Below are 114,800 nucleotides of genomic sequence, written 5' to 3'. Positions count from 1 at the left end.
CTTTATCAAAAAAATCAATAAAAATACATTTCACGAGGTAAAAATAAAAAGTTCTTTTCGCACTGTAGACATTAATGTTTCGAAATTAATTGAGTTGCATATATTTTAACGACTTTATTATCTATTCCTAGAAACTTTCCTTGGGGGCTTCTATTTGAGCGATTTCAAGATTTATTCTCCAATATTTATTGAAAACCATTTTAACCAAAGATAGTTTTTTATCTTATATACGAAGACCCGATGAATGGACATTTCCGGTAAATGCAAATCACGCGGATGTCGACGTCAGAAACGAGTGTGGGTTTCCCTCGCTCACCTAGGATTCGTTTATCCATTGATGGCATAGAAGTAAGGTCATGGGGAAACTGACGTCATATCCGGTATGCCTCTTCATGCAATGTTATGCGTGAACAGTAGAGAGCAGCAAGACAACGCCAGATTTTCCAAAGCGTTGGCGTTTTCACGCATCACAAAATCTTGCGACAAGCTTTCCTGAGCTCAACTGTTAAAACTTGATCCGGCAAAATAACAATAATCTCATATTATGCTAAGTCAGCACACAGCTGAACTTCCAAAACACATAATATATAAACCTAAAACAAGCTGACTCGATGTAAAAAGTTGCCTGTTCAGGAATCGTTTATCCATTATCACAGCAAGTTATTTCATTCTCATTTAGCATACTTTATAAACCAATGATTGATTGTGTAAACTTTGTACTGACAAATGAAATGAATAATGGCCTTCATGCAGTAACTGAAGTGTGTCACTTTTACCGCAGGCATAGAAAGGAGTGCAATGAGAAAATCAGATTTTGCCGTCCCATTCTTGCCATTATACCCCTCGGCACGTTACACCGAGGGACAGATGGATAAACACTTCTGCACACTCTAAGTAATCTCAGATGAATCTCCAGCCTATTCACATATACACAAAAGGTGGGTTCGACGCTTTGATTTCTTCTCGGTATTGGTCTGTAAGTTTTTTGGCATGCATTGTGTGCCACTCAGTAATGCAGAAGAATATAGGCTAAACCATAAAATCAGTCATGTGGGTGTCAAGAATCGGCAAGAAACCCCCAAAGGCATGTTCTCTGCTATAAATGAATCACACTACGGTGGCAGTCATCCTTTTTTGTTTTCTCCATTCAATGCTTTATTAGATGTTATTTATTCAGTCGCTTTGATCAAAACACAGTCCGGAGGTATTAATTTTGGTATAAAAATGCACTGTTTCTATTTCCTCTACTAACATTTCATCTATGGATGGATGGATGTGACAGCTGTTTCCCGTAACACAATCGGTCTGATGATTCATATAAATGGCCCTTTATATTTTGAATACAGTATTTTTTCTAGTCATGCGAGTGTGGCAAAGTCAATAACCAAAAAAGATGTAGAATATCAGTTGCTTGCACCATTCCTCAGCCACGCCACTTTATCAGACAGCTCTCCTGGTGTTCAGTTCAACCCTGGGGGTTGTGTGTAAAATGATGGCGCCATTTGTGCTCCAAGAGTCCCTGTGGCCAACCATTGTCGTAGTGTTTGTAACGTAAGAACCACCAGCAGGGACCTGCTTTCAGTAAATGTCATGAATATCGTTCTTAACACTCCGACTTTATGCAAATCACCATTTTAAACATCCTCCGATTATCCTTTCCCAGATGCGGAGATTCTTGCTGGTCCTTACAGTCCCCCAGTGCTTTTGTTCATTTGATAAACACAGTGAAGTACCTGCTTGACAAGAAAAGCAGTAACATCATTTTTTTTTTGTAACAAATAAATCTGAGTTGTAAGCCTTTGTAAAAGTGATAAATTCAAACATGAACAACTGAATATCATCTGAATGACAACAAAAGGAAAAAATTGGCACATGAATGCACGGACCTTGTTTGTATGGTCACAGTAATCATAATCTCCCTTCTGTAAATATAAACACGTGACTTGCCTGCTGGAGTGAACAAATTATCGGATGCTCCTTATCGCCGAGGGCTCTGCATTTGCAGAAAACACACAATACATTGCACTGAGATAATGAACACAATAGTAAACATTTTGAACACATATCTGAATACATTCAACAAACATATTTCAAATATATACCACTCACAAAAGAAAGAAGAGCTTTCACATGAAGTGATATGCATGCAAAGCTTTTTTTTTTTTTTCCCAGCTACACGGACAATATCCAGATCAGAGCATTCAAGTCAAAGGGCTACTTTTGAACCACGAGCATCGAAAAAAAAAATAAAACAGCGGTGGTTTTCACGTGTTCGGGTTAAGTGTCGCTAATGTCATACAGCAGTCGGAGTATGCACGCCATCACGGCCGTTCATAATCAAGCCTCTCATAGAGCGTGTCCTGATCGAGCCTTCGTGATGGAAAGAATCGGGGTTATCCTCACAACGGAACACCATGAGGAAGCCATTCCTGTAGTTTTTATTCATCCAGCCGTAGAGGAGAGGGTTGGTGAAGGTTGAACACATCGCCACGATATGAAACACGGTGTATATGAGTTTGTACTCCTTGAACCTGAGCACCAGGTCCAGATCGCTGGCCAGCTGGAACGCATGGAAGGGAAGCCAACAGATGGCGAACACCACCACCACGAGGGCCAACATCTTGGTGGTCTTTTTGCGGCGGTTGATGCTTTCGTTGCGACTGGACGGGCTGATGTGATTTTTCAGCTTCACCCAGATGCAAATGTAAGCGTAGCTGATGACGGCTAAAGGAATCATGTACTGCAAGAGAAGCATGGAGAAACTGTAGATGACTCCATCCCTGCTGGTCCCGTGGGGCCACTTCTCCGAGCAGACCGCCATGTGCAGGTTAATGGACGGGATCTCCTCGTGGCGATACTCTCTGAAGATGGCCAGTGGCGCCGCCAGGACGGCTGACACAGTCCACGTGGACGCCATTATTAGGAAGCTGGAGTGCCAGGTAAGCCGCCGGCCGAGGTGGAAGACGATGCAGCGGTAACGCTCCAGAGCGATGACAGTCAGGGTCAGGATGGACACGTGAACACTCAGCGCCTGCGCAAAAGGCACCATGTGGCACAGAACCGCCCCGAATTTCCACTCATCGAGCAGCGTGTAGACCAGAGTGAAGGGCAGACACAGAGTGTCCACCAGGAGGTCTGCCAGGGCCAAGTTAGCGATGAAGAAATTGGTCACTGTTCGCATGTTTCTGTAGCGGATGATCATGTAGATGACAAGGGTGTTCCCCAGCAGCCCCAGGAGGATAATTAAGGAATAGGCCGTGATCAGGGTGATCTGCACCGCCAGGTGCTTCGTGATGTCGGTGTGGAAGCCTTGCAGGTGCAGGTCCATGCTCTCGTTGAGCCCTGTCAAGGCTTCCGTTTTAGCGGCATCCATTCCCCCCGTGCTGTTGGACGCGTCCGGCGGGCTCATTTTTATCTCAAGGCACTCGGTCCCGGCTACACCAGCACCTGAGGAGAGACAGTCCTGAAATATCACTGAAGCCCCCAGCACAATGCTCTTGCTAACAAGCTAAGAAAAGCCATTACAGAGGAAGTCATCGCAAATCACATTTTTGTGTCTTTTTTTTTCTCTCTTTCTCCCTTCTGGTCGCCAATTTCGTTTCCCCACCTGCGAGCGACAATCCGCTGGAAACATGTACAATGTCACCGGTCGCTCGTTTCCCCTTTCCTACCAACAAATGATGAATTTTAAACAGTTGGGAGTTTTGGGGGCAACCACACGGGCACGATGCCTTGCAGTTCTCCAATTACCCCGAGTCACACTGAGAAAAATCTACTGGGAATTAAACCTCGGGTATCCACCAATTCCACACTAAATTGTAGTTTTCTATTGCATTCCTTGGTAAATAACCACATGCTCCTTCTATCTAATCGATATGTAATTTGTTACTTACCCCTATATTTACCACCGCAACTCTTACATCATCCTCATTTCTTTTCTCTTCACTCCTAAAAATGAGGCTCGAAAAGCCTGACGAACGGAGACCCGATAGAATTGAGACAATTTCATCTTTACCAGCTTATCACTTGGGGAAAAGGTTTTTGTTGTTCACTATCTATTATTCAACTTTCGATTAATGAACCAGCATCATTTGGAAGATAAGCCATTTATCAGATGCTGAACCTAATTATTCGAATAATTGCCCATAATGTCATTGGAGAAATTAATGTTCTGATAAGTTGTAATACTGAAATGCGCATTTGAGGAACAAATGCTGACCAGTTTGAATGTTCCCTCTTTGCAGATACTCGGTCTGGTAAATTCCACTTGCTTTCATTGTGCAGAAATTCTCCAAGAGACAGGACTGCGTCTGTGTTAACGTGAGATGTTGGAAAATCGCAAAGTGATCGGGGGGGGGGGTTTCCAATTCAAACCGCATCCTTCCAGCTGGAGGAGGTGGCTCTCACACAGCTGTACCTCATGAGGGAGATATTATGTTATGCCTACGGTTCAACGGAAACTTCCCACAGAGGCTGTGCCTGCGGCATCGTGTAAAACTGTTCCCTACTTTCATTTGTACATTTCCAAGCATGACTTTTCTGTCGACCTCTGATGGGCTGTGACTACCCATTATATACACACACACACACACACACGCACATATAAATATATGCATATATATATATATATATATATATATGCAAATAACCGACTTAGATAATGTGCAATCATTGGAATTGTGCATCCGATCGGTGTGGTGTGATTAGATAAGACCTTGCGATATCCCTTGTACATCGTTGCCATCAGCAACTCTGTAAAACAAACAAAAAAAAAAAACAGCAGGTCTTCTTGACTTATGCCCCATCCCTTGAGTTTGCCTTAGTTATTTTCAAATTAAATTAGTGAGATAAACTCCATTTATCCAGAGCAGCCGCGGGTTGCCCCGGGGCGTCCTCTGATTTGCATCCAGTCAATGGAAACATTAGAAATGTAAGGCAAGTTTGCAGAGTTGTTGCATTTATTGTTTTTTTAATCCTTTAATGATCCTTAAGGATCTGCATGCATGCTCAGTCTATCTATCTATCTATCTATCTATCTATCTATCTATCTATCTATCTATCTATCTATCTATCTATCTATCTATCTATCTAGTTGCATTGAACCGATATGCAGTTGCCATTAAGTGCACAGTCTTAATTTTGAGTCGTTCATGTTCGGATTCAAATCATTGACAGGATAACCGAATTGTGGAAGGACCACCGCCCCCCCTCTCCACGCCCCACGCCCCCCCCCACCCCCCACCCCCCCAATCCTCCACTAACCACGCAATCACACGCAAATCATGCACGAGCATGGCTGTTCAGCCGCATGGACGTGTACTCGTCACCAAAAATAAGGGGGGGGGGGTTTCAACAGGCGAGTCTGAAGGCGGGATGTGGGTATTTTCTTCACTTGAGGCAAAGTAAGATTGTGCCACTGAAGAATCCTACATCTGCTGGAACACAAAAAAAAAAATCAGAGTAAAACTGCATAAACTGCTTGCACTGCTCACTGCCCCCCCCCCCCCCCAAAAAAAATAAAATAAAATTAAAAAAAAAAAAAAAAATACCCACATTCACATACGCACACACACACCATCAAACACGCATCAATGCTCGACCGGTGCGTAATTCCAGTCATCTGTTTTTAACTTACTGCATCCAAATACCTCCATCACGGCTCCCGCCGCTCTCAGCCGGTCAGGCAGGTGCGGGTCTCTTGTCCACTGCACTAATACGGGGCTGAAATCCGTTATTTTTGCGTCCCCATTCCGGGTGTCACGCTCAGATCCAAATTACGCACTTGTTATAGAGGTTATGCATATACAAATGGCAGCGCAATTAATCCTCCCCACGCTTTTTTTTTTTAGCCCCGCATCCCTTCTCACAGTCTTCGTCTAAACTGATGAGGGAAGAAAAAGCAATGCACATATTGATCGGACTCACCTTTCCCCCTCCTCTGTGGCGCCTTTCGGAAACGGTTCTTTTTTAGTCAGGAGCGGCGTGAGACGAGGGGAAAAACCAAAGCTCCTCCCGGCTGTGGCGCCGAGTGCGCATCTCCGCACAACGCACACTGGGACTGGCACCTCCTAGGAGCCCGTTTCAAAGTTTCTTATCCATAGATATATACTTCAAGAATTTTAAAGTCATCGCTTTCAGCCTGCACTCCCCTTCTCTGGCAGCATTGGATCTCCTTTCTGCGTCCGCGCCGGAGAGGACTTTGGAATGATTGTTATGCGAGTCTTGGTGTGTTTATGGCTCCTCATCATCATCGGAAGGGACCTGGTGTCCAGAACCCGAGGTGGAGCAATGAAACAAGTCACGTCTGTCAGTCAAGTATAAACTTCTTTTGAATTACACGAGAAAGAAGGTTTCTCTAAGGTGATTTGCTGCAGCCCCTTGATAGTCTATTGACATTCAGATCAATGCTCATTTCTAATATATACATGCATACATATACATATACATATACATATACACATACACATACATATACATATGCATATACATATACATATGCATGCATGTATTCATGCATTTCTAATATATTGTAGCGAAAAATGGAGGAAGAAAATGAGAAAATTGTGTTTTTCCCAACCAGGTGTTTTTCCCGACTAAAATGCTGCAATATGCATGTATACATATACATATGCATGCGTGCATGTATGTACTGTATACATGCATGTGTGTATCAGTGAGGTGCGGTGAGGTTCATGGCTGATGAGGCCATGATTTCATCACAATCAGACATTTGAACCCTACAGATAAGCTTGTTCATCATTTGATTGGCAGCAGTTCACGGATTATGGTTAAAATATCACATCAGCCTTTTTCCCACTTACAAAGTGTAGCACACAAAAAAAGCACATTTAAATTAAAAAAAGTTATTATGGCTTTACTTATAACTTATAAATGAAGTCCATGCAAGTCCAATTTAGAAAATTGTCTAAGTTTGGATATGTAATCCTCCACTTTCAAATTGTCGAGAGGAAAAAATAAATGGATGGCTGCACTTGAGTTGCTAACTTGAGGTTGCTCTCACTGTATTCTGCAGCCGAGGTGTCGCAAGAAGAATCCCTGGAATCAAGAGAGCCCCTACCGTGAGGCAGGAGAGCTGTGTGCCTCACTTAGTGGCTCTTCGTAGCTGCTTTATGATCGCTCAGCACAAGAAACTAGAAATAGAGATAGTTGTTGACAAAAAAAAAAAACAACGTGCAGCAAAAGTGTTCAAATATTTTAATAGCAACATACAGAGAGACAGCAATACAGTGTTAATGCAGAGCATCCCGGCAGTAAGCCGTTATTGCGCAATCTACATTGAGGCTCAACAGTCTGCAGCCTCATTGCACATTGCTTCTCAGCATTTGAACAGTAAATGTGAAAATCCAGTGATTTCGAATAAAAAAAAATCTAAAACTGGTGAAGTTAAACGAATAATACCTTTATAGTGTAAATGACTGATAAATATAACAATTTCTTTTTTTTTCTTTCCAAGATTGACAAGTGAGGCACGTCCTCTCCTGCCTCTCCTGACCGCTCATCACTGGTGTGTATGTATTAATATTGTAGTTTAGTATACTGAGTATTGGTCTTTTTGACATAAATTAATGACAAAACGTTAGCAACACTAAACACATAAGGGATTGAAATATAATTGAAGAAGAAACACAAAATATTAATTAAAATAAAAATCTCCCAAACATTCAAAAGCAACTTTACCTTGTGCGAAATGGTGTCATTTTGCCAGGCCACCTTACATCACCCCACTTCAGAAATTAAGAAATTAATGCAATGTGTATATGATACCTACAGTAAGTGGTTTACGAGCACTCCCTCAGGAGCTCATGATTCACTTTTTACTAATTACTAATTTTTTATATTTCTTATATTTACTAATTATATTTTATAGTATTATTTCTCAATAAGTTTTTGAATCAATTAAGTGTGCTACATGTCTTCATTTTCTTTTTCTAAATTATTCCACATATTCACTTTACTCCTTTATTTTATGTATGTATGCATACAAGTACACACACACACACACACACACACACATACACAACCCGACTTTTGAACTTATGAGGTTGTAATTAGTCACAGGCGGTGTGAATTCTGTGCTAAACTAAAGCTTGAAGTATTTTCCAAAGCACAGCTGGATGGTCTGTAAGACTGGTTGCGACGTTTTCCATCTCAGTGGCCTACTGCGAGCATTTTCAAGGGCGGAAGAAAATAACACAGCGCCGTGAACTTACAAATGTGCTCGATGAACTCCAGCACTATAAATCAAAATTTTATCTTGATGCAAAAGTAGATAAGAAAAAACTCAGAAGTGCACTTGCAGTACTTACAAGGACAATGATTCATTCTTTCGCACCTGTCGCCTGATCGTTTCTTTGTGAGGACTGTAATTTAAATTTAGAGATTGAAAAGGGTTGTGCGTGTGTGTGTGTGTGTGTGTGTGTGTGTGTGTGTGTGTGTGTGTGTGTGTGTGTGTGTGTGTGTGTGTGTGTGTGTGTGTCTGTGTGTGTGTGTCTGTGTGTGTTGATCTGATTGGAAAAAGTGTCAACAACCGAGAGGATGTTTTGCCAACGTGGAAAGACGATAAACAAAACTGGAGGTCATCCCTCCTTTGAGCCCTGCTCTCTGGAGCTGATAAATATTTCCTGTCACTATTCCGGCGCCCAGATTGATTAGTCGGATGGAGACATGAACCCGTTGAATCATCCAAGACACAGTAGATTTAACATTGCAATAATTATTGCTCTGATCGACCGAGCAACTTAGATTATCCCGTATTGATCGGGAAAAAAACTGCCTCTCTGCCTCAATTTATTCTTCTAATTATAAGAGCAATCTCCTGCCCACAGCATGAACCGGGTTACTCAGCAGTCAAGGTTGGCGGTTCTCCTAGCCTGACCTGTCTGCGTTGCTGATAGTGGATTTCTGCACTTGCTCCTGACCGGCTTATCACCGACAGGGCTGAAGGTGGTAATCAGGTTTTACCGCGGTGCAGACAAATTCTTTTTGTCTTGACAAAAGTTACAACACATTATCCACCATATGGGAGATGCACCTGCATCAGTCAGTGCCTAAGCTGTTATCAGTCAGCATAAACCAATAAGTGAGTGTCAAAGTACTTCTATCCAGGGATGCTGCATTTATGTCAGACCACTCTTCTTCTGATCATTGTTTCTATCCACCCCCTCAGAGAGTACTGCAAGCTAACCTCTGCTGACATGATCATATATCTCAGTGTCCCCTGCACACCGTTAGGGTGATTTGTCCTATTTGTTTGTTTTTTTTTTTTCAAAGGGGGGGATTCTCTATGTCTGTAGTTTGCTTGGATTCGTGATCATTTTTCTTAATGAGATTTGTTTCGCAATTGAAATGAAAATTGACGGGCCGAGACACAAGACCTTTTAATTCAATACTGATAAGGGGTATTCAAAAGGATGGGTAAGTGAAGTGAAGTGTGTGAAAAGGAGTCTTAAGGAAAAACTTTTTTATTGTTGTAGATTATTTAGAATTCAGAATGTTGGCTTTCCTTATGCGACACAACATGGAATCGAGATCTGTGTCTTTCGGATTAGAATAGGCAATACACTGCAAAAGTCATTGGAATTCAATCACAAGCCCACATGGAGAGACAAATGACCATGCAACATACATCCACTGCGACAAACATCCATAAATAGGCAAAACTATAAATACCCATAAACATCAGCAGCATGGCAGGCAGTTAGGGGTTACATCATTTCAGGTCCCACAAATGAAACCTATTGAATAGTCTGATACCTTTTGTGATTGAGTATTATTTGAAATGCCAATTGGAGGTAACGACCTGAGGTGTTCGTATCCCTCCAGTTTTCCCTCCAAGACCAGATTAGAGTAGAGCAGATTTGATTCTACGGCCTCACATTTCTCGGGTTTGCATAAAAATAGACAATGAAGCAACCTGCTAACCTCCATAATGGCAGTTTACATGCATAACTGAGCGCTGAGAAAACTGAGACGTATAGAGCGACAAAATGCAAGAACGGACAAGTAATGGTGAACAGATTGAAGACTGGCCTCATTAATATCAATAATGCAATGTAGATCGCTGGAAATCAATTGCCAGTCAATGCAGCGATTGTACAGAAGTCCATATGGTGCTCCTTTAACATGCAATAAATGCAAAAGTGACCATGGTGACGGAGAATGAGAGCAGGGAGTGTAGCAGTTACATTTGAATGTGGAGACAGAGCGAAGACGATGAACTGTGTAATTGTTTTTTTTTTTTTTCAAGGAAAACCTGACTTGAAGGTTTAAACGAAACGCAGGAGAAGATAAGCTGAAGGCGATGGCTGCCAAACTGACATAAATCCTCATGGGAGAATCACCATAACCTGGTTTTAGGTATAATCTCATATTACACAGTATAACAATTACTGGTTTTCCAATCCAAAGGGCACATTAGTTGAATTCCTGACAGTTGCTACAGTGTCAGAAAAATAGAAAAATTGACAAGGGTGATTTGATTATTTGATCTATGTTAATTTTTCCTCTGGATAAAGACCAGGAAATGAAAACACACGGCAGCAATGCAGCGGTATGGAAAGTGTGGCTGTTTCAGACAGCATTGCAGACTGCGTTATGTGTTTTTTGAAGTCACACCTAAAGTAGCAAAGAAGTTTCTCTTGTTTTTTTTTTTTTTTTTCAAAAACCCATTTCGGTGTGTAATGTACTTTAGAGTGGAGGTGATGTGCTCTTTGCAGATCAGATGAGTTGGCTTCCTCTTGCTGAACACTCACGGTTCTGTGTACTTGCTTTTCAGGGGCATTTTTGTCAAGGTATGTAGGACGGTTCAAAAAAAGTTGGAACTCTGAACTTACAAGCAAACATGCTTTAACATTTTAAATTGGATTTTAATGCAATTTTTTTTTTTTTTTTTTCTATCAGGTCAAAATGTTGTGCACCCAGTTTTAGATGCCGAACCCCATGCCAGGGCTATTGAGGGTTTGCTGGTCCCTTTACAGGGCAGATAGTCATTGTAATGGTAAACACACCTTTGAAATGATAAAATCCTGTATCATGAGCAAAACCACAGACACAACAGAGCTTCATCAGGTGGCTGTTCAGCCGTATCATGAATCAAACAGCTATTTATTGCGTACAAAGGGCTCCTCTCCGCCAAGCCTCGAATGGTTAGACCAACTGCAAAGAACGAAGGAGGGGCCGAAACCTCTGAGAGGAGATTCTCTCGGCATACGATTTTGTTATTTATGTCTACCAATAATGCCCTGCGTGTTCTCCCCTTCCCTGCATCATTTCCCTCCACGCACTCAGGTTTCACAGACACACCAAAATTATGCAGGTTAACTGAAAACTAATTGGTACCAGCCATGCTCCCAATTTCAGCTGTGATAACAGCCGGACCCTTGCAACCCTGTGAGTAGAATAATTGGTGTAGATAATGTCTTACCAGCTTGCAGGGAAAACACCAGGTGTCCACTACAGTATTCTCTCCATTGAGAGGGGAATCATTGGCTCAGTATCACCTGGTGAATATATTACTAATACTGCAAGTGAGAGGGCCTCAATGCTCAAGAACAGGTGTGACTTGCAGATTCAGGGTTGTGGTGGGTGTCCCGTCATGAGGGTGTATTTGGAGACAATTAACGCAGATTTAGCTACGATTTAAAGCCCATCCACGAGTCTTGTCACGAGAAAACCTCTCAACAGTGTGTTTTCTTACTGCTTCCACATTCTGGTAAGCTGTTTCTCAGCAGTGAGAAGAAGGTTATATGACTCTGGGTCCACCTGCTGATATGTCAGATCTATGAGACACTGACCTCATACATTTATTTATCCGCATGTTAGATTCATGCTGATGTGCTCTTTACTAGTCCATGGATTGCATTGCCATTTGTACTGGGTGCTGGATCCTTTGCAAGGTTTCCTCTATTTTCTCCCTATTTATTTATTTTTTTTCTGTCAAGTCTGCAGAGGAAAACTATTCCTAAACAATCGTAATTAAACAATATACTTGTAACCAAATTAAGGTTGCATGATGTTCTCCTTATTCTCTAATCATCATCCTATGCAGAAAATATTGCCATGTTTTCCCTTTTCTTTATTTTCTGATGCTATTTTCTTAAGTTCAAAAAAGAACTTTGCATTTGCAAAATACTGTTTTGCATTCAAAGCATTATAGCTCTGCAAGAGAATGTCAGCTCCAGGTAAACATTTACGAAACAAGATTTGGAATCGCTTTCAGCTGAACGTACACAATACTAAGACTTGACTGCATTGTTGATTTGCTTGCCCTCCAGTTGTTTTTAAATATTGTGAAATTGCTCTTGAATTATGATATAGCACATTTGTTGAAGTGCATTTCACAGCTTGAATCATATATCGCCTCCTCCTCCTTCTCCTTCTTCTGCTTTTCCCTTGGGCTGTGCCCTTCAAGGGTCGCCGTAGCGACTCGTCTGCTTTCACCTACTCTCTCCTCACCAAGTTACCTCATATCCTCTTTCCTTCCATCCATAAATCTCCTCTCCAGTCTTCCTCCAAGCCTCCAGCCTGGCAGTTCCTCCATCCGGGGCATACCTCCTCCTAGCTCTCACTACCGATCGCAATGTCATCTGCAAATGTAATATTCCATGGTGATTCCTGTCGAACCCCATCTGTCAGCCTGTCCATCACCACTGCAAACAGGAAGGAGTTCAGAGCGAATCCCTGAAGCAGTCCCACCTCCACCTTGACCTCTTTGGTGTAAAGGGTCACGTACATTCTCTGTTACAGCTACAGCGCAACACATCACTGTCTCACAGCTGGCATACATGTCCTGCACCAGTCTGACATACTGTACTTCTCTGCCACTCCAGACTTCCTCATATGAATATACTTCCTCTCTCGGCACCCTGTCATACACCTTTTCAAGCTCTACTGAGGCACGATGCAGCTCCTTCTGACAGTCTCTGTGCCACTTTATCGACTTTCTCTAAGCAAATACGGCATCCTTGGTACTTAAATAAATCATGCCGTGTTATAAAACCCACATGGAAATTAAATTGACCTGTAACGGTACAGGCTGACATATATCATATCTGTCTTCACAATATTAATATAAAAGGGGAAATACACACTGTATCGTCTCTATTTTGGTCTTAACCAGATGATTGACAAAGGAGACTGTATTATACTGAATTTAATACATACTGATCCTTATCTTTCACAATGAGCCGGCTTTAAAAAAAAAAACGTACATTTTGTGTTTTGTTTAAACATATCTACATGTGTAAAGCAATCACAGATAAACATTTGCATTTTCCCCATCATCAGATGAAAGCGCGAACAACCTTCAAATGACAGAATTCACGCACCAATAATCTTCCCTCTGAAACAATACACCCCCTTCTAAAGAATGCAAATCTAATGGAAAAATCTGTGTGACCGAATCTTATGAAGGAATAAAATGAGAGGATTTCATATTAATTCGGTGATAATTTAAAGTGATAATGGAAAGTGGGGGACAGAGCAAGACAGTAAATTAATAGCTGCCAGGCAGCAAAAGCCATGTTCTCTGAGGAACTTGAGGTAATGAAGATTCAGTGGCAGAGGAAGTGAAAATGACTTATAAATCCACTCAAACACAAGATAATTTTACATTTCTCCGATAATCCCGAGGTGAATATCAGAATAGGAGACAAAGTGCATTTGCATCGCAATGAGACCTCTGGACCAATCAGAGGAGCCCTCAGCCCCGCACATGCGCAGTACGTTCGTAACTCGGTGTTCCCAGCAGCAGTCGCAGGTTAAATAGATGTCGGAACTCTTAACCTTTTCGGCCACGTTCAACGTCAACGTAAGTTCAAATTAGCATTTTAAACAAGAGACGAGTGTTTAGAACCCGTTCTTTTTTATGTCGCGTTCAGTAGCCGTCGCTAACGGGCGGCGGTGGTGGTGGGTCGGGGTTGGTGGTGGCACAACAAAAACATCCGAGTAAAATCAGAATCCGAATCCCAAGCCGCTTCGAAGCGTCCCGTGATCCGTCACCTGACTCACCCTGGAGCCGGCTCACCCTCCGAGGTGGTGTGGGTTAGAAACGCTGAGGGTTTTCGAGGGATCGCCCTCCCCCTCCTCCCAGTCAACGTGTACCTTGATTATTTGAGCAGCAACAAGAAAGTTTATCAACTTTCTATTTGTCCCCCCCCCCCAAACCTTTCCTCCCACCCCACGTCATCTGACTGAGTAAATAAATCTGATAGATCATGATTATCTGTCCCTCCGTGTCTCTGCATCCAGGACTTTTGCTTTTGTTTCCTCTTTTTCTTGGACAGGAAAGTGCTCCTCCACAATGGCTGCTGCGGCTGGAGCTCCTGCTTCTGCACAGCCGACCAAAAACAGCCTCCGGGAGGACCTGACGTGTGCCATCTGCTGTGACCTTTTCCGGGAACCCGTCATGTTGGCCTGCATGCACCACTTCTGCAAGCAGTGCATCTCCAGATACTGGAGGGGAGCCCTGGGCCCGGTGACGTGCCCCCAATGCCGCAAGGAGTTCAGCAGCAAACAGTTCCAGACCAACTACCTTGTGACGGCCATGGTGGAGAAGATAAGGGCCACCAGTGCAGACGGTCACATTAAGAACATGGAGGTGAGCAACTGTGACGTTTGAAATGTCTCCGCCAAATGGGATTGTATGTTTATTTCCCGGTTCACGCTTGTTCTTTCCATGCCAGTTCCCGTTCTCACTGTGATTCGGGCGAATAGTGCAAAACCCGAGTGCGCTCTCCACTCTTTTTTTTTTTTATTCATTTTAATAACAGGACAATGCCCTAAGCAAAGGAGGGAAGTGCACGGCCAGAATAATAAACCCAAAGCTGCTGAGGTGTTCAGTTGTTTGGTGTGTTGTAATAACATGTTGAATCATATTATCGCAGAGGAGTGTATCAAGGGGGCAGTACTTTATATTTTTTCTGGTCGCTCAGTTTTGTGCATGACGGACGGGTGACGACCAGACATTGGAAAGGTCCCTATTCAGCAACAGTACAAAGAGTCAATACAGCAGTTATGCGGATTTTCCATCATGTGCTTTGGTTTTACTCTACGTACCCTCTTATTGTGTAAAAAAAACAAACAAACTGTGCTAACTCTGTACCCCCACCCCAAAACAACTCGATTTCATCTTGGTTTCATTACCTATTTAGGACCAGATATTATTCCGAATCCTCACGCCGCAGTCAAGCTAATACAAGCATTTCCATTTTCCTTTCTGATTTGTGGGAGACATTGTTTTTGTAATCTGTGTCAACTGTTGAAATGCTAACCGAGCAAACAGTGTGTGTTTTACGTCTAATACACCAGTGTGTTTATTACTGCTGTACGATCTGAGTTGGTATGAAGCCTTTTGGACTTTGTAATTCAATAATTCTTTATTACCCTCTAACAGGCTTAGCCCGTTAGACTGAGGGTTCGGCTTAGCAAATCATTTTTATCTCTGTGGGATAATATCATAAGGAGAGCAGTTACTCAGCTATCGACAACCATGTTGACACGATACTTAAGTTATGACAGAATACATATTACATATTAAAAATATGATCTGCATAAAGTTGTCAAAATCCCAAAGGGCTGTCAGAAGCTTTGAAAGGTTTTCTGTATGATTATACTTGCTGATAGGTCTGATCAAATTAGCATTAACTAGCAACGGGCATCGTTAGTGCAAAAAGTGGGAGGGCAAAACTGCCCCTCTCGCCTCTGGTATCTCCTGTCGTTGCCCGGTGGTGTAGCAGCCAGCAGCTAAAGAGACCTAGACGTTATTGTTAAGCAGCGGTTCTGTGAACACGCCGACACAGTGTTCAACAGTGTGTCTGCTCGGTAGACTTCAGAAGATTCGGGCCAATTTGTAGTCTATAAAGCAAACTTTGGCAAGGAGGATTAAAAAGAAAGGCGTTATGTTTGGACAAGCGACTGGACTAGATTGGATATAACCACTTATCCCCAGCTCCTCTTCCTGTCACACTGTCTGTGAAAATGATCCGACTCTGAGCCTTTCTGAAGCTTCCGTCTTCTTAAATAGAGCCACTGTAGACCAGGTCAATAATTTGTGTGAGGTTTAGGCTGTTAGTGAATCTATTTTTAAACTCTTCCACCAAACCAAGTTTTTTTTCAATTTGTGTTGTTTATCTAACAACAAAGGCACATTTTATTTTCTGTCAAGAAAAAACACGTTAGCTAGCTTTCTGTGACTTTTGGCCATGACACAAAAAAATGTCTCATGGTCCCTTCACTATTGAACAGTTGGTGGATTAAATCTGCTGTTAGGACTGCAATAAACAACTATTTATCATTTTCATATTTCTATAAAAATAGGTATTATTACCTTTTATAACTGAATGGAACGGCCCTATCATCATGTCACTATCCCCAAAATAGCAGTATCATGATATTAATGTTTGCAGTATTAAGAGTACTTGGGATTCAGTGTTTGCTTTGAGAAGGTCAGAAGGACCTCCATTGCGCTTTTGTAGACCTAGAAAAAAGCATACGTCAGGGTGCAAAGAGAGGAACTCTGGTATTGTGTGAGGAAGTCTAGAGTGGCAGTGAGGTATGTTAGGCTGGTGCAGGACATGTATGCTAGCTGTGAGACAGTGGTACGGTGTGCTGTAGGGGTAACAGAGAAGTTCAAAGTGGAGGCGGGACTCCCATCAGGGATCAGCTCTGAGCCCCTTTTCGTTTTCAGTGATGATGGACAGGCTGACAGATGAGGTGAGACAGGAATCTCCATGGACCATGATGTTTGCAGATGACATTGTGATCTGTAGTGAGTGCAGGGAACAGGTTGAGGAAAATCTCGAGAGCTGGAGATACGCGCTGGAAAGGAGAGGACTGATGGTTAGCCACAGCAAGACAAAATGTGTGTGTGTGTGTGTGAATGAGAGGAACCCTGGTGGAACGGTGAGTGCTACTGGGAGTGGAGATCAGGAAGTTAGAGGATTTCAAGTACTTAGGGTCAACAGTCCAGAGCAACGGAGAGTGTGGAAAAGAGGTAAAGAAACAGGTTCAAGCAGGTTGGAATGAGTGCAGAGAAGTGTCAGGGGTATTATGTGATCGAAGACTTTCAGCCAGAATGAAAGGAAAGGTGGACAAGACAGTGGTGAGACCAGCGATGCTGTATGGACTAGAGACAGTGACAATGACGAAAAGACAGGAGGCGGAGCTGGAGGTCACAGAGACGTGAAGATGTTGAGGTTATATTTGGAAGTGACGAGGATGGATAGGATCAGAAATGAGCCCATCAGAGGGACAGCACATGTTAGATGTTTTGGAGAGAAGGTCAGAGAAGCCAGACTGAGATGGTTGGGTCATGTACAGAGGAGGGATAGTCAATATATTGGTATTGGAATTGGAGCTGCCAGGCAGGAGGTCTCGAGGAAGACCAAAGAGAAGATTTATGGACATAGTGAGAGAGGATATGAAGGTAGTTGGTGTGAGAGAGGAGGATACAGAGAAAAGGGTTTGATGGAGAAGGTTGATACACACACACACACACACGAAAAAACACACACACAAATTGAGAATATAAACATCTTGTCAAACAATAACTAAAGCGGCAGTGATTCTGTTTATAATGCCAGCTTGCTATTTTGGAAATGCTGATTGGTGCCACTTTTGTCAGTTACCTATGGAAGAGAGAAAGTATCAAGAAATACAGCATTATCCTTGTTTTGGTGACACAGCATATCCGAAGGTTGAGACGGCAAGTGCGGATAATGGATCTTGTTTTTACTCCTTCTGATTGTCTAATGTTTAATAGTTCCGTTTGAGCGGTTTTATCTTGAACTGTGACTTTGTTTGCTTTAAATAGAAACAACTGAAAGAGGCCCTGAAGACCCAGCAACTGAGAAAGCAGGACTTCTTCAACCGAATTCGCAGGAGCAAAGACAAGCTGGAAACCATAAAGGTGCACTCCTGGGGATGTCATGGGAGGGCAGCACTTAACAGATAAGAATGCACACGCTCCTTTTTAATGGCTGTTTGCAATATGTCATTGTGTGTATCTAATGGCGTGTGAAGATGCAGCAAGTGACATTTTGTGCTTTTTATTTTTGAAATTACTGGTCGCGAATGCATAAATAACTTTGTCATTAAATGGCCATTTCTGTGTCAGAGGTACAAAGGGAACACCTACAATCACATCCTGACATCAAGACAGTTCTGTAATATAGTTGAGAAAGAAGATTTCGCACTTCATCAGTTCTAATTTCACCTGAAGTCGGATGATTGACAAGACTGCATTGCGCCATTTGACAAACTAGAAATGGGCAGCAGCGATGGAAAATGAAAACACATCTCATATGAGAGACGGGGGGGAAGATAAGACTGTGAGCTCAGCTCTGTGCGCCGCGCCGAGATGATAACCAGGAAATTCCCACCCTGCGTAAACATTCTGTAGCTGTTTGACAGATAGGTATTTGGCACTGAGTGGAGATCCATTACTCCTCCTTTGCTTCCCTCTACAGATCTATACTTTTGGAAAAGTATATTCTGAGTGTTCATGGAACAAGCCACTTGACATTGTAGCTGACCCTTGACAATTTTTTGCCAGCGGGTAAAACGTGTCAGCGGGTGTATGGCTGAATTATTCCCCGAAAGCGCGACATAACAAGAGTCCTCCCTGTGCCCAGAGAGCGGGAGCAGATCTGCAGGCGCACGTCGTCGGGGAATTCAGAGCTCTCCATCAGATCCTGCACGACGAGGAGGCCTGTATGCTGGAGCAGCTGAGGCGAGAACAGGAGGAGGAGACAGAGAAGGTCCAGCGCCACCTGGAGGCCATGGAGCATGCAATGCGAGAGCTGGAGGAGAACACGTCAGAGCTCCAGCAGGCCGCCGAGGCCCCGGATCTGATAGAGGTGATGATAATATGTCATCTGAGAAAAACGTGCTCAAGTGTGGTCCGCTCTCCGGCGAACATGGAAAGCTCACAGTTTACGTTGGCCCAGGGCTCAATGAACCACTACGCAGACATACGTGGAAGGATTTGAATTTCTTCCAACGTACGTTCATTCATTGTCTGCACCACTTATCCTGTGGCACTGAAGTCTCTCCCAGCTGTCACCGAGCGAGGGTGGGAGTTAAACCGTGACCAGGCGCCGGTCAGTCACAGAGACAAATACGTCATTAAAAATTCAATTTTAAAGGGCATGTTTTTTTTTTTAACAATTATATCCCATAACAAAATGTCAGATATCTTTAGTTAGATCCATGCAAGCGCTACCCCCGAGAAGCCATTTTCTTATATATTAAAAAGAAATAAACACACTGTACATACTGTGCCTTCGGCGTGGTATCTCAGTTCTGGACTTCAAGTAAAACAAGCTATTAGATTTGACTGGAAGCTCTTACATCAATGAAAAAAAACCCCGTTAATGTGATTTCCCTTCTGTTTCCCCCTGTCTAGCTCCCTCAGCTGAGGTACGTCACATTTCACTTTTATGAAGGATTGATGGTTTCTGGCATTTTTTTGCTCCTGACACCTGCTTATTTGATTTCTGCCTCCGCTTATGCCCAGGCAACGGCATTCGCGAGGGGATAAATGAGGCAGTTTGTTAATAGATGACTGTTGACTTTCTTCGAACAGAGAGTCGGCGCAGGTGGATATTGCCCCGATGTTCGACGTCAGTGCTTTCAGCAACAGATACATGGCTCCCTTGCAGTATATCATGTGGAGGAAGATGTTTAAGTCTTTGAAACCAGGTAATTTTCTCTTTGCGCTACAGCTACCACAAAAAGATTTGATTTTCTGAGCTGGTTCTTTCTCAACAATGGGAGTAATTACTGAAAAAAGCTGCTTTAAATTAGGATGTTGAAGTGGCAGATGAATTATGCTGATGAAACCGTGGCTCCACTGATTGCAGATACTTCCCATTTTAAATGTGACACTTGTTGAATTCCATTTTACAAGACGTTATCACTGTATAATGGAATGAATCGTTTCACCCCGAAGGTCCTTCTCCATTAACATACGATGTCGACACAGCACACCCCAGCATTTTCGTCTCCAGAGACAAAACCTTGGCCGTCGAATGTGACGGCATGATCTCACACAACGACCACACCAAGCGCTTCCTCCAGTGCGTCAATGTTCTGTCTGCCCAGAGCTTTCAGTCGGGCCGACACTACTGGGAGGTAGAGGTCGGCCCCAAGCCCAAGTGGGATCTGGGCGTGGCCTCCGAGTCTGTGGAGAGACACGCTCGGATCAAGCTGAGCCCCGAAAATGGCTACTGGACACTGCGGCTGCGAAACAGAAACGAATACTCTGCTGGCACCCAGCCCTGGACTAGACTGCAGCTGGCCTCGCTCCCTAAGAGGATAGGGGTTTTCCTGGATTGCGAGGAGAGGAGAGTGTCCTTCTTCAATGCCGACGACATGAGCCTCCTCTACGCGTTCACCAACGGGCCAAGAGGCAAGGTGTTCCCCTTCTTCAGCCCCTGCATCAGTAACGTCAATCAGAGGGCTTGGCCGATCCAGCTCCTTCACTACCCTCCTGCCCCGCTGTCCGCCTAACACGGGTCCCGTCAATAAAAATGATTTCAGTATGCAAGCAACGTCTTCCAATCATCAAGCAAAGACTGTAATCTCTAGGGTACAACAAGATATTGCAGCCATTTTTCACATGATATTCCTCGTTTTAAATGTTTTCCAGCTTTCATCACGTAATTATTTCCAGATTCTTCGTCGGGTCAAAAGCCCGGGCGAAAAGCTCCTTTGTGCTGGCATAAGAGTGAGAAAACACAAGAACAACATATTCAAACATCTCCCATTTTTTTACAATAGTAAGATGTGCAGTGTAGGCACAGCGTAGACTACATTTGATAAATGCTGCTCAGCAAAGTATTTTGATGAGTAGGATAGATAGTTTTTCTGTGATTATCTGTATCACTACCGCCTCCCATCACACAGTCTTTGTACTCGATACCTAAAGGTTTCATTAATCATCACGTTTAATCAGCAGGAAGGAAAAGTGCAATTTATCATCGAGAAGTGATTTCTCACGCGAACGGATTTTAGTTACACTTTTCCATTGTTGTAGTTGTTCGAGCGCTCGCTACTATCCAGCTAGATCTATTAGCCACCCCTTGTATGTCAATGCCTTTGCACACACTTGCTGATGTTAGGACACTGAGATAAAACAAATGCAGTACTCATACAACGGCGCGCCACATATTATCATCAGACCTATCGAATCTGTGCGGGCAAACCCGATTATCAGTTTATCACGTTCACAGACGTGAAAGATGCAGCGACAAACACCTTGCATGTTATTATCCACTTTTGAATGGACCTCTAATCCGAACGAGAGTCTCTCCCTCTGTTGTAATTAAACCCAATCGCTATATGGTGGAGAGTTTCAATAGCAATTTTTCAGACTTTAAATTTGCTGTACAATTCGCTGTTAATACTAACGGTATGTAATCAGACCTAAATCATGTAAATAAACAAACACGATATTAAACGAGTTTACTTGCACCCTGTTGCGGCTTCCGTGCTGCAACCTCTCCCCAAAAATTAAGTAAACACCTCTAAGGTTTAAACACCAGAGTATTTCTTCTGAAGGGTGTGTTTGCTGATTGGGATTACGATAATTACTGCATTCATTGCAAGTGTAGGAGTGCCTGAATGTGAACTTGTATGGGCGACATGTACACTGTATGTGTCACGTTGATACCAAAAAGTAGCTCTGGGAATGATTTGCTGTACAGAAAGTATTGTACATAATCACAATTATATTTAGTGCTGTTATTTTCTTGCGTAATATCCTTGTTGAATACAAAAGCAATAATCACTCATGGTAATAATAAATCATTGTGTCCTTATTGTCTTTGATATTCAGTTCTTCATCCCCGATGTCATGAAGTGCCGTGACTGAGCGCGATACAATCAAGGATGTTATTAAGAATCATCAAAGTGCAGCGAGGCTGCGGTTGCTGGGAACCCAAAGTGGTTTTTTGTGAGAGTGTCAGTCGAGCAAAGACGGCGGCGCTCCCGCACCTGGGCAGGAACTCTTGAATACACGAGCCATCTTTGACACGTTAAAAACTACAAGAATAGGCAGGATCTCCCGTTATCTTCACAAACACCGACGTCCTGTTTCCTGCCCACAGATTAAAGGTCAAATAAACTAAATGGCCGTGAGGATGCGCTTGTGCAGGATATTGCCGCCTTCTTTGGCGATTGGAAAGCGGATAATAAACTGCACAAAAGTGTAATCAGTGCAACATATGATGAATGCGTTTGACAATCGCTATCTTCTCACTTTGACCTTCTAGGTGCAAATCACACATGTTTTAAGTTGAGAAGTGCTGTGTACTGAATATTCACAAAAAGATTTGACATCTGAGATCCACTCAGTCCCGCTCGTTTATGCTTCACGCTTATCTTGGATCCTGTTTCCTCGCTTAGAACGGTCTAAATCCTCTTGCCTCAAAATGCCTTTTCAACAAACTTCAGTGCGTAGTTTTCCTGAGCAGCAGTGGCCCCTACTTGTACAAAAACGCAAGATTGTGCCTTCGTATCTGACAAAGAGAGGTAAAGAAGTACAGCGCCGTAACACTACTAATGCCATGTTTAAGGAAATAAAATAGCAGAATAAAGTACAAGTACGGGGCTCTGAGGAACAGAAACGCGGAACAGGATGTTGGAAAAAATGTAAAAATCTAATGAGAGGGAGAAAAAGAAGGAGAACTTGGACCTCTTCTCCTCTTCTGGTTGAAGAAAAAGAGAGAAAAGGGGTGGTTTGCAGCCACTAGGCTGGCACAGCATGCAACCAGGGGTATCATTAGAGAACCGTTATTTCCGCAGATGACAGTGATCCATTGCTTTGCTTATAATTCTACACAAACCAAAGATGAGACAGTAAATCTCGAAGACGGCACCGGCGCCTTTGAATTTCGCAAAAACTCATAAAACAAATTCATCGTGAAGTGCTGAATCGTACAAACAAATGCATTAACATTATAACGGTTAGCTTACTTAGAAACCCGGTTCGGCTCTGGAGGGGCTTTTTTTTTTTACAACATTTATTCAAAACTTCTGACATGGAGTTCCACGCGTTACATATTTATGAACACTCGAAACTACAGGCCAGAGAAAAAACATAGAAATAATGAAGGGAAAGCAAATGCAAATGCCCAACTAGGGAATATTCATCCTTGACAACCAAATAAAACTTGTATACCTTCCTCACCTGAGCTTCCGAGTTTCCTTATGAGTACATGAACAGAGAGGGGCTGAGGAACGGAGGTATGCCGAAAGCCACTACGCCTCCAATGATGATCTGTCTCGGGGGAAATATCTGGCAGATCAGGCTTGGCTGCAGAGTTGGACTCAAGGTCCGGTGACCTGCTCCTCCCTGATGCACAGAGGAGTCCTAAACCACCATTAACAAAAACAGCAAGATGAAGAAACCAGAATGAAACCTGCAGCAACCCTTCCTCAGACACGTCAACTCTAGTTATTTTTTCAGGATTGGACCTCGGAGGATGTTGCCATCATGAGAATATTCTTCTTCTCCTTACAGAGAATATTTAATCCGATGGCAGATCGTTGTCTCCGGCGCTCGGCTTTAACAAAAGCCAGAGCCTCATCCTTAAGGAAGCAACGCAATTGATCTTCCCGTAGCGCTGCATCCCAAAGCGACACATTTCTCAGCTGCAGGCAAATATGCCGACTACAGTCTATTGCCCCTCGGGCGCCTTTTGAGGAGGAATAGGGATTTACAAGCAGCTCACACAGCGAGCAACCATCTGGCTCGCGCCCGGGTGCGACCGAGTGTTGAGGCCAATATTATGATGATCGTAATGAACTGGTTTGGACCACTGACGAAGAACGCAGGCCTGACAGTACGCTATTTTAATGTAGGTATCTGGTTATTAAACCCCCTCTGTTAGCCTCTCTTTTCCTCATTTGTATGCGGAGGCCAATACCGCTAAAATATATTGAGGTTGTATTTATTGTGGGGCTTCTGACTTCTAAAGCCTGTAAATCCCTCCCTGTGCAAAGCAGCCGCAGATCGAAAACGCACACATGCCGCACCTCCGAACCATTTGTTCTCCGGTTCGACGCTCCAGTCCAAAGACGGACAGTTTAGAGTTTTGATTTGATTTCACTCATGATGGAGGGAAACGGCAAACACTGCTAAAATATTTAAACTGCGCAGAGCAAAAAAAAAGTCCACCTGGTATAATGTCACATATTTGCTAAGTTACATTCATTTATTCGCGGTGGGTTTCACCATCACCGGGTCACATATGGAGACGTTCAACCATTCACTCTCTCATTTAGAGTGACGTGCAGCCGTTCACTCCTTCATACCGAGTCCAATAGACATACCGTGCGTCCATTCACCCTCTAATTCTTACGTTTGGAGAATTTCGGGCCTCCGGCGAGCCTCTTGCATGTTTTTAGACAAAAATGGAGAACGTGGAGATGCAGACACAGGGAGCAGAAAGGCCCCCGTTTTTGGAATCCAACCAGGGGCTATCTAACTAATGAGGTTGTTTTGATTTTAATACTTTTGCCTTGTCCACACCACGAACAAGACCAAATGGGAAGTTCGTATGAGGAGCCGTCGCCTTTTTTGGAGGGAAAAAAAAAAGGGAGCCTAATTAATGAACATGTCTAAAGTCAGACATCGGAGGCTCCAGCTCTCTCCACTTAGGTCATGACTGCAACATTCTGATAAACCCACTCCACAATAGCTCATCCCGGAGCTGGTGGAGCGGCGAAACTCCGGAGAAGTTTCCCTCGGGAGCTCGCGGAGAACGAGTCGAGCTAAAACACGGGTGAATATCGGACTTTTCAGGTAGGAGGAAAGACGACTACAAACAGACTTTTGATCGTTTACCGCATCATCTTCACACAAAAGCGTGTTTCATCTCTAGTGCTCATCACCCAAGAGCCGAATTTGTGCTTTTAAAGCAGATAAACGCCAAACCAGGATTGTGAGATGGAGTGGTTGAATCAAAGAGATGACGGAGGAAACCCGGAGGCTACATGGAGGAGTTGGAGGTGTCATCTGTTCAGGTCACATGGTGTCCTTTAACCCTCGTGCCTTCGGGCTGCGTCTCCACGGCGAAGGGGTTCCTATGACTTGCATTGTGACACGTCGCTCGCCGCCGGGATCCATCGCTTTTTTTCTATACATTCAATCCACACGTATAAAATCTGGCCGTAACTACTCGGCCTGTCTCGCGTCTCCGCGTCTTGTGAGAACAAGCCCGACTCCTCTCCACGTCCCTGGAGAGGAACCCCATTCCTGGAATGTCTTTCCGTATTTTTTTTCCGTTAAAAGGGTCACACCGGCCAATTCTTTGTCGGTCGAGTTGAGAATCCGAGGGCAGGGGTTGAGTTGCCATTTCCAGATTGAACAAAAAAAAAAAAAAAAACCCCAGAGAGATTCACTCGGTTCTGTGATTTTAGGCATCATGAATAAAACTTGGCATGACTTAAGTGAACGTGACCCTCTACTAATGAAAAACTTTGGCCGCCGCAATCCAAACAATCGGCCGATGTGCTGCTTTAGAGTAGCTGGCGGCGTGCAGCCGGGAGGGCAGACCCACGGGCACGGACTTCAATGAGAAAAGGGAGGGAGTTGCATGCGCGCTCTGCATCCTTCCTGGTAGTAGGTGTTGAGAGGCAGCGGGTTTCCTGACGTGAAGATGGGCCGGATGGAGTTCTGGCACTTCAAGGACGGGTCCTTGAGCCCTCGGTTGTCTCTCAGGAGCAGGCGGGATTATAAACTCCGGCCTTTTCGTCGGACACAGGAGGGGGGCGACTATGCTGCGCCGCATAAAGGCTATTGTTTGTTATCACTGCTTGGCGAATGGCCGGTCTAAAAGCTTACCAGAGCGGTTTATTGTTCCGTTGGCCAATCGAGTGTTATCGTGACTCTATGACATTATTTATTTTATATTTGTGATGTGATTTTGGCAACTCCCTGGATTAAGGTTCGTGAAACCGCCGACATGATTTTTAGTGTTTATTTTCCTCTGATGCTGCAGGCGCTTTGGGGGCTGGGAAGATTTTAATTACAACCATTCAATCTCTGCATTGTGTTTTAAGGTCACGGGGTTGGATCGCCGCGAGGGATCGGAAGGGAAACACGTTACAACAATAACACAAAACGATCATTTGACTCCCCGTTATTCAACATACTCCTGAAGTTATGCCTCTGGTCCACTTAGTCTTGTCTAAACAATAGAGAATTAAAGCATTATGATTAAAAAAAAAAAAAGGTTTCTTTTTTTGCTTTATGGCTCCTCTGGAACTCCCGTCTGCCGAGGGTCGGGATGCTGGATCGCAGCGCGTCGATTTTACAACCCGATCACGGCCTCGGAAATAAAATCAAATACACCGCTCGGGATGTTAAAAGGTGCGATTGGAATTCAAGGTCGTCCACGCAGCTTTCAGAATTACGTGGAGAAAAACTCCAATCGCACAGAAAAGTCGGAGGCGCTCCCCTCCACCCCCAGGGACAACCTTCAGTGACCGCTGTTGTGCTTTTAGTGCATGACTCCCATTCACACCCCTGGGACTCCCCCGAGGAGTGCGGATGAGTGACACTTTAACTGGATTTGGGGAGAAAAGCCTGAATAACTCTTGGTTTTACTTTTATTGGAGGCCATCATTATATCTGACCCCTCCGCTGGAATAATCGCCGAGTCCGACAGAAAGCTATTCCCGAGGCGGTTCGTCTCCGGAGGGAGAGAAGAACAAAAGACGACTCTTCCTCCTTCTTCGACCTCAGACGGACGTTTGAAGAGATAAAGACGAAAGAATCACCAAACACGTCTAGAAATAAGATAGGACGCTTCGCGGGCGGAAAAAACACGCCGTGCAGCTCCTCCAGCACGCCATTTCTCCACAAAGTGACATCTGAAAAATTGGGTGTGTGTTTTTCAATGTCACCATTCAAGGTCATGTAAAGTCCATCAGTTCAACACCCACATCTGATTTGCAGCCTCACCGTGATCATCTTAATAATAATAATAGCTTTAACAATAAAAAAGAAGCTGAAACGCCCTAAGGGGATGAAACAAGAGGAATAAAATACACACACACACACACACACACACACACACACACACAATGCCGCTTGTTTTCAAAACTGGGTAGGTGGCTGTGCGTGCGCTCCGGTCACGAGTGGAGGAAAAGGAAATCGTTGTAAATCCCATCCAGTGCCTTATGCATCCTTTGGACGGACCGGAAAAAAGAGAGGGTCTTTTTTTTTTTTCCCTTTTCCCTCAGCATTTCGGCTGGATCCTCTCTGCAGGGAGCGTCGATTGGCCGCGGGTTCACCTGCGCTTTCCCCCATCAGCGGACTTTTCTTTAAAAACAAAACAAACAAACAAACGAAAATAAATTAAAAAAAACTGCACGTTCCTACAAGAAACAGCCAAGCGCGACTCTTCTTTTTTTTTTTTTTTTTTTTTCAACTTTTTTTTTTTTTAATAAAGAACCACCGCTCAACCTGCCGCCGCACCTCCGGAACGCAGATCTGGAGATGAAGACAGTCTTTACCTTTTTCTTCTGCAGGACTTGGATTGGAATCGCGTATGCCTCAGGTGAGCAGATCCAAAAGTAAAACAGGACGCTCTTTTTTTTTTCAACGTGCTAAACTTCCCTCTTCCACGTCGTCCCGACGGTTAAAAAAAAAGAAAAAAAAACCCGACGTGTGTTTTAGAGGTTTTTTAAGTTTCAACCCGCTTCGGTGTCGATCCGAATATTGACTTTCCGAACCAAAGTCCTACCACTTTAAAAAAAAAAAAAAAAAATCCAATATCGTGTTTATTGATCCCCAGCTGCTGCCTCATGTGCGTCCAAAACTTTGGGGACCCCCCCCTCCTCTCATTTACAAGTTTTATCTTTCTTTACATACGCTGATCGATAGATGTGGATATTTTTTTGTTATTTTTTATTTTTATTTTTATTAATTACACAATTCGATGTTTACTTGTAAGCGGGGATCCAGTGGGCGTGCCCGCCTCTGCGCGCACTGGCACTAGGGGGAGGTGTGCTGTTGTCGGGGCTTCATGAAGATGCAGCCCGTTGGGTGATGATGTGTGTTAACTTTTAACGAGTTTGCATCACAGCTGTGTGTTGTTGACTGCCCGGTGGACTCATGATGAAAGAGGAGAAGGTGTGCCAAAGCTCTCCTGGTGCATTTTTTTATCCCTGTATTTTACTAAAATGTGCCAACATTTTCCAGTTCAGATAAATAATCCCTCGCTCCTCAACTTGATGAGGAGGAGTCGGCACATAATCCTCCCAAACGGCGGCTCCTGGGCAGAGGGATGATTCTCCTTTCTTTTCACACATAGGGTCACCGGGCTGCAGGGCGGGTCAGTGGATAAACAACGTGCACTTTACAAGTGTAAAAGCTCCGTCCGTCAATTCTCTCAGTTTTCAAGGGGAGGGGAGGGTGTGTGAGGAGGGGACCGATGGCGGGGAATGCGTTACACCCATGCTAAAAGCTCCACCGAGGCACAAAAAAAAAAAAAAATTAAAGTTCATTCGAATGTGCAGAATGCTAATGCACCTGCACACTTTCAGTGTGAACCTTTTTAATTAGGATGATTGATTTGCACAATGCTTAATGAGCCAGTACGTGGTTCCATGTGCGCAGTTGACATTTCTGGATAGACATTTCTATTTCCGCCGCGTCGTTCACACGCCGCCTCGTCTCTATTTAGGACTGCACAGTTGTCAGCGCTTCCGCTTCACATCAAGTAGGTCCCTGGTTCAATTCCCGACAGGGGGGGCTTTCGTTGCGGAGTCTACATGTTCTTCCCCCGGGTTCCTCCCACAGTCCAAAAACATGCAGAAAGTCTGGAGACCCGAAACCAGATCTACCTCAGTATAGCTTTTTTTTCCTCTGACAAATTATTTCTCATTTTTTGTACTTTTACATCGTGGATCCTAGAGTGACTCCATCTGGATGCTCGAACCTATGGCAGTATTGATAATAAAGTTGACTTTAGCCCCCCGACCCCTATAAGTTGGAGTGCAGGACTGTGGATAATGAATGAATGAATTAGTTTTGTCATTAATTATGAGTTAACTTCCCGGGTTTGAATCCCCCCTGCAGCCTCAGACATCAGTACTATCTCGGTGAAGGTGTCACATGCGAATCACCAATCTTCATTTAATTAAAATGACAGCCTGCAAGGTTTGAATCCCAAACGGGATAAATATTAAATGTGTATCAAATACACCTTTGTATTGAATATTGAAGGCACAGCGGCGGCGTTTTCCACTGATGTTACAGTGATTTGGAGAATCTGCAGTCTGTTTTAGAGTTTCAAAAAAAAAAAAAAATGCTGGTTAAAGATCCCAACGAAGATGTTACTAAAACAATATTTTTTACACGTAGAATGAGAATTTTGTCCGGCAGCCAAGCTCCGCCTTTCGACATCCGCACTGGACGTGATTTGGCCGTCGACCCCGCCCAGGTCTCCAGGCCGAGCGTGTTCTCCGTATGACTGCAAACCAGGACGGCCAAATCACTTAAACGCCTCCTGTTTTGCGTTAAACACCCATTTATTTTCCGGCCGGCGGTCGTGTCTTCGGCCGCTTCTTCATTTTGGTTCCAAGCAAATCTAAATGAAAGGTTTGCACGAGCCTGAGGTGATATCCAGCTATAATTATGATAACAAAAGCCAAATAATGAGGCGGAGTGACTCCACCGGGGGTCATTGGAAGCTTTTTGGGAGGTTAAATCAGACCAATTAACCCAGCAATCTTCATTTTCCCGTCATCCCTGCTTTTTTTTTTTTTTGTGTTGATTTTGTTACCTTGTGAAACACTTAGAATACGAAAGCAGATTCTTCTTGTTGAGCCCCGCCGCAGAATGGTGTTTTGCTTACTCTGTGTCTCTGGTGCACGATGTTGATATTGCTTTTAGCCGAGTGTTTTCTGTACGCATACCTCCGCTTGATCAGATCATCCCCGAAATCTGACCCTCCACTCCGGGTATTATTCCAGTCATCCTCTTATAGAACCTGAGTTATTTTAGCCAACAATAGCCCCCTATTCTCCCCACGAGCTGGAGATTTAACCCCAAGACTCCGGGCGGCCGACCCTCGGCATCTGTCCTTGAATATCTTGTTCTATCAGCGGGAGAGTAGCTCGGATGAGAGAGGAATGCCGCCGCTCCATGTGGGAAGCTCCTTGCAGTAAAATCCAAATAAATAGGGAGTCTGCTGCTTCACTCATCACTGGCATGAGTAGCGACCCCCCCCCCTCCCGCCCTCAGCCCTCAGCCCCCGGGCATTCGGATGTTTGGCCGGTCGCTTTTTCATCGCGCGAAAGCACCGACCCTCCGAATATGAGTGGGGCGAGAGATAAGCTCTTTCAACATTAGGAATCTGCGGCAAAGGCCAAAAATGTGTCCGAGTCGGTGTAAGATAGTTGATGAAAACCATCTGCCGTGTTTTCGGGTTTGCTGACCCCTCCGTCTTTTCCGTGCCCAGTTTTTTTTTTTTTTTTTAAGCCTATAAATGCCTGACTGTAAATGAATGCCCCTTTATTCCAGACTGAGACGCGTCATGATGTAACTTTCTTTACACACATACATGATAATACACTCCACATGTTTCTGGTCAACTTTTCCCCTCTTTGCAAAGGATGGACAGAGTCATAGTGAAGTGACCAGCTGCTGATGCCATTTTGAAATCCCACTTTTTTTTCCCTGGCGGACGGGTGGCACTCGGTTGAGCCGCGGCTCACGATAAACATCATCCGAAACGAACTCGAAACTACGAACCGAAGCGCTCGCTCTTGGACACGGATTCCCTCGAAAAAAGCGGCCTTGCCGTTATCGCGCGATGGTTTTCTGCATCACGGAGTGCGGATTTGGCTTTTTGGCCTCACGTGACGAGAAAACCCGAGAGAATTTCAGCGTCGCGGGTGTAAAGTTACGGTTATAGAAGTGTGTATTCTAAGTGCTTGATCAACAAGCTACATCACGCTTAACCGACGACTCTTATTTGAGCTTGTCCCCAGAAGCCTCCACTCCTGCGGGGTGTCAGTGTGCCTGCATAGAGGAATAAAACGCTCCACTGCTGATCCACTTTTGGATTTTCAGAGCACTTGTACAAATCCAGGGAGGCGCGACAGTAGTGTGATATTGTAAATGGCGCTACAGTCTGTGTGTGTGTGTGTGTGTGTGTGTGTGTGTGTGTGTGTGAAATTCCCATCGACCTTAACAGGAGCTCTCGTTTTCTGTGAGAGCCAAGTAAATGTTCCGCGTAGGAAACTAAACATCATCACGCCTGCATTCCACACAGGAATATGCTATTGTTAGCGCCTTACTTCAAAAGACTGATAAGCTTAAATAGAACCCTGCAGGTCTCCTTTTGTATTTACTACTTGGCACTGGACTTACTCAGTCGACTGACAACACTGTTTTCTTTTTATAACCTCTTTCTTAGTTAGGGTGTTGATACGATTTGCGTTGGAAACATATTTCATGAGACCCTCTCACATAATGTGAAAATTCAGTTTTGCGGGATGGTACAGTTTTGTTTACTTTCTTTAGGAGGCGACAGCGGTCGTCATTGGAAGCGAAAATTTCTGGTTCGATTTCTAGCTCTTCGTAGTGTGTTGAAGTGTTGTCGAGAAAGACACTGACCCCCGAACTGCTCTCCTGGTGCTGCTGGACGGCTGCCAACTGCTCGTGGTTCATCCATGATGGGTTAAATGCAGAGAGGAATTTCTTGTAAGGGATTAATAAAGTGTAATACATGAAAAAATGTGTTACCTTTACAACAACCTTGTAGTTGTAGTTTTACTATAAGTAGATTTTCTGTGCTGTCACTTACAGTCAACAGTGAGCTGTGAATTAAGGTTTGGCTCTTCATGATGACTGTCAGTCAGTACGAAATCCCAATGGCGATAGCTGTGTGAAGTGTGTGTGTTTGGACGAAAATAAAACTGGTTCCGATATCATTCGTTCACCCCCCTTTAAGCACAAACGACAGCGGAGGCTGACAGACGAATGCGTCTCATCAAAAAGACGCGTCGGCCACATGCCGGCGAGGCGTGACGTGTCAGGACAGCGGTTGAGCGCCGCTGAAATCCGTTACCAATGACGGGTTTCAAAAAGGTACGGGTCTTTCTTGTTGGGTGATCTAAGAGCCGCCTCGCCATTGGTGTCCAGTCAGACTCGGTCTTCTGAAGTCTCTCTTTCATGGCCTCTGCTGAGCAGCTGGCGTTATTATCGGGCCGGTTTGATTGTAGCGCTTCTCCTTCCATTCATGAATCCGTGCTTCCATCCACACGTACAAACTTCACCGTTGCTACTTGTTGGTTAAAATTTTGTTAGTTAATTTTGAATCGGTTGTTACGTTAAAAGACTTCCAGATTAATTCTTTATGGAATGTGAAATATTAAACACATTCACGTCTGATCAGCTGTAAAAGACTCAAGGCTTCTTTATTGTTATTGAGTAAACATAACTCGGTATGTAAACGTAACATTTTCATAGGAACTCACGGCACCATCAGAACACCTCAGGTCTAGACTGAGGAGGCCCGTCTGGCCCTCCAGGACCGTTTGGACCGAGGAAGTTCAAGGAGGCCACTGGGTAGGGCGCGCACGTCCGCCGAGTTCTCCTGCATTCATTTTTGCACCAATGCTGTCCTTGCCACAAAGACAATCACCAACTTTCCCAACCAAAAGCCATGGGAGGCCCCATTGGAGGCCCCCTTACCCAGGATGCGGCCGACAGAGCAGGCGACAGGCTGGTCTGCAGCAGAGCCCGGAAAGATCCGAAAAAGGGCATACGGCTGGCAAAAAGAGGTTACAAAACATGTATTCAGGAGCACTTTGAAAACAATGACCCGCGTAACATGTGGAAAGCATCAGGACCAACACCGATGACAAGGGAAGGTCAGCCACGTCCTCTCTTTGCCTGAACAGTGTTTTTTGCACGCATCGATTCAATTTATATGATATAATACAACATTATCCAAGCTGTCATTGGGCAAGAAGCGGATTTCAACCTGAATTGGTCATCAGTAAATCAGTGTCATTTAGAGTCCTCCAACCATTCACATGTCTGGACAATTCAGGCTGTCCAAGCAGACTGTCTCCTGCATACTTTTAGACTAAGAACCCGGAGGAAACTCACGCACGAGGAGAACATGGAGACCCCACAAAGAAAGGCCCGCTGGCAGAACCCAACCAGGGACCTTCTCGCTGTGAGGCAGAAGCTCTAACCACTGCACCACTTATAATATAATATAATATAATATAATATAACATAATATTCCATTTAAAATATATTACTCAGATTTATATATTATCTGATGAGTAAAGTTTGGGATTTCAAAAATTCCAAATTGGGCTACCTTCTCATGATGGGAATGGTGTTGTAAAAAGTCGCACTGGGATAGTGGTGTGTGTGTGTGTTCGTGTGTGTGTGCGGAGAGGGAGATGAAACAATAGTTAGTTGTAGCTTTTTGGCAAAAAAAAAAGCAAACGGCATTATTTCCATTATTCATGCTAATATTGAACAAATAAATCCTAGCGGGACTTCATTTGACCAACAGTTTCGTTCTGACATTGTTGAGTCCAGAACAATCCGACTCTCTGTTTTCATTCCCTTAGCAAAAATTCACATTCATTTTGACTTTGTGTTTTCTTGTGCCAACATGGACCTCAGCACCTGCAGAAGCTTATTTTGAGCCCTGCTGTTAGACACCGGAGGAAAAAAGTACTGGTTGACCCTCTGCACGCGTGTGGAAAGTAGAAGGTGGATACAAGCTGTAACAGAGGTCTTGTAATATTCAATGTTGCTCGGAAACCGGCGTCATTGAGGGATATTCCACTTTAAGAAGCGCTACCGAAGCTACTACGCTCGGATTTCCTCGGGCACTTGTTTTGACGGTCGGTCACACCTTTTGGCTTATCTGTCCCGGTAACTCGCGGTTCATGGGAAAGGGAAACATGGGAAACTGTCGGTTTCCCTCCCATTCAGCTTTCATTCTCCTCACTTTGCCCTTGTTTTCTGCAGCGGTTGAAGCCGCGGAGGTGATTTAGCTCGCCGGGGGACATCGCAACAGAAACGCGTTCATGACACCCAAATCTCAAATTGTGTAATGAGCGCCATAATTGGGGGCTGCTGAAAATCTGACCTCTGATCAGTGGTGAAAGCAGGGGCGGGCGGCCGGGAGGTGGTAAAAGGGGTTCTTCTGGAGACATTCAACCGCTTCCCATAATGGACGATATTTCAGTGATAAAAATGTAAAAAAAAACAAAAAAAAAAACGGGTCGCCGCAGAGGAAGGGCTTGAGTTGTCCGGTGTGCCTGTGTGGCAGGTACAGGAAGATTTACTCATGGCCGGAGGTTTTAAACATGGGAAACAAGTCCAGATGGCTTGCTGCCGTATCCTTAATTTCGTACCCCTCCCCTGGCAGGATGTTGGAAAGGCTGAACTCGCTCGCTGTCCGAGTGGACGGGGACGTAGTGGATGTCATCCCTCTCCATAGTAACAATGAAATCAAAGCGGAGCTGCCCGTCAGGCTGTCGCCTGGCCTTGTGTCCGGATGACGGAGGAAGTGAACTCGGTTTCATTCGGGTGGGGGGAGAGAAAACGTCGAGGTTCGAGGCTGGCCGGCTGACTTCCGCATCCAGGGATCAGGTCTGCGCCGTGGCCTGCGTGGCCTCCCCGTCCCTCGCCGGACACGCACAGCTATTTCAGAGCGCCCCAACCTTGGCCTTTTGCCAGCGGCTGTGTCGCCGCGGTAACTAGGAGGCATTCGATGTGACCGGTATGTTTCTTTTCAAGCCCCCATAGGCCTTCAGAAAAGACTCAATCGATTGAGTCACTTTTGCATTTAGCTCAATTTTTCCCAAAACCCAGCATGACTGCGAGTCACACCCGACGATGACGACGATAGCGATTAGCTCATGCAGAAAAACAGCAGTTTTTGAATGACTCCCACGTTGCATCCTTTTTGCCTCATCCGCCGAGAAAAGCCTTATTTATTTACACAAGAGTCGTCTTTCCCCCTTTCCTGCCACGCGGCTGATCGGAGGAAACACCGACGGCGACATCTTCCCGGGCCGTCCGTGAAAAACGGAAGCGTGTGCGTGATTTTGAAAAAGAAAGGGAGGAAAAAATAAACAGGAAATTTGCTCGCAATGGCTGCAATGCTCTTCGGAGAGACCCGGCGTCTTCGCTCGCACCCCTCGGTGCTCTTCGCTCGCCTTGTATCTGTCTTCCTGTCAGACGGGCTTTACATTTTTAACTGGCTTAGAGTGCCTTTTTGTGGCGAGGCTCCTTCCTCGCCGCCTGCGTATGACTTATCTTCCGTGAGCAGGTTCTCCCGTCAGACGAGGAGGTCCAGGTTCAGTCGTCCCCGAGGGTGACGGAGGCACCGGGTTTGAGCCACGAGCGAAGACCGGATTCACACACACCGTTAGAAAATCAAAAACCGTCTATTGGCATTCGACTCCAGAATTTAAAACAAAAATGTCAATTTCAAAAGAAGAATTGAATACTTCTTTGTTTTTCTAACTGGAGATTTACACCATGATAGCCTCACCGAGAGTCTGAGCGGAGAGAGATTTTTCACGTGCGAATGAGAGGATGAACAGTTGTGGCACAGGGCGAATGGTTGTCTGTCTCAATATAACCGAGTCAAACTCAAAGCTCCAAATGTGGCCCGCCAGAACGTCTCAAAAGTGCTGATTGTCTTAAAATAAAAAAGTGAAACGCGTGCAGTGACCATAAACTACATTTACCACAATTCACGCCGATCACGTGACCCGCGAAGTGACGGCATCCCGCCGTTAGATCGCAGCGTATCCACATCCATGCCATTTTCAACAAGTGGAATTGAGAAAAACAAATGATCCCTAAATGTCCAGGAAGAGAAAAGTTGATGCAGGTGGAAGGAGAATAAATGTTTGTGCTTCAAGGAGAAAAAGCGGCCTGTCTTTTGTGTTACGAGGCAGCGTCGCTTGTCAAAGAGTACAATCCACACCAAAGTTAGCCTCCCAGAAAAACAACAAATTGTCCGGTAATAAAAAACCAAAATGTTACATTTGCATTGAATCAAAGCAGAATGAGTAATAAAATTCAGAGTTATTTAATATTAAGGAGTAGCTATTTATTTTACATGATATTTCATCACATTTATACCGTCACCATTGCACGCGGTCCTTTTAGGGCAACCATTACGCTGACGTGGCCTTCGGTGAAAATGAGTTTAACATCCCGGATCTATAATGTGTAAATGAGTGGGTGAATTGTTTTTTGTGTTTTGCTCATGTGAATGAGAGGATGATTTGTTATATGTTTCTTTTTCTGAGTGAATGAGTGAATCTTATGTCTTTGTGTGGCTCTGCAATGGGTTCGGGGTGAAACCCCTCCCTTTCGCTCCTTACCGTGACCCTGAGTTTAGGATAATAACCTAGATAATGAATGAATGTATAGTTCAATGACATTTACTGTGGGTTGAAATAATCATAAAATGTTTTTTTTTCTCACCATCGCTCCATTTGAACACATATAAAGTGTTAAATGAAAAAGTTGACATTTTTGGAGCGCGAAAGAAAAGTTCTCAAAAAAAAAAAAATTGAATAGAGTAATTGTCTGCACATCCCCCTGTCAAGAAAAAAAACAACTGAAGAATCTTCTCTCCACCCTCCCTCCTCCCAAAGAGCCCTGGAGTGAAGAGTTGTTTTGAAATAACATCATTTACACCAGTTTTTCGAAAAGAAATGTCCTCTTCAGGATCTGAGCTCCGGCCTCCTGCTCATCAGCCCCGGCAGCGCGGCAAGCCGAAGGAGACGTATAATGCTCATCGCTAAGCAACAGCTGCAGACATTTCTCCAAAAAGATGATATAAATGACATCCGACTGTACAGACGCAGCTCTGGGCTTTATGGTTCGTGACCGCGGCTTCCAAATATCGTTAAAAAGCACGATTGGAAGTTCCTCTGGCATATCGACTATTCGCACCTTGCACTTAACAAATAGCCTTCATGGCGTGTTTGTGCAACGCTGATTGCACGGGCGAAAGTTTGACTTCTGGTTCCTGGCTCGGACACGTACATCTGGTGCTTCCATCATGATGGAGGAATGCGGCGCAGAGCAGGCAGTCAGGGCAATATGCCTAATGTGGATATATCTATATGACTAGTCTCACATGGTGGACGTAGCAGCCAGGATGTGTAGGTGCTTTAGCTTGATCTATAGCATCATTTCCTCTCCTTTTTATCAGTCTGTAAAGTGTTTTTCTTTCTTAGAGTTAGACACCGGTCTTTATGTCTGTAAGACACACACACACACACACTTCACTTGCAGTGAAAATGGGTTTTCACAACAACAAAGAAATCACATTTCTCAAGAGAAGCCGCTACAAGGACATTTTTCAGGCGACCGTTTCTCTGAGATGCGTCGGTGTCCGACAAGGTCTTTCTTGCCCGGTTGCCAAAGTCGAGTCGGAGTTAGTTACTGCATGGTGTTAAAAAGTCCTGAGAAATTGGTCTTTGGAACACGAGTGAATTTCAAGAATTATAAAGTAATTGGTGTCACTGTCAATGAAATGTTTGTCTCTTCCACAGATATTGAAACACACATGTGAATCCCTTGTGTTGCAAAAGGTCTCTGTAAGCCGTCAGAAAAACTGTTGAAGAAAATTAACAAAATATCTAACAAAAAATATATATATCTATGTCTCTCTCTTGATATACATAAGGACTCTTTTATTATTTTTTTTGAAGTCTGTCCCTTATCGCTGCACCAACAGCTGGCTTGCCTGGGTGAGAAAAAAACAGAAAAGGAAAACGTTTGTTTTTTTGGCTCTCTGCCCCTCATTCACATTTGTAGCGGTTGTCAACAAGGCAGTCGCCAGAGTTTTCAGTCCACACAATCATCACTAAGAGCTAGGTGTTCTCTCTCTCAGCTGTTGTCAGGCCTTAAATTCCACGCCATTGTACTTTACTGACAATGACTTCCCAGCTGCGGGTGGAGAGCGGCGGTAACGGGAATCACAGAAATCTTGTGAGTTTTTCTTGTCTTAGAGCAGCCGTAGATGTTCTTTAGCGTACTTTAGGCTTGTTCATATACTTCTTTTATTGCATGCTATAATCCATCCGCCGTGCTTAACCTGCACAATGCATGTAAGATCACATCAGTGGCTTCATGCACGCTTTCAAAAATACACTCGGCTACAAATCGTGCGTACACGGTGTTGAGCAAGTGAATGAGTGAGTGAGTGGTTTGTGCGTCTGTGTGTGTGTGGTCTTGTGATGAACCGGTCCGGGGTGAACCCCGCCTCGCGCCAAGTGACAGCTGGGCCTGAGTGCAGGATAAGCAGCACGGATAATGAATGACTGAATATACTGTTTATCACGTCTTGTTCCCTCCCTTAATTTTTCCTCTTTCGTTTCTTCCAGCTGCAATCTGTGTATGAGAGGCCCCTTTTAAAGGACGGTATTATTATTGATATTATCCTCTTCATTAGATGACTCATAAATGGTAAGACGTAGAGGTTAACCTTAATGTGGTTATTGTAAAACATCAAATGTGAAGTTTTGACTTGTTTATACCTTTTTTAGAGGACTAATTTAGAAGACTTGCTGCAGACAAAAGGTAAAGATAGGTATTTTCCATACACAACATTTTATAATAACAGCAAGCGCAGGCCTCTGTGGGTGTGTTTCACACAGTAGTTTGATTGCCAGAATTGAGTTGTGAGCGATTCGGTGTATTCACCATATTTCGAAACGAATTATGCTAACTGATGACCGAAATTAAGATTGCGCTCACTGAACTGCATCTCATTCAGAACTGCGGTGTGGTGGAAATGATTTGTTGATAATCTATCATCCTAATTTCCTGGTAAGAAATACAATGGCATGAAATACCTTTTCTTCCATTTTTAAGCACCGTTAAACAGACTGTCTTTCTTCTTGGAAGAAGAAACTCTGCAAAGAAAATCAACACAAACCCTTCAGGGTGAAAACACCATTTGAGTGTTGCATTTTTTTATAGTTATATATTGACGGAGCATTTACAGAACTGCAGCTGAAGCCGGGGAGCAAAAGGCTAAATGTGTGTCTCAAGGTGCAGCTTTATAGGCTATATTCACCATCACATAAAATGTTGGCTTTTGGAGTTGTGTGCAGTACAAATAAGTTGGATTATAAACCAACCTGCAGTATGCACGGGCCAAAAATGGTCCCCTTACAAATCACATATTTGATAGTGATATTAAATATTACCTGACTTGTGATGCGAGATGGGGGTCTTACATCATTTGACCTTGATTTTGAAGCTTTTTTTTCCCCCAGATTAAAAATCATTCATTTCCGATATGTTCGATAATTACAGTAATGCATAGATTCCTACTGGTACTGATGTTGCTTTCTTTGACAATATTTTTTTTTTTTTTTAATTTTCTTGAGTCCTGGATCCTTTCCGGAATAAAAGGACAATGAAAGGCGTAAAAGGGGAGTTTGACACCTTTACTTCCCCCCAAAAAGAAAACATTACACTTTACTACTACTGCTTATCTAGGAAACAAATTGTATTATGTATTATAATGAATAATATCACATACCATATCCATTATATGGTTCTCCATAACTAATCGGATATGATTGCTTTATGAATACTAAAAAAGGGCTTCCTGATAGCACCAGATACATATCATTTTCCAGCGCTGCCATGAGCCCTTTTATGGACTCACTTCTCACTTGATTTATTTTAAGATTAATGAGTTCACTAAGTGCCAACAGTCACAACATCGCTGACATCTGCCATGAAACATAGCATGAAAGGTTACAGGGGGAAAATGTGTTTATTATTATGACGAGATAGGCTATCAGCCACGGAGCACTATGAATTGCTGTGTTTGGTTTTCTTTGGCATTAGCTTCATTGCGTGCTTTAGATTATATTTGACAGATGGCAAACAACTGTTAATGGTATTATATGTTTTCTCACACTGTTAATGTATCCAAAAGGCTGGCGGGTCCCCATATCTGATGTCTCGCATTTTGAAATATGGCAAATATGTCCACATAGGAGATGTTGACACGAGGGACCCGCTGGTTTTATCATTGTGAGAGCAAAAAAAAAGTGAAGACACCTACAGTGTATGCTGTGCAGAAAAGGCTCTTCCAGAAACCCATTAGACTCCAGAGTCCGGGTCATGGCTGTCACACAGCATACATTCAGTCATGGCTTTTCAGAGCCTCCTTCACAAAAAGGAGAGCTATTTCATGGACTGTGATTGGAGGAAATCCCCTCGACAAGAACCTTTTCATGAGTCAACCTTCAACCCCCTGACAAAACAAGCCATCACAGGAATACATCGGTGTGTTTGTCGCACATAAAAAACAACATCCCGGGTGTTAATTGTCGCTGAGATTAAGGAAACACGACTCCCCGTGTGACGAGAATCTTTCTATGTCGTCTTAGGTAAAAGCAACCTTAATCTATCCCGGCTGCCGTTGAGCGGGAGGGTGGGATGATCCAGGGGCGGTTAGTCGATCACGTGATACATTCACTCCATCATTGACGTGATAAAGTGAGATAAAAAACAGTCACTCTTTCATTTACACGTCATACGGGACTGTCTCCGAAAATTAGAATATTGTGATAAAGTTCTCTATCTTCTGTAATGCAATTCCAAAAAAAAAAGTGTCATCGATCTGGATTGATTACAAATCAACAGAAAAAATACAAGCCTTTTATTATTTTAATATTGCAGATTATGGCTTACATCCTAAGAAAACTCAAAAATCCTATCTCAAAATATAAGAATATCATGAAAAAGAAATTTGTGTTTTTTTAATTACATTACAGTAGATAAAGAACTTTATCACAATATTCTAATTTTCGGAGACAGTCCTATATAGAGACATCGAACCATTCACACGCGCCTCATAAAGAGACAGACTATTATTAATCCTCCCGGGTCATATAAAGACAAACATTCACCCTCATTAGAATCTTATGAACCCAATGCATGTTTTGTTTTAACCTTGGTAGAGAACCCAGATGAAATCCCACACAGAGAGGCTCCAAAATACGATACAATGCAAATAGAAACTGCAGAAATATCGACCGGTCAGATAGATCTGCATACCATTGTATCGACTATTGTGAAAATGAAACTCGATCGTTGAAGAAGTGCACATTGAAAGCGTGCAAACTGGAAAACAGGAGTGAAGTAGCGCTGGCGGTCCATTAGCATTCTGTACATTTGAATGATCTTTACATTTTTTTTCCTGCCTCGGAGGAGCTTTTAGTGTGGGTGTAACGCCTTCCCTGGCCCGTGACACCGCGCAGCCATCTGTCTGGCTGCAAGAGCATTTTTTAAGGGAAAACAGCAAAAGCTGAAGCCGTACCGCAGCGACGCACGCGTCTCTTCTGGTTTCCCCACGAGCCTTGTTTTCTGGTCTCGTCAGACACGCCAGCCAGTCGTGACATTTTGAAAAGATTTACAAATCACGTCCAGCCTGTCAGTACGTAATCTCTCATCTGACTGCGTGAAAATTATCCATCATAAAACTATGGCGGGTTGGTAATTCGGTCACTCTGCACAGCTTACCCTGTCAGCGCACGTGGCTGAGCTAGAAATTGGGCTGCATCGCGTCGCTTGTGACCCCTTTGTTATTCACACACGCGTGTCCGGTGTGCATGAAAGGACTTTACAAAATACAGAGTTGGCCGACGTGTCCAGATTGTCTTTTAAAGGTCCTGTTTACTGAAACTCACCTCTTTGTAAAAAGTTTGTAAAAGGCTTTACAAACCAGATTTCACTTATTGTTCAACCCATTTAGGTTAACTGCTGTAGATTATTCCATTGGTTTCTTTGCTGTTATTACAATAGATATGATTAATTTCGCTTCTTCCTGGTGTGTTGGATTATTTGGGGGTTGTGGTGTTTTCTTTTCTATTCTATTATTCTTTATTAATCCCTTGCGGGAAAATTCCTCTCTGCGTTTAACCCATCATGGATGAACCATGAGCTGTTGGCGGTCACTTAGCGGCGCCAGGCGAGCGGTTCGGGGTTTAGTATCTCGCTCAACAATACTTGACAAGTCTGGGAGGAGCCGGTAATCGAACCAGGAATACAAACATTATCCCTTCACATCCCTTCATACAAACATGCACCCTTTCATTTTCAACACGTCACGCAGAGAAAACTAACCTTTACCTCACTCAGTCAGCTTTATTGCCAATTTCTCCACATGTACTGGATGTAATTATTTTTCCCACTATACCATACCATGACATGAAATTAGCAGATTAATAATAACAATAATAGAGTGCAAATTAACAGTTAAGCGTGACGTTATATTAAACAGTAAACATTAAACCATGAAGTATGCACAGATACAAACTGATATCGGCGGTGTGAGATTAGCAGCAGAGGTTATTTGTGTACAGTTTAGTGCAATCCATTCACCATTTCATTCAACCATAATACAGGCATTCAGACATTCGCTATCATTTACACGTCATAAAGATATAAAAGTTTTCAACCTCTCCTTTGCAGATCATATACTGGACTGTCTCAGAAAATTTGAATATTGTGATAAAATTCTTTGTCTTCTGTAATGCAATTTGAAAAACAAAAAATTACTTCTCATGATATTCTAATATTTTGAGATAGGATTTTTGAGTTTTCTTAAGATGTAAGCTATAATCAGCAATATTAAAATAATAAAAGGCTTGCAATTTTTCAGTTGATTTGTATTGAATGCAGAATGTATGACATTTTTGTTTTTGGAATTGCATTACAGAAGATAAAGAACTTTATCACAATATTCTAATTTTCAGAGACAGTCCTGTAGACAAGCAACCATTCACTTTCTCGTTCACACATCTGGGTAATTCAAGGTCTCCAATGAACCTCCTGCATGTTTTTGCACCGCGGGAGGAAACCAGAGAACCTGGAGGAAACCCCGCCCGCGTTACATTTCTCATCATAAACCTAAAATATCAGAGCGTCGAGCCGTATCAAATGTGGCCAGAGACTGAAATAATGAAGAGCATTTGTGAATATATCCTTTGCCTTTTCGAGAACTTTCCGTCTCCTATCCGGCGGATTTGATCGGTTCCTCACCGCAGGTGCTGTTAAACTTCAATTCGGTCGGTCCGTAAAACCGAATATCCCATTTTCAAGATTGAAAAGTTGAGATATATGTGCCGGAAAAATGTGACATACCACCTGAGTCATCTCGTTGTGGGTGAAGCTGGCTCGGATTTGAACGATTGCGCTTGCAGCCGGGGAAGGCAAAACCGCGACGTTTGAATAATTTGGAATATACTGGATTTTACCACATGTTGTCCATTTGCACACGCAGGCAAACTTAGGATCAGCTGTTAGTTTCGGGGGAAAGAAACTCCTATACTGAGATGTGGGAGGTCCGGCAGTCGATTGCACCCCGTCCAAAATAAGTTTGACTCAGCAAGGAGATGTTTCTTGTTCTGCTCCCCTGTGAAGGAAATGTGCTTTTCCCGAAATAGTGACTATTTGAGCTGTGAGAACGGGGACTTCCTTTCTCGCTCTCTGGCCGGGGGGGGGGGGGGAAGCGGAGGTGAGGGCCGCGTTCTCCGTCTACACGTTCGCGATAAAGTCAACTGTCGGGCTTCACGGCATTTCGCGGTAAAGAGGACGCGGTTTGCTTTGTCGCGGGCGGGCGCTCGTGGGACGAGTTCGCCGTCAGCCCGAGACAATATGTCGGGAAAATCCTTTCTCCTCTGAATTCGCGGCAATGTTTGCGTTGTCTTAGCGAGCCGCCAGGAATACCCCGTTGATAACCAAACAACGAGTGATTCACGGGCTGACACCGCCTCCCCTCTTGACGGGGATCTCGTTCAAAACATGTGAAGTGACCTTGGCCTCCATCCTTCGCGTCAGGCGGTGGAAACAGTTACTTTTCACTCCCGCCGATTTTATTGTCTTAAAACCAGCGTTGTGTAAAATTAGCTAAATCAACATCATCTATCAAAATGTGCAGCGACATGATGATGGCGATGGTGATTATAACATCAAGAAGAAGTTGAGGATATCCATAAATAACCTTTGCAGTGGTTTGAACTCTGGCGAAAATATTAATTGCATATGAATTACAATTGTCGTCAGTTTTCAATATATCATTGTAGTATTTGATGGAATGGACAATTATAGCGGCATCATTAGGCATTCAGAAATGAATTGTCGAGATCTTAACCAGCTTCATTTCTCTGCAGTCGTAGCAATAAAGAAGTCGTTTGAGCACAAGAATAAAATGTTGTGAATACTATTATAATGCTCGGTGTAGCAGCTGGCTCACCGAAAGACAAATGAAAGGCAAAACCATTTGGGACTTTTTTCTAATGCGAAATAATGTTTGCATTCATTGGACAGCTGGTGCTGGAAGAGTTTGAGTTACAGAATTCAAACATAAGGCACATGTTGATTTCTCAACATTAACTGATTGTTTCTGGGCTGCATTTCATTTTTCTCATGAATATATTACATGTAAAAATGACGACAAACTAAACTCCGTCATTTTTAGAGCGGCTGCTGCCACAAACCTGCGATCTTCAGCTCTGCTATAATGTTATACTGAATGACAGATGAGCTCCTCAGAAAGTATTTTCTTTCTTGATGAGTTTAAATGTTAAATAAATGTTGAACACGCTCAACATGAATAGACCGCCAGCTGCCGGTTGACTTAGCCAGGACTGGAAAACATTAAGGCAACTCCTGCCGGGTGATTTTAACCCGTACAAAAACCAGGCAACCAGTCACTGCAGGAGGAATTGGACGCAGATCCCAATAAAAACCACACTGTACCATTTTAACATTTTTCCATTTTTGCGCGGAGCTTGACTAACGTTTTCCCCCCCTATATCCACCTCTTTTACGGCACCTCTGAGAACCGTAAAACGGTGTACTGTAATACAGAAAAGACTTGACAGAAACTGAACAGCGCCGGTGAGCCCGAGGAAGACGGGTGAACCGCTAGCGATGAAAGTAGAGGAAGCAATAATTCAATTATTCATTCCCGGTCCATACCGATCGGCGTGCGGGAACGCAGGAGCTTATCACTGCTGTCACCCTGGATCGATCGCCGGTCGACCCTCAGGAATACAACTGTTCACTCCATCGCTCACATCCTCGGAGACGTTCACTCATTCACTCCTTCATTCACGTGCCGTATAAGAAATTACAACCTGCATTTGGAGACACTCTCTCGCTCACATGTCTGGGCTTTTTCGGCTCCGACGCACGTTTTTGGGAAAGAAACCGTAGAACCTGGAGGAAACCCGAGGTGACACGTGGGAAAACTCCAGAAAGAAAGCCCCAACCCGTGTCGGAATCCAACCGGGGAGCTTCTCGCTGTGAGGCGGAAGCGCTAAACAGCTCCCCGCTGGAGGAAAGCAATTATTGATTCCCATATTTATGGTCAATTGATATCCCGGGGTGCGAGATATGCACAGTTACGCTGAAACGACACGTCGTCTTGATGAACATTTGTTTTGGAGTTTGGTGTGATCGGGAAGCAGAAGCACATAGTACAGATGGGAGGATTAGGGATAAATACTAAGCGATGTTCAAGCTAGGCTATGTAATTGGAATTGTTTCTGTAGAATTGCAAGAAACCCTGGGTGATCGTTGTCCATTCACTGGAATCTGTCTTTTCTGTAAACACACTTAACATAATATTTACAGAAGACTAACCTTGCTCTATTGTGTTCCCTGGGCAGCAGGATGTCAGAGAAGTGAGGTTTGTGTGCGAGGGAGAATTCTATTTGTTTTAGGTTTTGACATACAGTTAGGCTTTAAATGGCTTTCGGGAGAATTGTCTCGCAGCGCCGCACTTTTCTGAAGAGTGTTGAGTGTTCACTTCACATTCGGAGTAAGAACGGCGTTAAATACGTGGGCGGGGGGGTTCAGGTGTTTGGAAATGGGGCGGCTTGATTTTCTTTTTTTTCCACGAGCCCCTTCATTCCATTGCGACGCGGCGCGTTGGATTCTGCGAAAATCACAGTGAAAACAAACAGCGGGTCGGACGTGACGAATGGTCGTCATTTGCTTTCATACGCCCACTCGGCGCGCCGTACGCCTCTGTGTTTATATCTTTAATTACATCCAGGTGGGGTCTGTGTCACGCTGACACGTTTCGGATGATGGAACGGGGATGTGGAATTTGACGCAGCACTAATAGCGCCCCGAGGCGACGCCGTGACAGTAATGACATTTTAGACTGGCCACATGAAGCAACTATAAGCAAGAGGCATTAATATTTTGACAATAACGGGTGAAAGGTATTTTTTGTGGCGCCGGATTCCGGATGTTTCATCACGATATCGAACCCAACGCATCACTCGCGGATCGCTTTCCCGCTTGCCGATGCAATAAACGTGCTATCGCTCTCCCGTCGTGTCGGATTTCGTCCCGGGATGTGACAGCCCTTCAGCGGCTCCGCTCCGTTGACTCTCCGAACACATATTTGACTCAGCTCTCTTGTTTCGAACGCCCAGGTCTGGTGATTGCCTTTTCGATGACTCCGCCCATCCTCGACAGCTCCGACGACGACCTCGTGATCCCAGTCAATGAAACGCTCACCATTACATGCAGGTATGGGAATTTATGCGTGCGTGGGTGAAATTACTCGTGAGTGACTTTGCGCATTGGCTCTCGATGCAAAAACATGATTTGCATCGTAGTGACCTTTGTGAGAGGAATGGATTTACAGCATCACATGTCATTGCGGAGTAATTTTTTAATCATGCTCTATGAATATTAAAGCGATTATTCTGTTGTTTCAGCTAAAATCATTTACCTGTCAGAACTACTTGTATTCTTAGAATTAGTTCATCAGCTCCAGTCACTCTCATCCTCCCAACGCAACCCGACCCGTTCGAAGCAGACAGAGAATTTCGTGTTTCTGTAAATTCTCTTAAAAAGCGCCGTCCAGACCGGCCCGGCATTGAAAGGGTTGATAATTTGGCACTTTTTAAAACAAATCTGACTTGATTTATCCACACGGAGCCTTCAAACACGCAAGGGAAAATTGATCGGCCAACTTTTGATAATAGAGTTGACGCATTATCAGCTTTTCTGCTCGCGAGTTTGTGATATTTCACAACAGAGGGAAGCGGTTTGTGAAAATAATCATGAGTCTCCTATTTGGAGAGGGGCCGACCAAATCCCGAGGGAGGGCTCTAGATACCTCGTGAGTAAAAAGTGATAGATTAAGTATCCCTTAAGTGTTTTTTAAAGAAAAACATTAAATATTGATTAACATAATTTACCCGAAATGTTGTAGCTACAAATCATTTCGCTCGTTATCGTCTTGAATGACTAATTATATCAACAAAATTGATCACCGAATATTTGATATTCGTTGTAGAGCAAGTGGTAATTCTATAAATAGTAAAAGCGTTCACTCACACGTCACATATGTTAAACGTGAAAACGCACAAATGTGTACAAAAAAAAAAAAGTGCAATCTGATGGATAAAGATTGTTTCATGTTTACCGACGTGCACGTCCTGTGGAATGTTTGCTGAATCCCAAAATGCCTCATACAAGATAAACAATGGTGGATTTTTATAAGCAGTCATCTCCCATTGGGGAAAAAAAATAAAAGATACTGTTTGAGCCACAACCTTTTCCTCAGACGAAGGAAACAGACCAAAGACGACATAAACAACTTTTCCACAGGAACTCAATGGTTCCACTCGGCTCTCCGTCCTTCTCACAAAAGCTTTGCGGCGTTTTATTTGGGATAAACCCTTAAGAGGAGAAAACAAAGCGAAAAAAAGGAGCGTCACAAAGATGTTGTTGTTCCAAAGCACTTTGCCGTGACAAGAGTCAAGGTAAGAAGCCGCCCGTGATCGAATCCCTTTATCCTCCCGAAATCTCCCGAAACAGCCGTGCTGTTTCTGTTTTTTACGGCGACACAATTTGCAATCGTCGAAACAATGACCGTCCATGAACTTCTCCGGTTTTCCAAGAGTTGTTCGCTTTCAGACTTTGCGCGCTCGCCGCCCTTGAGCATTTTCAAGGAATTCACTTCTCGCCGGTCAGGGACGCCATGCGTTGGCCGCAACCTTCCGTAGACATTTCCCGTCGTCGGCATTTCGGTCCCGGACTGAGAAAATAGATCTTTGTGAGATGTGAAAGCACAGTTCTCGGTTTTCACCAAGCTGTTAGGATTCCACTCTCGCTCATAATGGCCCCGCCAGTAACTCAATTTCGGGCTGCTGCAAAGCACGGACGCACAGGACGCACAGGGGAACGTATGTAATATTCTACAAGCGCTCCGTGGCATCCGAATATCCTTGCTTTCTCGTTGATCATTGCGATGTCTCCACAGAGGGCAGCATACTCTCGCCTGGGCCTGGCCCGATAAGTCGCTGGCGGGAAAGGAGCTCAATGATCGCCATGCCAGGCCGTCGGATCCGGCGGCCCCCGAGCAGCGCGCGGCCCTGGTCAGCGAGTGTCCCGGGAAGCAAGGGAGGCCGTACTGCAAGAGGCTGGTTCTGCACCGGGCGCGGGCCAGAGACACCGGCTACTACCGCTGCTACTACAAGGACGTGAAAGCCATCATCGACGGCACCACCGCGGTCAGCATTTATGTCTTTGTTAGAGGTAAGACAACTTCACATGCACATATGCATATGCAATATGTAGAAGAAAAAAAATATTAAAAAATTTATGTATGTGTATATATATTTATATGTCACAATTATCTGAAGCCGTTTTTTCAATAACGTCATTCATCATATTCTAATTCACTTCAGACTGACCCAGACTGGATTGCTAATTAAACAGCAAACTCTCTGTGACAATTAATTCAAGCAAAGTTTCTCATTTGAGGTCTTTCTTTGCTAATGCCGTGGCTGGGTTTTAGTTTTACTTGTAATTTTTATGATTAGTAATTCATATTATGCATAGGATAATAATACTTTTAAAAGAGAGTAATCTGTGTACAAAGTGGATAGTGAAAGTCTACTACAATAAAGTCATAATAATAGGGTTGATATTAAAATAATTTCCTGCTTTTCATATTGCTAGATTCAGTGAGAGCAAAAAAAAAAACATCATTTTGTGCCGGATTTTTTTTTTCATACCCACGTGCAAAAATACACACACTGTTATTTATTTGATAATAGTCAGAGTGCAGTATATAATGCATAACCCAGATGGTATGTGAGTTTTGCCGATCCCTTTTCTCCTGCAGCGGGTCAGAAGGGTTGAATTCCCTGTTATTTCGTCTCCGGTATTAAACAGCAAACTCGGCCGATTCGCTCCCCGCTGATCCCGACTGCTGCTCCGCTCTGCGGCCGTGCAAACCCGCTCTTCAGTTTCTCTTTTCCTTGGGAGTTTAACAAGAAAACCACGGATGTCCTACTGAACCACTTTCCCCCGTCTGAAGGAGCTTCGATATCAAAGCTGTCCCGAGACGGTTCGAGAAGCCCGGGTTGTTGACTTTGCCTCGGTAACACCCCGGGGATCGGCAAGACAAACGCTTCGGAAATCAGAGATGCGAAGGTTTAGATAAAAGTAATAATGAGCGGTCTGTTTTTCCAATTACAGAAAGGACGTGTTATCAATTCACACAGATTGAAATATAACAGCTGCGGCCTTTGAATCCACCGTCGCGCGGGGAATTTCCATCCAGTTCCACCGGCTTAAGATGACGTCCGGATTGAAAAACACACAATGAAATGGAATTCGCAATAAATCTTGTACCTTCCTGATTTCATTTTCCAACTTTGACCTTCCAACCGGGGTCGCTCTTTCAGTATTCCCTTTCCGAGCTCCACGCGGTTGTGAAAAGGACGGTAACAAAGCCCGATCGCTACCGGATGAAATACGGCGGTGATTTAGCCGGTATTTTGCTGGACGCGAAGGATAGCGCATGGACCCTGCGGCCGACCTGCGCGGCACACACACACGCAGGAGTGTGTAGGAAGACTTCATGCATCAATGCATGACTGCATGGATGCGCTACACACATATACACGCATGAATTTTGCAGTAGGCTCTCTCACACCAAATTCCGTTTTCTTCCAGATTTTTCAAACTCTGCTTTTTCTACATTAAAAAACATTTCCCCTTCCAAAACCCGATTATTCACAAGAACTTAAAAACACAAATGTGTGTTTTATGGGCGCCGCCTTTGTGATTCTAGACCCCGTGGACGCATCCTCCCCGTTCAAGGAAGAATCGCTTGGCTTGCCCGCGGCTCGGGCCGATGCAGGAGAAGTGCACAAAAGTATGAAACAATGAAACGGATTATTACGACGCCGACGGTGCCGAGATAAGCCGCCCGTTATCACTTTCACTCTCGCTGTGAGAATATGAGGTTTTGCAGCTGCGACGCAAACTGGCGACACATTCGCAGCGGCGTCCCATTTGAGATCTGTGAGTTTCAGACACAGGAAAAGGAGAAAACGTCACCCGATGGACGTCTCCGCTGACACTTTCAGGACCTTGTGAGCTGCTGTTTTACGGCAAGATCTCCGCACAACGTGCCGTTCGCAGGCTTTAAAGCTAAACGATGTTACCCGAGTAATAGCTTCCATTATCGGCGCCGGTATCGGCGATGACCCCGAATGACTCTCCCTGCCTCTGTGTGCTTTCAGACCCCGAGCACCCGTTCCTCAGCTCCGCCAACGCCAACGGAAACAACGTGCATTCCATTTTAATCACACGCTTGTCCACGCAAGTCACCGTGCCCTGTCTGGTCACGGTTCCCGATCTGAACGTTACTCTCCACGGGGTCAGTGCTCAGACCCCCGACCCGCGTTGACACGATTGGGAAAAGACGATCTAATAATCACCCCGGCTTTATCGTGTGTGACATTTTTAGTATCCCAACCCCCTGGAGGACGACGGACTGACATGGGACAATAAGCGAGGGTGGTCGGTTCCCAGGCGCGTCATAGACGACGTGCCGATGCTTATCGGACTCTCGTGTGCGGCCACTCTCGGAGGCAAAGAGCATCGTTCGGCCAACTACCTGATCGTCATGACAGGTAAGAAAAACACCGGGGTCCCGACTCCTCTGGCGTAAAGTCGGGCGCGAACGTCGTGAGTCCTTCGAACATTTCGTTCGGCAGCTACAAAAACACATCCGACCCTGTGCAAATATTTGAGCTGGGTCCGAGGCCGTCTCTTGTTCCGAGAGAAATTTGCAAAGGAACTCAAAAGGGGGCGTCGTCGTCCTCGTAGTCCTGCAGGGCGGGCGACGGTTTCTGGGCGCTAATGACTTTTATCGCTCCGTAGCGTCATTACGCGAGTCGCGTTTAAAAAAAGAAAAATTAAACGATATGATCCCCCGGGGGGAAACTCTGGCTTCGGGGTCGCCTCTCGTCTGGAGTGAACTCCCAAGGACCCACGGGCTGTTTTGGCCGTGTCGCGTGAGATCATTCACCCCTCACTTCAGACGGTAAGAGAAACTCATACCCGCCGGTGCCGGCCAAAAGTAACAGCCGCATCAGTCAGAGGAGCGAACACGCGGCCAGCCATCGCTCTCAGCACTAATGGAGCGCTTAAACAATCAAGCTAGCACAGTCTGCTGCACAGCCGTCTCCAGCAGATACCGGGGCTTGAATATTAAAACTGTTCCCAGGTTCCCGTCGTTTCTCAATCATATCCAACTGAAACATATTGCACTTTGATATGCAGTTCCATGAATGGGGGAGGGACGTTAAAAAGCAAGGTTGTGACCATTTCTCCAAAGAGGAGTGATTTCCTTTGGTCCTGTGAGGAAGGAAAAACTGCTGACGATGTCACCATGACCTTTTTCACTGTCTCCTTCCCTCTGTCCTCTTTTATTTTTCCCAAACAGGAAGTCAGGTTTACGATGTCAAGCTGTTTCCTGAGGAGCCAGTGGAGCTGATAGCGGGGGAGGCCCTCACCCTGAACTGCACGGCGCTGGTCGAGTTCAACACCGGCGTTGACATCAAGTGGTCTTATCCTGGCAAACAGGTACGCTGTGTTATTTTTGCACGACCTGGCTGAAAAAAATAAAACAACAATTTCTCGACATAAGACGCGTTTTTTTTCTCGTAAGACAAACAGTTCGGTGGACACCAAACCCCACCGCGAAGCCTTGTCGCACGCCACGGAGGCGGTGAGCATCCTGACCATCAACAGCGTCACCGTCATGGACACCGGCCCCTACAGCTGCAACGTCACCACCATGGAGACAACGCTAACCCAAACCACACAGGTTATAGTTCATGGTACGTGGGAGGGGTTTTATATTATCACCTATAATACCGGTCCGCAAAGAAAATCCTACTTGATACAAATTACAGCTTCCGGATCTTATTTTGTCTTTATTTTTTTTTAAAATCTTTATTTTTTGCAAATGTTATTTGCAGTCCCTATGTCCTCTATTGTAAGTCACTTTGGATAAAAGCGTTTGCCAAATGTAATGTAATGTAATTTTGAAAAACGACCGTTTCCCGCCTTCGCCTTACTGTCGCGCCATTTCACACATCAGCTACCGCAACCTAGCCCTTGAAAAAAATGAGGCAGAAACGAAAGTCGCTGGAGAGATTTTTTGGGAGGAAACCGGAAAAGGATGAGACCGCAGCGGTGTGGCAGGCCGCCTGCAAAAAAAAAAAGTGCATTTAAAAATATCAAGATTCCTACCTATGTTGCAGGTTCATCGCCCATATAATATATATCGTTCATGAGTGTAATCGTTATATATATGTGAACTGGCAAAAGTTTTTATTGTTTGAACCCCCAGCGCGGAAATATTTTCATGCATAAAACTTGTACAAAAAAAAAAGGGTTGGAGGCCGCTGACCTTCTCGTACGTTCTGCACTGATACTCGATCATAATTTGATGCTCATGTAAATGAGTGAATAAATCTCTTCCAGAAAAGCCCTTTATTATCCTGGATTACAGAAGAGGGCCGGAGCTGGAGGTAACCGCGGGCCAGAAGTCGTTCAAATTGCACGTGAACGTGTCTGCTTTCCCTCCACCTGAAACCCAATGGTGAGTTCAGCCTCCGCGGGGTTTTCATTAAATCTTACTGACAGTTTCCAGGGGTGTTATTAGACGCCGAGCCGAGAGATTTACGGCGAACCGGAGGGGGGTCGGACATAAACGACCGTGAGAGGGATTTGTTTGGAGGCGACTGCGCCCTGATCGTCTCCTGTCCAGGTATAAAGACGGAAGGCCGATAAACGGGCGCCCCGAGTTCAAGATGAAGAGGATGAGGATGCACCCCAACCACGCGCTGGAGATTAAGGATGTTTGCCCGGAGGATTCTGGCCTCTACACGGTGGTGCTGAGGAACAGTGCGTCGGCGCTCGAGAGGAGACTCAATCTCACGCTCGTCGTCAACGGTAACCTGCGCGATTGATTGTCCGACCGACCGCGTGATAACCCGAGATGAAACCCGCAGATGAGACGATCACCGTGTAAACAAACAATTCCTATCATGGTTTTGTATTCTGTAAAGTATTCCCTTGTTTATGCCGGGGGTTACGTTCCAGAACCAGCTCAGATAAACGAAAATCCGCAGAGTACCGACCATATATTTATTTTATTTACATTTATATATATATCAAAGCTTTATCACTCTCCCAACACTCTTCTTAACTTTTCCCATACTCTTCTAAACACGTGGCCTACAGTATAAAGATTGTCCCTCGCTCTATCGTGTCGAGAAGTTGTACTTTTTTCTACGATAGAGAGAATTTTCCTACGAGAAAATAGAACGGGGTCACCGACCCCCGGTCATTTGATACCGGTCCGCGAAGAAATTCTTTCTCGGTACAAATTAAAGTTTTTTTTTCACTCCGGATCTTATTTTGAAAAATGATTTTTTTCTTCCTTTGCTTTACTGCTGCACTTAACTCTGTCGCACCATTTCACACATCACAAGTTAATCATTTTGGAAAAAAAATGAGCCTGAAACAAAAGTCGCCGGAGAGCTTTTTCGGGAGGAAATGAGCAAACGATCAGAACGCAGAAGCGTCGCAGACTGGCAGCAAAACAAAAGCTGCATTTAAAAGAAAATGAATGGGTTCATCGCAACAGGTGATGCACTCGGGCAGCTCCTGTTTCCCATCACCCCCAGATGGGACCGTTGAGTAGCGGGGAAACAAGCCTAGGGTTCCCGCTGACTCTACATTATTTTTATCATTTGAGCCCCCGCATCTGACTTAGAAGGTGCAGAATATTTGGGCGTCATACTAAGGCTTGAAATAAATTCAAAACTCTCACGGATAAATTACACAAAAAAAAAACGCAGAACAGCACTACAAGAAGCGTTCGCACGTCGATGTGAAACGGACGATGTGACATCCTGAAGGCTTGCAATGTGCGGGAGATACAGAGAATGATGCTACGGTTGCTGAGCCAATCAGAGCCCAGGATACAGAACATCGCGCTCTGGTTGGTCGTCACCCTAGAAAATGCTTATTCTACCATAAAAATGATTGAAATAATAAATATACTGCTCAAAAAAATAAACGGAACACTTAAACAAGGCAGTGTAATTCCAAGTCAATCAAACTGTCCTCTTTTGAAGCAACATTGATTCATTATTTCAATCTGACTTGTTTTAAGGACATTACATCATAGTTGGATCAGCCTGTCGTGTGTTTTTCCACATTCATTTTGAGTTTGACTCCAAATCCAGACCTTCTGGGGGTTCATACATTTGATTTCCATTGATCATTTTTATGTGATTTTGTTGTCTGCACATTCAACTATGTAAAAAATATTCTATTCATTCATTCATGTATGTGTGATTTAAGTGTTCCCTTTATTTTTTTGAGCAGTGTATATAAAAATACATGATATTGCAAAAACCTGTGGTATAGCGAAATATCTGCGATATAAAATTAAATACAATTTTTAAAAAATCTGCAAAGCAGTGAGACCACAAAAGGTGAACCGCAATTTGGCGAGGGATGACTGTATTTTAAATTTGGCGCATCATTATGATGTATTATTGTTTCGTTTGCAATCAGCAAATTCGTGAGAAACACCGTTTGTGTCAAATAGTTCAGTGACAAAAAAGGTCTTTCCTGACCGAAACACCGGGTGAGGGGATTTCTTCTCTTCTCCAACAGTTCCCCCTCAGATCAACGAAAAAGAGGTCGCCGATCCGTCCAGTCCTTTCCCGAGCGGCAGCAGCCAGACCCTGACGTGCACCGCGTCGGGCCTCCCGGCGCCCGACATCACCTGGCAATGGAGGCCCTGGGGTCCGTGCACGCTCAACGGCAGCCGGAACACACAGTGAGCACAAAAAAAAAGAACTCTACAGTCACAAAAATACATTCACCGGGCTCCATTTTTAAAACTCGGCAGCCAGACCGGTGAAGGAGTGAGATAGCGTTCGATGGGACGGGATGAAACAGCTGGAGTGGGAAGGAGGGTATCAGAGTCGGCGTGTAACAAGGAGGTCAGCGTGGAGAAGGGTTGACTGGATCCGAATGAGGGAAGAGATTATAAAAGCATTGATGGAAAAATAGAAGTGGAGGTGGATCTAAAAAAAAAAAAAGACAGGTAGAGAGGGAGTGGAAGAGATAGAAATAAAAGGAAAGTACATCCGTTGGATGTTAAATATGTTTTAAAACCCGACACACTGTGGGTTGGAATTAAAATGAAATGCATTTGCAATTAAACGCCGAACATGAGTGGGTGGTCACTGATTTTACTCCAAAATATATCTACAGGGATATAACCATAAGTCATTTGAAAAGATATATTACAAACAGGATATAATCATTTTATCTAATAAAAATATGTCTTTTTTTTTTGAAGGATGTAACTTTATAAGCTGTTTTTAAGGAGAAGAAAAAAAAACTAAACGCCTCCTGTCCACTATGTAAAGTAATCAGCTGTAAAGGTTCAGAAATGAACAGCGGAGTGTTTGACAGCGTTCGAGCGACGTATGTCTGCACTGACGCTGCACGTGCAACAACCAGAAGTTAGTTATATCTCTACAGGACTGTCTCAGAAAATTAGAATATTGTGATAAAGTTCTTTATCTTCTGTAATGCAATTAAAAAAACAAAAATGTCATACATTCTGGATTCATTACAAATCAACTGAAATATTCCAAGCCTTTTATTATTTTAATATTGCTGATTATAGCTTACATCTTAAGAAAACTCAAAAAATCTATCTCAAAATATTAGAATATCATGAAAAAATAATTTTTGTTTTTTTAATTGCATTACAGAAGACAAAGAACTTTATCACAATATTCTAATTTTCTGAGACAGTCCTGTATATAATGTGAATAAGGGAGTGAAAGGCCGTATGCCTCCATATGTGGCCCTGTGATTGACAGGCGGCCGGTGCAGGGCGATCCCCGCCTCTCGCCCAATGACAGTCGGGAGAAGTTTGCGGCCCCCCCGCGACCTTGAGTGCAGGATAAGTGGATTTGAAAATGACTAAATGAACGGTTGGAAGATTATCATTTCGGTCATAGGTGACGTTTGCAAAACACCCAAACGATTCGAAGGGGACGGCAGTCGGTCAAAACTTGGAGGACGTCCGTCGGCGGAGAGATTGACAAGCAGCTGCCGTATTGCAGTACGATCACGTATTACTTTCACGCCTTCACTCTGTGGTCCCGCTCCCCCGGGTCCATGAGAAAAACACGCCCGCAGACAAAGAAAGACTTATTTATGTGTCAGCTGCAGTCGGGATATCGGGGTGTTATAAATCACACAAATATAGATTTAGACAAAAAAAAAAAAAAAAAACAGACAGTCTCTTATTGTAAGGCGAAAGGCATCACCCATGGCTTCATGTCCTCCACTCCATCTCCACCGAAATCACTGATATGATAAATAGATGGCAATGCGTCCTGGGGTTTAGTTATTTCCATTCCCTTGACTCTAGGTGTGGTAAATATGCTTTCAATATTAAGGCGCTGCCAGTATTCTCTCTGCCAAAGCTTCATTTTGCAAGTTATTACTGTTCCCCTGACCTTTCCATGTTTAATTCACGTCCATATAGGAGGCAGAAACCGCACAATGGCGGCGGTCGATGTACATGGCTGTGACATTTCATGGAAACTGGCTTAGGCATGAATCTGCTGACATTCGCTTTGTCTCGCAAATTGAATTTCCTCTCTTGAATTTGATGGTAAGACGCGGGTCAAAACGACTTGTTGTGCGTTGGCGATTCAAGTGGTGTTGTTCCCAAGAAGGGGGTTAAAAAAACACTACCTTTGATTCTCAACAGAGTCTTTTCAATGTTTATCCTCCGTGTCACATATTTTCCAATTGACATAAAAGTGCCGGTCAAAGTGTGTTTGAAGATCTGACATAACAACTCCCGTTGAGACTGTCCAAGCTTCACGGTATAAAGATATAAGGGTGGAACTTTTAAAAGTGTTTAAAAGTTTGAATGGCTTAATCTGCTCACGGCATTTAATAAACATTATAAATGTTTACCAAAAAGCTGACCAAATGAGATTTAATGAAAAAAAAAAAAAATTAAAAAAATTTTTTTTATTTATTTTCCCATACATATACTTAATTTTTTTTATTAAAAAGTTATATAAAAACTATATATAAGCATTTTATTCATTCATCTATATATATATATATATATATATAAACATTAAAAAGTTTAAATGGCTTAATCTGTTCCCGGAATTTAAAAAATGTGAAATATTTACAGAAAAGCTGACCAAATGAGATTTAATTAAAAAAAAAAAAAAAAAAAAAAAATATATATATATATATATATATATATATATATACATATATATTAGCATTTATAAATATGTATATATATAAAAGCAGTTAAAAGTTTTAATGCCTTTATCTGCTCCTGGCTTTTAATACATTTTTACTGAAAAGCTGACCAAATGAGTTTGAATTATATATATATATAACATATATATATTTAACAAACAGACTAATATATAAGGGAACACGAATTATCGGAATTAAAAAAGCTTTTCGTCTGTATTCTTACCATCACACGGGGAGAGGTCGATTGGATGCGACGCTAAGAACGACGCCGTCGTCAAGGTGGTGCCTCGATGACGAGCAGCGGGTATTATTTAATCACAGGAAAGAAAGATGAGAATTACAGGGAGGTGGACAAACTGCTAATCAAACTGTCATGGCTTCTCATGCAATGACAGCTGGGACGGGAAACCCTGCGTGCAGGACAAGGGGTGTTGATCATGAATGAATGAAAGAATAAATGAATGAACGCTCTGATAGGAGACAGGTGAAGCCTGTTTACTGGAGAACGGGGTGGACTCATACAGAAAAAGACATGGGAGGACATAAAAATGCCTGGAAGAGATGCAAGAAGCACAAAAGGAATGGGGGGGGGGGAACCCAATAGTTATATTCATATTTAAACTCAGGCATTGTGATATTACTAAAATATTTGGATAAATCCAGGGACGTGCGCCATCTGTGACTAAAAAGAACTCCAATTCTTAATTCAGCAAACTGCACGACATGACCCGCTGGGTCATTTTGGACAATAGGGCAGAAAACTTTTTAATTCAAAAAAAGCCTGCTCATAAAAGTATCATATTCTTGAATTATACATCATACAGTCTGCGAGAGAGCAAAGTGCAGTGACCCCGGCCACCTTCTGCTAATGGAAAAGCTTCACGGTGGCTTGAGGAGAAAAACGTCCGAGCAACATTTTATGTTTCATTAATTCCGCCACGGTGTTAACATTGTCGCACAGCCGATTCTATTTTTTTTTTTTCTTTTTCTCCCGTCGGGTCATTTAGCGAGTATGGCTTTGAGATGCAACATGATGCTTGGATCTGAAATAAAAAAAAAAAAAAAAAGGGAAAAACTCATAAAACCTCAGGATGTCTGGTTTGATGTGCTTCTGAATTCTCCCCCCAGCGCCCGCGCTCCGCTCTGCATGTCAATGAGGGGAGATGTCATGAACACGTCTGCCTCCCTCTCTCTCTCTCCAGGTCCCAGCGAGACAGGAGAGGCCGGAGTGACAGGATCGCAGACTGTCAAGACTGGCAGGACATTTGTTCGGAGTGCGCCATGAATGAAATCGAGGCTGTTGAGATGTCGGTTGAAATGGTGGACGGACGGCAGAAGGTTCGCTCGCACGGAAAAAAAAAGGGCCTGCACTTTCCGCCATTTTCCATTTCAAAAAAAAAAATATATATATAAAAAAAGGACAGATTAGACGCAACCTAGAAAAGACGATAATTGCATTTGTGGTTTTTATGTAAGCGTCCCCAATTCTGGGCTCTGTGAGAAAATATGTCAATCAAGAGCTATTTCCATAGGAGAAATATTTAGAGCAGCATTCCTGGGCAGACTTCCTGCTTATAAACACACACATGCAGGCATGCATGGGCGAAACCGAGGAAAATGAACATGAGCAAACGGGGAGATGCTGACTGACACAAACACACACATACACGCACACACACACACACACATACACTATCCAGTGTTTTTCATTCGCACCTGAGTGAGTTCATATCCCGTCGGCATGTCAGACGGCAAAATGTTACACGACAGCGAACGACAAGTCCCGTATAACCTTCTGTTCCCCCCGCAGGTCGTCAGCCGGCTTCACATTCGCAACGCCAGCGTTTCGGTCCTCTACAAATGCTCCGCCGGGAACAAAGTGGGCAACGACGAACGGGTGATTTACTTCTACGTGACCAGTAAGTAATCCCGGGGCGATTATTCACCTCCCGCTTCTTTAAAAAAAAAAAAAAAGATTGAATTTATCTTTTTTTAATCCAGCTCTGACAAATGAAGTGGATCCACTACAGCGGATTTGTTTTTTTTTTTAAATATCCCACAACCGCATTGTTTTCTAAAGCAGCAAACTGATTGATTAATGAGCGCGTCTTTCTGGCACGTGAGGTTACAGATTGAGCTGCAAAATTCAGAAGGAAATAAATTACACTCTTTGCGGCAAAATAAAGTTCGTTTTTGTGCTATGGAATATTTATCAATTCGTGCAAAATTTGTGCTCCTGAAGGTGAATTCAAATCCCTCACCGGCCTTTAGCTCAAAGGGATGTCAGACAGACGGGGGAGGAAGATTATTTAAGGTTTCCGTTATACTTTGTGTGAAAACGGCAGTCGCTTTAAGAGCCTTCCGCTTCACTCGGCTTTCTTTCCGTATCCAAAGCCATCCCCGAGGGGTTCAGCGTGGACGTCCAGCCATCTGAGAATCCGCTGGAGCAAGAGATGGTGTCCCTGAGCTGCAGCGCTGACAATTATACCTACGAGCAGCTGCAGTGGTACCGCCTTGACCCTCACGCCTTGCAGGACAAGCAGGGCAAGCCTCAGGAGCTGGATTGCAGAAGCGTGCATCTCTACGCGGTCAGGCTCCAGGGCAAGCTTTCCTTTCAGGAGTCCTCAAACAGCTGGGTCCTGGATTTCACCAGCCCCTCCGTGCAGCTGCAGGACGAGGGTCATTACGTGTGTGAGGCTCAGAGCAGACGGAGCGGCGAGAAGCAGTGCCTGTTCAGATACATGTCCGTCAGAGGTGAGAGAAACGAGATGGAAGCTCCAGACGCAGACGTACCCGCTACCTTGAGATTAGTCACTCTCGCCCGCCATCCCCGGGTCTAATTATAGAAAATAGCTGAATAGTTGTTACTGGAAAAGCAGTCAGGGTTCACAGGAGCCCCGGCGCTGAGATGCTGGAGGCTTAGACATACTTACACCTACAAACAAGAACCCACGCAGCTCATCACACACATAATGGCGAGGCGCTGGCTGTTGGCCTGGCATCGATATGCATTGGCAGAAACCATAGCTGATGTGCTGCCGGGCTGGAAAATACACATTCAAGTCTTTTTTTTTTTTTTCCGTACTATACTTTGCGTGACTGCTTAGGCAGCAGGTATAGATTTTGATTGGTTTTTTTGACTCCTGCCCTCCATTCAAATCCTTGGAGTCCTGTCTATGCAATAAACATAATGCGCATTTCGTTTCAAATGATATTCTCCGGTAATGAAAGCGAGAATAATGGGAACGGCGCCCGATGTTGCCTTCCTCCGACTGCCCTGCCTTCACACTCACCGGCCCGTCTGCCTCTCCGCAGCCCTGGAGGCGCCTCGATACAAGCGCAGCCTCACCAACCAGACGGTGAACGTGACGGAATCGTTGCGGATGGAGTGCGACGTGGAGGGCCAGCCTCTGCCGCTCCTCTTGTGGTTTAAAGACCACGAGCCTCTCCAGCAAATATCAGGTGAGGGGGGAAAAGAGGTGATATTTACGTTCCCTTGGCGACCGCGACAACATTTGGTGGGAGTTGCATCCCAGCCGTTGCGCCGAAAACAAAACCATTTGTGGTGCGACAGAGCGAGGCGCAGGACCACCGCTTGCTGTCCACGTGCACAAACACACGCGTGCAGAAACCTGGCGGAGTTGATACGACTCATTAGGTTTCTCAGCGTGTGTCTCTTCTTTGCATCCGAAAGAGATAAGGCGATGGAGGCAGGGAAGAGGGGGGAGGAGGGGGAGGGTCTGAGTGGCAGCTGATTCTCTTAGTTCAACACGCCGGACTGCGGAATAATAACTATGCTGTACAGAGAGGACTCGAGAGGTGCGACAAGATTTCAAGAAATGTTGTTGAAAAATCTGTTACATTAATGACGTGCGAGTTGACAAGAAGCGGTCAAGATACAGATGTGCATTGTCACTGAACCGTGACGGTGTTTGTGTGTGCGTGTACGTGTGTGTGCATGCGTGCGGCGCTCATCGTTGTTGTTTGCAGGGATCCAGCTGCAGGATTCGAACCGCACGCTGAGTATCCAGCGGGTCAGAGAGGAAGACGCCGGGCTTTACACCTGCACCGCCTGCAACAAACGCGGCTGCGTCAATTCTTCGGCCGCCCTGCGAGTCATCGGTGAGACACGAGTTTCACCGTGCGAAACTAGAGAGACTTAAAACGTCAAATCACCGTGAAACCGCAGTCGAAACACTTTTATCCTCATGTTTGGGTCTCGATCCAAACATCCTTTTCCACAGCAGCTCTGAAATCAAATGCACTCGACAATTCACCGTCAATGAATACGAGGAGGTTCCTCGAATGCACAGGTCAAATCAATCGGCCTCGACGTTCCCCTCCAAGCTGCGGCGATTGCAAATCTATGCATCGCGTGAAATAAAATCCAAGCTGAACTGTGAGTAAATGAAATGCATAGCATGTTATGTTTATTTACAATTCAGCTTGGATATTATTTTATTGTGCAGCATAGATTTGCTGTGCACGGAGGACGCTGGAGCAGTGCAATCGCACATCGATCGGCTCCTGGCCGACGCCTAAAGATTTAATGAAAGGATGTTAAAGGGCCCTAACTTGTTTGTGACACAGCCGCCCCCCTCAGTCTGACAGGAGTAACGCCAGTGAGAACTCCTTGGACACGCAAGGTTTGAGCCCTTCCCATATTTGAAGGTAACCGTCTTTCCCTCCCTTCTTTCCAGGTTCGAATGACAAGGCCAACGTGGAGATCGTGATTCTCATCGGGACCGGGGTCATCGCCATCTTCTTCTGGGCTTTGCTCATCCTCATATTTTGCAACGTGAAACGGGTCAGAGGTCACCCCTATTCCCACCCCCCACCCCCTTCGACCCCCTTTCAGAGCGGCGGCTCCACGGGTGGCCGACCTCCTTGATCTTTAAGTCGCTGCGAAAATTACAGCTGAGAGCGAGCTTGATTTCTTCAGTGGGCCCAATTACTGCATTGCTGCTATTATCTTGTGTAAAAGCACAAATGATCAGGCTCAAATTACCATTTCCCTTCCTCTCTAGGTCGTGCAATAAATCACCTGATACAGCCTTTTCGGTTATAGATACCTTGATGTGATGAAATAGCTTTTTCCCCCGTCTTTGTCTAATTTCTGCAGCCCTGGCCGCCTCCCAAGAGCAGCAGAGGAGCTTGTTTGTCACGCAAACCTGCCGAAAGAGACCTAATTATGCAAAAAGAGCAGGCTCTCACGACGGCCAAAGGGCACAAGCGGTCAATCCTGGATGGGAGGATAAATCCAAAGATTAGCGTTTAAAACCTCACGTTTCTTTACACTGATTGAAGTTCATTTGCTGTCTCTTTGGGTTTATTCAAAAAAAAAAAAAAAAAAAAAAAAGGAACCATAGCCAGCATTATATATGCAACCGAAGTGAATTTCCGCATGCAAATTTATATTGAAATGTTTTCGAAGACTTTCGCTTGTGCAGCCGCTTTTTTTAAAATCCCCACTTCACCAGCTCCCTCGCTCCGCTTCAGATAAACCCGGCGGACATTAAGACGGGCTATCTCTCCATCATCATGGACCCGGGGGAAGTGCCACTGGATGAGCAGTGTGAATACCTGCCTTACGACTCCTCGCAGTGGGAGATTTCTCGAGACAGGCTCCGATTGGGTGAGCAACTGGTAGGACGGATGGATGGATGAATAGAATCAACCTGAAGGGATACATTAGCGAATTCATAGGCGAGGATGGTGCAATTTGACGGATGAAACGGAATTTGCTTTCCGTTCCGAGAGCCCTTAATGGTTCGGGCCTGGATCGCAGCCAGCCCGCGAAAAAAGCTGCCAAGTGGAGCGCTGATGTTACATATGTGCTCATTGAGCATGTTTTTAAAAATACCCCGAGGACAAGCGTCTGTTCACGGTTGCAATTTATGGGTTGTTTACAAATGCGCGATTGAAATTTTAATTTCTTCCCAATGTCTGTATAAACGGTGGATGACAGCTCTTTTCCCGATATTGAAAACGACCGGAGTCACAAAAAAAAACATGAGTGATCGTGAATTTTCGTTTCATATTTTCTCCATCGGTTCTGCCAACTTAGGGAAGGTTTTAGGCCACGGCGCCTTCGGGAAGGTAATAGAGGCGTCGATCTACGGCATCAGCAACAGCACCACTTTGGACACGGTGGCTGTCAAGATGCTCAAGGGTGAGACTTTTTCCAGATGGTAAAGAAATACCTCGGCCTCGTCTCTCGTGCGGCTTTGCTCAACTCACAAAAATACATTGTATGACACAAGCATACATTTAAACGTGCATTCCGCTTTATGCGTTTCAGATGGAGCCACGGCCAGCGAGCACAAGGCCTTAATGTCCGAGTTAAAGATCCTGATTCACATCGGCAACCACCTGAACGTGGTGAACCTGTTGGGAGCCTGTACCAAACCCAGTGGTGAGCAGACACTTTCGCTCAAAGAGCCGACGTCTCGTGCGCACGGAGACTCGGCTGTGGGTTTCAAGGAGGGAAAAATCAATGGTTGAGTGCTGCCAAAGAGCAGAGCACCGGTGAAGTTAGACTGTCATGGATACCTACAAGCACACCCTGATCAAGTTTTATTGTCGTGATTGCAAGAGCGAGAGTATCTCTTCAAGATGTAGGGAAGATCAGGGGGGGATGAACCCGGCGCTGGCGAAGATAGGAATCAGTGTCGATGATGAGCCAGAAAACACGTGAAAAAAAAACAAAAAAAACAAGGAATGCTCCCCCATGATACGCTTTTAGTAACCATGGAAACCCTTCCCGCCGAGTTGCGGTTTGTGCAAGAAAGGGCCGACATCCTCTGAAAATTTCCTGCCCTAATTTCAATCGAGGGATCTGGCCGGCGAGTGTGGAAACCTGCTGCACAAAGATGTCTGGACGCACAGTTGAAAAGGAAGCTAGTGTTTGCTCTTGCTAAACAGAATTGCCGTGGCCAACGATGGATCACGAGATATTTGGCCCAATTTAGAAAACTTATAAGCATTTAGAAACAGTTTACAGACGCCTGCTGTGACAAGCTTTGGAGAACTCCATCTTCAGTCAACCCTGTATATTAATATAGTATAGAGACAGACTGACATTCACCCTCTCCGACGTCCAGTTGGTCAATTTTTTGTGGACTGTGGAAGCAACACAGAGAACCCAGTGGAAACCCACGGGGAGGACATGCAAACTCCACACCAGTTTTCAGAACCGAATCTCTCGCCATTAGGGCCCAATTTCGACCACACGTCGCTGAAAATGTGTCAGGAAAACGCTCCGACTCCGAAGCTGAAAATCCGCCCGTACTAATTTAGACGTCTAAACCAGAGGTCTTTAACTCTTTAAATTGTCCGAAATATGCCTCGAACTGCCGCTCCACCGGGGCGTTGTCTCCACAAGAAGATTTTTTCCTGGTTTCCCGCATTAGCGCGCTGTATGCTAGAAGCATCCAGAAAACAGAGCTGTCGACTTTCATTCAGCCTTTTTGACATTATAACCTTTGAAAAGAAATAATGAGACAACTGCATCTGCTTAGTATATTTCCCTAAGGCTATTGATATTTGCTGGGGGCCCAGGCATTCCTATCCCATCCATCCAGCCCGGCCTTGGTCGGCCGTGGGGCTCCTGCCAGGTGAACATGCCAGGAATACTGCGAACTCCGGGTCTCTAGGAGGAGTCCCGAAGAGATGGCCAAACCGGCTAAAGCCGGTGGCAATAAAAAGCCTTCGCCACCAGACACCGCGCTTTAACTGATTCTGACAGTCGATCCCGGACCCTGCCTGGAAATGACACCCCCGCGGTGCTGAAAATGAAAAGTGACTTAATTTAATAATTTCCTAGGCGTACGACCCTCCGTGGCCTCGTCTTTTTAATCAAAACGAACGTTCTGCCCCCCCAAACCATATTCTCTTCTGCCCGAGGAAGTTCGATGCAATTTGGAGAGCCATTCTTTGGAAAAAGTAGCACGTCGCTCCATTAGTTTCTGCCCTCGTACTTTCAATTGTACTTTTATTTCGAGCAAAGAACGCTCCCGTTACGCAGCGTCGAGGAGATCCATCGCGGGATCTGCCGTTTCAAATTCATTTGAGAATTTCAAGTAACTTTCTTTAGCTTTTATCACTTGCCAATTATCTGGCACGATAATTGATTACTTTTGTGAATTTTTTTTCATTTCTGATTCGAATTGGACTTGCCTGTCGATAGTTACCTTCAGACGCATATGTTCTGAGTTTGCAAGAACTATCTGGGATATTCTTGATAAACAGCTTTGATTAGTATTAAATGTACCCCTACAACAGGAATGTCTCAGAAAATTAGAATATTGTGATAAAGTTCTTTATCTTCTTTAATACAATTAAAAAAACAAAAATTACTTTTTCATGATATTCTATTATTTTGAGATAGGATTTTTGAGTTTTTTTTAAATGTAAGCCATAATCAGCAATATTGAAATAATAAAAGGCTTGCAATATTTCAGTTGATTTGTGATGATTCCGGAATGTATAACATTTTTGTTTTTGTAATTGAATTAGAGAAGATAAAGAACTTTATCACAATGTACTAATTTTCTGAGACAGTCCTGTATACGTGTTTGTGTGTGTGCTTCACCGATTATAATATACTCCCTATGGTGCAAAATTCATACCGGATTTTTGGTGTCCAATGTGACTCGTCATATTGCGCGATTATTCAAATGTCGATTTTGTACATTACTTCTTGCACTTCCTTTGCATCTTTCCCAGTTCCTGAAAAAAACAGCAAATGACAGCAAATGCTGAGTAAACCCGTATAAATCGTGTCAACAGGTCCCCTGATGGTGATTGTGGAATACTGCAAGTACGGCAATCTGTCCAACTTCCTGCGAGCAAAGAGAGAATTCTTCCTCCCGTACAGGGTATCTATGGACAGAATTAAATTATTTTCTATACATCCACGCAAAATTTGACAAACTTCTCTAATGCGCTGTCCTCTTTTTTTCCCCCGTGAAGGATCGCTCCCCAAAAACACAGAGCCAGGTGAGAAGAATGATTGAAGCGGGACAAATGGACCAAAGGGATCGCCACCCTCCTTCTCCGTCCTCCTCCCCGCTTGTCGGTCCTCAGACTCCGTCATCTCAAGCATCCAGTCCAAATCCCCACGTGGAGAAACGTGAGCGCCGGCACGAATTTAGAATTTATGGTTATTCTGTTTATCATTATACTGATGCACGTCCTTCCCTTTCTGCATCCAGTGGAGGACTTATGGAAAACACCTCTGACTATAGAAGATCTCATTTGCTACAGTTTCCAAGTGGCTCGTGGGATGGAGTTCTTGGCTTCTCGAAAGGTTTGTGATGGATGGCAGGTAGTTGGAAGTAAAACAGGGAAATTAACTTGTCTTCGCAGCGGCCTGGTATATTCACACTGAGGAGGTAGAAGAACCAAAACCAATACAAATGATGTATTTTTTTAATCAGCGCCGGGGTATCCATGGTCTGATATTACATGTCTGGCTCAGAGTACAATGCATCACCCTTCACTTCTCGTATTTAATGGGGTATGATCCAAGTCATCTTCTTAATTCATCTACGTATCTTAATTATGGATGAAACTAGAGTGATGAATTTAGATTTGAATCATAAACGTAGAGCATAGTCATAAAATTAATTTAAAAAAAAAAACACGTCAATTCAGGACTAAAGAGTGCACTTATATATAGGCCGCACTTACTAATTATTAAAAGAAATTATACATAATTAAGTTGCATAAGTTGTCTAGAAGCCACAGGTCTGCCTGTTGAAACATGAGATATTAACGCAGCGAGATCCTACAGAAAAGATTCTTTTGAAAACTTTTAATTTGATAAATGACGGGAACATCTACAACTACCGGTACATAACGCAAATGTTTATTTCAGAAAAGATGCCGAACGTACGCCGCGCAGCCCTATTTCCTCCTTCGACAGCCAGACTGATCGCTTCCTCTTGAAAGCGGCATCAAATGCATTTCTGCGCGTCTTTTTCATGATGGGGGGGATTGTGTACAAAAAGTGCAAAATGGCTGATTTGAAGAATTACAGCGAATGGCTTTGCCGAAACGGTTTCATTCGTCCACTGTGACGGCGTAGGCGGAAGGAAGGAACTGTAATAACCCTGTAAAAATCCATTAATAAGCCGCAGGTCTCAAAGCGTGGGAAAAAAGTAGCGGCTTCTATGCCGGAATTTACGGTACATTTCAGTGGATGCAAGTTTTTAGTGGCGCTGCTTTTAGACAAAACTGTTTCTTGCTCTTCATCTTCAGACATTTTTACATAATTGAGATTAGGCCCCGTCCCCGGGGAAAAAAAAAAGAACATTAGCGCTAAGCGTTGAAAGCGATGGCTATAAACAGCTTCTCCGAGACCAGTCAGACCCCGCAGACACATTCACTGCCTTATGAGAGATGGCGCATCTCTGGCTGGCAATGACACAGTCCAGTCGCGCCGGGCCAGACACGCACAAACACAAACACATAGTTCGGTGGCCGCGCGCCGTCACAGAGAATCCAAAAATCACAACATATCGTGAAAAGTGAGGTTTCGCCCGGTCATCAGAGGGAAAACTAGGCACCGGTGTTTGTGTATTGTTCAGCCGGGTGACCGCGCAAACACGCGAGGCACCGTCGCACCTGTCTGCGGGGAAATGATGTACTGTGTGTTTGTGTCTCCCCAGTGTATCCACAGAGACCTTGCAGCCCGGAACATTCTTTTGTCTGAGAACAACATTGTGAAGATCTGCGACTTCGGCCTGGCCAGAGACATATACAAGGACCCCGACTACGTCAGGAAAGGCAACGTAAGACATTATCAACCCTCGATTATCCTCCCCCGGGGGGCTAATCTGACTCTGTGATGTGTTCCTGTTTGTTCGGCTTCTGTTCTACTGTTTGAATATTCTCCCAGGCTCGTCTGCCTCTGAAATGGATGGCGCCAGAAAGCATCTTTGACAAAGTTTACACCAGCCAGAGTGACGTGTGGTCCTTCGGAGTCCTCCTCTGGGAAATCTTTTCGCTGGGTAAAAAAAAAAAAACTTTTTTTTTTTTTTTTTCTTGTGCGCCCACCGCTGGGCGGATTGTCTTGTATAAAAGCACAAATCTCTGCGGCTGCAAAACCCAACGGGGGGGATCGATGCACCGAATTGAATTTTTGCTCTGAAATTTAGAAGCGCAGTCGATCTTCATCAGTGTTATTCAACACAAGCGCTGTATCTTCTCTTTCTCCAAATGTATCGATGATTACCTCGTCGTCCCCCTGCCGCCGCACAGGTGCCTCGCCCTACCCGGGGGTGCAGATTGATGAGGAGTTCTGCAAGCGCTTGAAAGATGGGGTCAGGATGAGGTCACCGGAGACCGCCTCCCCTGAAATGTTAGTATGGAGACGAATGTGTTCCTTCTCGCTTTCGCACTTAAAAGTAAACTTTGCTAAGAACCATGATTTATAGAGTTAATGGATTTCGTCCGAGCAAAAGCAAAATGAGGTGAACTTGCTTGAGAAAATGCACGCATCCCAATTTGGGCTGTTGAGTGAAAAAAAAAACTCCAGGGTCGAGTTTAATCCTCCGTGTGACTCTGCTGCCCTCTACTGGTAGATACGGCATCATGCTAGGTTGCTGGCAGGGTGAACCCAAAGAGAGGCCCACTTTCCCCGCGCTGGTGCAGATCCTGGCCGACCTGCTGCAGGACAACAGCCTACCGGTAAGATCCCCCGCTGGAGGTTTTGCATCGTGGCCCGAATCTGGGACGTAAATCTCGCTGTTTTCAGGACGGGAAGGAATTCACCCAGCTGGCCCACTCTCGGTCCCAGAGCTCCGAGGACGACGGCTTCTCGCAGGTCTCGTCACGCCCTCCGTCCGAGGAGGAACTCAGAACGCCGTGCAACATTTTGCCCAACAGGTACTGAGCCACATCTCCCTCTACTCTGGATTTCAACACATACATGTTGTTTCTTAACACGTGATTCGTCTCTAAACAGGTCTTGTGATCGTTTTAGCATCAACGGATCCCAAAAACCACCCAAACCGAGTCCCCTCGTGCTTCTTGCGAGTGTCGTTAGGGCATCTTCTTCTCTTCTGCGTTGAGATTCATTGTCCATTGATTAAAAGGACCTCCCTGAATCACTGCGCTTGTTTTCCGCCGTGAATTCAGGCACTTGTGTCGAGCCGCTTCCGTGCGAGACCACAGAAAAACGCCGATGACTGAATCTCGATGGGCTTTTCTAAACATCCCTCCATGTTCTAGAATCTAGAATCTAGATAGCTTCGTGAGATGTTCTTGTGGAATGCACCGTGAATCCGGCGGCTTCTGTTCGGGTTTATGTTTTCTTACTGCCTCATCTAGCAGCCGTTATCTGCGTGATCTGTCCTCCAGATATTACAACTGCGTGCCTTTTGCCGGCTCTGTGTTCGTTGGACCATCCAACGCCTGCCAGCCCCGAGTGAAGACGTTCGACGAGTTGCCTCTGGAGATGCACCGACAGAAGGCGTCTCAAGTGGGCCTTTTCTCTTCTTTTCAAATTTTGCTTCGCAGAATTGCCTCCTTAGATATTTAGCAGACTTAAGTAGCGGCTGTGAGGAGGCAGCGCGCTAAATCCCCCCACGATGCTTAACTCTTCCCAGGACAACCAGACCGACAGCGGGATGGTCCTGGCCTCCGAGGAGTTCGAGAGGATCGAGCACCAGAACAGAGGCGCCATCGCGAAAAGGTTAGCGGCGCTCCTGAACAAGATGAAAAGATAAACGCGTGCAAGAAACAAAGATAAAGCCCCGTATTTAGTCGCGTCTTCCAATGTTTTGCTCCGTCAAAGGTTCAACCATGACGCAGCAAAGTTTCATGATGTGATTCACTGTTTTATACAAAGTTTTTTCAGGCATTACCGCCAAATGCAGGCAAAAGATAGGAATAATTAAGAAAACAATCGATCCTGTGTGATTAATAACTTCAATACACTAGTTTCGCATTTGAGATTAATTTGAAAAAAATGTAGTTAATGATAAGCATCAAAATAAAAAAATGGGCTGATATAAATCGAAAAGGGGAAGAAAAAAAATAAAAGAAATTCACAATAATTGGCAAGAGGTTGTCAAAAAAATAAATCGGGAATTATTTAAAAATCAGCAAGATTCAGAAAATGGGTGCAAAACATGTCACAGCCGATTATTTTGAATAACAAGCATCGACGGCGGGGAGTTTGTTTGTTTGTTGCCGGATTCTTTTACCTGACTTGGTTTTACTGATACAGAGTTGTAGAGAACTAGTCAGCTGACCGTAAACTGCCCAGTCACTGATTCGCTCCGTCTCCAGCCGCATCGACAGCAGCAGCAGCACCGAGCCTCTGACCGCCTCCCACGGCTCCTTGGTGCGCAGCCTCGCCGCCGGCAGCTCGAGACACTGTCCCAACTTCTTCAACCAGCTGACGGGACAGACCTTCTACAACAACGAGTACGGACACCTGTCCGAGGAGGGCTTCTGTGACTTTTTCTGCCCGCCGAACACGCCTTGCGTGGCCTCCTCCAACGTGTAATCTTACCAGGGATGCGGCCCGAGAGAGGTTTTATAAAGCAGACGGCTCAGGTTTGCAGGACTCGTTCTGGCGTTTTTATGATTTTAGATCGAGTTTGAAGGCAAAACACAACACGACGGAGGCATGTTCCAGCAGTTAGTCGATCCTGAGATGGAGGTTTAGATCAAAGATTCCAGATTATTTATCCAGATCAAGTATCACTTCCAAGCACATTAACCACTGGTTCACTTAAAGAGTCCCCAAAGCGTGACTGAACATTTAGCGCAGCAGAATCAGATCCCAGGGTTCGGCTCGGCACACCTCAACGAACCCTGTGCTGCCGATCGGAGGTCACCATCGGCCGGCTCGCGTCACCTCCGATTTTAACGGTGAAAAAAGAAAAAAAGAAGGGCTCGAGACGAAGCGCTTGACAAAGAGACCTCTATCACGCATCATGTGACGGCTCAGCTGCGGAGGGCGAGGTAGAAAGTAACTTGGAGGTTTTTATCTTGTCGTCGGTGGGTGGAGTTCTACTCAGGATGACACTCTTAGTACTATAACAGCTTAACATTGTTCACTACCACTAATATCTGAAATATAGCCAACAACCAACATTTCAGGCAAGATTTTTTTTTTTTTTAAATCAAGAACAGTTTGAAACCTTTATCCATTGTTTTTTTTTTTTTTTTTTTTAACCCTCGTGTTGTTTTGTGTTTCCCTGCGGTCATATTAAAGTGAGAAAAACCAAAGCGCTCATAAACCGACGGGTTCATCGTCGAAACCAAACCGTATCGCATTAACACGCTCACACTTTTCTCCAATCCAACTCGGGCGGGTGTTCACATTCGACGGGCGCAGTTTCGGATGGAGGCGGGAACTCAGGAGTCGGGTCACCGCAGGGCGGAGGTCGTGCTCGGCCCAACGGGCTGACCTCCGTCTGAGGCGTCTCCGCTGCCTTTTGACAAATGGACTGTCCGTAGGTGCCTTACAGTTCTCTTACTGGCCACTGGGTGGCAGCATTACAATAAAAACAAGCCCTTTGTATTTTCTCTCCATACATTTATATTTTTATCTTTTGTATTCCAGAGACTCAGATATTCTTCCTTCTCGTGAACGCATTCGAATGAAATGGGAAGAAATAAAGAAAAGTTATCTCCCTTCTCCCGTGTCTGTCGATTTCAAAAAGTGCGGCCGGGGGTTTTTGTTTTTTTTTTGCTGCAAAGATGTTCCGGCCTTGGACCGGTTGACAGAATCAGCAGAGGAGGAGGTGGAGGAGGACATGCTTGGATGCATGGGACCAAATGATGGAGGTAAACGCGGATATGTGAGGCAAACGAATGAGTTGAGTCACACTGAGCACCTCTTATCAGATTTGTACGTCAGCATGATGACAGCTGTGACAGCTTAACGCCCGCACACGTGCTCACATCCCAGATGACGACCTGCAGGGCGGAGGGAGTGAAGTCTGTTTTTTCGATTGTCGATTTTAGAAAATGCGGGGTAATTCTTAATTTTAACTATTCATTATCACTGAGCGTTGTTTTTGTATCGTGTTTTGGGTCATTTCTTCCAGTTTCACATGTTTCCGGGCAAAATTAAACCGTTTACTTTTGACGTATATGATCATTGGATTTGTCGCTGGATTTATACCGAAACAAATTACAGAATCGAAGTATCACGGAGAACCACAAAATGTCATCCATCAAGGACGATCCCGAGCACCCTCTAAGGTGCGGAGAGCTTTCACCGATAGACTGAACGGGCAGACTTAGGAACCCCTCCTGTCACAGACCGGTTCTGTGTGCAATCATTCATTCACTGCGCTGAGCCAACGGCACTGACAGTTTATATATTCTGTACCATCCATGAGTTGTATATATTCTAGAGGAGACATTCCTTCTTTCCATTCAATACATATGCATATAAAGCTTTGTTATCACTTTTTCTTAATATGTGCAGTGTGTCTTTAAATAATGCCCTTTTCCATTTTAATAAGTACATTTTTTGATTTTGTTGTGCAGCCCTGGGATCAATATAGTACATTCTATCTATGTGTTGATATTAAAACAAAGTATAGAGACACTCGGGATGAAGGTGAGCTATTTCAGACTCGGTTTCCACAACGTCAATGGCACCTTTACTTGAGAAACACATGGCATTACAGAATAATTCAAGACGGACCGGGGGAACAGGTGACTGTCGAGTAGAAAAGGGCCACTTCCCAGCGGCCTGAGATTATCAGTGACCTTGATTGTAACAACTGCAGTAACTAGTGATCAATGACCCACGACGAAAAAAAAAAAAAAAAAATTTGGACTACAAGCTTTCTCAAAAAAAGAACCAAAATATTACATCATACAACTTCATATTAAAAAAATAGACTCGTGTACCATAACAAACGTAAATCATTCTCCGTTATCACGACCCATCGCTACATTTTCTAACATAGTGCGAAAGAAAAGATGGTTCGGGGAGGGAAGACATAAATGTTAAAAAACAAGGCCAGAAATGCATGATAACAACATATCTGAAACCAAAATGCCTTCATTCTGCAGTTGTAATATGCACCAAAGGAAAATAGACATAACATACTGCTTTTAGTGGCAGCCACTTGGAAATAAAGAAGGAATGAGAGCAGATGACTGACCTTCGGTTTACGGGATAGAAAATGTGTGGGAAAATTAATGAAAAAATTTAAAAAAAAAAACAACAACTTTGTAATGTTACATAGCACATGTTTAAACAGTATCAGTAACACTGGCTTGTGTAGAAATCTACAAAGAAGTCTTTTTGCATTGCTGTTTACAGAATCCAAGAGGTCTACTGTAGGAAGAGTAGATGACGAGACGCAATCGGGAATCCAAAATGTAGAGCGGACAACAAGTTGATTTAGGAGACCGGAGTATTGGCACGTACTGGGTTTTACATGATTGTTAAATCATCTGCTGCGGCTTTGCCATCCCCCCCCCGTGGCGTTTTAAAAAGAAAACAAAACGTTGACACACGACACTTTACGTTTTTTCCATGTCCTCTCCTGATACCGAGGACAGAGGAAGCGGACATGTGACAGTCTGCATCCTCATGTCGCCGGTCCCAGAAGAGCTCGGGAGGAGCCGCGGTGACTGATCGTGTAGCCTGATGGTTAAATCGAGCCCCGGAGCCTCTTCGTTGGTCGGGGTAACACAATCTCCTCAAAGAAGGGTTGGATTTAGCTAACAGGCTAGGGAAATTCGCTTTTATAAATAAGACACGGGGGAGGGCTCGAGGAGCGGTCCTCAGGACATTTTCCCGATCTGGATCTTCTTCCAGGCCTCCGACGCAGTGAATATACAGGAGTCTATGATGCCTGCGACCGTGAACGTCCCTCCCACAATGGCGCAAATCTATAGGAGATACAACCCATGTCAGATGGACAAGACTTGATATTTTCCGGTACGGTCACAAATGGTTGGTCTAGAGTTCCACCCCTTTTGTCGATGACTGATATTTCAGCATGAGCAAGAATCCGGCAAATAGCAGCACTTGGGTCGTGACTCATAATCACACGAAAGAGCCCAGTCATTCCTGTCCTCGCCTTCGGTTCACGGTGACACCGAACCACACAAAAGGAAAGCAACCGTGGGGCGTCATGCCTGAAACATGCAACTTAATGCTGAGTTCATTACTGGTCATCGTGACAAAGATGATGTCAAAATGGAAGAAAAAATAAATACAAATTTGTGAAACCTACAAATAACATTTTGGAATTCTTACTGAGTAATCAAACTAAGGTCTTCACATTTAGAATTGTTACCTCTCGATGAACAGTCAAGAAACCAATGATTACTTATTGGTTACAGATTCACATTGCAGAGTCTGTTAAAATACCTCCTTTTCATCACTGGCATGTTTTATAATTATTTCGAATTCTAACCATCATCAACCCATGTCCCATTTTCAGCTAATTCTTGAACAAATGTTTGTTTTTTTTTCATAAAGCAGTGTTCATGTCACAGGCGGGTTGAATCTCAGGTGAAAGTCCTGCCGTCTCCAGCCCCCCTTGACCACCCACTTCCTATTTGCCACATGTTGCTGCTAATATTTAAACACAATATAATGAACTGAAAATCCCGCTGCCTGTTCTGACCAAAGACGGCCAGACAACACTTTTTTTTCACGATTTGAAACTCCCAATCCTCTTCACCTGAGTCACAGTTTCCATCATTAGTGGGATGATATGAATCACAGCTGCTTTGGCTACAATCTTCGCATCCCTATTTTTAGCGGCGTAAAAGCGCCGTCAATGTAAACTGGTGGACCTTTGGACAAAGTCGAACACACTCACCGTTGTGATGAAGCGGTACAGAGGCTGCCTCCGCTCCGTGTACTTGACTGTGATTGGACTGAGATCATATCGAAACCAGATGGCCGGTATGATCCGGCCCGTGTGGCTGTAGGCGACGTATTCCTGCAGGTGGGACGAGATAAGAAAACAATCATCACCAATCCTTTTCAGAGTCTCGCCAGGTGAAGTGATTAAAATCGTCGAACGGAGAATTAATTCTGTTATTTCAAGAAGCACGTTCATGGCAGCGCTCTCGATGAGTCAGAACAGAACTGGTTTCAGATAGTGTCACTGAAAAGTCAGAAATGATTCATCACTCGTGAATCTTGGCTCGCTAGAACCAGGATGAAGTACGCAGGAAAAAGCCAAAACATGTTATTATTGTGCAGTGACATCAGAGAATGTGCACTAATCGCATTCCTTTGCAAAACCGCCATCGTTTACATGACGCGGATCACCTAGGTGAGCCGCCGCGCGTGCTTTGGTGATGATCAGCACTGTTATTAACCCAAACTTCAAACCCGGCTGCCCGTCAACACGATTCCAAGAAGTGTTTTTATGGTTTGTTGACATCCGGGGGACTTTTCCAGCCCCCGGGGGCTGAGCTTTCTCTTTCAGGTGATTGCACATGTGAACACAGCGGTACGTGCAGTGGCCATATGTTGGGATGACGGCGGCTCTTTCACGACGAGAGCGTAAACAGCAGAGAGGAGGAGCGCTCGGGAGGAATACCGCACCTTGTTCGCTACCGTGTACTGGTAGGAGAACCTCTGCTTCCCCGACAGGTCCTCGTAAACGGTGGGAACGATCTTCAGTATGTAGTCGTGGGAAGCCAACGCTGAAAGTGAAACAAAGTGTGTGGATTATTTCGCTGACATTTTATTCTCTGAAATATAGGGCTTAAAGTGAGGGGAAAAAAAAAGTTCTGTGCCTGAAAATTCTGCCCTGGCTGGAAGCATAGATCAACCAGGTATTACAAATCCAAAGGGTTTCCAGCATTTAATACCAAATTCAAGCGTTTGAGGTTTTCCAGCACCTGCGGAAACCCTGGAGATTATGTGACAGTGGATACAGAGCATGGCTTCATGTTTTAATTTGTCTATTTATTAAGATTTCAACATACTGTCTGTGTAAAGTAGCACACAGCATATGTCAATATTTTAAATATGAGCGCGATGGAACATGACGCTTTCTTTGAGGCTTTTAAAACCAATTGGAATGATTCATGCAAACATCTTTTCATTTATTTGTTTAATATTTGTTGGATTTTTTTTTTTTTTAAATCCTAGCAGACGGGACAAATCTCACAGTCAAAAAACAATAGTCTTTGGTAATTTAAGAAAATGGATTTAAAGACAGGGAGAAACACTAAAAAGCTTTGTGTATCATCACTTTTCAACTCCACCATTTGGTAACAACTGCATATTAAAGTTGTTATATTTGTCTCTAACTTCTAGTTTGCATCCTGCTAGATAAGTAAAGCCATTGAGCTACACTGAGCAAAACCTCCTTCGGTTAAAACCATTACGACATGCGGTCTCCTGGAGGTGTCACAGATATCACGTAAATCGAGGTGGTGGTGCTGGTGAAGGCGCATGTACGTACGATTGGAAGCCAGCTTGTCGGCTCCTCCTAATGCATTGAAAGCTCCTTGGACTTTTTTTACCTAAAATAGAGACAGGAGTAGAAATTGACGTCTTCATAATCAATACGTATTGAGCGACAATCGTCTTTTCACTCTAACCTCGTCCGCCGTTGTGCAATTGCGAAGGCCCGTCTCCGCACTTTCCCGAAATCATGTGAGCGTTTGCACTTAATTCACCGGTGAAATCACACATCCAAATAAAGGACGCGGCTATACCCTGATGACTTGATGTAGCCGAGGCCCGAGTCACATGTGTGCACAATGGCCTTGTTGTTTTTAGAACTTCCCGCATTCATAAATCAGAGGGAAGCATCTTCCAGGCTGCGCTTCCTAAATAAAGAAGCTGCATTTGCAGTTTTTTTTTTTTTTACCCAAGGCAGAATATGAGCATGTCAGCAAAAATCCCGCCTTGGGTAGAAGTTCTAGGCTTATTTTAAACACTTTCGCCATGACGTCTTTGCTGTGTAACGTATGTCATTGTGAGTGTGTGTTTGTGTGTGTGTATGTGTGTATATGTCATTATACCTGGAGCTTCTCTCCAAAGGCCAGCTTGTGGATGGTGTGGGTCATGTCAGGGTTCTGGGGCTGGGCCGTGGCGCTGTGTGTCGACACATGGAAGTTTCCTGGCACCTGAAGGGACACACACACACATACACACACACACGAACACACGCACACACACGCACGGGTGAATTTGTGTTAATAACACCTCAAAACACCTGTAAAACATTTAGATAACTATTAACCAAGTCTGAACGAACACGGAGATTGGAAATGTTCCTCGCCCGCGGACTAGGTGTCCTCATCGGAGCGTCTGTCTTTCCAAGAAATCCAGGGGCCGACGTTAAATGCTAACTGCTGGGTGAATCATCCTGAATACACAGGACGGAGTGACGCATGCGGTGTTTGCGGGGACCAACGGGGCATCGCTGGACCGAGGCAACACTGCGGGGGCGCCTCCCGGTTCACCAGTAACTCAAGGATGGTGTTTGACACCAAGACGGATTAACTTAACACACCATCGAGCCCCCCCTTTTCCTTTTCTGTCATAAGAAGCACTCCCTCCTCTCTCTAGGTCGACTCAAAAGCAGAGAGCGTATCTCTTTACTTTGTTGATGGTGAACTCTCCCTCGAAGCGGCAGCCTTCCCCACGGTTGAGGGGGATCTTCATTGAGTTGTCGATGTGGCCGACTTCATGTCGGCCCATTTCATCTTGGATGTCTAAGCCCACCACTGGAAAAGAAGAGAAAAAAAACAGGGCGGGACGCAATCAGAATCCAGCATCTTTAACTTCTTATTGATGATTAACCAGTCAACACAAAAGGTATTATCTATGATTTGGAGACTGATTGATATTTGACCTGAGCAAATATATCGTCATATGAAGTCTGTGATCTCCAGATTGTTGGCATGTAATCTAATCTCGTGATTGATAAAAATCTTCAAAAGTCATTAGTAAGTAATAAACTAGTTCATAAAGCCCAAAATATCCCAACAAAATTATCATCACACTACCAATGAATCATCATAGAATTATGTAAAAGATGATCAATTAAAAATATTGATAAAATCATCAACAACAAAATAAAAAAAAAAAAAAAACAAACATGCAAGGAGAGAGTGAGACGTTGCGAGTGGGAAAGAATCTCTGTTAAAAACATTTTAAGTATTTCTGTGACAATAATAGTATTTAGCAAGGAGAGTAGTAATCTGATAATAAGCGCTTGTCTAGAAATTGTTGGGAAACAGTTGGTTTGGAATAAAATCCTTTTTGGAGAGAGTCTTGAATTTTTAAAGCAGATGAACCAGCTGACTACTGCTTGTTTCTTTTCCTTATAAAGAGTCAGTTTGTTCCAGCCTCCCCAGTGATAACTCATCACTGGATTTTTTCAATTTTTTCATTTTTTTTTTTTTTTGAGTTTGGACATCGGCATGTTTCAACCCCACAGTAATATGATGATAATAATTACAGCACGGAACAAAAATGGTGACGACAGAGCGCAATGACAGAATGTCAGAGCAAATGTGGCTGCTGGACTGTTCCTAGATGGCGTCACGGACCTGGCGCGAGCGTTCAGGCCGATCGGCTACTTCTACCAGGTCAAAACAGTCCAGTTTAGAAGCCTTTAATAGTCTGTTCTTACACATTTAAAGCAAACCAATGTTAAAAATGCTAGGAATCCTAAATCCTAGACATCCTAATGAAGAAGCCCAAAGAGAAATCACACCACTTTCCGATCCCCTGAGGCTGCAGTTACACTCTTCGTCTGTGTTTTTCCATGTAGTCTTCCCTGACCCCCCGCCCCGAACCCACCCACCGGACGCTGTGTGTTGGCACACTGGCAGTGGCCTATTTTCGGGGCCTGGCTATGTGTCGGCACATCAGCCATGAGTGTGACGTCTGCTGGGTCCTCGCTAAAACCTGTACGTGCTGTCTGCCTGACCTTTGACATTCAGAGGAAGTTGAAACCCCTTGTGGTGATCTTAAAATACAAGACATAAATATAAGTCAAGTCTAGCGCTCTGTTGTGTGTGCATGCGTGTTGTTCATTTCTCCTTTTTAAGGAGTATAGGACTGCCCGCGTGTACGTGTGAAGCTGATCCAGGGAGGGAGAAAATAATTTTAAGTTTATTACACGCAGTGCTGCTTTTCCATGAAGTCACAAATCAGGCTCTGGCAACCTTGGAAAGGTCAGCGGAGAGAGATGGTGTTTTGATTTCTCCGGCTGAGTGCATTTTTAATGGATGACTACCTGTTTGGAGGCCTCGAGAACAGAGGGATTTACAGTGTTGGGCCTGCGAGGTGAAGAGTTGAAGTGTATTTTTGTCTATCTAAATGCAGCTACATTCTGAACATACATCGCTGGTATGCGAGAGGAACCATTCTGGAGGGAAGAAAAAAAAAAAAAAAAAAGGGACAAAACAGAAATAAACCGTAACTATGCGCACGCCGACATCTTGTGCTGTGTAAGGAAAGCACGTCATTGGCGTTCTCTTCTGTTAACATATGGCTCGCAGGTGTTCGCCTGCAGGCCGGAGCCTCCAACACACGTCCGGACTTAATTGTTCACACAAGCACTAATTCGCTCTGCCACTTTTTGAGTATCGCTCGGCCCGGGGCGAATGCGTGCACTATCTGTGCAGGGCAAACCGTGCCAGGGCACAACACCGATGAATGTGTGTGTGTATGTATTCACACACACAAACACACACAGACAGTTGACTGTTGGGTTTGTCATTGGGCATAGTTTCTGAGGGGAGTCATGATGAGAGAAAATAACAAGTGACTGCTCTCGGTCCTGGCATGGTTCAGCCGCCCAGCCCACTTCTGACATTACAAAGCGCAAGAAACAACAGGAGGCCCCTTTCCTTTTCTTTTTATTCGTCAAGTCAACCTCTGCTTAATTGCGATGCTATCTAAGACCAGGCAGCCGCAACACCGCGTAAACAAACCTTCATGAGATGTTGAGCCTGCCTCATTGTTTGTTTTTTTCTGCAGGGTTTCTGTTATTTTCTTTATTTTCAGATACTTGTATGCTACTAGTTTTAACTTATGTTATTGATCACATATAATATTGCCAAAGCAGTTGTGATTCATATCCCCCCCACTACTGACGGATATTTGTATTATTATACATAACTACCTGTACTGCACTGTCCACTTTCTGCTGTGTAAATTAAATTTCCTCATAGTGGGAACACACACACACACACACACACATATACATAAACAATAGACAATCAATAGGACGGAAAAGACAATCCAAGTGTGTAATGCAGAGAAATAGTTTAATATATGTATATATTATGTATATACTCACAATCACAGTGTAAGTTTGGCAAACTGATGTTTAAACTCACTTCTATCTTCCCACCACTGTCTTTATCTGGATCATCCACATATAGTTCATTTACGCTGTGATGGAGAGAAGACAATGTTTGTTAGAGTTCATTCTGTTATTTGCATGAACAGATGTAAAGGGTTTTTCGGTTCATGAGGGCCAGATGAACGGTCAGGAAGACTTTGGCAACTTTAAAAGATTGTTCTTGTATCTTCACCAGAATCTCTTACTGGACGGTTGTGCCAGTTACAATCAGATTTCCTCAAATAAAAGAATTGAATGGATAGAGAAACACAGAAACGTCAACAAAAAAAAAAAAAAAAAAAAGTCCACTGGCATTCGTTTTCATTGACAGAGGAAGTGATTGTAATTCAACACGTCCTTTTGTTCTCTCAAATAGATCGGGATACATTGTTTAAAGGGATTGATCATTTATTTATAAGCACAACTTCCATCCTTTGGCACACTTCCGGGTCTGACCCTATGACACATTGTGACGGGGGTGACGCAGGAACAGAGACTATTTCCTGTGACAACATCAACTTGGCTCATTGGTTGCGACACATGCATAACAAAAGACGACATGATCAGGGCGGCGGTGTCCATGAGTGTATTTTCGGCGTGCGGGTCTTTGTGCCGCGCCGTTAGTCGGCCGCAAAAAAAAAATAAAAACAGAAGAGTATTTTTCGACGGGGAGCTTGAATACCTACATTTCAGTGGCTATGAATCCCGTCAACTCTGAGAGGAACAGGAAAAGGATGAAGAAACAGCAGAGAATGGAAACTGTGGGCACAAAGAGAGAGGTTGAATGAAAACCAGGCTTAAACCTCTGTTTGACATCATGTGCGGGATTTTTTTCACATGATTCTCATAAAAGGATGATGCAAAGCCGGTGACACCGCTTCTTCCAGCCCAAAATCTGAGCTAAGATACGGATGTTAATGAAATCTAATGCTGTTTTCTAAAATAGCTGTTTTATTGGGGATGTTAAATTTGCCATTACGCAGGTTTTTGAGACCCTCCTACACTAATTACACATTAAATACCAGCACAGCAGTGAGCCATTACAGCACATGTACAATAAGAGCGGTGAGCTCATTAGGTTTTTGAGGAAAAAGTCACACACGTAGGCTGAAAAGTGCCTCCTATAGTACAAATGAGGGAGGGTGAAACTGGGGAGCTAGAAAAATAAAACATGCACTTTTGATCTTCATTAATATACCAGGCCTACCTTCGCCAAAATAAAGTCTGAGCTTAAAAGGAGAAGCAGACGGGATGTCTGTTTCATTTCATGTGTCAAAGCAATCAGCCAAAGGGTCGCATAAAATGTTGTCATGTGTTTACAAAGATAAATATGGAAGGAACTGATGTGTCTGCGCAACTGTGATCTATCCGGTGTGGCGGCCAGAGAGCTCTCGCTTCGCGGGTGAGGTGTGTTTACATGGCAACAGTCGCTCGGATGATCTGCGGCTTCGCGGCGCGTCACCACTGCACTTGTGGCTGGTTGTGGTTTTACGGTTTTGCACAAGCTAATGTTTGACCTTCAGACAATAGGGAGTGCCGCTATGACAAATCCTTCATCAACAGGATCGTATAATAATCTGTCACAGCAGTTTAAAGAATTTTAACAAGGACTTACTTATAGGAAATAACTTAATAAAGGACAATCATAACAGGAAATAAGCCTTATTTTCTTGAAGTGTAGGGACAGAATCTGATGTGATCCGAGGGTAGATTTCACTTTCAGTCTTTTGACACGTCTTTGTGTTTGGACTACTCTGCTAGTATGCTACACGGTGGCAAAAAAAAAAAAAACAAGACTGTTCAAATAGCTCAGGTATTCCATGAGAAATTCTGTCAAAAGGACTCATTTATAAATTCCAGTGTCCAAAGCAGGAAGGGGCCTCGGGATCCACGGAGGTATTGTTCCAGGTAAACGCCATGTAATTTCAACTCAAAGGAATGTGGCCCTAAAAGCGGCGAACAGGGACGGGGGTTAAATATTTGGCCTTTTGTGTAGAACGGCCTTGTTTCTTTGAAAGCCTCAGTCCAACCCCTGAACATACACAAATCCAATGCCCTCGGTGCGAGACAACAAATGGGAGACAGGAAGGGAGTTGACGGAGCACAGGAAGAACTTCCATCCACTTCGTGTCGGCTGGAAACTGAGGCATTTATCTTTGGCAACCCCCATTTCCTCGCTGTCATCCAGAACGGCACGGGTAATCTCCCACAACGGTGCTCTGTTCAGTGATGGATCAGTCATCTCTAAGTCATCAGGTGCGTTGGACACCGACCTTTTGTTTCTCCCTGACCTGATTTCCATATAAAAAAAAAAAGAAAAAAAAAAAAAAACACATGCCCAAACATGTCACTAGGATGCCTCCAGCTATGAATAATCAATACACTCCCCTAGTTATGATATAACTTAAAGGTCATCAGCCGGAAAACACATGGCCTGTCAGGACGTGCATCATGATTTCCATTGATGACTTGCTGGTTGCCTGCGGCGATGGATCAGGATCATTAACATTCTTAACATTCTTGATGTTCTAAAACAGGTAGCGCCTGCAAATTTTCATGTGCCGGGACAGGAAGGTGCTTGAATCACTTCGGTGAATTTCTCTAAACTGTTTGTCAATATCTTCTTCCCACTGAGACGCAACTGGTGACCTAGTTCTGTTTCTTTCTCCTTGACGCAGCCTGATGCTACAACACCTCTGCTGCTCATGCCAGGGTCAGGAGGTAAAAAAGGTCAGGGGAAAGAGCCAAATGTATGGACGCAAGACGTGGATGTGGTATAATGGCACAATAAAAAAATAAATCAAAAAAACATGCACGGAGCTGAGCTTTAAAAAAAACTAAAAAACTAAAAACATGAAAAAAAATACCACTGGAATGGAAGTCTATCAGCAAGACTGTGTGTTTTTCCCCACACCCTCAATAAAATGTATGGGCTTCTTTTGTTAACACAATGTAAGGCCCTATTTGCGCTGGAGTTGTAGAATAATTAAACTGCCAACCTCCTATCAGTTTTTTTTTTTCATTTGTTCTGAGCCATTTGTTCTCATACATTGTCTTTCGAAGAGAAGATTGCCCGTGTTTTGTCAAATAAATAGGGACGTCCTTGGGACCTGGTTTGAGAGCTGCTTCTAATTTACACCCGGAATCTGCAAACGGTAGCAGAATGAGAACCTCGTGTCTCAGAGCGTGTGTTCTGCCTTGTTAAACGATTCTCATTGAAAAATTTCACTGTACCTGCACAAGAACAATTAAAAATCGTGATTTCTGAATGGCGTAAAAGGTACGCAACAATGTGGCTGCATGTTTGCAGTTTGAGGAAGAAACCAGGAATAGACTGAATAACAATTCAAGTTCCATGTCTGAGCAGCACATACTCTACAAAGCGAAATATCCATTGAAGCGGAATGAGCAAAATATTTAGCGTGGGAAAACTTTTAGACGACAGTTCCACCACGAGTATTTTAATGATGCACATACGACTAATCAGGGATTTAGAGGGGAGCTGCTTCCATGTAAAAAGCATTGGTATCAATCAAATCAACAGCGATCAAGCATTTTATTGTGAAACTACCAAATTGAATATTTTCACAAAATGTCAGGGGAATTCCAAAAGGGACAAATTTCATCAGAATATAAAAATCCTTAAACCATATCTATGTCACTGGCAGCTATTATGACTCATTAGTATCAAAGAACCGTCTCAGAACTTCGTACTCTTGGCAAAATACAGCCTTTTATTTGATTTATCCACATTGAAGGTCACATTTTTGGTAGATTTGATTAAGCACGATGAGCGATCGCAAAGGGTTTTGCTGATATGTTAAGCCGGAGCTTGTGGGCCGTTATCTTAATAAAGCATAACAAGGTTAAACGGAGTTCGAGGATAAGGAAGGCATTCGACAGTCTGGAAACCAAACCTTGGACGAAGGTTTTCCTCTTGCGTGCTAGCGGCGGAGGGGGGGGTCAATCTCAATGTGACAACATGAGCGACAAATTCAACTTCAAAAAGTGATAAATACTTCTCCGGAAGACAGACGGACGTGAAACTTCGTAATGAGGACTCACTGAAGGCTCCTGTGTAAGTGGGCTGGGTGAGATCTTTTGGCACTTTCCTGTAGATATCCAATCTGAGGAAAGAGAGGGAGACAAGGAGAGAGGAAAAAAAAAAAACACAGGAAGGAGGGTGAGGAACATAAAAAAAAAATTGAAAACGTAAACACTACATGCTGAGAAAAGAAGCACATTATGTACCCATCAGGCTGTGTGATATTACAGAGGAGTGGTGGAATGTTAGTTCTGGACGGTGGCCATTACACATACAGGCTTCGACAGCCAGGCATGAACACACTCACGTACGCGTAACACACACACACACAAAAAGTTGAGCTTACAATTTCGGCCTAACCCTGAGAAGCCAACAACAACACACAGGAATCAAAATGGTTTTGTTACTTTAAAATAATCCTACTATTGCTGAACTGTTTGCTCGCCAAAAATGTAAATAAAAGTTTGGCATCAAAATATTAAGGGCGCAAATCAGTGAATCAGAGGCGATGATGGTAACCACCTGACACAACCGTCTCCGCGCTTGTGTAATACTCTTGTTGCCTTTTTGAGGAGCAGAGAGGGGGGAAAATCTGTTCCACAGCCAGGCAGCTACTTCGGCCGCGGAGCGCCTGCGCATGTCCTTTTTGGGCAGTGAAACGTTTTTTCGGCCCAATCTCCAGCGCTGACAGCGCAAAAACCCTGCCCACTCCTCATCTCCCCCTCACACTTTCCTGCCTCACCTCCTTCCAAAACATTCACATCTGTCCACATTTCTTCCACCGGAGGAACTGCCAATGAAATAATAACAGCTGATGCAATGCAGGGTGGGGGAGGAAGAGGGAGGGAGGGCTTCCTGTCCCCGTTGCCTCGCTTTCTTTGGCCTGAAGTCCTCTGTTTTTTTTTTTCTTTCCTCCTTTGTTTGCGGCAAAGGGCCCCCAATCCAACCAGCATCTTGCCCTCTCACGACCACTTCCATCGCTTAACTTCCTGCACTCTTGTTCCTTGTGTGTGAACAGCCTTTCTGGCAGGATGTGCAGGCCAGACAGTGTGGAGAGGGGCCGGGCGTGGTGGCCCGGGGAGGGTGTGAATCTGGACATTTCAATTAAAACACTTCCTGATAGCTCAACTTTGAAAAGACAAAGTCTCCTTCCTCCCTCTCCAGCCAGCCCCTTTTGACCTCAAGCAAACGGACAGGTGAGAGGACGTGCAGCACCGTGTGAAATCCTGATTTTTTATCCTTGGCATGCCTTTTGGAGTTTGAGTTTACAAAAACTACTGGTCCACTGTCCATTAAAGAAAATTAAATATAAACAAATGATATTTGAAATACTCTGTAAGACTGTCAAACATTGTGTGTGTGTGTTCGTGTTCACACATTTTATTTTATTTTTTCATCTTTGTTCGCTTTGTTTTGTGTGTTTTTTTCCCTTCTTTTTAACTCAAGAACCAAAGAAAGAGTCGTTAAATTTCTGTCAGACCCTTATCATACAATCATCGAATGGGCACAAATTAAATCATACCAACCGGGAGTATCCATGACTTTAAAAAGGCCATACTGGCTGAAACTGGAACTGCAATGTTGCAACACTGGAGCAAATTTCAGCATCAAAATCACCACACCGCACCGGAATGTCAGTTCAACCATACAGTTCAATGTCTTGTTTGCCAGGATTTAAAAAAAAAAAAAAAAAAACGATTTTTGGACATGGATGTCAGGAAAACAATTTGGTGTGTGAATTCAAAATCATTATATACCAGTGTTGGTTTTAAACTCTAGCTAATTTGAATGGTTGACATTACACATCAGGACATTTGTCAAAAATTAACTGTTTGAGATATTGTCATTTACATTAGTTCTGTGGTGTCAGTATCATGCCTTGTCCGACTGAGAAAACACTACCTTATTGGCAAGAGCCCTTCAAATGCATAGCAACGATAAACACTTCAACTTTGATACATGGACTCGACTGAGAAACGCTATCTGAAGTACACACCAGCGGTGTGGCAATTAAGGTAACCTCTTCTGTCTGAAGAGACAAAATCATTATGACATATATTTGATATATAATCTAGACTGTAAGTTAAAATAGGATTGGACATTTACCTAATATTTGTTTGCTTTATGGCTGACGACTTCCTTTTGATAGTGTGGTGATCTAATTTCCCTTTTTCTTGGTTCCCAGAACACACTGTGACCAATGATCTGAACATCAATACGCGACACTGTACTTTTCAACCCATCAGTGATGTTCAAGTTTTCTTCCCCCCCTGCATTAGAAATCAACACGTCTCCCTCCCTGACGTCCCACCATTCGCGTCTGGTAGAGACACAATGTACCAGCAGAATCCTTCTGTCCACACCATGAAATGAAAGCACAGGGTTGCCTTTTAAAGAGGAAGACCTGATAAATAAACCATATAAAGCAAATGACTCATTGTGAGTCAGTCATTTGATGATTCCCTGCGTCCCTGAGAGAACCCACATTAAGGGCAGTAAGTGTTTTTCCCCCCTTCTGTATACCAAATCTAGTGTTAAAAACTTTAGGAGATGTCTGCCAGACAAACTCCACCCAGTCACTTGCTGGAAATACACATATCCAAGCGCTAGCAGTTAGCCATCCACTGGAGAAATGAATCTAATAATAAAAAACAAACAAAAATCACCTGCTGAACCTGAACAAAATTCGTGAGTGTCTCAAGGCGATTCACTGAGGACCTGCAGTTCACTTCATGATCTCATACTTATCGTAAAAAAACCTATGTTTTTCTCTGCTGAGGTTCTAGTAAAAAGCACAATTACGTCACAGGCCAAGTATGTGTTCCGCTTTAAAAAAGAAAAAAGAAAGAAGGAAAGACTAATGCTCTGTAGCAACTTCCTGTGGCTTAAAATATGATGGTCGGTATTAAAATGCGAATAATCCAGTCCAATTTCCATTTTGAGACCAAGTTTAGCATAAAACTAAAGAAAATCAATACGACGAAGAAGATGATGACACGCTTTTCTCAGTTGTACTTCTTTCTCTTTTGGCTGCTGCCCTTTAAGGGTCACCACAGCAAATCATCTGCCTCCATCTGACCCTCTCCTTTGCAACCTCTTCTCTCACACCAACTAACTCTGTCAACTTTACCTCCTTCCATCACTCTCTATCACTCTAAGCTTCCTGCCTGGCAGTTCACCCTCACGTAGCCCTCTGTACAGGGCTAAACCATCTCAGTCCGAGTTCATCTCCAAAACAGTACTTAACTGTGCCTGGCATCCATGCATGTATGCATATATGCATACATGCATACATGCATACATGCATACATACATACATACATACATACATGTGTGCTTGTGGCAACAATGCTATGACAACATGTAAACCTGGACTTCATTGACATCTTGCGTAATGATAACTAGTACATTTGATATATTTAAAAAATAACATATCAAAATTTTGTATCTTCTTTTTTGTGTAGGTCAGCAAATAGGGATTTCCTCCAAAACAAAAACAGTATGGGCCAGGATCTAAAAACCAACCAAACACTGTTGCCATAATGCCACCCAGCTTCCACTGTTCCGCAATAGAGGTGTGACGTCCTGTGTTAACAAAACAGTGTTTACAAGACGGGCCATTCCCCAATTGCAGAAGTTCCTTTTTGTATAGATGGCGGCTCGGCGCTCCATCTGAAACAACTCATAGCTGAGTGTGTTGTGCGTCTGTAAAGGTCCCAAATCATTCTACTTCTGATATATGTCCTGGTTTTGTGGTTAAATCAGAAGGCTTTAAAAATAACACTGAAATGCACATGAAAACACAGTCTTTCATTCGAAACATATAAACAACATTAATATTTATTTTGTATTATTGAAAAATAAATACATTCCAAGAGGAGTCATTTCTACATTTGCAGTTGAAGTAATTTGACCCACCCAAATATTTACAATTAGAGATACCTCCTTGAAATTAGATTTTATGTGATAAATTTATTCTGCTAAACAAAGCAGAAAAATATAAATAAATTTCCTCCCCTATCAGCAACTTATTAACAATTTTTTGGTTACTTCTTCGGCAGAGACATCTGGAGCTGCAGAAAACAGTGAGGGAAAACCTATACGGGTGGTTGTTTTTCTCTTTCATGGAACGTGAAGGCCAAAAAACAACAGGGGGTAACACTGGCTTTTTCCATTCAACTGGTTACTCTGCGTAAACCCGGCATTCTGGGAATACATACAATGCAAACGAGTTGCATTTCACATTAACCTTTTGACCTCTGGTGAAATCAGAATGCAACAAGTCTTCAGGTCAAGCTGTGTTGCAGTGCACGTTTAGCGCAATGAGGGCACAAAGTCACAGGAGCCCCTGTGCAGGATGACAAAACTATGACACATCCACGGTCACACAACGGGGCTGTTATCGCAAGAGGTGGGGCCAATGATAGTGGCGGCAGGGCTAACTCCACGTCATAGCTGGAGTTTCTAAGAACATACGGGACTGTCATGCATGTTGAATAAGAAATCTATCTGAGTGTCGTGATATCAAGTATACACATGCCTCCAGCTGCTAGCTGTCTCATTTTACACAAATTGATAAGTAAAAAGTTTTCCTTAACTAGAAGGCCACCACAATGCACAGCAATAGTATTCAACATCACATTTGGGTCTTGATGATACAGCATCTGCTTGCTTCTAAGGAGTTTAATTTGGTTTTAACTTACAGATAGCATTCACCGTTTATCACATCAGTGGGAGCAGATCTGCCATGCAAGTCGCTCACTGGGCCAACAGAACCCCCCAAAAACTTTGGGGTTCAGCGTCTTACCCGATGACACTTCGGCGTGCTTACAGGAGGAGCCGGGAATCGAACCGCCAACCTTCTGACCCAACTGAGCCACAGCCGCCCCAGATCTGCATGCCACCTGCTTTAATACCATACATATGAAGGGGAGGCCTTTTGGAAAGAGTAGTTATATAGGTTATAGGTTTCTTACAGGAGACCTGTTGCCTTTCTGCAGCTAAGTAAATCAGAGGACACTCTAAATGCAAACACCCAGTTCTTTGTTTTTTAAACAGGTTGTGCTGATTTGGGACTTTTGCTAGTTCTCTGCTTATCAGGTATCGATCCCTGGGCTGATTAATGGTTATTGGAAGTTTGCTAATGCATAGGGAGACTTTTAGCTCTTTGTTTTGTGAATGGGATGAGACGGTGGCGTCACGCCATGTGTTCGAGTCAGCGCTGGCCCCGCAACACCTGCACAGCTATAGCAGGGTTTGTTTTTGAGGTGGGGGAGTAAGAAATGTGCGGAGATCCTGCAAACTCCCTCCCAAAGCCCACAACACGACAATGTAGCCCCTTCATGCCATACGGAACTACGGTTCTAACTTTAACTCCCCCTCGTAGCCGTTCATTCATCCGGGGGGTCGCAGGCGGAAGCCGCCGGCGGCGTCCCCCCTCCGGCCGGAGCCCGACGGGAGCAGAAGAACCGGTACTCACCTCCTCACATCGAAAGGCATGGTGGACGTGGTTCTGACGGGGCGTTTGGCGCACTAAAACGAAGAAAACAACGGGCCGCCGTACGGATTTCCACAGCGCTACCGGTTGTTCATCGGTACCGGGCTGACGTCAGCTTAGGACGCTTTGCAAAATCTGATTGGTCGAGAGCGACTTCCGGTAGCTGTGATGGTACTTCCTGCGCCCGCCTCGAAAGAAAAATATGAATTTATTTTTATATTGTATTTGATTTTGATTAATAGTTTAAATGGTTCTGCAACTATAAATCATAGAGAAAGTAGTTCACTATTTATCTTCTTTTTGCACATGTAAAGTCAACTGCCCACTTCAATTGCACTCATCCTTGCACCTGCACTTTGTGAGTTGCACATCAAACTGTACTCAAACGTCTTAATTGCATTGCCATTGTTCTATTGTACTGTTCATATTTATGTCTATAATAATATTTATAATAATATTTACAGTCTTCCTATCAGCACATATCCAAATACACCCAAATGCATCCAAAAGTAAAGTAGGAATTTCACTGTACAGGGAAACATGTTTCTAAACTGTACATGGGGCAATAAATGCATTGAATCTTTAATCTATCTATCTATCTATCTATCTATCTATCTATCTATCTATCTATCTATCTATCTATCTATCTATCTATCTATTTATCTATCTATCTAGATAGATAGATACTAGATCTAGATTACTAGATAGATTAGATAGATTACTTTATTATTACCAAGGTGGGAATTAAATTGTCATAACAGCCAGGTATACCAGAAAGCATTGAAGTGAGAAAAATCGAAATGCAAAAATAACATAAGAAAGAAATGTAATTTAAAAAAAAAAATTAAAAGAACAATTCATGACATATTATTATTTATTATTATTTCCATGTTATGAAAATGGTTGGTTTTATTTGGAGCTAAAATTGCTGAAATGTTTAAAGTAACTTGAAGTCTGTACGTTTGATTTATTTTTTTTTTTTGGAAGGGAGTTGGACATCATGTGTGTTTACTATGAATATTAAGCCTGATGCAAGAGTTTTGCAAATAAATACAAAGGCGGTTTAATCATCACTAATAAAAAAAGAGTGCATGTACTTCCAAACTCAGTCCATGTTTTTTTCTAATACAAGAATTTACCCATTTCGATGAAAATGAGGATGGCTCTTAGTGGGTAATATGCAAGTAGCGTGTGCAATGAGAAATTAATTTGTGAAAAGTAACCTCTAGTTTCATTTTTAACCACTCCGTAAAATACATGGCTAAGGGAACTAGGAATGTCCAATTACTACAGATTCATAAAATGCTCATTTGTGAAACCTCGTGTTTGGTTTCATAAACAAGACCAACACAGTGATTACTATAATACCTGTTTCAATATCAAACATTAATGTAACTAATTTTAGAGATCTTAAGGCATTCTTTATGGGCTTGTTTCACTCTACCTAGGGTAATCATTCACATGCACAGGTTGAAGCATCCTGTGATTTACAGTGTTTGAATATAACTATATTTGATAAATTGGGATATGAAAAGAAAATTTTGGCATTCATTCATTCATTTTCTACACCACTTATCCTGCAGTCAGGGGCCCGAGCCTATCACAGCTGTTGTTGGGCATTGAGTCTCTCATTCCCACGTCATACAGAAACATACAACCATTCTCTCTCTCATTCAGCCAACCGGATAATTTTGGGTCTCCAATGAACCTCCTGCATGGTTTTTGGACTGTTTGAACCGAAGAACCCAGAAAAAAAACCCATGCAGACTCCACACAGAAGAGTCCCTCTGTCAAAATCAAACTAGAGACCTTCATGCAAAAATTCTTCAATTGTTCAGTTCCAAAAATGTTATTTTGCTACTGTGAACCATCTATCAACCACATTAGACACACAAGAAAACTGTCATGAAAATGATTTAGCCATTTTAGCTTAAACACCATTTCCCAGACATGTAACTGATTAGCATCACTCAGTTGTAATTATAATATTGGGTACATCATATTTTGTTGTCAAACCCCCAAAGTGATGACCTGGTTAATTTTCCCTATGAGATATCTGCTCATCAGACTTACAGTTTGCAATTGGGTTTTCAGAAATACATCCAATATCAAAACAGAAACTAAAGACGCATGATGTGCCAACATAAATGTATCTGCTGAAAAAATCCACTATCTCACTCAGGGAAGGTTTTCCCTATGGCTATTCAGAGTTTTATTGGTCTCACCACATTTGAATGACATCAAAATATATTTAGCTCTCTTTATATGTGCCTGTATGTGTCACCCAAAGACCCCTGTGTTTCCCCATGGTGGCTCAGTGCTTGCTTGTAGTGAAAATGACAGTAAACAGTTATGGATGACTGCAATTGGCAGTGAGCCTTGACCACAGATAAAAGTTTTTTCTCCTCTGTTTCACTTCTCTTTCTGCCTGAAGTTTTAACTGGTTGTGGGGATTACAGAGTGAGCGAGGCCTCTGATTGCAGCTAGTAATTTCAAGATATTGTGACATAGTCAACTGTTTATGCTTTGACTTTCAGAGTCTTTCTGTTTTTTGTTGTTATTTTTTGAATCGCAAGACTCTCACGGTAGCTGAAAACTTTCCCTTTTTACACTCAGCTTATTTAATGTCTTTCCCAACACCGGGCATGCAATCCTCCTGACGAGAAGAAATACACATTTTCACTTAGGACAAAATGTTTGGGTACAGACTGTTTTTTGACCCCCCTCTCAGTTTAGTGTGTAACATTCTTTCTTTGTGGCATGTGTATCACAGTTGACTCATCTCACAGGAGTGTGAGGTTAAACCGGCTGGAGAATTTTTACACTCTATTGTGACCGGTTACGTTTCTGCCTCAAAGGCCCCCCCAGGCCACCCCCGCCCCCCTCACAGCTCACAAGTGACACCGTCAAAACAGTGTAGATGTGGATCTGCTGGGTCCAACATGTTAAAGTGACAGTAAAGTGAGAATGAGGTCACGGCCTACATGACAGCACGTGAAGCCGAGTCCAAAAATGTAAACGTTTTTTTCTAATGCTCACCAAAAAATGTATTCAACCTAACATGAATCTCTTGAGTTGAAAGTAGATGTTTCTTAACTGGAGAACAAGAAAAAAAAAGGCTAGAAATGAGACAAGGGTGTTGTTGTGAGCCCTGAGGTGCCAAAAGACAGAAAAGTGTTTTTCTCTGCTACGGTCCACATGCGATCACACCTTTAGTTCAAAGCAATAAAGGAGAAAAAAAAGTAGAATTTAATATTTTGATATACAATCAAATGGCTGGTTATGAAATTATGATACAACAGAGCTGCATTTAAAATGAATACTTCCATTCATGATTATCTTAATAGTGGCAATGTCAACCTCTCTAATTTTCTATTATTATTATTATTATTATTATTATTATTATTAAGAAATTGTCATCAAAGTGCTTTATTATGATAGTATTTTTTCACTTGTTTTTTTTTTTTTTTTTTACACTTTATTAATCCCTCTTGGGACATTAACCCATCATGGATGAGCAATGAGCTGCTGGCAGCCACTAAGCAGCGCCTGGGGAAAACAACTATGTGATAAGCCCAAAAGAAAAACAAAACACAAACACTGACACATAACGACTGGGACTATGTTTCAAAGTAATTGAATATACAGTGAAAATGCACAGAATAAAGCAACCAGGGACGAAGCGCAAACAAACGACAGAAAGCAAAGTTGTAGCACCGCCTGTTTTTGATGTCTGCGTTGTAAGAAAAAGTCGCCTTCCTCATTGTGATAAAGCAGTTTTGCAAACTGTAAGTCAGGGACCAAACCGATAAACAAAAAGGGGTTTCCATTGTCTTTGTGAGGACTTTGTGTGTAAAGCAGTTTTGGGAACACATGACAACTATCTGTTTCAGTCAGGTCACTAGTGAAACAAAGCTAACCGGTTGAGCTGACCCATCTGCTGTTGTCTTCCTGGTAGGCCGGTGTTTTGTTTCTCAGCGTGTGGAAATTTACTGGACTTCAGATTTCTATACAGTGATTAACTTTTATGGTTAGCCTTTGCTCTCGGGGCATTGAACACTATGTACCTCTGACTAATAAAAACAAAGAATAAACTTTTATGGTCCCGTGTCAGATATTTACTTATTATCTTGTTATTTGTCAACTCTCAGATGAATAGGCAAAATAGGAATCTAATTAATCGCTAACATCATGGAAAATTTGGCACATTCCTTATTTACTGACTTGCTGATATTTTGCGCAACTACTAAAAATGAAGAAACACAATACCAGTTGTAAATGTATTCAATCTTTTGGTTTCAATCTTTGTCAGCTTTGGCTTTGTTTTGAAATTGCCCTCCCTGAATTTTTTACAATGTATACAGTGTTCCCAGAGGTCACCGAATGACAGAAGAAAAGTACTTATCAGTAATTGATACAGGTGCGACAATGACAATTGTTCTGCCGAAAACCAAACGCGTTCTGCTCACTATGACGGATATTCAAAAGCTCACCAAAGCAACATGTGACGATAACTTACTCGAGAATACTCGAGAAAACTGAGACGCATGCAATTTCCTTGGTCCGAATGGAATCTCATCATTTCCCCCAAATGTATTTATCTGAAAACTGACGCCCCTGTGTCTGTAGCAGATTTAATTTGGATTATTAAATTACCATTTAAGTCTTGTCGTATGTGATTGCAACCCACTGTGTGACATCACACCTCGGATGACATACTATATTATTGTTTTTTGTTGTCGAAAAATAAACCTTTTGTTGAAAAGTTCACCACTGCCCCTTTTCCCCCCAACTCTTTTTTTTTATTGTACGATATTTCATATTTGTACCTTTTATACACGTCTGTATCTTCTGTTTAGAGTCTTCTTAACAATGTTTACATATACAATGTTTCCATGTCTATAATCCATCTATTGCGATGTGGGTCTTAAGAGCAACGCAGTTTCAATCCTCTAAGTGTGCAACATATGGTAGTATTGACAAGGTTGACCGTGACTTTGAATGCAGGATCAGACTGCCCACGGCAAAATAAAAAACAACTGCCTCTTAATAAACTTATTATTATCTCAAATGTCAGAAACATGTGTCCTTTCAAGTAATCCGTCCCTCCCTTACACACTAAAATCACATAATCCCTAATCCTCTTCATCAGTCCGGGTTTTTTTTGTACTGCATCGTTTCAAACCACACGAAATACAAAGCGCCATTATTTACAAATTGAATCGCATTCGTTGAGAGATGCTTGAAAATTTTGATTTTGCGCAATTACTGTCCAAACCTTTCACTTTTTCACTCTAACACTAACCCTAACCCAAGTGTACAAGGATTCAACGTGTTCATTGGCATGATCAATGAAACTCTTTGCTGTCAAGAGTGAGCATCAGATAGCATAACAATGTCAATTTAGTAACATAGGTAGTTTACTAAAATTCTAAACTTGCAATCTAAACTTCGCAATTCAGCATGTGGGAATTAAAGTGCAAATAGAAAGTGTGAGAATTGTTAGGTTAACGGTCAGTGCAAGCAGTCCAGGACTATCCTGACATGTTGACATACAAAACAACATTTTATGCAACAATATCATAAGGTCATTTCAATGATTTTGTGTCAAATCTTTAAGTCAATCTTGTGTCAAGAACATCAAATCTTGTGTCAATCTTTAATCTTTAAAACGTACAATGTAATGCAGATTGAAAGGTTAACATCAGTAGATGCTGCTGCTTGCACTCTGCATTGTTGTACTCTGTTATTTGCCAATTTTGCACATGTTTATACTGTTTATATATTTATATTCTTCATTTTTATGTGTCGTTTATTTTTATTTTCTAATTTTTGTATTCTTCTGATATTTATGTATCTTACTGCTTGTACATTATTAACTACCTCTATTGCACTATCCGCTTTCCGCTATGGGAATTGAAAATTCCCCACTGTGCGACGATTAAAGGGAATATTCTACTCTACGCAGGCAGTCCATGACTAATGTGACATGTTTACATGTCTGTGGAGGTTCTCATTCAACCAGGTCATGCAGAATTTTTGGCAAAATCTTCTTATCTTGGCAACTGGACTTGAATTTCTTCACTTGAAGACATTTCCCCCCCTCATCCAAGCGGCTTCTTCAGTTCTAATGACCTATGGAGTTTCTGAGTAGGAATTCATTTTTTTTTTTTTTTTGCCAAAAACGCAGTTATATTTGGAAACTCCACATAGGCCATTAGAACTGAAGAAGCCTCTCGGATGCGGGGTGAAATGTCCACAAGTGAAGAAATTCAAGTCCAGTTTCCAAAACAAGATTTCGACCTATTAAATACATATGTTATTTTACGCAAAAATATAAAAGGACTTTTTTTGACGTTATGCATGGAAAAACCTTAAATAATTTCAATTCTTTTTTTTTTCATTCTTATTTTTACACAGGGATTTTGGAGTGCTGCTAGATACCTTCGCTCCGCACTGCGAACAGCTGGACACTAAAAATGGCTGCCGGACGGCTTTTGGCGCATGCGCAGCTCACACATCCTCCCCCCTCCTCCCACTTCTGCGCGCGAGTCTCGTCCCTACCGCGAGGCGATGACGTCTGCGAACGCTGGCAGGAAGCCAGAGAGGGGAGGGGCGGGGGAGGGGGAGGGGCGCCTATGACGTCACTAACGTTCATTCACAACCGCAGGGCCTATATAAAGGGGCTCGCTGCGCGGAGGAACACATAGTGTTACTGTAAACGCAGTAACGACACCGCCTGATAAAGTCGAAGAAGGGATAAAACAAGGGATAAACTTCAGAAGAGGACCGAAGAAGTTTTTGGGCGTTTTCTCCAGACTTTGTAGCGGTTCATTTTTTTTATTTTTATTTTTTTTAAAGAAACTCTTCAACCCGGAACAAAGGACGCGGCGCTCAGTAAACACCGCGAGAAAGTGTTGCCACTTGAGGAGCCCAAGTCGCAGCTTTATGTATCTGGATTTGACGTTTCTGTCCCGCCGCCCTACTATGGTCATAATGGAGGTCCCCGCCATCGACTGTGCGCGCCTCCGCGGCCTGCTGCAGGCCGACGTCCCGGGCTGCCTGGTGCTGGACTGCCGCTCCTTCCTCTCCTTCAACGCGTCGCACATACCCGGCTCGTCCAACGTGCGTTTCAGCACCATCGTACGCCGCAGAGCCCGCGGCGGATTGGGCCTGGAGCACATCGTCCCCAACGAGGACACCCGCGGCCGGCTGCTGTCCGGGGAGTACCGCTCCGTGGTGCTGCTGGACGAGCGCAGCTCCGACCTGAGCCAGGCCAAGAAGGACGGGACGCTGATGCTCGCCGTGGCCGCCTTGTGTCGCGACCCGTGCGGCGCCGGGGTGTTCATCCTGCAGGGTGAGTGTGTGTATATATGTGTGTGTGTGTGTGTGTGTGTGTGTGTGTGTGCATTTGTCTCCTAACAACGGAGGCAACAAACGCGGATTACAGCTGTCACCGCGGCAGCTGGCGCGGCCGTAAACAACCGAAATAGACCGCGCTTGCAGTTGTCACTTCTCCTTCGGTGCACCTTTTTAAGCTTTGCGTGCTCGTATTTACTTTTTTCTTTCTTCCCCATCGTTTTCCAGGAGGATTCGACGCTTTTTCAGCCGAGTACCCGGCTATGTGCACGAAACCTTCCCCCTCACAAGGGCTCAGTTTGCCCCTGAGCGCCAGCCGCCCCGAGAGCGCAGATCCCGGCTGCAGCCCCTGCAACACCCCCCTCTATGACCAGGTCCGTGTCAAACCGGTGACCTTCTCTGAGAGAGAGAGCTTTTCATTGATTACTGTATTTCAAGGTTGCTTATTGTCGTGTTTGTTCTTCTCTCTCGCAGGGTGGACCGGTGGAGATCTTGCCTTTCCTCTACCTTGGCAGTGCCTACCATGCCTCCAGGAAAGACATGCTGGACATGTTGGGGATTACCGCTCTCATCAACGTCTCCGCCAATTGCCCCAACCACTTCGAGGACTCCTATCTCTACAAGAGCATCCCCGTGGAGGACAACCACAAGGCCGATATCAGCTCCTGGTTCAACGAGGCGATAGAGTTCATCGGTGAGTCCCTGTTGTTATTGTTATTATTTTGAAGTTCCCACCCCTCCCTCGGCGTCTGAACGTGAGCATCTGTCACAGCTGTTACCCCCAGAACCTCCCCACCCCCACCCACGACTTCCTTTACATCACTGTGGGACTTCTGGATTTAAATTTAAAGGAAGGAGGAAAAAAAAAAAGTTCCCTCCAAAACTGACCAGCTGGCTAAGCACTTGTTTACCACAATGGCGGTTACATCACCAGCTCTTGGCCACAGATAAAGGGGACGCCTGGCTTTTGAATGAATCGCAAGGCAACGGCACCAAACTAGTTCTGCGGTGGATTGGCTGGCGGGGCTTGAATTGCCCCCCTCCTCCTCCTCCTCCTTTCCCCACGCCATTCTTTGTCCCGGCCAAACAAAAGGCAAATTCTCTTCGCTCACTGTCGGCCTTCCTCCCAGATCAATAGCCCTCCGCAGGGGTCTGTTCCCCTCTTTTGTACGCTCCTTTGGGAGAAACCCCCACCGGCTCGCACCCCCATTAACCGGGTTCCTTTGGCTTAATGAGCGCTGTTGGGTTTAAATACCGACTGAAATTGTCGCAAGGACTTTTGTTTTGTTTTTATCTCGTGCAAATACGCTTTTCTCACCTTTTTGTGTGTGTGTGGGGTTCTTTTTTTTCTAAATTGCTCTCTGTCATCCTTCCAGATTCCGTGAGAAATAAAGGAGGTCGCGTGTTCGTTCACTGTCAAGCTGGAATCTCCCGCTCCGCCACCATTTGCCTGGCTTACCTCATGCGAACCAACCGCGTGAAGCTGGACGAGGCCTTCGAGTTTGTCAAGCAGCGCCGCAGCATCATCTCCCCGAACTTCAGCTTCATGGGCCAGCTCCTGCAGTTCGAGTCGCAGGTCCTGGCCACGTCCACCTGCTCGTCCGAGGCCGGCAGCCCGGCACTCGGCGGCGGCGGCGGCACGGTCTTCAATTTCCCGGTGTCCATCCCCGTGCACACGTCGGCCGGCCAACGCTCTTTCCTTCACAGTCCCATCACCACCTCTCCGAGCTGCTGAGCCGGGAGACGCCGTCATTTCTCAGACTCTGAACTGCAACCCCGCGTCACGTGGCTCTCGGAGCACGTCACGAGTCTGTATTTGTTTTTTTTTTCGTTTGTTTGTTTGTGAACTCTGAACGTGCTGGTCTCACTGGACTGAACCGGTGTACTTTTCATTTTAAGTTTGACCTTTTTCGTCAAACGGACGCGTTTCTGCCTCTTCATTTCAGGGGGAGGTTGGCGATTACAGCCAGGCAGTATTGATGTGTAATCGAAAATGTGAAAGTCATAATGATCCTTGACGGATTTACTAAAAGGACAATTGAACGTATTTCTTTAGTGGAAGTTGGATGAATCTGAATGATCTTCATTCAGGCGACTGATTTTGATTTTGTTAAATGCAGGCGACCGCTTTTGCTAACCATTAAGTCAGCAAATTCGAGAGGGCTAACCGTTGTCTCAGGAATATTGACAAATCTCCTAAAGATGCCCGTTTTGTGTTGGATAGGAAGCGGTAGTAACGCAATGCCCCACCTGCGTGAAAGTTACTCCGTTCATTTGAAGAGCAATGAATGTATCCTTGGGAGCTGCGGCGGAATTGCCGCCGACTCAAATGCAAACACCTGCCTTCAGAAAACAAACGAAACCTTGACGACGCCGACGCGACAGGGAAAATCGACCATTAAATACCTCAAGTTTCTGTACTGTGTACCGCAGCTCTGAGACGGACAGAACCCCAGGAGTCTGAAGACGGGGGCAAGATAGTCCTCACCGACTGCTATCTGACATATTTATTAAATCAAAGTAATATATTTCTTTATCGTATATTTTTGTATGTTTCCTTCAAATGTTTTTATACCATCGAATAAATCCTTTTACTTCGTACTCGTCACGTGATCTGCTCATTTCTTTGTGTGCGTGACTGCGAGGTCACTTCCTGCCGCTGCTTTCTCAAGAGTCTTTCAACAGTCTTGAGTTTGTTCAACTCTGTTGCGTAAATATCTATCTACACGTCCACAAACCTACAAGTCCATTTCAACTCCTACACCTCCCACGTTCATGGTTACGACCGCCACGCATTTTCAAATTTCAACGACCTCCAAAGGAGCAAACGTTCACCTCGCATCCAGACAAAGGCGCCAGAAACCAACCGGTCGGCCGCCTTTGTCCGTTCAGTCTAATTTAGCTTCATGCGATGGAATCCCCTTATCTGCAAAAGGATTTTGTCCTCATAAGAAGCATGATGTCATGGCCTGCCATTGTTCGGGCCACACTCCTTTTCTATGAGCCCGTCGGAGGCCTGGGCGGCAGCAGGAGGCCTAAAGAATTGGCCGAGGAGCCCTCCCTCCCTGCGCGGCCACAATCGGAGCAGCTGCAAGGCGTTTGGGAAAAGTGTAACTACTAAAGAGCATTCAGGGATCAGTCAAGCAACCGCCTTGTGTCTTCTGCCTCACACATCAATGGGAGGTGGGGACGGCGACGGCGGTGAAAGGGAGAGGAATATGTTTGGGTTGCAAATTAGCTAAAACATTAGCTACGACACTCGATGGGGTGTGAGAAAAAAAAAAAAACTGTTAGTGCCGATGCCTTTATGTGGAAACGTGATTATTTCAAATAACAGAAATCCAGAAAACCAGATTTTCGCCATATTGGGGTTCTTAGTCATTTCATTGCAAACAGACAAGGAGGAAGAAGAAACATTATCCTTGGACGAAGCGGAGATGTGTTGATAATCTGTGATGAAAGACTCATTCATGACCTCAACAGTTCGCTAAAACAAGCTGTGCTTTGGGTGACATATGTGCGACCCCCCCTCTCTCCTTCACACACACACACACACACACACACACACACACAAACAGCCCACCCTGGCTTTATGTTCTGAGATTTCCTGTTGGCAGGAGTGTGTGTTTGTCTGTATGTGTGTGAACGTTGTTAAGCATCTTTTATGATACGATTAACGGCGGGGCGGCAAGAAACGGCCCCTCAGTCAGCTTCAAGGCCGGCGCTATTTCAAGTGCGTGTGTGACAAAATCTGCACGGGGAGCGAGATCCTATGTCAGTGCTTGATCGCAATGACGTTTTGAAATATACCTTGTAGTCTGGCTGATTCGAGTTAAAGGGAAAAGTACAAACTGAGATTGTAGTTTAGCTTAGGTTTGAACTCGCGTCTGTCATCATGTTACCGTCATATTGTCATTTTTAGGAGCCGTCGGCTGGCGGATTTATTGAATTTAGAAGCTCGATTGATTCCATCCCAAAGAAACAACAACTATTTAACATGTGAGAAACAGGCCGACGCCTCCCCTTTTACATTTGGTCAGCTATTTAGTTGCACAACATCCCCATGTGCCTCCCGGAGCTGCTCCAGCAAAGATGATGCCGAATCACGTTTTTTTTAAATCCCTCGAATGAGATGGTTGTCATTTCCGGACTGTGTGTGTGATGACGTCTCTCCAGAAAAGTCCCTTTTCAACACGGCTCTGTCTGCACCACAGGATTGGACCCTCATTTGTATGTATTTGCCAGCCTCGGACGTTACTATGTGGGACTTTATTTGATGAATTTGATAACCTTTGACAAGTCAGATGACTTTCAAAATATTTGGATAAGACTTGTGGAAAAATATCATCTCACACCTGCTCAAGTTTTTAGAGTTTCTGGTCGCAGTCTGGTTTCAGGCTGAGATGTTACAAAGACTGTGAATCTTACATCTTCCTTCTCCGCTCGGTCGCGATACGTTGGAGAGTTGATATGGTCCAAGTCGGGCTGTTCTGCCCCTCTTTCTGGACCCTCCATGCTGATCGGGACGTCCTTCGTCGTTCCTGTTTATCTGAAACGCCAACAAAAATCGTCTCTACAGCTCTGGTGATTGTTTATCTACCAGGTTTCTGTTTCAGGTTTTGATCGAGATCACGTATTGGTTGTTGATCGCGTTACGTCACCGTAAAGACGTGAGATAATATCAAACTGGTCCGATGCCGTCGTAAAGCCGATGTCTGGGGAAAGGCTGATCTGAAACAGCTCAGATCACCACTTTATACTAAACGGCTTAGATGACTCCAGAAAAAAATTTTCTTCAGACAGTTTTGGGTCAGTGACCATGCAAATCCATTGGTGAAAGCCCAGCATGAGGCCCTGTATGGTCTTCTTCTTGTCCGAGGATCCCTTTCACTCCAGTTCTGTTGTTTTTTTAAAGTTATTTTAGCCTAAAATGACAATGCTGATGAAGACATACATGAGAGAACAGTCAAGCCTCCCTCAGTGTATGGCACAGCTAATTATTTTCAACATCGCCGCACAGTCCTTGAAAGGGAAAGTATCCGGTGCAACCTCTCAGAGCTGTCTCTGCAACACCATTATTGTTTTCCTGCTTTCTTTCATCGGGTTCGGTTGAAGTCCGTCGTCTCTCATTTACATCCTTCCTGCATGTTAAAATAATATATTCCTGTCTTTCATCCTCTGCAAAATGATCACAAAGGGCCCTCAGATGATCTCCCATAACCGAGAGGACAATTGATATCCCAGTATCCAATCCTCAAAGGGCTTATTATCGTCTGTTCTTTGTATTTTGTCCCTTTATCTTTGAAATGAATGCAAAAGAATTACTTTCGGTGCCTTATGCTACCGCTACTGCCAGGTGTGTGTGTGTGTGTGTCTGTCCTCATCTGACTTTCCAGCCTTATGTGGATCCAGAGTATCCGCATTATGAATTATTCTTCTCAAATTTGTATTCATTTTTCAAGTGATTATTTCAAAATGATTTGTAGTAATTTAACACGCAAGTTCCTCATAATGGACTCAAGACCTTAAAACACTTTATAGCCTTGACTTTGACACTTTATAGTTTTATTTGTATTTCTCATCCCCCCCTTTTTTTTTACTGTTTATACAATTTCCTACTATTATTTATTATTGTTATATTTTACTTGAAACTCTGGCACTACAATTTCCTTCGGGATAAATAAACTTGTTCTTATTCTTATTTATTAATGTACAAGTTTACTTAACATTTTACTAGTTTCGGTGGATTTTTTTTGAATGAGATTTTTTGTTCTTTGTTCAAAAATATGGCACGGTAATGAAAGAAAGAAAAAAACAACAACGCGTGAATATCACAAGACACAATAAAACTGGAAGGTCATGGTAGCTGCAGCTGTGATTTTGACATGAATACCATCCAGTGTAAACCCTCACAGAGAAGGAAAGACAAATGGGCAACTGAGAGCCTCACCGAGGGAGAAAACGGCACATCAAGAGCTCGTCTTTTGGTCGTCATGAAACACCTTGGGCTGCATGACGAGCACAAACCAAACATTTGGTGCGAGCGACATATTCTGGGGAAGGAGGGGATTCAAAGTGCGTTGGAAGACGTGTGAAATCCCCTTTGCCAGTTGGCTCCACGAGGACTATTTAATCAGTTTTCTTTTCATTTAAATGCGGTATCATTTTGTAGAAGGTAATTGTAAGCCAAACAGCTCTAAATGTCAATCAAGTATTGTTTTCCTTGAGTGGATAAAGCAAGAGGGGAGATTTATTTTCTACTCACAAAGACCTCTATCTCTCACTCCCTGTGTTTAGAGAGCCCAAAGTGTGAATGCGACTCCAATCCTCGGTGACGCCAACCGGCCGAGCAATTACTCCTCCCTCGCTTCACCACACCTTGAAACCGGATTAAGTCTTTCTTACACACAGGCACACAATCACACTAACCAGCACACAATACCCTGACAGGAAAGATTTAGTCCATGCATTGATGTCACGGCAGAATACTCACCTGCATTAAAACTGTAAGAGGATTACTGCTATGACAAGGAGACCCGCGACATCCTGTTTCTGCAACACCGCTGTGGCTCGGTCTAACCTTCACGGCAACTTACCGACTTATCGACGCGCGCAAACGCATGCACAATCAGAACCACAAAATACAGTTTTCTAAACAGCGACGCTTCCTCGTCGGCGTTTGCGCCGGAGATCTCCGCGCGACCTGAAAAAATGCATTCGGACACGTTTGCACGACAAGTCGGCGGTACCAGATGCGCTATCTCACGAGGACACTGATGTAAACAGAGCCGTCATTTTATCTGTCCTGCGTAAGCCTGCTTTTGTGTGCGAGAGCTGATACAGGGAGACGAGCCACAAGCGATAATAAGAACTTGCAGGCCGCATTCCAAACTCCACCTGAAACTCTGCAAAAAATCCAGACAAGCTGCTGTTGCGTGACAGGAGCCAAGATAAGGCCAGATTCTTGACCTGATAGGCACAGACTTGCAGCTCAAGGAGGAGGAAGAGTGGAAAGGGGGGGGGCTTCTCTTCCTTTAGCAACACTCTCTGGAATGTCAGATGATGGTGGAAGTGGAGCTATGTGTCAGAAGGAATACGCTACTTACCTGACCTGTTTTATCGGACGGGTCATCACCGCAAGACTTATATAACGTTGATATCCCATAGTGTTTGTTGCCATACGGTAGTTCTGTGATGCAGAACGCCACGTTACACAACTCTAAAGGGCGGGCGGGACGGTGTCACGGTGATTAGCCCGGTTGCCTCACAGCAACAATGTTCTGTGTTCGGACCTGTCGGCAGGCTGGAGCGACCCGTGCCTTCTCCTGTCCAGGTGCTCCGGCTCCCTCCGGCAGGCTGAAAGTTAGGTGAGTTGGGTAGGTTGCAAATTTAAAATGGAGTAAACGATGATTTGTCTGTGTCGCTTTGGATTGCTGTGTGCAGGATAGATGCTACATAAATAACCACCCCCACCCCCCACCCCGCCCTGCTCACAACTCTAAATGTCAGCTGGGATTGCTTCCATCTCTTTGTGACCCTGGTCAAACTAGTGAACACCCATAAAAAGCATTCGAGGTTACTTATACTTAGCACACCTCTCAGGAATCCCTCAAGAGCCTCAGTCACCTCCCCGCCCCACCCGCCCACCTCCCCGTTCTCCGAACAAAGCCTGTATTTTTCCACTCACTGGAGGTTCTCAAGCAGAGGAGAGATCCAGTGTGGCGTATTCAAGGAATGCCTGACATCCGGTCTTCTGCGCCAGCTGCATCAGGCAGATGATGTCACATCCAAAGAACATATATATATAAATCACAAGCGGCAGGCTGGAAGATGCATTAAGGCATTTACAACTTGCAGTTGTTCCAAGTCAACAAATATTTTATTGAGTCTGTAAGAGTCCAGTTATGACATAACGGCAGATTGTAAGCGGCGACTAAAGCTTTGTCTGGGTTTTATCGGTGAACTATGATGTGTTTCGGCGTTTGTTAAATGGCTCGGCGGGAACCGTGTGTGTGCAGGCAGAGATTATTTACTGTTCCATTCGGTATTTGTGGAGGTAATAATGTAATACTGGAAACATCATTCCCGCTTCAGAGATATGGTGTCCTTTAACATGAGTATCAAAGATCTTGTAAACAACCGCAGGGAGCCAACGCCTGTTCCATGACGCCGCAGCCCAACTCGTATAACTCAAATAATTTCTGTCCACCAGCTTTGAACATCAGTGTAGCCGTTAGCATCATCATTATTTTATTATTATTATTATTATTTATTCGCTTCTGTAGTTTCTTTCTATTCTACTGTGTACATTCTTTGTCCTTTTAAAATCCTCGAGCGTCTTTCTCGTGCATGCCGTTAGCCGGGAGTAAAAGTTTTGTTATGCTTGAAGAATGACAATAAAAACTCTTGAGTCTGTAAGATAAATGATTGATTAAGGGAAAGTTCACTTAAGGCAGACTCAATAAACACATTTTATTGTTGTTTCCATGTGTAACAGTTATCTTTTATGTATTTCTTTCTTTCTTTCAATCTCTTCCAGATTCTGGTGTTTTCAGACAAAACATGTGGATTGTGTGTGTTTACATCAGAAGTTGTGCCTGTCATGCATATACTCTAAAAACGCTTTGTGTCATTTGGCCATTCATTTTAATAACTTATATTTATCATTATTTTACAAATATTGACCAAAACTCATCCTCTTGTGCCCGGTTTGGATCATATTTTCTGTATCTACCTCCTACAAGAAGGGGTTCCTGTCAGCTTCTATAAAATGATCAGCCATGTGTCTGATGCATGGACACACTTTCATCCAGGCCTCCATAAACGGCCCGGAATCTGCTTGAGCTTCGAGTGATGTTGTGTGTGAACGCCCTCCTGTGGATGATTGAGTGAATAACATAACAAGATTTACAAGAGAAGTCCAGCCTCGCTACCATGCGGAAAACAGTCAGTGTAATCCATCCATCCATCCATCCATCCATCCATCCATCCATCCATCCATCCATCCATCCATCCATCCATCCATCCATCCATCTTCTGCCACTTGTCCTGCACTCAGAGTAACGGGAGATACTGGAGCCTGTGTGGATATCATTATTATCATTACTATTCCTATTAATAATAAAATTATTATCATGATAATTATTATAATTGCAGTTAATAATAAAATTATTATTTATTATTATAATTATTATTATTGTTATTATTATTTTCCATCCATCCATCGTCTGCCTCTTGTCCTGCACTCAGAGTCATGGTGGATGCTGGAGCCTATGTGGATGTTATTATTATTTTTATTTTTATTATTGTTATTTTTGTTGTTGTTGTCGTCGCTGTTGTAATAATAATAATAATAATAATAATAATAATAATAATAATAATAATAATAATAATAATAATAACCTTCTGCTCTGCGTTGTTTAAATGTACTGCAAAGACTACAAGTTACTTTAAAGATTACAGCAAGTTTAGCTCCAAGGGTTCAACCAACCCTTTTCAGAACATGAAAATAATACTAAATAATGATGAGTCATTTTCAATTGTATTTTAATTGTATTTTTTTCAATCACATTTTTTCTTGTTTTATTTTTCTCACCTCAATGCTTTCTGGCATACCTGGCTGCTATGACAATTTAATTTCCTCCTAGGTATTAATAAAGTAATCTATCTATCTATCTATCTATCTATCTATCTATCTATCTATCTATCTATCTATCTATCTATCTATCTATCTATCTATCTATCTATCTGATCATAGCAAATTCACTCTACTTTGAGTATTACTTAAGTTTGATCCCAGTGTAGTCACAATGCAGCTGGACATTTGTTGATGGGTGTGTCATGTAACTCAGCCCTATTAAAATGTGCAAATGCAAATAAAACATTTGGATTTGAACTTGAATTAAGAGAGCGGTTTAGTGCTATTATACCACTTGTTAATCATATGTAGCACAGCTGGAGAGAGGGGTCACTTGACTGAAACATATCCATTCACATAATCCTTACATTGAAAATGAAATACAGGGAAAAATGAGTGGACTGTAAATTTAAATAAAATTAAAAATAATTTTCTATTAGTGATACTCATTGTCTGTATTATGCATGTCTTATTTGTGTTAAGAATAAACCTCAAATTTCTGTTCCCGGTGAGACACCAGTGTCTCACAACATCTGCCCGTTCAGTAAAAGTACTGAGATGGTTACAAACATCGCGAGTTTGGGGGAAGTTTTTTCATTGGAAAGCTGCCACACACACACACAGACACACACACGTGTTTGCATGCGTGCTTATCCTCGGAGTTTGAATGTCATTGGACAGAGTGAAGAGATAACGGCGGCCACGTGCTCGTGTTTACACGTCTTCAAATTTCAGGCGGGATTTGGTCGTGCCTTGAAAATGAAATACAGCACATGATCTGCACAAGAACAGCTTAATATGGAAAGACTCGTCTTCAGGTAGAAGTTGATTTTGAAAGGAAGCAACATGGGACATTACCAGTCTTCGGTTTGGTGCGGTCGGTCAGACGTATCTATTTCTGGCAAACGAAAGACAGCTGAGGGTAAGTCAGCTCTCGGGTCTCTTATGCTTGCTCTTTTACAAGTTAAATATTACGCTTACCACTGCTCCAGGTCCAAACTAAATGCTACATTCTCATAGTTACTGTACTTTTCTGCAGCTGTGTGATTTGTATATTCCTTATATATGGAGCCGTGCTGTCAGTTTTATTCAATCCCTGTCTAACAGCTGCGTTTCAATTCGTTGTTGCTTTGCTGAGGTGTTGTGAGATCACAGTGTTTTGATATATTCTCATAAATTCGCAAGTTATCCGGACACATTCAAGCATTCAAGGCTAGAAGGTACATACAAATTAACGTGCATCATTATCAGTGTTTGAATGCTGGATGGATGCTGGGAAAATTAGATTTTTGTTTTTTTATGACCTCCATCAAAATGACCTTGCCTCCGTCCTCATCGTTGTTAGAAATGATCATAATAGATGTAACATAGCAGTTCTCGGGGACAGCCTCGCCCAAATGCATCATATTTAAAAGGTTATTTGTTATTCTGGACAGGGCGGATATGCTTGTCAGTTACTGGATGCTGATTTGAGCTCTGTGTGGGTGAGAGAGGTTCACAAACCCCCGGTGACGTCAGCCTCCCCTTTCCCTAGTGGGGCGGTGGGAAAAAGACAGAATGGTTGTGAGAACCGAAAAGGAAGTCACTGAATGTCGGCACCACTGCGGTCCAGAAGAAAAGAAAGTAAACAGTCATTTGAAATCCCCCTTTATCTCTTTCCTCCTGTTTGCCCTCAACTTTTTTACCTTTATTTCTACATTGTTATTCTGGTAAGAAAAAATGGGTTAAGCATTTTCTTTGAAAAACAAAACAAAAAAAAAACAGTATAACCTATTTTTAATCAAATGAAAAGAGTTGCAAGGACAAACGTGCTCCTGACTGTATCCTGTATTTTCATTAACTTACACCCCACATGACATCATCATTTTTAAAAGGGAAACAAAAAGAACAGCTCTAAAAAGCCCCTTTTGCAGCCTTTGGATTTGGTCTGAAATGCAGCCGTGTCCTCTGGGACGCCGAAGGATCGTAAACAACTCAAAAAAGAAAGGCACGCGCAGATAACAGTAATAGTCCCGAATGAATCTGAATCTATCTTGATCTAACTTTTCATTGTTCATTGTTCTGTCACTCTACACACTATGAATGCTAAGCGCTAATTGAAAGGTCATTGTTTTTGGACAATGAGCGGCTGCAATACTCCAAGTGACCACGGGGTGGCGGTAGAGAGCCCAGCACTCCAATTATCACTTCTTTTGTGTGATAATAATGAAGCATTTCACCAACGCACTGCCATTAACTTATGATTAATACAGTTTGAATGCATTACACATATTCTGGGAACAATGGTGCTATAAAAAGAAATATAATAAGACCTGCTCGGTGCAGTGGAAATGGTGGCAACAGGTGTGGTTATGTAATGTCCTGTGCGGTCTCATCTTGTACATATTTTCAAGTCTTGAGAGTACAGTCCATCAAAAAAGTGCTTATCACGTTCTTTGCATGCGGCTTCTTTGACGGTTGAGTTCGATTAACTCCGTCGGCCGTCATCCCGGCATCTGCTGATACCGTCATGATGAATGGGTGTTTTTCGGAGTAGGATGAGAGTGCAGAAAATAGGGAAGTGGAGTGTAAGGTGTCGGGTCGGCCTGTCACACGAGGATCCATAATGAGGGCGGCTTCATCTGATGTTGCTACTTTACACCTCTCATGTTTGCATGATGGACTTTGATGGAGTTCACATATACGCCCCTGGAATGCTGTCAAACATGAAGCCCTTCCAGAGGCGGCTCAACGTACCGTTATTATTTACGAAGGTTGTACCTTTGTGTGTGTGTGTGTATCTTGTGCGTCTGTTGGATTGACACTAACAAATATTTAAGGGGATTTATTTTAAATTAGTATTTTACATACCAAATGATATGATTTGGAGCAATGGTAGTAGTAGTAGTTTGGCCTTTAATAATAACAATAATAATAATAATAATAGCAAGTAACTATGATGTGAGGAATTTGAGTATCAACATTTTAAATGTTTGAATTCACTCCGTCTCGAGATATTAAGTTACATCGTAATGTTATAAATCCATTATCAACAGTTTCCTCGAGCTCTAGAGACAGAGCCAAACATACTGCAGTTTCTATGTATGATGTTATTATTAAGATTTATTAGTGTTTACGAATGTGAATAAGTATTTTATTACCCTTGATAATTCCTTTTAAGACCTCGTTTTAATGTCCTTTTAGAAGGACAATAAATACGTCATTACCCATTAAATCAGACTGTAATAAGTCGATAGATAGAAGATAGATGTTCCTTATTCATTCAAGATGGAAATTAATACCTGACATTAATATTCATGCCGAGACTCATCGCGTATCATTGTAATATGATATCGGTCGTTGTCTTAGCGGGCATTAACGAATAAACTCCCCAAAAGCAAATTTCTCGAAGTTCGGTCCGATTGTTTCTACATTTAACCGAAAGATCCCAAAATACAAGCGCGTGTATTTGGTACTACAATTTTACACAGATCATGTACTTAATTTCCAGTTGATCAAATCTAAATGTACCAGTATCGCGCTCTTGCACTGGACTATAGTATTTGCAATGTTTTTTTTTTTTTCCTTTTGATATTTTATTTTCACAAAAACCATGAATAGCCGGTCTGATTTTAGTATGAGGCTGGACGTGCGTTTGCTGCAGCTCCCTTTCTCTTATGTTCCACGTCCATCACCCACTCTCTGCCTGGGACCTCGTATCCGCGCTCGTACGGAGGTCGGGCGTGGGAGGCTCTCTGCCCCTGGGATAAACACGCAGAAACATTTTGAAACCGTTTTTGCACAGACAGATGACCGAGATGTCGACGACAGCCTGTGAGCTATCGCTCCATCCCTAGCGCCTATATATAGCTCTGCGTGTTTTCGTAAAAAGAATCGAGTTCGCGGCAGTCTTTCTTTCAAGCTCAAAAAAAAAAAAAAAAAAAAAAAAAAAAAGCAAACAATAAACCCTTTCGGCATTACGTCTCATTAATATTCCCCTGGGATATTAGATTCAGTTAAAGACGGGAAGTTCTCATATTTACAAGTTCCTGAAATAGCCCCGTCACCCAGCACTCTCAGTATATCAGTGTCTTGTCCGAAGCGGGGGGCCCCGCAGAAGTTTCTCACACGTGTCACACGCCAGTGTCATGACAAGGGAGCGGGGGTGGGGCGGGGTGATTCGGGTCCAGGAAATGGGAGGCCAGATGAGTTCCAAGCGAAGAGAAAATAATGAGAAAAATAAATAAAAGCTTCGGCGGACGTGAGGGGGGTTAGAGGAGGACCTGGACGGCGGCTGAGCTGATGGTAGCAGGCGGATGTGCAGAACAGGAAAGAGGGCACAGATGGACGGAAGCACTCAGCGGTGTAGATGTGCTAAAGGTGACCTGAGTGTCTGTTAACCCCCCCCACCCTCAAATCAAGCACCGCCGGTTATGTAACACTGTTTTCATGACAACCGGAGATGTTCTTTTCATAACCCTGACGGGTTGAAGACAGGCCCGACTTGTACCTGTCCCTGGATCTGGTTGTTTACCTATTTGAACTCGTCAGCTGCATGCTGTACATTGTGACATCCCGACGCACGTCGGGCGAGAGTTCAGCTTTCAAAGCCCCCCCGGCCGCCGCCCCAAAACCCCCCTCCTCCCTCCCGTCGGTCCGCGGCCCTTCCATGAAAAGTTATCTTTGATGTCTGGTATGTGGAGCGGCTTCGCTCTCGGCCTTCAGATAGCAGATTGTCGGATCCAACGCATTCCCTGTCCGCCGGTTCCCGACATCGCGGGAATCGTACATCGCATTTGTTGGGCGCTCGCATTTGACGCGACCCACCGAACGCAGCCTCATTTCTTATTTCCTTATCGAGCAGCTTCCACGGCTGCGTTTCCTCTGGAACAACCATGTCCTTTTATCGCTGCGCTGTGGAGTCCGGCCTGAGCCGTGGAATCTCGCCATGGTTCGCAAGCTGCTCAGTAATCGAAATAAGAATAAGAATAAGAGCAACTTTATTTATCCCGAAGGAAATTGTTGTGCCAGAGTTTCATGTAAAACATAACAATAATAAATACCGTAATTTCCGGACTATTGAGCGCACCTCAATATAAGCCGCACCGGCTAGCCGATCGCTATCTTGGTCTTCCTCCTGCACACTAAAACCGTCAAAGTCGTCTTGTTCGGTGTTGGAGTTGAACGGACTCAGAATTTCCCGGTCATTTCATCGGTCCGATGCGACAAGGATAAATGTTTTAGCGTCGTGAAGCTCGTTAGCCCCCCCCCAAAAAGTCCATACATTAGCCGCAGCGTTGTTTACGTGAAAAAAGTCGCGGCTTATCGTCCGGAAATTACGGTAATAGTAGGAAATTGTATAAACAGTTGAAAAAAAAGAGGGGGGGAGGTCTTCAGTGCAAAGATTTGAAGATTCCCTGCAGCTGAAGGAAGCTGAAGGAAGAAGCCGCCCCAAAAATGATTGCTCGTCCTGTCCCATCACTTGAGGACATTGATAACACACGCCGCCTCGGGAGAACCCGCAGCATCCTCGGAGATCCGAGGCAATTAAGGCAAAAACAAACAGATTGAAAAACAGCTTTTACTCCAGAGCGGTCATTGCACTAAATTCGGCACAACCCTGAACACTTGAACCTCACATACAGTTAAGTGCAATAAACCCTTTTTTTTCCACTTTTCATTTTTTCTTTCTACGTATTTATCTATTTATTCTTCTAGTATTTACATTTTTTATATTGTTGGTCTTATATTTTTTCTGTCTTATATCTCTAACCCAGAGATAGTGCTATTGTTGTATTGCTCTGCTTTTTAAGTCTGTTTTTTGTCTGATTTGAATCCGCTGAACCTGAGAGCTGCTATCTCTAAATTTCATTGCGCTCTGTGTAGTGACAATAAAAGTCTTGAATCCTAGAAAAGACTTAAAATGTAGTTCATGTTACTTAATTTTTGAAGCATATAATGCAATTCCACATTATTTACCATCAGCATTTTTTGTCCTTGTCCTTTTCGCTTTGATCGATTTTCCTCGGAAAAATATCCTTTGACAGGGATTTCCTTTCCTCCCGGACTGAAACCCCGACTGACGTGTTCATTTCAACGTATCTAGAGAAGCAGACACTTCTTCTGCCTCTGGCGGCGGTTGTTATTTACTCGGTAAAATAATCAACGCGTATATCTTCATGGAAAACGAAATCAGGTTTTTTTTTTTGTGACGGGAACCTCTCTTTCGCAGGAGCTTCCTGTCTGCGTTTACGGGTTGCACGGGTTCACGCCGGGGCAGCTCGGGTTCAAGAGGCCTGTTCTAAAGAAGGGCGGCGTTAATTGAGGAAGGGCGAGTGTCGCTCGTGCACTTTAGTCACCCCGATTTCCCCGCCAGTTAAGTGATTGATCCGGCAGCTTTTTCTGGTCGTGAGCCTGCCTCAGGAACCATAATTCTACCGCTGCAAGTGTCTAAAAATGTGCATAATTTGGCAGTGGAAGTCACAAGTTGTGCGTCGTTATCAATCTGGCTCCAGATATCTTCTTTCTATCTAAATACGTGTGTTAAAGCGGGTTCGCTTTGACTGATCGGACTAGATAGCTCGGCACGCGTTAATCAAAGGCCCCAGTTCACCGTCTCGTCATGAGATACGGAAAAATGCGAAAAATGCATGACTCCCTGAAAACTACCCAAAAAAAAAAGTGAAACGTTGGGGAAACAAAAGGAGTCTTTGCTGCGGATCCGTCTGCAGCTATAGGGTTGCATTCACGACGGGCTGCAAATCTGTTCAAGATGAACAGATAATCATTTACCGCCGTCCCCTGGTTTGCTTGGCGGTCTCCTCAAATACGGCTGCAAAGAGCGCCGCCGATTCGCCGGGAGAAGAGCTGCGAGCCTCAAAAAGTGCACCTTTTGAATTATTTGTGAGAGAATGGCGGAGCCGCCAGAGATGTGCAGCCCGGTACTTTAAAAAGGGTCGCTACCGAGAATGGCGATCACAAAGCGAAGCATCGGACTCGCGGCTAAGGAGGAAACCCTTCTGTTTTTAATTGACGGCGTCCATCTGGAGCGAAGTGAGAGGAGAGGAGTCGATCCGCAGCTCCGGGCCTCTCCATGGGAACGAGTGATGGATGGCAGCCGTATCCCTGGAGACGTGAACTAGTGTGACCCGCTTCCTAATTACCTCCACCCACCCAGGGAGAATGTCAAAGCTCTAAAC

The 114,800-nt window shown here is 43.8% G+C and overlaps 5 protein-coding genes across 6 annotated transcripts; 3 read left to right on the top strand and 2 right to left on the bottom strand.

Moving 5' to 3' along the window:
* Window positions 1-1,186: 1,186 nt before the first annotated feature.
* npy7r (neuropeptide Y receptor Y7) lies at window positions 1,187-6,017 on the bottom strand. Of its 2 annotated transcripts, none has more exons than XM_086178880.1 (2): window positions 5,926-6,017; window positions 1,187-3,447 (listed from the first exon to the last, which is right to left on the bottom strand). In XM_086178880.1, the coding sequence occupies exon 2, from the start codon at window positions 3,407-3,409 to the stop codon at window positions 2,294-2,296; it is 1,116 nt and encodes a 371-aa protein (XP_086035006.1). In that variant the 5' UTR covers window positions 3,410-3,447; window positions 5,926-6,017; the 3' UTR covers window positions 1,187-2,293. The 2 variants fall into 2 exon arrangements, with proteins under 2 accessions (XP_086035006.1, XP_086035005.1); XM_086178879.1 differs by lacking the exon at window positions 5,926-6,017 and adding an exon at window positions 5,636-5,673.
* A 7,722-nt stretch (window positions 6,018-13,739) lies between these two features.
* trim105 (tripartite motif containing 105) lies at window positions 13,740-21,837 on the top strand. The gene is made up of 7 exons (XM_086139232.1): window positions 13,740-13,828; window positions 14,304-14,617; window positions 17,831-17,926; window positions 18,651-18,875; window positions 19,424-19,437; window positions 19,604-19,719; window positions 19,970-21,837. The coding sequence occupies exons 2-7, from the start codon at window positions 14,321-14,323 to the stop codon at window positions 20,527-20,529; spliced, it is 1,308 nt and encodes a 435-aa protein (XP_085995358.1). The 5' UTR covers window positions 13,740-13,828; window positions 14,304-14,320; the 3' UTR covers window positions 20,530-21,837.
* A 5,592-nt stretch (window positions 21,838-27,429) lies between these two features.
* flt4 (fms related receptor tyrosine kinase 4) lies at window positions 27,430-72,402 on the top strand. The gene is made up of 30 exons (XM_086139285.1): window positions 27,430-27,587; window positions 46,528-46,624; window positions 48,369-48,643; window positions 50,644-50,780; window positions 50,871-51,036; window positions 51,852-51,991; window positions 52,077-52,248; window positions 52,898-53,015; window positions 53,184-53,368; window positions 55,106-55,271; window positions 58,954-59,089; window positions 59,562-59,670; window positions 60,146-60,505; window positions 61,067-61,213; window positions 61,742-61,873; window positions 62,452-62,558; window positions 63,251-63,386; window positions 63,819-63,923; window positions 64,053-64,166; window positions 66,542-66,630; window positions 66,725-66,884; window positions 66,967-67,061; window positions 68,425-68,547; window positions 68,655-68,766; window positions 69,017-69,116; window positions 69,340-69,445; window positions 69,513-69,643; window positions 70,118-70,238; window positions 70,366-70,451; window positions 71,051-72,402. The coding sequence occupies exons 1-30, from the start codon at window positions 27,527-27,529 to the stop codon at window positions 71,268-71,270; spliced, it is 4,206 nt and encodes a 1,401-aa protein (XP_085995411.1). The 5' UTR covers window positions 27,430-27,526; the 3' UTR covers window positions 71,271-72,402.
* A 967-nt stretch (window positions 72,403-73,369) lies between these two features.
* ergic1 (endoplasmic reticulum-golgi intermediate compartment 1) lies at window positions 73,370-90,748 on the bottom strand. Its single transcript, XM_086139286.1, has 10 exons — window positions 90,609-90,748; window positions 85,150-85,211; window positions 81,771-81,843; window positions 81,040-81,134; window positions 78,327-78,451; window positions 77,744-77,848; window positions 77,179-77,239; window positions 76,311-76,411; window positions 75,574-75,696; window positions 73,370-74,632 (listed from the first exon to the last, which is right to left on the bottom strand). The coding sequence occupies exons 1-10, from the start codon at window positions 90,626-90,628 to the stop codon at window positions 74,525-74,527; spliced, it is 873 nt and encodes a 290-aa protein (XP_085995412.1). The 5' UTR covers window positions 90,629-90,748; the 3' UTR covers window positions 73,370-74,524.
* Window positions 90,749-97,338: 6,590 nt separating this feature from the next.
* On the top strand, window positions 97,339-100,586 carry dusp1 (dual specificity phosphatase 1). The gene is made up of 4 exons (XM_086178812.1): window positions 97,339-97,983; window positions 98,214-98,359; window positions 98,460-98,679; window positions 99,362-100,586. Exons 1-4 carry the CDS (start codon window positions 97,575-97,577, stop codon window positions 99,718-99,720), a joined length of 1,134 nt encoding a protein of 377 aa, XP_086034938.1. The 5' UTR covers window positions 97,339-97,574; the 3' UTR covers window positions 99,721-100,586.
* Window positions 100,587-114,800: the final 14,214 nt, after the last annotated feature.

Source organism: Fistularia commersonii, chromosome 31 (assembly GCF_037954325.1).
Source record: "Fistularia commersonii isolate RoL2024-O1a breed Wild chromosome 31, RoL_Fcom_v1.0, whole genome shotgun sequence".
Lineage (NCBI taxonomy): Eukaryota > Metazoa > Chordata > Actinopteri > Syngnathiformes > Fistulariidae > Fistularia > Fistularia commersonii.
Note: the sequence above shows the minus strand (reverse complement) of the source record. Positions and strands in the feature narration are given on the sequence as shown.

Coding starts and splice junctions, on each gene's coding strand:
- dusp1 (XM_086178812.1), top strand. CDS start 97,575: ATGTATCTGGATTTGACGTTTCTGTCCCGCCGCCCTACTATGGTCATA. Junction 98,360..98,459: donor ACACCCCCCTCTATGACCAG/GTCCGTGTCAAA, acceptor TCTCTCTCGCAG/GGTGGACCGGTGGAGATCTT. Junction 98,680..99,361: donor CGAGGCGATAGAGTTCATCG/GTGAGTCCCTGT, acceptor TCATCCTTCCAG/ATTCCGTGAGAAATAAAGGA.
- ergic1 (XM_086139286.1), bottom strand. CDS start 90,628: ATGCCTTTCGATGTGAGGAG. Junction 76,412..77,178: donor CGACAAGCTGGCTTCCAATC/GTACGTACATGC, acceptor TTTCACTTTCAG/CGTTGGCTTCCCACGACTAC. Junction 75,697..76,310: donor AGTACACGGTAGCGAACAAG/GTGCGGTATTCC, acceptor TCCCACCTGCAG/GAATACGTCGCCTACAGCCA.
- flt4 (XM_086139285.1), top strand. CDS start 27,527: ATGAAGACAGTCTTTACCTTTTTCTTCTGCAGGACTTGGATTGGAATC. Junction 48,644..50,643: donor CATTTATGTCTTTGTTAGAG/GTAAGACAACTT, acceptor GTGTGCTTTCAG/ACCCCGAGCACCCGTTCCTC. Junction 66,631..66,724: donor AATTCTTCCTCCCGTACAGG/GTATCTATGGAC, acceptor TCCCCCGTGAAG/GATCGCTCCCCAAAAACACA.
- trim105 (XM_086139232.1), top strand. CDS start 14,321: ATGGCTGCTGCGGCTGGAGCTCCTGCTTCTGCACAGCCGACCAAAAAC. Junction 17,927..18,650: donor ACAAGCTGGAAACCATAAAG/GTGCACTCCTGG, acceptor CCCTGTGCCCAG/AGAGCGGGAGCAGATCTGCA. Junction 19,720..19,969: donor GTTTAAGTCTTTGAAACCAG/GTAATTTTCTCT, acceptor TTCACCCCGAAG/GTCCTTCTCCATTAACATAC.